This window comes from Malus domestica, chromosome 14 (assembly GCF_042453785.1).
Source record: "Malus domestica chromosome 14, GDT2T_hap1".
NCBI lineage: Eukaryota > Viridiplantae > Streptophyta > Magnoliopsida > Rosales > Rosaceae > Malus > Malus domestica.
In genome coordinates, this window is record NC_091674.1 from 5,191,741 (window position 1) to 5,295,358 (window position 103,618).

Consider the following 103,618-nt stretch of genomic DNA (forward strand, 5'->3'; position numbering starts at 1 on the left):
TGGGATGTGTGGGCACACGAGAAAGGATAAGATTGGGAATGAGGATATCCGAGGTAAAGTAGGAGTAGCCGAAATTGTAGGAAAGATGAGAGAAAATCGGCTCCGATGATTTGGACATGTGCAAAGAAGGCCGACTGACGCTCCGGTTCGAAGATGTGACTACGGGACAGAGGTTCAGGGCCAAAGGGGTAGAGGAAGACCTAGGAAAACTTTGGAAGAGACTCTAAGAAAAGACTTAGAGTACTTGGATCTAACGGAGGACATGACACAAAACCGAGCGCAATGGCGTTCTAGGATTCATATAGCCGACCCCACTTAGTGGGAAAAGGCTTTGTTGTTGTTGTTGTTGTTGTTGTTGACTCTTTTATTTAAAAGTTCTAACTCCGCACGGTAGGCTTATAAACTTAAGGTGCATTTGTTGCACCGGATTATTTCATGAATGGACTAGTTTTAATGATTAAGCTGAATTGACTTAACATGAACTAATTAGTACAAGAATAATAGAATATTTGGTGCAGTGTCAGACTAAATCGTAAATTAATTTTGAGATACAAGTATTTTTTATATTTTTAATTCACTCTCGCTCTCTTCTCTATACATTTCCTTACAATTAAATGATGTGTCACTAATAAGAAATAAGCACATTGATCAATGCTTAAATAAATTTTCATGTCTCTTTATTTACAAAATTTGATCTACAAAATTTAATCTCCTTAACGTTACCTTTCGACAATTGCTTCTCCTTTTTCTTCCATTCCCTTTTTGCTTCCTCTTCTTTTCCTTTCCAAACACTTATGGTTCTTTCTCTGCTTTGCTTTTCTTTTTCGAATTCGGCAATCGGCCACAACCATATGAACCCCAAGCAGCACTTGCCCATCGGTTCATGAAGGAAGGCGCAGAAGATTTGTGGAACGAAAAGGACATTTCCAAATCTGATTTCACAAACAAAGCAGAAGCTTTTTCGCACAAGAGGTTGAAGAGAGCGAAGAGGAAGACGAAGTCCATACGGGATTGGCAAACGACGCTCAGACGATGCATGTGCAAGCGACGTAGCTCAGACGGAATTAGCAATCCCATATCTTTCTGGAGGTCTTGCTAAGCCGACCTAACGGAGCCCTTAGGGCTAGTTTGGTATTGCTGTGTTTTGAAAAAAAAAAAATTGTTTTTGTTATGATGTGAGAATAAACTCATTTTTGTTATTTCACGTTTTCAGTTTTTTTTTTCATTCAAAACTATGAAAATAAGCTGTTTTTAAGTGTTTACCAAATATTTTTTTGAGCTCATTTTTTTTTATACCTAATTTTTATAAAAGCACTTTAGTACTAAGTCAGTACTTAATTAGAACGAGTTCAACTTAATCTCATTTAAGTTATAGTCTATGTTCGCACCACGAACTAGTCGTCTTAGCTAGGTAATTCAGTCCAATGAGACTTAACTAGGGCAAACAAATACGGTCTTCTTTGGGGTTGTAGTTTTGGCTGTTTTCTCCGGGTCTCCAAACGTTTGTGGACCATTGAATTCTCTCGATGAGACTTTTCCATTTTTTGTCCCACGCACCCTCCTAAATTCCAGACAGGGATGTGTTTGACCAAATACTTTTTCAAGAATAATCACGTTGAAAAGTAATTTGGACCCACACACCCATGTATCTGATCACAAGACAACATTCTTGGCATATACCATCATCATCATCATCATCATGTACATGAATCCGCATGGGAGTATTCTGAGTCTTCAATCATGAAGGCGTGACATGCATAACTTATTGCAATGCAACACCCACTATTCTTTAAATTGTTTTAAAGCATGCATGAATTAAAACTAGTTGGTGAGGGCAGGATGCCTACTCTCTTATTAAAGTTTGCATTTTTTTCTCGTATATTAAATTTTAATTATTGTAAAAAGGAAAATTAGGCGGAGCTATTGTCAACGATGACATTGATGTGCAACGTAAGGGAATGGAGATGACATTAATCCACTTCAGAAAATAAGACGAAAACGAGTGCTTTCGCCGTTGGTGTTCTTTCTGATATCTACGCATTTCACTACTCTACCGGATATTCAATGGATTATTTGCTACTCGTGCCCGCCAACATAAAAGACGACAATGAGGCTCCTACTTTCTCGTTTGATTCATACGGTAGCCCATCTTGTAAGGCCACATGAATTACAAGTGTGGGTTGGGCCGACCATAACTGCCCAGCAACATATGATATGGCTTTCAATTTGCGTCGTGTGTTGATTGAGCGACCTAGCTCATCTCCCCATTATTTTGAAGTCAAAAGTTTTTGGCAAAGGCATTAAAAACAGACTCGATGGAGAGTTTTGACAGTTCAAGTGAGACAACTGGAGTTAAACGGGTTTAAGGAAGACTCAAATTGAGTTTCAGGATGCGTAAGTGTAATTGAAACAATTTGTATAGAAATTTGACGGTATATTGGCATGTACGCTCATTTTCAGACGCTATATACATTGCTAAAGAGAAAAAAGAAAACGAACATATCACTAAACTAAGAACTAGCTGATACAAAACCCTCGTCTCAAGGCCTTTAATCTTCAATTGCACATAAACACGTGGTGGTGCACATATTCATAGCTCTGCCAAAACTTGCTGACACGATTACCAGAAGCACCCAAAGAGGAGTAAAAAGGAGGGGGACGGGAGTTTCCCCATTTGCACCAAACCATTAGAAACGCCATAATTGCAGATAGCCCACGATTTCGACACGTTACCTTGCAATTTCCTTGCCACCCTTGAAAGCTCCTCCTTCTCCGTACACTACATATATTTCCCCAACCAGGAGAAGTGTATTTTGGTAGAGAAAACAATGTCTCACGCGCAAAGGGCATGCAAATGTTCCTTCGTAGTTATTATGTAACATTCTGTTCATTAGGCCTCCACCAGTGTAATAATGGTTGGGGCCGAAGAAGCAATGTCACTCAATCATTATCAAATTAACCGCAATCTTATCTTGTCATTTTTAGGGTTATAGACATTTGCATATGCAGTGATGAATCTAGGTTTCAACAATTTTTTATTTTATTTTATTTTTTGAGGGTGTTCCAGTGCTAAAGTACAAGTTTTATATAGAAATAAAACGCGAAGCACGGAAAAAAAAAATTCAGTTTAATAACTGAGGCATTTCATTGAACACTTAGTATGCTTATTGTCGTCAGGCATACCATGTTGCGTACATGTCAACGTATATGACATATGCCTAAATAATCTGATGAATCATATTAAGAGAATTTGTTAAGATATGTCTAACAAGCATTACATCAACACTTAATAGGCATAAGAGTGACCCGTACTAAACATTTAAAAGATTCTCGGAAGACCTTCACATGTATGTTTCTTGGACTCCAAGTGGTTCTGAGACTCTCAATGTACATTCGCCACCTAGCATATGCGTATGCTATGTGCTTGCTCATAGGTGAACTCATGATGCATTTATACGAAAGAGAATCACGGGGTCAACCATTCCAGTTAGAAAGGTCGTATATCGTATTGTGCTATGGACTCTTAAGTTATTTGGGCTGGATTGAACTACCTTGTGGTAAAATAGTTCGGTCTTTTCCATGAGGGGTTGAAAACCTAACGCATGTATTTTATGTTGTTTTTGGATCTTATTTATTGAACTTGTTGAAATATCCTATAACGATCGTATTTTTGTGAAAAGATGAGTTTAAATATCCTAACCTCATTTTAACTAATATCGAGACATTTTGTGATAAAACTTTACACCTGACGGATTGTGCATGTAATAATAACCAAGTTAGGGACAATATTGATGTTTTTGGAAGTGAGTCTTTAGCCCGTCTATCTGACGATTATACAAAATTTACATAAACAAAATATAAATTTTGGAAAAATCGAAATGCAGTCACATGACATAATCAATACACATTATTAGTATTATTTTTTTCATTACTATTATTGCATACATATAAATCTCAATGAAAGCAGTTTATTGCATGTGAAGTGAAGTTTATAATGTCAACCAAATAATTAATTTATGTATTTGGAGAGGGTGGGCTATTGAACTAGTACTGTCAAGTGCATGTGACTAGGCCCTTCAAGCATAATTTTGCAAATGAATGCCAAAAAGCTGTTAATCTCAATAAGTTGCCAGCATCATTGAAAGTACATTTACACTAAGCTAAAAGATATGCTTTGTGAAAAGTTATTCGAGAGGGGATTAGGTCGTGGCAGGTGGCCCTCTTTATATAAAATTTACAATTACTTCCAGGCTCGTTCTTCTTAGCTTTATCCTGCAAACGCACATTTTCTTTCACTAATTTTGGATTAGAAAAATGTTTGGAGAGTAGCAAAATCTTACTTTTGTTGTAAAGTCTGACAAAACATATAGAATTATACGGTTTTTAAATTATGAGTAAACTATAGTTTTATTCCCCAGATAACACTTGTTTTGAGATAGAACCTTCAAGTTAATACCTCGTCAAATTCAGTATGACTCATTTTTTGGGACAATATCATCTTCTAATTCACCATTTGTTTTTATGCACAACGTTTGGTCGAGCTATGTTACCATGTGTGTTAGCTTCAAACTTGAGAGCAATTGCGCATCTTGGATAGATATTCTACTTGGGTCTTGGGCGTTAGAGTCTTGTGTTTGTGTTTTGGAGACAGATGTTCTGCCCTTTCATTTTCCGTGCCTTCATATTTTGTGTGATCACGGTTAAGTCAACGTCAACATTTTATATTATTTTTTATAGATATAATAAGACAAAAAGAAATAGTAATATAAAATGTTGAGTGACTTAACCGTGACCACACAAATAGAAGGGTACAGAAAATGAAAGGGCAGATAATATGCCTCCGAGCCTCCTTGTGTTTTAGTGTCATAGTCTCAAGTTTGCGTCTTGGGTTTGGTGTCTTCGTGTCTCTAGCACCCGCAACTTTTGAAGTTGAATCTCTTGCGTCAGGGTTTGGACTCTCGGTTATCAAATTTTTCACACCGAGTACAAGGCTTCGTGATAACATATTGAGTGTCAAACTCATGAGTCCTTGGGTTGAGTCTCGAGTGCTAGGCCTTTGGTCCGAGGTCACGCGGTCGAAGTCATGGCTTGGAAGTAAGAAATAATTTTATACTAAAGTTATCATTACGAGAGGAGGAATTTAAAATCTTTCATTTGCAAGCAAATAAAAATACAACTAACCAATATTCTTGTTTACTTTGCATATTTTGTATATTTTATACTAAGGGGAGGGGGAAGTTCGGCTAACTCACACAATGAGCAACCTCAATTGGTATTGAAATCGTCATCTACGAGATTTGAACATAAGACTTCTCACTTAAGTTAAAAAGAATACCGCCAGACTGCAGTACTGAGTGACCTGTTTACTTTGTATATTAAACATAAAGTCAGATCAAATTGCAAATATCCTACCCACCGTACGGGGCCTAAAACAATGCCATTACCAATAGTGTTTGAAGTAATTGAAGTGAACTGAGTAGCACGCACAAAAAATTGGAGAGATTTTTCAGTGTGATCGATATATATAATGGTATACCACGTGTTACTATACAAATGGTGAGATATGTGTGTTAAAAAGTTAATAACTTAAAAAATAAAATTTCCCACCACTTATATAAAAACAAGTGATGTACCATCCGTATTCCTGTCACAATGAAATTTTTTTCGTGGAAAGGGTAATTATAAAACTGCCCTCTCTTTTTTAAGCACTTGTTTTCTATTAACTTCTCTCCCTCATTTCATTATGCTCTGCTTCTACCAAACATAAGCTTCCTTTTGCTTCTCTCCAAAAAACAGAGGAAGCACACAGCCATTGAAGAAGCTCAGAGATTCATAATATAGAGATGAGCCGGCTCGCACCGTTGTCGGAAGAGCCGAACATCAACGGAGAAGAAGACGCCGCGAACTGGTCAAGCAAAGGCATTCTGCGGAGCACTCAGCCGTGGCGGAACTGGATCAAGACCCACCTTTCTCCCCTCGTGCTCTTCCACAAGAGGTCCGACTTCAAAGTGCTTCTCAGTGTTCTTGGTTGCCCTCTCTTCCCTGTCTCTGCCCTTCCCAAACTACCCCTCAATGAGGTACCTATTTTCTCACCACTTTCCATAACTCTTCCATCCTTATTTAGTAATGATGGTTTGATCATTGATTCATTATGTGTTTGGATACTTTGGTACCTTGATATGCAGGTCATTCCATTTATTAATTTATTACATTTTCTTATACAAACGATATTGGAGAAGGAAAATTCGAATACAGAATCTTGAATGCAGAAATAACAATTCTTAATTAACTAAGCTAAAAGTCTTGTTTATTTATTAACATAAGTTTGTATTTGGCTTAAAAGTCGAGTTTGGACGACCTTTACCGATTACATTGCTGACCACTGGTCACACATACATAGTTGTGAAAGTGGTTAGCAAGATGACTAGTAATTGAGATACGTTGATGACCGAACGATATTAGAAAGGATGAGATCAAATAAATGACCTCGGCTACGAATATAATTAACTGCTCGTAAATTCATAATTACTTAAGCAACAAACCTGTGGTTTTTTTCTTTTCGGGTAAATTTTTTTTTGGTTTAAAAGTTTTGTTGGATTTACTTTTGTTGAGGGAGAGTGAGTTCCCATGCATGTGAGAATATAATAATGACTGGCTTTAGGCTAAATTAAAATTGTTATTAAAGAAAAAGTAATTAGAATGTAATTTAGTATGAGTTAAATAGGATTTTATTTGTTTTCAGAAAAAAGGTACCAAAATATTTACTCTAATTTCATGCAGGGAAAAGTCTTATTGTCCCTCTAATTTAATTTTTTTTTTCTTATGATTTTCCTAAGAAGGTTTCCTCAACTGCACAATACATAATACAACACTTCACAGCTGCCACCGGTTGCCGCAAGCTAGAAGGCAAAGTGAAGAACATTTTCTCAACTGGGAAAGTGACAATGGCAATGGTTGATGATCCCGGCCCCGGTGGTGGCTCAGCTGCCGGAACCACCACAGTTTCGGAAAAAGGGTGCTTTGTGATGTGGCAGATGGTTCCTAACAAGTGGCTGATTGAGCTAGTTCTGGGTGGTCACAAGGTGGCAGCTGGTAGCGATGGCATAGTCGCTTGGCGTCACACGCCGTGGCTAGGTGTCCACGCTGCCAAAGGCCGCATTCGTCCTCTCCGGCGAGCTCTTCAGGCAAGTCCTACTTAACTAAATATGTTTTAAATTAGAATAATTTAACTAAATCTCAGTTTTCACTGGGAAAATGTGTCAGACGGGACCAGGGACAAATAAATGGACTTGGATTCTCTGCCCTCCCAATTCGGTGCCCTCTCAGTGCCCTTCTGTTTGTGTGGTCACGGTTAAGCTACGTTAATATTTTATATTATTATTATTTTTTGTCTTATTATTTTTATAAAAAACAATATAAAATGTTAGCATGGATTAACCGTGACCACACAAAACAGGAAGACACGGGGAGGACACTGAAATGAGAGGGCAGAGAATCCAATTCCCAAATAAATATAGGTGTTGCTTGTTAGGTAATATAGCATGTTTTTTCTCGTACTTTTCCCCAAATAACATTAAAAGTTATTTATTTTAATACATACATACATATATATATATATATATACATATATATATATATATATATATATATATATATATATTTTGTTGGGGGTGGGGGGATATGCCGGTTTTGAGTTTGTGACTGCAGAAATATTAGCTAGGGTAGAGATTTTCAGTGTGTCTGGAGTTACAAAATACGAGGTGGTACACCATATATCGTTATATAAATGGTAAAATAATTATGTTAAAAATTTAACAACTTAGAAAGTAAAACTTTCATTCACTTATATAATGATGCATGATGTGTCATCCTTGTTCTACGCACAATAAAAATTTCTTTAATTGAGAGAGGCGTCACCAAAATTTAAGAACTAATAAGTCATCCTGCACTCCAGGTGCACTCTTCCCCAGTTGAAAAAATATGTACACACGGATGAAGTGCAAAATGATTTTTTTTAGAGTGCATATAGCAGCTCCAAAAGAAATAAGCATGTAAAACCTTCTTTTGTCAAAATTGCTATCATTAAGCAAGAGTTGGCTTGTACATAATAGAATAATGTACTCTCGGAAGATTAAGAATCTAGACCATATCGACATCGACTTTCATCATAGCGTGTAGTTCAGTTTCACAATTTGACAATATAAATACTATGCGTATTTTATGTTACAATCGTACTCAAAATATATAGAAAAGCACATGAAAAGAACAACAAAACTGCACACACCAGCAAGCACTCATCTTCTACTTAGAAAATTCCTCAAACATCATGATGGGTAGCTTTGACAAGTTCCCTTTACGTTTGCATCTTCTACATATCTAACAGATTTGTAGAGAGAATTATAAGCAAAGATCTGTAATGACCCCAAAGAAAAAAAAAAGGATGTGTTAGACCCACGCTACCCATAAGCTGAAATGTGCTTTTCAGCTTGTACAATAAGCACTTTATATCTGATTAGGTATTATCTACTTATTTTTTTTAATTATTTTTTAAATGTTTTTGGTAGAGTTGCATATGCAAACTAAGACATGATCTTTACCAGCCAAATTACCGGATCTTGTTGCAAATAATTTTCTTTCATTTGTTGATTTTTTTTGTTTCTTTTGAATTTTTCTTGTTGCATGCATGTTAGGAATTTTTCTTTCCCCTGCCTTCATTCAAATTCATGACAAACACCAAAACCATTGGATGTGTTGATAGTCAACGAATCCAATGGTCGTTTTTCGTTGATATAAGTAACCGGCTATGTATATCATCTCTTCTTACAATATGTGTGCGAGCTTACCTGCATTAATTTCAATTCATGACGAACACCAATACCATTGGATGTAACCTCGGCACAAAGTTAAACATATCCAATGATCTTTATGCTCATTCGAAGATTATCATAATATATCCGGCTACATATAATCTCCTCTAAAAATAAGTACGTGAATTCTACTGTTACGCGTCGGATTTCAGATACTATGATGTTATATCAATGGTGACGTTTTTTTATTTTTGGTTAGTAGGGATTAGATCCAATGGCAATATCAGCTGTATTTTCCCTAGCGCAGTACATGGGGGAAAAGCAAATCTCCGGCGTTGATTGCTTCGTCTTGAAATTGTCAGCTGATCAAACGGATCTGGCTGAACGAAGTGATAGCACAGCAGAGATGATCAAACATGTAATATTTGGCTACTTCAGCCAAAGAAATGGGCTGCTAGTGCACCTAGAGGACTCTTACTTAACCAGGATCCAGTCACCTGGTGCCTACCCTACCTACTGGGAGACCACAATGTCGACGAAAATCGAGGACTATCGGACGGTGGAGGGTGTGATGATCGCACACTCCGGTCAGACGAATGTGATCATCACACGGTTTGGGGACAATCTAAAGACAGGGTCTGCAATCACGCGGCTGGAAGAAACATGGACGATTGATGATGTTGCATTCAACGTCCCTGGATTGTCCATGGATTGCTTCATTCCTCCTAAAGAAGTACAGAAAAATTACCCTAAGAAGAATTTTGATTGGAGATCACCATTGCATTAACGATGATGATGATGATGCTCTTGATCACGATTAGTTGATAAAGGATTTGATTATGTTTTGATCCATGACTTGTGTGAACAGTTGAATATTTTTTTACTCTTCCCGCTCTATGTGTCGAAGTGTAAATATAGTTATCTTCATCATGCTTATGTACATCTTTATATACATATTTTTTACTCTTCCCGTTTGATAACTATTTTGTTTTATTTTTTATTTTTTTTACTAGAGAAAGAAAGAAGTAGATAATTGGAAGCTTTTATGAAAATGATTTGGGCTAAGTTTATTTTAACAAAAAATTATGTTATAACTTTATTTCATGAAAAAGAATTAAATATTAATGGAAAACTCTTAAATTTTAATAAAAAAGACAAAAGAACTTAAATTTTAATGAAAATGACACAGTTTTAATATTAAAAAAAAGAAAAAGACCTGACACGCTGGACCCGTGCGTCCATCACATGCATTGTTTATGAAATTGAACACTATTTATGAAACTAAACGGTATTACACTATTTATTGGTCCAGTTTCATAAATAATGTCTAGTTCTTGGTCCACTTTCATAAATAATGCTTAGTTCTTGATCATGTTTCATAAATAGTGATTAGTTATTGGGTTTAGTTTCATGTGATTAGTTATTGGGTTTAGTTTCATAAATAGTATATAGTAATTCGTACATTTTCATATATAGTGTCTATTTCTTGGTCCAGTTTCATCAATAGTGTCTAGTTATTGGCTCACTTTCATAGTGCCTAATTCTTGGTCATGTTTCATAAATACTGTCTAATTATTGGTTTAGTTTCATAAATAGTTTCCACCTATTGATTTAGTTTTAGAAATGGTGCTTAATTCTTGGTTTCATTTGATAAATAGTATCTATTTATTAGTCCAGTTTCATAAATAATGTCTGCAAAATTGAAAAATAATGCAAATTAAATCAATAAAGTCAAATACAAAATATCCATCAAACTAAACACAGATGGTTTCAACTCCATATGTTCTTTTATTATTTATTAGAAAGTTTTAGAATAAATTCAATCATAGACAATTTTCGAAATTTGAAGATGGTAAACAATGATGTCTTCCATGGACACGTTCATGTTCTTGGGAGACTTCCAGAGTAAGATGCCAAGTTCCATGACCATGAGGATTCAAAATTGACATCGCCAACACCTTGCCCATCATCGGAATATTCTTCATCGCTTGGGGTTTCAAATACGAAACTTGAAGTCATTGGTCTATTTCAATCCCAACTCGATGTCGGCTGGAAAAAACAGGGTAGCTTTTTATTTTGCAAAAACCATTTTGAAATATCGTAATTAACGCACACATCGCTACCAATTAAACGGTTTGTGATTATAAACAAGCCATTATAAAAGCAGAAGAGATTTGGGGTCATCATATCAGTGGTTATTGTCCAGATGAGTTTTGTCATGTCTATCAGTAGTAAGCCTTCTGATAAGGGTCGTGCTCCTTGCACGCGCTTTTAATTAACTTTTTTTTTTGTGTCTTTTTCACCGCTCCGTGGGCAAATCCATCTTTTTTTCAAAAGGGAATGGTTTCATTTTATTGTTCTTATTATTAAATAAAGTTTCATGATGGTTTTTTTGTTAAAATCCAAAGTTTTGAAACTTTTTTTATTAGTTTTCCTTAGATAGTTACTACAATATTCTACTATAATCTACATTCTATGCTAAGACTAGTATAAGGGTTTGAACTTAGGACATAATGAATTAAAGAGGCCCTAACGTTAATCCACCACTTGCCAATGTATAATATTTGTTTCTCCTAAAATACGTTTGATTTAATTTTTCTCTTTTGGTTTATTTGTTTTATTTATTAATTATGGTTTCTTGCCAATTATTACTAACCGAACTCCTTCTCATTAGTGTAGATAATATTGTTTGTAAAAAAAAAAAAATTATGATTTCTTAAAATAAAATTAAAAAGATTAGGGTTTCCTTTCCCAAATAGGATTAGGTTTTCCTTGTTATTTAGGGTTTACCTTTTATTGTTTCCTAGTACAAATTGGATGTGGTAGCTATATAAACCCGATCCTGTTTTTCTATTGTGGTATTGAGATTTCAATTTAGACAAATTTGAGACCTTTATCAATCCGGTGGATTCCAGTACTCTTGTGCTGTTGATTTACGACGCTGATCTAAGACTGTATTTTCCACTGCGTATTTAATTGTCATCGCGGAGATGACCAGCGAAGAAATTGAAATTCACTCCGGAGTGGAAGCAGCAACCCCAATTAACGGAGGAGCTGAAGAAACCGTTACACCAGCAGCCTTCCGCTGCAAGAAATGCCGAAGAGTTGTTGCATCGCAGGACAATGTTCTGGATCACAAACCGGGCGAGGGAGAGCAATCGTGGCGGCGCAAACCCAAAAGTGGCGGTGGTGATGGCGGCAGCTCGAAGTCGGTGGAGGAGGGTTCAAAAATATTGTTCGTCGATTTTTGTGGACGAGCCTCCAATGTGGATGAAGACGGCGGTCGGAGAAGGTGCAGTGGAGGGGAAGTTGTACTGCGGACATTGTAAGTCTCCGTTGGGTTGCTTCAATTGGGCAGGCACCCAATGCAGTTACGGTGCGTGGATCACCCCCGCCTTCCAGCTCCATAAAAGCCGGCTCGACATATGATATCGATCAACCTCACAAGGCAAAAGCATGGCATCAAAATAAATAATTATAGCACTAAAGCAATGTTTAGGAAATTATATATATAGTGGTGAAGCCAGGAACTGTCGAGAGGAGAGACGAACTTAAGAATGTAAGGTTCCAAAAAAGGGCAACAATCAAATCCTTTTATATAGTTATGCCTTTCATGATTTATCAATACAAACAAATTACAATTGTTGCCGGCTATGTTTCATTTCATAAAAATGTGGCATAATAGGCTCATTATTAATAAAAATAAATACAGTTTTCTCAATATAAACTCAATGACCTCACTTTGTTGGGAACTACCCGAAATACTTGAAGAAAGAATATCAAGAATATTCGAAGTAGGACTACTCGGAATATTCGAAAGAGGACTAGCTGAAATATTCGAAGGAGGACTAGTCAGAATATTCAAAGGAGAACTGGCCGGAATATTTGAAGAATGATTTAATGCCTACTGTCAAAACCAATCATATGACTTTCTACGGAGAAACGGAGATGTCGGAAGGTGATAATCAAACACTAATGCATTGAGACTCATTCAAAATATGGTTGACACAAAGAATGTGTTATTAAAAATTTTAGAGTGCAATTCTCACATTTGGAGCCATGAATCAACACTTGTTTTCAACAAACTCAATGCTACAAAATAGTTTGTCCAACAACCATGTCAAAAACCAAATCGAACTAATACTAAAAGCTAATCATGATAAACGGAAAGTTAAATGAATTCAGACCATGAAAGCTACCAACATCAAATTGGGTTTATCATCTACCAGTAAACAAAAAGAGGGGTTTTTACAACCCAATGAAGCTTATTACCTGAAGAACACAACAACAACCAAATCGAAGAGATATCGTTGCCCGTGACACTTGCACGAAAAAATTAATAAATTTGTTGTAGTTTAGAGTTTCATTCCACTCTAAATCAAATCCAGAACACAAAGAAAATGAAAATAGGGTCACCTGCCTATTACCTTATCTTCTTTTTCATTTTGAATTTTCGATCCATAAAAGAAGCATAACCAAGGTGGTGAGAGTAAGAGAACGATGCAGCAGAAAAACAAAAGAGCTTGTGACCTGTGCAAAAAAAGCCTTTGCGATTTGAGAGGGAAATGATAGTAAATTGAAGTAATTTGAAAAAGAGTTTGAGCTCCAACAAACCTTACCCATCCTCACTTGGAAATCAACGGTTGCCCACTCCAGATAAAGATTTGAAATACAACGAAATCCACGGGAGACCAAGTATATCGGAATTGCTTTTTGCTTATAGAGGAAGGACACTGAGTATGGGAGCCAAAAACAAGGGGATCTCTGAAGCATTTCACGAGGGGATGCTAAGTGAAGTTTGCACCTCACGTAGGATTCTAAGTCCCACTTTAAGCCTTGGGCTAATAAAAGGAAGTATGCACCTCACGTGGGATTCTAAGTCCCACTTTAAGCCTTTGGCTAATAAAAGGAAAAGACAAATCAATGTCCTATTTCGCAAAGCCTTTAGGTGATATTATAGAAGGTCATATATGGGTTTTAAATAAATCCAATTAGCATCTTATTTTGCCAAGTCTGAATACAAGTCTACAAATTCAAATCAAATTTAATTCATAAGTCAAACTTGTGGAGCTTCAAATACACTGAAGGTTGCATCAAGGGAGGAAAATAAAAGCTCCTTTAAAAAGTGGAATTCAACTCACGTGGACCTTACAATCATGGGCACCGTTGATTGAAGATGATGCAAGTAAACATGGAGGCACATTATGTGTGAAAACGATGCCGATATCGAATCTGTGGAGGACGTAAATCACTTCAAATACCATGAACACAAACCATCTCAAAACACAAAGTTTGATGGCCTTACGCTACGTTAAATTTAATGGATCAAATTCCTAAAGTGGCCAATGACATGAAGTCGCTCCAAATATCAAAAGGCACAAAGCCATATCAAATACCAAAATGGCACAAAGTTGCTTTAAATGGCACGAAGCCATGACAAGACCCAAATGGCACAAAGCCATGTCAAATCAAATGACAAAGCCGCTACAAATGGCACGAAGCCGCTACAAATGGTACGAAACCATATCAAATCCCAAAGGGTACAAAGCTGAAGAAAAGTCTCAAATGACATGAAACCGTATCAAATATCAAATGGCACAAAGCTGTGACAAGTCTTAAATGGCACGAAGCTACGTTTTGCTCCAATGACATAAAGTCCTTGCCCGCACGAGCTGAAACTGCATAAGGCACCAACAGCTCTAATGGCTCAAAGTCCTCGCTTGCATGAGGTAAAACTGCACAAGGCATCAAATGCTCATTGCCTGCACGAGTTAAAATTGCACAAGGCATCAAACCCCAACAAATACATAAAGAACTACGAGTGATTTGATCCCTCAACGAGGGTACGTAGGTAATTTAGGGCTCGACCTAGGTGCAGTCGCAAAATCAAACACCCAAATCCCCAAGTTACGATTTATTCATATTAGAATCAAAGACTTTTTTTCCTTTTAATGAATGATTGTAATTAATAGACGCATAGTCTAGAATAGGTCGAACTCAAATTAATAAAACTCTCTTTGAAAAATGAATGAGAGTGAAATTATATCGAGTGAATTATTTGTTTACATATTGTATACAATTTTTGCTCAACACTCACAATGAGAATTCTCCTTGAAAAAACAAATGAACAAGAAAAAGTATGAAAATATGTAAATTGCGTTTGCCGGGAGTCGAACCCGGGTCTATTGCTTGGAAGGCAATTATCCTAACCGTTGGACTACAAACGCTTGACTTAACATTCTTTCAGATTGTGAGGTAATATAATAATATTTTATGTTTATATTAGATAATATAATGATCATTGCCGAAGGAAAATTTGAAAGGCAGGTTTATAGGCTTTGTTCAAATGAATGTTAACTGAGATCTATAGGCCTTGTCCACTAAAATTCAGAGATGACTAACTTAACAGAAAATTCTAAGGCTCGATCATCAAATTAAGTGGTTGTTCGACAACAAACAAACAAACTTTGTTTCTATGTTAGGTAATTATCAACTGACATACTCATAGTTAAAAAAGAACCATACACAACCGCGCCCAGCCTACATAAGAGCTTGGCCCAACTGAAGGCATCATATTTCTCAATGTTCCATCCACACCCTTTTTTACATCAGATTATTTTGGGTGGTTAAAACTTGGAAATCATATGCTCATAAAAAACCTACCACACCCAAAGAACCACTCATAAAAACACAGTGGGAGTGGGAGATGACAAGAGAGTTCCCGCCAAGTTTGCCGTTGGTAAAAAAAGTGTGAAAGGGGGTGGCATCCAAAGAGTGCTCCCTCTTGTGCCAAAATCTCCCCTATAAAAACCAACTCCATTTCCACACATTCACCTAACTCCCATCTCCCTCCTCCCTCCTCCTTCCACCCTTCCTTTCTCTCTCTAGAAAATCAAGTTTGCAGAAACCATATCCAAACTACCACTTTTTCTCATCAAAATCTTAGGTAGTTTACTTGCTTATTTTTCTCTTTTGGGATAGGAAGTGTTTAGCTAGGGTTTCAACCCAACCATGCATTTTTTACTGCAACTTTTGTTTGTTATCCTTCTTTTTTCCTCTTTCATTTGATTAATTTGTGTTTTTCTTTTACAATGTCGTTGGCAGTGATGGAAGCTGTGTTCCTCAACTCTTTCTCACCGCCGTCAGCAGTCGCACCGGATAAAATCTTGAGTGTGTGTGATCATAAGAGGAATTGGTGCTTGTTGAGGAGAAAAAAGAGTGTGGTGTTGTGCCAAGGGTCAAGTAGTGGCAATGTTGTAAAGACTGGCGGGTTTTCTTCCGCGGCAGTGATGGATGCCGGAAGCCTGGTTTTGACTCCGAATGATCAGAAGAGCCCGAAAGAGAGTAACATCGCAGTGAAGGATTTGGTGCCTTTTGGTGGCTCATCGTCCTCCTCTTTGGTGGAGATGCATGATGGCATTGGAATTGTAAAATTTCTTAGAGGAAAAGGGTTTTTCATAACTGGTGCAACCGGGTTTCTAGCAAAAGGTAAGAACTTTCTACTAAATACAGACAGAAAATGTATCTTTGATCATACTTTTGATGTTTTTTTTTTCTTTGTTTAAGTTTGATCTCTTCTGATGTGTTGTGTACATTTATGTTGTTCTTTTTTGTTAAACATCTAGTTCTTATCGAGAAGATATTAAGGACAGCGCCGGATGTGGGGAAGATATTTCTATTGATCAAGGCGAAAAACAAGGAAGCTGCAATGGAAAGATTAAAAACTGAAGTACGTTTTTCTCTAATCTATTTATTTTTCTTCTATTTCGTTGCTCTTACTTTCAACTCTGATGTGCGCGGTTGTGATTGCGTAGATCATAAATGCAGAGCTTTTCAAGTGTCTAAGACAAACTTACGGAAAATCTTATCAATCCTTCATGTTAAGCAAGCTAGTTCCTGTGGTAGGAAATGTGTGTGAATCAGATCTTGGCATAGAAGATGATGTAGCCGGTTTGATTGCGAAGGAAGTTGATGTAATTGTAAATTCTGCAGCCAACACTACATTTCATGAAAGGTTAAATGGCCTTTTACATCCTAAGATTCTCATTTCTTCGCTACATGTATACGAATTCCTCCTAACAATTGAGTTCGGATTGTGATATATTTTCGCTCCGTTCTGTTTTTTAGATATGATGTAGCTATAGATATAAACACAAAAGGACCTTGCCACCTTATGGCCTTCGCAAAGAAGTGCAAGAAACTTAAGCTCTTCCTGCAAGTTTCCACCGGTAAGTAACACAAAGCTGTGATTTCTTCTATGGAACTGCTTTTGCCAACTCGAATTTTAATTAAGGATTGATGCTTTTGTCCTCTCATTTTCAGCTTATGTTAATGGACAAAGGCAAGGGAGAATTATGGAAAAGCCATTTTATATTGGCGAAAGCATAGCGGGCGAAAGTCACATATCTGAAACCCCACCAGGATTTTTTTCCCTAGATGTCAAAAATGAAATAAAATTGGCTTTGGATTCCAAGGGAGCTTATGAAAATAATGAGGTTGCTCAAAAGATGAAAGAGTTGGGTTTAGAAAGGTAATGGCTTCAACTTTTTAACATGACAAAACTAAGACCTGAATTAGATTGATTATTGTTTTAACATTACAAAACTATCATCTAATCAGGGCACGAAAGTACGGATGGCAAGATACGTACGTGTTCACCAAGGCAATGGGTGAAATGATGATTGATAACATGCGAGGTGACATACCCGTAGTCATAATCCGGCCTAGTGTCATCGAAAGCACTTGCAAAGAGCCATTTCCTGGTTGGATGGAAGGAAATAGGTACATCTTAATTGTGTAGTTTACCCTGAAGCAAAAACGTCATCTACATTTTTCAGATTTACATCAGCTTTGAAATAAACCTCTGCTGTTCCGATTTTCGCAGGATGATGGATCCAATAGTTTTGTACTATGGAAAAGGGCAGCTCACAGGTTTTCTAGTCGATCCAAATGGAGTACTCGATGTGGTAATGACTAGTTTTCTTTTCTTAAATTTGCCCTTAGGCATGGTTGGTTGCTTTTATGACATTGACATGGTGAAATATGTGCCACCTATGCATATACACACAAACATGTATGTATATGTGTGTATCACATGTTCATTCACTGAATTTTAGTTGGAAATTGGCATGACATGCTAGCAGGTTCCAGCAGACATGGTTGCTAACGCAACGTTGGCGGCGATTGCAAATCATGGAATGGCTCAGAAACAAGACATAAACATCTACCAGATTACTTCGTCAGTTGCAAACCCTTTAGATTTCCAAGAACTGAGTGAACTACTCTATGAGCATTACAACTCCTCGCCGTGCAAGGACGCGAAAGGCAGGCCAATCCAAGTTCCATCGATGAAACTCTTCAGCTCGATGGAAGATTTCTCTGCTCACATTTGGAGAGATGCCCTCCAACGAAGCGGGTTGACAGCGTTGTCTTCCTCGAACGGGAAGCTGTCTCAGAAGCTAGAAATGATTTGCAGAAAATCAGTTGAGCAAGCAAAGTACTTGGCTGGCATTTATGAGCCATATACTTTCTATGGTGGAAGGTATGATACTGCATAATCCTTTGATATTCTAAGCTACTCTGATTAACGGGAAGGAGATCAAACTCAAGTGCAAGGGAAGCACACTCCAACCGGCCCAATCCACTCAAGTAGTGTGCTCCCCTATGCACCTACATCCGAATTCTCCGTAGTTTAAGTTGAATTAACATATCGCTCGAGTAAAAGAAAAACACATGAATTTTAATTAATAAAAATTGGTGCAGGTTTGACAACAGCAACACTCAGAGACTGATGGAGAGGATGTCAGAGGAAGAAAAGAGGAAGTTTGGATTTGATGTTGGAAGCATAGATTGGAAGGACTATATTACAAATGTCCATATCCCAGGTCTTAAGAGGCATGTCTTGAAGGGCAGAGGGGGTTTGTAGCTCAAACAAAATGCTGCCTGCCTTGTGGCCCTAATCAAAATATCTCAAGCCATGCAACTAGTTTGTAATAAGCCACATTATTTTCCATTTTTCTTTTTTCTCTTTTCTTCTTTTTAATTAGCCTATAAATCTGGTGGGAGGGAAGGTGCAAAAAAGAAGTGTTGCCTTCGCTCTCCCAGTGTACTCTATTTCATTAAACTTCTATGATGCAAGAAAGAAATACAAATGTTCAATCACAAATTCTGGAGTGACCGTCTCGCTGCTAGCAATACTATATTATTTGTGTCATTGATGCCTCGTTAAATCTTTAAGGTTTTAAATTTATACACATAGACGATCATCAATATAATTTGTAAATTGTAATACAATCATGATTCAAAGTTAAAGATGAAATTATATTTTATTTTTCTCATTTTACAACTGACGTTCATAATATTTGAAGTTTTGAACTTACAACCTCCTTGCTTCTGTTTATAATTTTTTTAATAATAAATTATTAGTTTGGCAATATTTTTTTTGTCAAATGTTATATTTATTAAGTTAGATGTTAAATTAAAGAATTAAACTCACGCTGTGATGTGAGGGTAATACCAAGGGCCACTTGTATTAGTTTGGCAAATATTTGGCAACATTTTGGAAAGTGGGACGTTCTTTCCTGCGGAAGACATTTCTCTGCCAGTCAAAATCTAACTACAATTGTCCAACGAACAAATTGTTTTGCCAAATCCAATTCCTACCGCTTGTTTTCAATTTCGGTTTCTTTGATTTGAACAGGGAAAGAAAAAGAGAAGGTTCGGTTTTCTTTGTTTTCTGCGACTCTCATAGTCTCCTTCTTGTTCTTCTTCTCTCTGAGACAGAGAACGCGGAGAGAGAGAGAGAGAGAGACCGGAGAGAAGGGAATGGAAAGCATAGCAGTGTGGCAAGGGGCAACACTGTGCGGGATTGTATCCTGGGTGATAGTAGCTTCATATCTCGATGTGACCCGAAAGCTTCGATCTTTGCTGCAACCATGGGTGGCCCACCATGTCACCGCCGGCACTCCTCTCATCCTCCAGATCCAGGTTTCCCACCTTCAAATCCAATCCGGCCCAGATGATCATTTTTCTTCTGTTCCATCAAATTTCAAATTTTATTTGACTTTTTCAATTTTTTGGATTTGGGTTTTTGTTGGGTTTTTTTTACAGAATTATCAGCATAGATTCTTGGATGCTTTCTTCTCTGCCTTGTCATGTGTTGTTTCTGTGCCATTTTACACTGCTTTTCTTCCTTTGCTTTTCTGGGTAAGCTTTTTCTTCTTACTTTAACAAAGTGAATTTTGGTTCCTTTGGTTGTTAATATGCCATTTTTGAGCTGTATGTTTGTTATGTTAATCGACATTCTGAGAATTTCTTGTCGTTGTTGCTTTTCGTTGACGGTTTTTAGAGCGGGCATGGAAAATTGGCTAGACAAATGACTCTGCTGATGGCTTTCTGTGATTATATGGGGAACTGCATAAAGGTAATCACTTTCTTTCTTACTGTTTAGTTTTTGTATTCGGTAAGTGCTTTAGTTTCTGGTATCAAGTTATATATTTTTCGGCTTTGTGTGTTTATAGGATGTGGTATCAGCTCCTAGACCTCGTTGCCCACCCGTTAGAAGAATAACCGCTACGAAAGATGAGGAAGATAATGCTTTGGAATATGGATTGCCATCTTCTCACACTCTAAACACAATTTGCTTATCCGGGTATCTACTTGTCTTCTTGCCCATGCAGCTTGTTTTTCAAGCATAAATTTTTTTGCAGAGCTAATGATAAATTGTTTCAATTTTAGTTAAAAGGTTATAAACCGTGTGTTGCTGGATCCTGATTTTGAACATATATTCTGAATGAATCGGGACGGTTGGTTCACGCTTATTTCCCCAAGCTCTCGATTTATCAATTTGAGGCAAAACTTGTGTTATTCAAGACTAACTAGCATTTTAGCCATGAATCGTCAACCCATGCATCAGAAAGTCAAGCGCATGCTGTATGAATTACTGTCATGTATGTACTAATCGTTTGCTCTTGGGTTAGGGGTTTCCAGATTCCTTTTGCATTACATCCTATCGTATTCTCAGAATGAAGATGCCCATGTTAAAATTGCTGGATTGGCTCTTGTTTGCTTGCTTGTGGGTTTCATTGGTTTAGGTGAGTTTATCTTTTTCTATGAGTTGTCTACAGCTTCTTTATATTTATTGTTTAATCCCGAAGCTAACTTGTGTTTTATTGATAGGAAGAATTTATCTCGGCATGCACAGTCCTATTGATATCATAAGTGGCCTTGCTATTGGATTGGTGATTCTTTGGTTCTGGCTCAGTGTTCACAAATATGTTGACAGTTTTGTAGTCTCGGGACAAAATGGTACGCACACTACAAGTCATTTAACTCATATATTGTGGTTGAAACAACCTATAGCACAAACCTAAGCGTTTAAAGAACTTAATAATGCAAGAAGAGACTGCAACAGTCAGGTGGTGAGCTTGAAAATACACAGATATGACCACCACATGCTCTCTTGCAAGTCAGAATTTGGAATACGGAAGCTTTCAGAAGGCGTTACCAGCCTTACAAAGCATTCTGTGAATATCCTTGTAGGACTGAAATAAGCATGGAACTCGGTCTGATACATGAGATACATGCATCCGACATGGATAAGAGGTTTCTAGAAATGCTTTCAGTATCATGTTAGAGTAGGGATGGCAACAGTTCGGTTTGGGGACGGAAATGCTATATCCATCCCCATAACCACGAAAATTAACCATGCAAGTTAACCATCGGGTATAATCCATAACCATACCCACTGGGTAACGGATTCCTCATCGGTTAACGGGTATTGCAGTTACATCCTTGTAAAGTCCGTATCCGTATGTAATCTTAATGCACACTGTTTGTATTGCAGTTACATCCTCTTGGGCTGCCCTAAGCTTGATACTGCTTTTTGCTTATCCAACTCCTGAGTTCCCAACTCCAAGTTTTGAGTACCACACAGCCTTCAACGGCGTTGCATTCGGAATTGTAAGTAATCGATGATCCCTTAACATCAGAATTGTAATTGTTGCTAAATTTGCATATTCGTTTACTATTACACAAGCATTATCTTATCAGGCCATTTTTATATTATCATGTTAAAACTTTTTTTTTTTTTTTGGAAATTCATGCAAAAGTTTCTGTCGGAGTTTATTTTCCGCCCCCGTAATGTTGATAACTAAAAACAACAATGTTATCCAGGTATCTGGGGTCCAGCAGACGTACCATCAGTTCCACCATGAAGCCGTTCCACGTGTATTTACATCACAATTAACCGCCCCTGGCTTTATGGGAAGAATGCTTGTGGGAATACCAACCATACTTATCGTGAAGTTCTGTAGCAAAGCTCTTGCTAAATGGATTCTTCCAGTGCTGGCCAACACCCTCGGTATCCCAATAAGATCAACCACTTACGTCGCATCGCTAAAGGGATCGAGTGATGGCAAAAAATCAGATGGTTTGAAGCAATCGGGTTATGTCCAAAAGCTGTTCATTTTCTCCAGCCAAGAATCGTTTGACGTTGATACAGGCATAAGATTCCTTCAATATGCCGGCCTGGCATGGTCCGTCGTCGATCTTGTTCCTTCCCTTTTCTCTCATCTAAGATTGTAGGTAATGCTTCATTATTCATATTATTAGAATATGCACTCGCAATTTTCCAAATGGAAATATGCTCTCTGTCCGGTTTTGTTAAATGCGTATATGTTGCAGTAATGAAACATATTGATTTTGCTATTCCCATGGAAACCTCTGAAGAGTTGCACGAATGATTTTGCTATTCATTCGAGAGCTGCAGACATTTGAAGTTACAGTATACCCGAAATGCGAATATCGGAGGAAATGAAAATGGTTAAGGGTGTTGCAACTGTTGTAACAACGCACTATTCCTATTAATTTGTTTGTAAAAAACGCTATATTCCTTATTAATTAGGGACACATGCTCTTAACTACTTAAGCTACAAGCTCCGGTGTTGGCTATCTTCAAACACTCAAAGCTCTTTGTTCGACACGTTTTGTATCCTTCAAAGTTCGGAGCCTTGAAGTACAAGATAAACTAAACATCTCCCAATGAAGAAACAGCTGCGGAAGAGTAGTCTACAAAACAAGCACTTGGATTTTCACAAGAAGACCATGGGCAATGGCTTCAAAAGTGCACGGGCACAGCGAGAACCCAAGGACGTTCAAGATCCTGCGGTCTTGTGCAAGTGGGTGAGCAAGTATGAGCACAAAATGCCATGATATTGCAAAAACATCGAGCAATCGAAGAAAAGAGCAAAACATCCACTAATAATAAAGTCCCATGCACCCATGGGAAGGGTGAGCAAAACGTACAAGGCGAAAAAGAACGAAAATACAAAAACGAAAAAGGATATCCACATCTTCTGCTGCTGGATATGATACAATAATTACGATGAGTCAACAGCTAGGCGAACTATTCGATGGGAAATCCAGCAACGTTCTAGTGTAAGACAAATCAGCAGGCACCTTACCTGTGTATTTTACATCGGTCTTGGAATCCTATGACCTAGATTGCAAACCCAATAGTCATCTTGTGCAAAAACAATGTGCTACCCCAATCGTGGAAGAGTGGAAGAACCACAAAATAAATGACACCAATGCAGTAGTTTCAAAGAAAGTAATCGGGTGTTCTACGGGTAACATCTGGCTCTCCTCTCCTCGGAGCTGGCTCAAACTGCAAAAACGTAAAGCATATTTTGAAGCACTCGCAAAATTTATCAAACTGTGCCTTACCACTTATTTACTTATGACCCTCTGTGTGTGTGTGAGTGAGTGAGAGAGAGGGGGAGACCGAGAGAGAATGAATACCTGAATGAAGGTATGGCCCCTGCAGTCATCGACTTCTAAAACAGAAGCCATGTTCCCGCAGCGATAGCAATAATTAGGTGCACTAAATATAGTAACCACCTTTTGTTCCTGTCCAAACAAAACAACGTTATATAAATAGACCTCATCCGCTGTGTACCAAAGTAGACGATAAAATATCCCCATTTTACAGATAAAAAATTACATGTGCCCAGTTGAATCCATCCATGACCAACTGATGAGCTCTTGCAATCAACTTTAAATTGTTTGTATGATTAAACTGTTCAGATATATCCTGCAAAAAGGAATCGAGTACTTTGACCAGTAAGAACTACATATTCCACAATGCAAACATCATATACAGTATATGTTAAGATGTCAATTAGAACTCTGGGCAGTGTAATATCTTCAAAAATAAGAGTCCAACGAAATATTTGATGTTACCTGGCCAAAAGTATATCCTGCACCGCGAGGCGAAATACCCCAACCACATCGGTCATCTGGGTCAGACCATAACAGATCACACATCGGCCCTTCATGTGGAACCTCTTGAACACGATCAAAATTCCTTATGTTATCAAGGTTTTCAATTGAAGGGGACAATCCACCATGCAGGCAAAATATTTCTGACTCGACCTAAGAAGGAGAAATAAGCACATAGGAGTATCATAATAGGAAATCCACATAAGTACTTCAGGAAGGCAAACTGAGACTTGCTCACTATCCACACTATTATTACAGTGAGCCCATCAATGGGTAAAAGTGAGTCTAAACAAGCAGCAAACAAACAGGATCAGCTCAAATTTTATAAAGAGAATCTGAAAAAGGTACATCTCTCCTAATTTTTATCTTCTATCAAGATTCAAGAATGTTAGTACTTGCAGTGTTTTGAACTACCGCTATTCTTCTCTAACACGGAAAAACATCTTGAAGAGTTGTCCACTAATTACTAAAGTGTGCTTAATAAATGAGCAAGGTGAAATTAAATTACAGAAAACCACAAAAGCAACTCAGAAATTTATTCTGTTTATGAAAATCGTCAATCCATCTGTATCCAAAGTAGTAACACATCATTTAATAGCAACCAAGTGGAAAACAAATACTCACCAATGCTGTCAGTGGAAAGTAGTCAAAAAGGTCAGTGAAGATCTTCCAAACATTGGCATTGCCATACCTGTAAGTGAATAATCAGACAATGCACTGTCATTGATTTGCCAGAGGAGCTAGAAGCAGATTGTTCTACATGCATAAATTGTTGGAAACCGCCACATAAACTACAATTTAATCTAAAACGCTAAAATACGACAAACTAAAACAATCTTTACATCACAATAGTAGATAGAAATGCCAAACCAGTACCCAAATGACGAACAAACAAGAGGCCTTAAGAGAATGATACAGAAGTGAAAGTCCATCAAGAGTGATAACCTCATGCTCTATTGCATCAGGTGTTGAACCATGCCACAAACACAAACAGACTACAGTAGGAAGGATTCAGCATAATCTAATAGAGGCTTCAAAAACTGCAGTGTCCTGTAATTATAAGAACTCAAGACTTCACATCTTGTTGAGACGATGATAAGAAACAAACCGAATGTTTTAAAGAGAAGCAGTTCCTGACAGATTGTTTCAAGCAATATTATGGCTAAATAGCATCTCGATAACATATATATGCAATAAATTAATATTAATATCTTCAATAAGGTCTTGCATAATTTGTGAGCTAGCACACCAGTTGGTTTGTTTATCATACATAAAGCTTATGCTAACCAGAAGAATAAAAACTTCATAAACCTTGATTGGAGTAGTACTAATATGCCTTCTATTGTAAACATGAAATGGTACTAATATTCCCTCAATTGATGAAATGGTACTAATATTCCTTCAATTGACCTCAGTCCAAGGCAGAAGAAGTATTCAGACTCACATGGAGTTTACATCCAGATCTGGGGTAGTAACTCCAAGGGACTTTAGCAAGTATTCATACTTGCTTGTTTGAGTCTTACTGTCCAATAATGAGTCCAATAGTCCCTAAGTTTCAATCCTCTTATTATTTGGTTTAACTAATGTAATTCCCCTTCTTCAATACCAATCATTTGTGGTTATGGATGTTTTCCTGCTTCCAACATGAAACTAATACAGTCATAAGTTACAAACCCATATCCATTGACATAGGCGTTCAAGGTAAGTAGTATTTTCAAAACATGGTTATTTAGCGTGCAGAATACTCACTTTCGGAGACACTCATCATAAAACCCATAAACCTGAGTAATCTGTGAAAAAAAAGAAATGAGTATGAAGTTATAATCCACCATAATGATTCCAGATCAATGTTCCAGCACAATTTAAACTTCACAAATGCAGGGTAAATTACAATGTTGTAAAAAACCAGCATTCAAAAAAAAAAAAAATGAAAAGAAATTTGAAGTTTGAACAGAATATACTTTTGTTTTCTACAGGCTCAATATTAGTTGTAACAAAATAAACAAAATATTAGCACATTTGCTGAAAGCAAAATGAAACCAGACAACATAAAATGGCGAAAGATAAAATACCTGGCGACTTTCATGGTTTCCTCTGAGAATAGTGATTCGCTGAGGATAACGCACTTTCAGGGCCACTAAGAGCTGGATGAATAAAATAGCCATTATCAGCAATAAATTTTGAAAGTGTAAAACAATAAAAAATTGCTAAACAAATTTCAGATGCCATGCATATTAAAGGAGGAATAATCCAGTTTCATCCTAAGCCGGTCAAAGTTGCCATTTGAAACAATTTGGTTTTGGCCCCTAAGGTATCGTTTGGTATGCAGACGGGATGGGACGGGACGGGACGGGACGGGACGGGACGGGACAAGACAGGACAGAACGGAGAGGGAGCAAAGATGCCCTCGGATGGAAACAAGGAGGAAGAAGAAGGAGACGGAGAAGTTATAATTTTGTGTTCCACGGATGTGGAACGAGTCGTTCCAGGGGGTGAGGTGGAATGAAAATTCACCCAAAACTTGTCCCATGGAACAGCACGTTCCACCCTTTTTAGGTGCACCAAACGTGGGACAGAACGCTCCGTCCCACTCCGTTCCGTCCCGTCCCACGTACCAAACGGTTCCTAAAAGAACTGTCTAGCCAAATTGTGACCGGCACCCTTATATGATGATCAACAAAGCACTCACCCCATATGCGAGCTGAATTTCATAGATTGTCACCCAGTTTCAAGAAAAATGGATTGACTGACAAAATAAGAGATAGTGACTTTTATTCAAATGTAAAGCATTCACATGAAAGTATACACACAGACATATGGTAGTATGGGAACAACTCTACAGCAGTACTTTTCATAATCGTAAGAAAATCCAAAAGATTGAGGGTTGCATACCGTCACAGTTTCAACAGAATAATAGCCGCGGTCCACATAATCTCCCATAAACAAGTAATTGGTATCAGGACACTGTCAAAGAAAATGATAAAATTAGAGCAAACCCTCAACAAGAATATTGGCAATAAAATCAACAACATGGCAGATACCAATGGGAGGAAAAAGAACAAGGTAAGCAGAACAAGTAAGGGAACAAATTTGAACACCACAAAATGATACAGATTAGGTCTAAGGGAAAGAGTTATAATTAATATAACAAGCAGCACTCGACAAAGTCAGTATCCATCATCTGAAATAGAAGAGTTGAATACAAAAAGGTCATAGTCAGAGCTGATACCTTCCCTCCAATTCGGAAAAGCTCTGCAAGGTCGTGAAACTGCCCATGAATATCTCCACAAATTGTCACTGGGCTTTTCACAGGCTGTAAGTACATGTAAATAAAAAATAATTAGTGTCTACCCATATAATTTGAAATGAAGAACAAAAATAACGCTTTTTACCATACAAAATGCAATAAACAGTGAAATATGTAATGTAAGACAAATATAACAAGAGACACTAAAGCCCAAAATCTTCACCTGAACATTGCTTTCTCCCATTAGAATTTCCTTTGCTTTTTCGCATAACATTCTCACCTACAATGAAGCAACGAAGAAGAGATCATGTACAGGTACTTTGATTAACTTTTTTACCAAGAGAAAATGGAGAAGATAGAAAATTGAGAACTTTTTTTGCACTCATTACAAAACTTCAAAAGGAAAAGAGTAGGAAGTAGATGTTGACGAGGAACGGTTCTGATACTGGTAAATCTTAAGATGCAAGTGCACCAATTGTGCAATCGTGACAATTTCAGAGTTTCCCATGTACAAAATCATCAAATTTCATTGCCTAACAATATTTACCCTATTTCCATTAAAAACTCTAAATACCGGGCATCTCCCTCCAAATCATGAGAAAATGATTCATACTAAAACTGCTTATGGCAAAACAAAAATTCCATATCAAAGAAACTTTTGTATCACTACTAATAGAGCTCATGAGTTGTCCCAAAAATTGGTAAACAAATCAAATGCACAAAAAATTTGAGACCAAGAAAGGCTTTTGATAATAATCACAATAAACAGAACCTGAATTACATCACTACAAACATTCAACTAGAAATCCCCCATTTGATCTCTAAGGAAACCAAGAAAAGTAAAGAACTTTTTCCCTCAAGAAAATACACACACAAAAATTCAACTAGAAATTCCAATCCCCACGGATCCAACAGCAAATCAAGAAACCCCATGATCCCATTTTCCCTCCCAAATTTTCCAGGCAACCAAACAGACACCAACCCAACCCTAATCCCCAAATTCCTCAATAAAACACCGCTCAATCACCAAAAGAAAGAAAACGAAGAATGTGTAACAGAACCTGTTGCTCCGAGAGTGGCTTGCACTGCATGAGTTGCTCGATCTGCTCGTTGAGATCGCTGTTCGTGTCCGACGATACCGAATTCACGCCCATCTTGCTTCTCTCAACTTCGAATTGGAAAATCGAATTGGGGATTTTATTGGTATCCGGATTAGGGAGGATTAGGGATAACCCTAACCCCAGATTAGGATATTGGTGCCAGTCCTCACACTCTGATCCTGCTTAAACCAGAGGTGGAGAGGACGGAGACAAATCTAAGGAGAGAGCGCGTGGAGGAGGGAAGTGAATTTGTAGGCTCTTCCGCTGCCACGCATTTATTGAATTACGTAATTGTCCCTCTGCGGTTTCAATTTTTAAACTGCATGCCCTTCGTTTTGTTCGTGTGGGCTTTCTCTTGCAATTGTGAGAGGCCCGGCCCAAACCCATGCTATCGGCACAACCCATGTTTAAAATATAGGGTCTCACACCGCTTGATCGTCAAATCGGATAAATTAAAGAAGATCAAATAACAAAAATTAACAAGGAATGTGTAAGAAGTAAAAATGGGTGTGTAGATATCACACTCCAAAATAAATTGGGAGCTACTAGACCCACCCACATTTCTTGTTTCCCCACCCTCCTTATTTTCCGCTATGAAACTGTATTAGGGTTAATTTTTAAGGAAAACTAATCAAAAGGACTTCAAAACTTTGAGTTTTAATAAAAATAAAAAAACCATGTTGTAAGTTTATTTAATGGTTAGTATAAAACCCACTTTTAAATGAGCTCAACTTAAATGGCCCAACCTAAATAACAAGTTGATTTGTCAATTTTGCCCCTAACGGTTTTAGGTTAACTTACATTAATTAATCTGTTAGTTTAGTTACTTTGAAATTAGCACAACCGACTCGAATGGCTCGTTTTTTTGCTAAAATGTTGCAGAGTTCTTCACTTTGTAGATTTTATTTTTTTTCGTGAATTGGGCGAAGGTTTTGAGATTCTATTTTTTTTTTGAAATCTTGATTTTTGTGTTGTTCGTTTAGGTCTTTCAAAGTAAGAATTATTCTTCAATTGAAGGTTCGTTAAAGGTTCTTAGATTTTTTTTTCTTCCAAAACTGAAGGTTCTGAGATTTTTTTTTGGATTCGTGATCTTTGTTGTTGTTCATTGTTTCACTAGAGTTATGTAATTGATTGCCGTTCTTCATAGTTTCGTTGTTTGGAGGTAATTGGCACTGCATTACAGGTTTTGAGATTCTAGTTTCATAGTTTTTTGAGTTTTTGCATTGATTGATATATTTTGTCTTAATTTGTGTTTAAATTACAATATATCAGGCAATTGATTCCTTTTTTTTTTTTTTTTTTTTTTTTGAAATTTTCAGTTTTGATCTTACTGTTTTGAAGACTTTGCAAGTAGTCTTGATTTGTTCATCACGCTGTATGTGTTTAATTTTTCATAAATAGTGGATGTAGTTTTATAATAGTTTCTGAAACAGTTATTATTATAGTACTTTTTAGCTTTTTAATTTTGTTTTAGAAATATTGTTAGTTTTTTTGTTCATTTTATGTGAATATGATTTATGAAATAGTTATTGTTTTGTTTTACAAATATTAGGTTTTGTTTTGCAACAGATTACTAAGCAGTTTTGGTTGTGTGTTACATTTTGTCTTTGTGTGTTTAATTTTCATAAATAGTGGATGTAGGTATTATACTAGTTTCTAAAACAGTTATTATTATAGTACTTTTTATCTTTTTTGTGAAATCTCGTCCCCGAAATTTCACTATTCATTACGTATCTCGTTATTACAAACGACTGAATACATGCGTAATAAAAATTGGAACTTGGAACCAAAAAATTTTTACAAAACAAGTATCGATCATTTTATTCAAAGTAGAGGGAAAAGATAATATCACTATATATAAAATATTAATGATAGAATAAAATAATAATAAAATAAGAAAGTGAGGAAGGGTGGAGAACCATCGAGAAAAAAAAAAGAAAAAAAAAGGAAAACGGGAGTAGGGGGAAATTGGGCGTGGGAAAAATGAGGGGTAGAAGCCATTTTCCTCTTCCTCCTTTACTCGCTTCACCCCTTGCAAACTATTTTCAACATAACTTCCTCATATGATAATGAAATCACACGAGGCTGGAAGCTATACTTGCGTAGCAAAGCCGTCTTCAATCTGATACCATACCCACTCTTTGAAAACCAGTGCACAAAGAAAAAAGGGTCCAAACATATCGACGTTTTCCGGCGACTTTTTCCTGATTCGACCAACCCTGCTGAAACCTAGCCTCGACCCAAGTGAAAATAATTGTTCTTTCACAGTGGGCTCTCCTCTAGCGTAAGTTTTATTTTTCCAAGGTGTTAACTTTCAGTTTTGGGATCAGTCCTTGATTTCAAATTTTAATTTGGTATTCTGCATGAATATTTAAGATGATACTTGTTGTATTGTTAAGGAGTTGAATCGGAACTAGGCAAGAAGGATTGGTTGCATATTTAGGGAAGAACCTTGAAATCCTAACCTCAATTTGGTTCTCTTTAGAAATGTAAGAGTTGGGTTTGTTTTATAAGTATCAATGTTATTCCCTAGTCGAGGCCATATACATTTGAATATTTTGTATGCCATATTTGTCCTGCACTTGAAGAACATTGTTGAATTTGAATGTGTTGTAGCCTAAGTTTGTGTAGATAATTAGAGTTCTAAAACTACTGAGTGGTTCTATATTTTTCCATGGCATTGTCAGATGCTGATGCTAAATACTTGATTGGACAATGCTATTACTAGAGTAGAATATGACTCTTGGTTTTGGTCATTGATTTATTGGTGGTTCTTTATTTCATTCTTTCAGCGGATGAAGAGCTTAAGACTGCTAGGAATTTATATTTTATTTTGAGGCACTTGGATAAACAGTTTGGTTTTCTATGTTAATCATTAAGAATCATTGATACGGTTTGGCTGGTGTACTAGTTACGAATAATTATTCGAATGTTATAGTTTAGGGATTTCATATTATTCTATGGCCAGAGAACTAGTTTCTTGATATCAAACATTATACCTATTCTCTAGTTGAATATAACTATGTTCTGAATTCAAGATCAATTTAATATGGTAGATCAGGTTCTTGTGGTTCGTTTGGCATGCTTATTTGATTAACTAGTGCAAATAAATGTTATCAAATTTAGTGAAGTTATAAATATATTGGATTCTATGTGAGGTGGTTGTTTTCAAACTATATGCTAAATACATAACTACTTATACAGAGAAAACCTAGGCAGCTAGTTTTATTTGCCTATATATCAAATTATACGTATCTTCCTCACTCAATTTCATTATATACTCCAATTGGATTAGTTCTAACGAACCATTTAATTTGCTATAACTAGTCCAGCTAGTTATTATTAGATTATAGTTATATTGTTGCTTTTTTATGTACTATTGACTTTGTATTGTGGTATACAATTTGAAAGGGGTATGCTTATAGTAGTTGATTACAATTATATCTAAAGTATATTGGTAGTAATGTCATGGCTGGTATAGATATCAATAGTTGATAGATCCAATTTGGTGTAATTACTATTCGATTGAGTACTTCACCTTTACACGTATCATGTTGTTTGTTTAAATGGTAGAATGATGTTCCATTAAACATATATATCTATACGCATGCCTATACTGAAACCAAAATCAAGTTGATGATTCACGTTCTGAAGCTATATGTATATATGTCTCATATGCCTAGACAAGCGATACAAAGAAAGCATATAGTTTGTAATAGTCATTATGATTATATGTTTATAATGTCTTGTGGTAGTCATAGGAGGTAGTCATAGGAGTTTAGTGAAGTGGTGAACTATGAATGACTTGATTCCTTTTTAGGGTACGTAGGCAGTCTAACGAGGAGGTTAGATGCAGCCATAAAATAAAAGAAAATGACTATGTGGTTAAATAATTGATTGTGTTGTGGTCTTGTCTCGGAGGCGGGACGTGATAGATAAACAGGAATATGGTGATGTCACGTGTCGATCTTAGACGTATGTTGGGATCGGGGCATGACATTTTTAATTTGGCTTGTGTTGCTTTTTTTTATAGAAATATTGTTAGTTGTTGGTTCACTTTATATGTATATGATTTTTTAAACAATTATTGTGTTGTTTTACAAATACTGTGTTACATTTTGTCGTTGTGTGTTTAATTTTCATAAATAGTGGATGTAGTATTATAATAGTTTGTGAAACAGTTGTTATTATAATACTTTCTAGCCTTTTTAATTTTGTTTGTGATGTTTTGTCTTAGAAATATTGCTAGTTTTTGGTTCATTTTATATGAATGTGATTTTCTGAAACAGTTGTTGTTTTGTTTTACAAATATGAGGTTTAGTTTTGCAACAGATTATTAAATAGTTTTTGTTGTGTTTTATATTTTGTCTTTTTTTGTTATATGTATATAATGACACACCTCGACCGAGATCGAGGCATGCTGGCCGTCACATGAGGGTGACGTAGCCATGTGCACTGTGCGGAAGCACTAACAATAATGGAGAGTACAAATAAATAAGAACAAACTTAAAAGAGTACTAGCTAAGATAAGTGCTAGGGTATGAGTGAAAATACAATCAGAGCGTAAGTAGCCTAAGTTCAGTCCATAAAACAAGTATTAAACAAACGACACCCAAATATGTCATACATTGTGATAGTATATTAGAACCTCCGTTCAATCCTCGTGAACCACCAACGAACAAGCTTACCTAAAACTTGGAGGGGCGCAAAACAGAAAGTGTGAGTGGGCAAAAACAAAACTTTTCAAAACCATTTCATTTATCAAATGCTTTAACCCCTAGCCGTAAAACATGTATAATTTTCCCAGAAATAGAATAAAATATATATATTTTAAATCATGCTTCACATATCTATATTCATAAGAATGCCATGCCAAATATATAACAAAATGAGTAACTCAGGTGAAAATAAGTTCATGGAAAAACATCATATTAGTACGGTTTAATTCATAGCTCATTGAATAAATCTAGCCGGAGTCACCAAAGGTGACCTATACGGCACTACATCTGCACATGAGTCGGAACCACCTGTAGTAGTCTGTATGACAGGACTGGGTGTAATATAGTTATGCTTAATGCTACACTCTCATGATAGCTGTGTAATAAATCGCTAGTCGTCTACGAGTCGGAACCACCTATAGTAGTCTGTACGACAAGATTGTACACCTAAATTAGATCCAATGTGAGCATATGGTGCAAGATGTGACATTATATACAGGCATGTGCCATATCTCTGACTAAATCACTAACACCAGGGTACAGGTGTATGAGCTCAATGTTTCTCAATTAATCACAACCGTTATTCACATTCACAATTCATAAACTCATATGGAACTTACCTGAGCGTCCACAGCACCACAATTATATATATATATATATATATATATATATATATATATATATATGCAAACATCATATGCATATTCTAAATGTAAAACATTTGGCATGGCAATTTAAATCATAACTCATTTTACTGCATTTTCTGTGAAAGATACCAAGCATATACATATATACTGAAAACCAAAAGCCCACTCACTGGTATGTCGAAGGGTCAAAGCCCCTGAGCCACCCTTGACTGCGCTCGTCCTCGGGGTAGGTCTCCCCTATATGCGAAACAACTATAAATACGTTAATTTAAAGCACATAAACAAAACTAACTAATAACTTCTCAAACATTGCTCAAATGAGATGTTTAAATATACTAAAGTGATCTGCTCAACCTCACAAACATCCCCATATTTTTAGAAGAATTTTCCGACCACCCACGCGCCATCACGCGCCGCCCAAGCGCAAGCCCGTGTCAGGCACACTGATGGAACAGTTAACGCCGTTAGAGAATATTCCGTCAAAAGTAGCATATTCCGTTAAAACTAACTTGATGCTGTTAGAATATTCCGTCAAACTTGACAGAATATTTTTTGTCTTCTTCCTTCGAACTCCAGTGACTGTCGCCGTTGTAAAAAAATTGGGAAATTGTCAAACCTTAATATCTCAGTCCATACCAAGGTTCTAAAAAACGCCAGACGCTAGTCAGGGGGCGGGCTAGCGCCTAGCGCCTAGGCTGCTAGGCGGAATCTAGGCAGGCGCCTAGATGGATTTAGGTAAATTTCTTGTATATCTTGTAAATAAGTGCATATTAACACTTACCAAAAATTATACTTGTATGAAATCCATGGATAAGATAATACAAAAAATGATAAAATGCAAAAATAGTATTCAACAAGTCCAAAATTTAAAAACACATTAAGCATATATGTCATATAACCATAGTGAGGAGTATTGTAGGATGATAAATGTACAACAAGTTCACAATTTTAAACCACTTAGACTTAGATAGGATTTTTTATTTTATTTTTAATTTCATAAAAAAAAACCGCCTAGCCCCGCCTAGCCCACCTAGCCTGCCTAGAGCTGATCCGATTTTTCCAACCGATTTGCAAGAAAACGCCTCAGATCACCACCGCCTAGGCCGTTTTTTAGAACAGTGGTCCATACACAACCAAAATCCATGAAATTTGTACCAAAATGAAGCTTACAATGAGTAGAACAAAACCTTACCTTTCAAAAGTCCTAAAACTGACGGAAACTCGTTGGAAAATCCCTCGATAATCTGGCTAAACCTGCAACTCGTCAAAACTCAAATTCCCGACGTCTAAATCACTTCATTTTTCTTCTTCGAGCTTCATGAAGACGATCTAAAGCTTCCTATAACCTTAGAATCTTCCAAAAACTCCACATTTACGTGTGCATGAACAATACCTCGAATCTGGGTTTTTGGTTTTCGTGTTTTCCGACGGCTTTGCGTCCTAAAAATGGTACCACTCGACTCCTAAGCTTGTAAGGAGTCCAAAGACACCAACCAAAACCTCGATCCGCGACTGGTTGAAGGGTTTTGAGGTTGACCATACGGTTTATATAGAAATGGAAGGAAATCTGAGAGGAAGAGAGAGAAAGGGTCAACGGGTATGTTTGTGTGGGTGTGTGTGTGTGGTCTAGTTTGGGTCACAACTAAAAACAAAAGAAAACTTAGTCTTAATTGGGTCCAAACAATTAGGACTTCAGATAATTGGCCCATTTTACACACTCACAATCCAACGCTCAAGGGCAAAACCGACATTTTACACCATCGATAAAAATAATTCGGGACAGGTTGTCACATATAATATTTGTGTACTAATGTTTTTTTATTCATTAGTTATGGAGAATTGTAAACTAGCTCAGTTTACATATGATGGTTTATCCGTTGTTAGTTCTATTTCATCAACTTCTACAATCAATCAGATTTGTATTGGTATTTGTTATAGGTTTAAGGGTTTGAGACTTGGTTGGTTTGAGTTGTGATATGCTTTGAATGAAGATCCTACTTGTCTTCTAGATTGTGAAGTTGATGTTATGAATATGTTGAAGGTTCTTGATGTTGTTGGAAAATCCATCATAGAAATATTGGTTATTGATAAATGTGATGGTTCTACATTTCAGTTACCTACGGAAAATATATCTTCATTTTGCCATATATCAAACTCTATGATTGTTGTTAGTGAAAATGATCAATTAGGGAAGTATAGTTCTCATGGTCATGTGAATGAAATGATTATATATAATATGAGAGGCAAGTTTTTAGGGGACGTTGTGTTGATTTCTGAGATAGGTTGAAGTTTTCTGTTGAATGTGGTTTTGATTTGAAATATTTGAAGAATGATAAAAATCGCCTGATGGTTGTCTTTGACATGTGTATGCATCCAAGTGTGATATTAATGACTTTTTCGTTATTCAGAAGTTGCATAATGTGCATACATGCAAGAGTATGATTCGAAAGAAGGAAAACAAAATTATTGGACGACAGTTTGTTGCTTCTCTCATCAAGGACAAAGTTCAATCAAATCTTCTTATTAAACCAAAGAAGATTATTTCACACTTAAAACAATTTTTTGGATTAGATATTGATTATGCTACTACATACTTTGGCAAAGAGAGTAGTTTTTGAACTAAATGGTGATGATGTTGATGCTTATAAGTTCTTGCCTTTGTTGAATGTGTCGGTTCAAGCAATCCCGGTTCTGTGTTTGAGTTTGAAGTTGTACCCAAGACCAATAGATTTCTTCGTTTGTTTATTGCTTATAATGCATGGATAAAAGGTTTCATGGTTTGTCGCCTGATGTTATTCATTGATGGTACTTTTATCAAGAGCAAATACAAGGGCACACTTCTATCTTGCTATGCAAAAAATGGGAACAACAGTGCGTTAATACTTTCTGACTTTACATTCAATATTATTTGTTTTTTTGTATTTTTTTTTGTGCAAAAACTTTTCATAAATAGTTAAAGCACAGTTTTACGAAATAGTGCCATGACTTTTATACTAGTAGTTCTATCACAGTTTGATAAGTAGTTGACAATTGACTTTATTTATTTCTTTTTGTTGTGCATAGATATGTGATTTTATTATTAAATAAAGGAAAAAAGTTGCAAATATACTTCAAACACAGTTTAAGAAATAATTTAATTGGAGTTTCAGAAGTAGTTTATATTTTGACAGTACATTTTCCTTTTTGTTGTGCAGAGATTTTTGAGGTTGCTTATGCTATTGTTGATTCAGAAAATAGCAAATTGGAGATGGTTCTTGTCAATATTATCTGGTTTATTGAGGCCTCAGGATAGGGTGATCACGTTTATGTCAGATAGACATGATGATATTTTGAAAAGCGTTGCAGAATTCTTTCCTGAGTCTCCACATTCATTTTGTATTGTTCATTTGAAACAAAATGTCAGTACTTTATTTTCAAAGGCGGCTGGTGAATGACTAAAGACGAAAATGATGAATCATTTAGCAAATTGTGCATAGGGGTGGGCACGGTGCTGTTCAATGCGGTTCCACCCCTAAATCGAAACCGAAACCGACAAATATTAATGGTTCAGTTCGGTGTGGTTCCGCTTAAATTTATTACTAGAACCGTACGGTTAGGTCTACACTGGTTCCAAATCGATTCTTGCCGATTTACAGTTCCGAATACTAAATTATTTGATTCAATGGCAAAGGCATCTTATTTCCCACCAAATGGACCTTGATTGAAATGAACTAGGCAATATAGAAGAAACTAATTTATAATTTAGGTTGATAGTATATTGTTGAATATTATTCAACATTGCATTAGCCAAGACAACTGTTGCCCAAATTTATCCAATCTAAGCATACTGCATTGATAAATCATGTTGGGCAGTTCAACATAATTTCCTTTCAACTAATTAGTGACCAAGGATCTAAAAAAGACCAACAACATTCTTCATTCACTTTTCAACATCAAATAGTGAGAGACAATATTGAAATTATTTATGTTTCCATATGTTTGACTGCTAAGATTTGAGCTTATTGATAAAAGTGATTGCATATGATAAAAGCACAATAATTAAGATTTGAATGGTTTCATTGTTGATAAGTCCAAATCGAAAGTTATAATCAAGTAATGCAGTTAACTCTGCTATAGCTATGAAAGCTTACGAGACGATCAACAAGCAAATGATGCCAAGCAATTGAAATCTGTTCCTCTTAATGTAATTGTGACAGAGAAACCAATCGATGAGATAAACTGGGACCAACTTATATTCCTATGACACCTGAAAGAATCATCATTTTGTCAAGCTACCTCTATTAGTTTTCACACACTTTATATAAAGCATATTAGACCATTTCATCATTGAGAGAAATATAAGACACGTTAATGTGTGCAGTTGCTATCTTCTGCAATAGAATAGAAGTTTGCTTCATATAAGACTTATTGTAAATGCAACTAAACAAGTCATGAGTAACCAGAGATTGCTTTAAAATTACAAAGACACAACAATCTTAGAATCAGGATGGCAATATCAGGTAAATGTCAAACACATGCCATCTTTTGTTTATCTTTAACCCCATCATCCCTTTCACGATCTCTATCCTTATCCATATCTTCTACCTTCATTGATCTGGGTAAATGTCCTTCATTCCACAAGGATTTTGTGATAAATTAAGAATTAAGAGTTGGTTTGCAAGTCTATAGACAAAGTACAAAATATTTATTAAAAAACTACAAATTAACCCTCAAATCAAATTAAAAACAGAAAAGGAAAAAGAAAATGGTTCTGTTGAAGACCGTGTCAGTGCTCGAACTCTTATGATAAGCTAAGAGGATGATCTAACTTATATGGAATAAAAAAAGGGAACAAATCATGTTATGTACTTTTACTCATGATGCTAGCAAGGAACCCATCTGCAGGACATGACTCAATTAGATAGTGTTAATCACCAGGGCTGGTCCTGAGTATTTTGGTGCCCGGGGCGAACGCTCAAAATATGCCTTTTTTTTTAAATACAAGAACATATATTAAAATAAATATCTAAAGAGGGTTGGAATTTAATCGAAGTTGGGAGACTAGACCCTCATGCTTATATTATATTACCTTGAAGAAAAAAACATACAAGGGGACATAATACCTAAACGCCGACCATCAAAAGCAAAATCATATTCAACCACTCCAAGCAAAACTCTCTTGAAATTTCAACCTATAAAAAATCATCTTCTTCATTTATTGAAGTAAAATCATCAATTATATTATCATAATTCAAGTCTCCAAATGCATAAAATTGCTAATTTATTTAGACTACCTTGAGTCATAATAGTCACAAGTAAGATTTTAATAATTTTAATTTTGAAAAATTTATCAAATTATAATTCCAATATATATATTATAAAAAATACTAACCTATCATTCCAATATATATTAAAAAAAATCATTAACATATCAATTATCATTGCACATATCATTCCAACTATATAATAGAAAATTATTAATATATATTATGAAAAATACCTAATATTATCAACCTAAGCTAGCAAACCATGCCAATCTGAAATTCGTAGAAGAGGAGTTTTGCAATTTGTAGTCACCAATCGGGTTTTGCAGACGACTCAAAATACAGTCTCACATTTGGCTGCAAAATGGAGCCATAAATACATTATCAAACTGCAATAAAAAATAAATCCATTAAAAAGAAAGAGGCCAAATCGGAGGAGAGGTCAAACCGCAATCATTCCAACAAACATATATTGTAAAAATTAGTAAATTACTAAGAAAAGAGTCGGAAAACCCAATATATAAAATAGAATAATGCCTCTCGTCCAAAAAAATATATAGAATAATACCTAATAATGACTCTATGATCTGTGAGGTGTCACGATTCGACTTCCAAGTTGTGAAGAGAAGAGTCAGACTCAGAAGACGCGACTTCTGGGTTTGCAAATTTTTATTTTTTTTTATTTTTTTCTTATATATCCCCATACTTGTTAGTATAGCAAATTTGGGTGCCCCATAAAATTCTGGGCCCTGGACAGTTGCATTGTCTGCACTGGGCCAGGGCCGGGCCTGTTAATCACACATATATAGTGCAGGTAAAAGAGAATGGAAAACCAGTGAAACTTAACCATATTCCTAATCTCAAATATGAGAAAAGATAGAGAAAATACCAAGGAGGAAGGACGAAGGACGAAGAGTCGTGAACTGTCGCAAAGGATGGATGATGAAGGCCATCACATAGAGCTGAGGTTGTGGGCTACCTAAGGAATCAATGATATTTTTGGATGAGAGGCCATGAGTGAGGGTTAGCTATGTGAAATCGGGGAATATGGATGTGAGGTTGTGTGAGTGAGGTGAGGGTGAGGTGAGTGAGCCCTAATTGAGATGGGATCCACTGCTTTGCAACTTGGTGAAACTAATTTTTCAACCTATTATACCATGACATGTGTGTATATAATTTATTTATTATTAATACAACGGTTCGGTTCGATTACGGTCGGTTCTTGTTCATTCAAAACCGGAATCGAAATCGGTTTGAACCGGTCTAGTTCGATTTTTGACTCAAAGTTGACTTTTCGGTCAACACAGTTTTTTTCGATTTTTTTTCATACAGTTTGATGTGGTTTTGCGGTTTGGTGGTTTTTATGCCCACCAGGTATGCATGTACTTCATCTGATTTTGATGATCGCATGACGGAATTCAAGGATAACTAATAATAGCATATGAAGATTTTTTTGTCTGATTTACCGAAAGAGAACTATGCTATTGCCCATTTTCCTGATAAAAGATGGGGATCGATGAGCAATGCACTTTCAGAATCTTTTAATACCATAGCGTCGAATAGTCATTGTATGCATTTATGGATCTTCTTGAAGATATTAGAGTTCAGCTGATGATTAGTATGGTTGAGAAGAGGATATTTGTCAGACTATTCATACAATTTTGTGGCCAAAGAAAGAAAATGAGATGAAGTTGTTGTTGAAGGACGACATGCATTAGAAGATTAATCATTCAGATGTAGATGTTTTTGAAGTTAGGACGGAATGAAATCGGTTTGTTATTTGTTTGGACGATAGGACTTGCTCTTATGTGCAATGGCAACATAATGGTTTTCCATGTTCTCATGCATTGCAACTGTTGCAACATAATAGTCGTGATGTATTTGAGTATGTTAATGATTACTGGAAAGCAGCTTTAATCGGGAAGACCAAAGAAAAGGTGTGAGGCCTCCAATTACGAAGATTCTGTCTGGAAGACCAAAGAAAATTAGGATTAAATATGCTTGTGAAATCAGTGGGACTAAGAAGACCATCATTTGTAGCAGGTGTGGATGTTCTGAACATAACAAGGTTTATGTAAAGTTGTTATACAAGATGATTGATATTTTGAGAGATGAGAGTTTATGGGTGATATGTAATAGATTTTCATTTTGGAGACTGATTATTTTTGTTTTGAATTGATGTTTTGGAGGATGTAACTCTAGTTTTAGAACTTTGTTTGATTATTTCCAGTTTGTACGAAACAATGTATTAAGTTTGATAAACAGTTAATACATAGCCAAGTTTATGGCTTGTGGTTTCAATATCTGTTTACTATTTTGTTTAGTTTTGAAATTAGTTGATAGTTATTTGCAATGGCTTTATCATAAACTCATAGTATGTAATATGAGGTTTATTTGATTTTGATGAAACAAATTTTTCAGTTTAATAGACAATTGTTTTTTGTTATGAAATAATGTTGCCAGTTTCATCAATAGTTGTTATTTTTTCGCCATTTTTGTTGTCCAACATACATTTTTACAAAGAAAATTAAATGAAACCTTAGATTATTATATATATGTGAACCCACATTAACACTAAACTTGAACAATAACATCAAGACTTAGTCACAACCCTCTCCGTTTTTCAAAAGTCCACCTTAACTTGATATTATTAAATTAATTACTAGATGATGATCCAAGCATGATGCTAACTAATAATTATGACTCATTTATTTTCAAAATGGTACATCTATAAAGTATACTTTTGTATTTCATCAAATCGTTGAGATGCAATTTTAAGAATTAATCATGGAATGTTTTAGTTGGCATGTCATTTTTTTGAATGGGACACGTCGAGATACCTTACTAAAAACCTAATCACTGATAAAATGAATACCTTACTAAAAAAAAAGAGATCAATACGCATATTGGCATCTTATCGAACTATCAATAATTATTTTCCATATTGATCTATTGATACTTCTTAAGATGAACTATCAATAATTATTTTCCATATTGATCTATTGATACTTCTTATCATCATGTTAATTTGTAAGTTATGTGACATGTTATGGCTTTTGGATGACAAACTTAATCACTGATATACAGTTGTTCTTTTTTTACGAAATAATGTCGATAATTTTAGAAATAGTTGCCTATGTAGAAATAGTAATACTTATTTTTAGAAAAAAAAAAGGCCAATGTTTATGGTTTTAACATCTTATTAATGTTATTTTGCTATATAATTTTAGCCATGTTGTTGTTCAACATACATTTATATAAACCAAACTGCATGAAATTTTAGATTATGAAATGTATATGAAACCAAATTAACTCTAAACTTGAACAGTATGTATTACATGTGAAACCACATTAAAACTAAGTTGTACTTTTAAGAAGTAAATGCACATCAAAATTACATATAATCTATATTATGAACTTTAATTCTAATGTCCAATGCTTGTGAGTGTCTGTGAGATTTTGATAAATGCTTCTTGTTCCTTGGTCCAGCTAAATTTATGGTTCATCAAATTGGTGACGATATATTTGCATGCCTTTTTAACTTGGTAATCTTTGATACTTCCTTGAACTTTCTGGTTGTTTGAGAGTTGACCAATGAAGCTTATCATGTATAACTCGCAATGTGACCTGAATTTATAAATATATTCAAGTTGTGAATGAATATGAGGATTGAAGAAAAATGAAGCTTGTTATAGATATGCTAGAAAAACAAAAATAAAAACAAATCAAAACATACTTTTTCTAGAACTATATGAAAATTTTACATTGTTTCTTAAATTGCAGAAAACACAAGTGTATGTAGAAGTAGAATTGTTGTAATTTTTTTATTTATTTATGAAGTTGATTTTTGTTGTGCACATGTTCTGTCTTCATTGACTTGGAATTCAAATTCACTTTTGATGGAATTGATTTTCTTCATTATGTTTTGAGTTGAATCCATAAGATTTGTATCACTGCTTATTGATTCTCTTGCCTTGTCAAGCCAATACTAGACGAAGTTTCCTTGCATAAAATTGTAGAGATCAATAATATACTTATTTTTTAAGTAAATATGATAGAGTTTTTTTAGGGATTGTTCGTTGTTTTACTTACCATTATTGTTACATTTTCCCAGTAATAATCAAATTCTAGATCTTCATCTTTTGAACTTTGTCAAATAGAATTGTAATGTGTTATTTTGTAGTGTTGGTGTCCAAAACTACTAAGGATAAGTGGTTGTAATGAAACAATGGGGAAACAAATCTTTGATACTTGTCTATATTGGTCCATCAATTGTCTATATAGCTTGTAACATCCCATATCACCCAAGAGAGTGATCTTTAAATGTATATTCTCATCCCTACCTAGCACGAGGCCTTTTGGGAGCTCACTGGCTTCAGGTTCTGTAGGAACTCCGAAGTTAAGCGAGAAAGAGGCCAGAACACTCCCAAGATGGGTGACCCACTGGGAAGTTGTTCGTGAGTTCCCAAAAATAAAACCGTGAGGGAATGATAAGCCCAAAGCAGACAATATCGTGCTACGGTGGTGGAACGGGCCCAGGATGTGGTGGACCCGGGTCGGGATGTGACAATTGGTATCAGAGCCAATCCCTGGCCGGAAGTGTGCCGATGAGGACGTCGGGCCCCTAAGGGGGGTGGATTGTAACATCCCACATCGCCTAGGGGAGTGATCCTTAAATGTATATTCCCATCTCTACCTAGCACGAGGCCTTTTGGGAGCTCACTGGCTTCGGGTTTTGTAGGAACTCCGAAGTTAAGTGAGAAGAAGGTCAGAGCACTCCCAGGATGGGTGACCCACTGAGAAGTTGCTCGTGAGTTCCTATAAACAAAACCGTGAGGGAATGGTAAGCCCAAAGCGAACAATATCGTGCTACGATGGTGTAACGAGCCCGGGATGTGGTGGACCCGGGCCGAGATGTGAAATAGCTTATCCTTATTTTGCATAGTTGCTTCAATGCTTTGTTCATTGATGTTGTGCTGGTTTAATGAGAATCAATTTTAGTTAAAAATGATTCATGAAACTAATGTCTAGGGTGGTATGCCTAACACATCATAATTACATATTTTATATGTTCATATAACTATATACAGAAAATTTTAGTTGTATAAATTTTCAACTTTATAATGTATATAGTTGATTAAAAAGTTATATAATGGATTTCTATACTTACAAATATTGTTGTGGAGACATAGAAGTTCATTTGTTACTTTGTGTTATCTTTTTCTCTTTTCATGTAGCAAAAAGAATCAATTATTTGAGTTGATATAGGTCCGTTTACCATCAAACTATGTAGGTCTTCTTTCAACATCATTATTCAGTAATAGTTGAAATTTGTACTTTCTGTTGTCTAGTATTCATCGCTTGTCTTAGAAATTATAATAATTTGGTATTGTTGTACAAGGAAAGCTTTTTTGTGTACTAAACGTTGATTTAAGAGTGTTCCTAGTACTTACGTGTTCTCTGTTAAGCACAACTGAATTAATCTCTTTATGTCATCTGGTTTAAGTATATTGTACACTTGCAATTGGGTCCATTGCATGCTTTTGTCTCTGTGATTTGTTGGTAAAAAGTCATCCGACTGTGATGAAGGCTCGTCTTTTAAATTCAAACTGAATGCGGGAGTGCCTCCTATGACTCTTTTTTTTCTTTTTGTCTCCCAATTGTTTACATTTTGCCTTGCATGTCATTCTTCTAGATATCATCATCGTTTTTTATAGATTCAGTGTCTATTTCTTGATATGTTACTTTTGTCAATAATGTAACACTTTTCTCCCGGAATATTTGTTGTCCATCATCACATTCAGTTGTTTGTTGAATTCCCTTTTCATGGATTGTGCCTTTCATTTTGTTCCTTCTTTGATTCGGAAATAGCATTCGCTTTCCCTTTTTCCTTGTTCTTAGTCACTGTTTGCTGTTGTAGCGTTTGGAAGTTTCTTTTCTGCCTCTTTGATCTATTTTCATTCTTTTCGTTAACTTTCTTCTTTTTTTTTTTTTTGCCTTTGCTGTGGTTGTTTATTGTGCCTTTTTTCTATGTTCTTTGCGTTGGTTTTGCAACATTGTCTTCTTTGGTAATGGTTTCAATCTGTAGATGAATAGTTTCCTTCTTTGTATGTGATACCTTTTATGTTTTCCCAATCATTTTCCTTTGTTGTGTCATTTTGGTGGTGGTTGATATAATTTGAACACTGGTGTTGGTTGAGCTTGACATTTGAAGTTTTATGTTAACTAAGACCATCTGCAAAAACAATGATTTATATAAATAGCAATTACTTTTATAGCTATGGTGCAAATAGAATAGTACAATAGTATAAATGTTAAACTATTTCTTAAATTGAAGCTAAATTGCAAACTATTTATGAATTTAAGCTGGAATATCAAACTATTTATGAAACTAAAAATATTTTGGAAACTATTTATGAAACTGAAAATATTTTGTAGAGACTATTTATGAAAGTGAATCAAACTATTTTTGAAAATGAAGATATTTTGCACATTATTTATGAACCTAAAGATATTTTTGTAAACTATTTATGAAAATGTACCAACATAAGAAACTTTTATATAAGTGAAAACAACGCAATTTTTTTTTTTTGTAGATCTGCATAAATCTTTTTATTTTTGTTGAAGCAAGTAAAGTATGAAGATGAAATCACAGTAGTGAGTGAAATTTAGGATGATATAAGTTTATACCAATGTTCTAAAAAATGTTAGGCACTAGACAGGCGGTGGGTTGGCACTTAGCACCTAGACGACTATGTGGGGTCTAAGCGGCCTAGGCTGATTTAGGTAAATTTCTTGTATATCTTGTAAATAAGTGCATATTGACACTTACAAAAAATTATACTTGTATGAAATCTATGGATAAGATAATAAAAGAATGATAAAATGCAAAAAAAATATCCAACAAGTCCAAAATTTAAAAACACATTAAACATATATGCCATATAACCATAGTGAGGAGTATTGTAGGATGACACATGCACAACAAGTTCACAATTTAAAATCACATAAAATGCAAAATAGTAGGAAAATAAGGAAATATAGTAATGTAAGATACTTATCTTTACCATTACGGAATTTAAGTTGATACACACCTATTATATAAAATTAACAAAATTTCAAGGTATAAACATAAGCGCATGTAGTACCAACTGTGAATGAAAATGTCTGGACCTGAGGGTGATAGAGTGGTAAGAGCTGTCAAAACCTCATTCCTTATGTTGTCATCTTTAGCGGCCCCCAACATATTCATGAGCTCTAAAGCATCACACATCTCCACAATTTTCATTCTCCTATCATCTGTAAATCAAGAGAAGACATAAAAATTTACAACCTGATTTCACAGCTGGAGATCAAAGAGATGAAACAAGCACTTCTATGTTACACAGCTCAAACACAAGAAAGTTTCTGAAAACGATTCCAGCACAAACTGTAAATGGTAATTCATTACCCAGGTGTGCTTTACAATATCAAAAGTGAATTGCTTTACCAACAAGGCAACCATCACCTATACCCGTATGTAAAACAGGTAGAAAATGTACAAAAGAAATATTTCTTTCAACAAATGAAGTAATTCATAATCTTATAGTATACTTGAGAACAAGGCAGTTCTTGCAACAACTAAAATGTGATTTCTAATCTTATTTGGGTATCCCGTATACTTTGTAAATGTTTTTTAAGTTAAATAATATTTAAGTGCAAGAAAGAAAATGGCAAAGCTTATGTATGCACGTCAACAAATATACAAATTAATATATAGCATCGTTTCCATTTAGGTTTTTCTAGCATTTACCTAACGCTTGTGAAAGTGGCAGAAATTAGCCACATTTGACATTAGTTCCACTGTTGGTGTCTTCGTCTGAACTTGTATTTCAACGGCCTGTGGTACTAGTGACGGTTCGTTCTTATCCTTCAAGGTGTCTAAAAGTCTTTGTGGAGAAGCACTCAAATATGGAATTTGTGAGGGTTCCAACTCAACCGCCTTTAATTGAGCTTCTTTTAACTTATTTGTCAAGCTCTCAATCTGTTTCAGATAGTTATTGATTATTAGAATATTTGCAGTGGTCTTTGTTTGCATCTTTAACATTTCGGCGTTATGTGCATTGCTATTCTTCTAATTAATCTCTACTTTTCAGAAAATCTTTTCAACTTCATTGTTCAGCATTTTGATCGTTTGGCTGAGTATCAAGCATTCTTTATTTGATGCATCCATTACATGTGCCATTATTTCCCTGAAGGTTATATACCTTTTCTCATCAATGCTTCTAGCTTTCTTGAACTCATCGAATAACTATTCACTTATAACTTCATCAGTTTGCTCCGTGTTCTTGTTCACATTATGATCATTTCCTTCGTCGTTGTTGATGACATTCTAATCAAGCCAGTTATGTTTTCCATGTTTTGTCCTTCTTCATTTTCAGAATGAACCTCATCAATTTCGACATTAGTTGTCTTGCATTACTTTGCCATCTTTTTATGCCTTTTTGCCTTTTAAGATTGTTCTTCTGGTTGAGCAGAAGGAATATCAAAACCAAACTACACATAATAACATTACATATTTTGTTAATTTTCACAAAATGTCCAACATTTTTTTTGGAAATTGAGCACATTGTTTATGAAATACACACTATTTATGAAATTAACCAACAATGTTTATGAAATATACACACTATTATGAAATTAACCAACATCGTTTATGAAATATACACACTATTTATGAAATTAACTAACACTGTTTATGAAATAGACACTCTATTTATAGTACTACAACATAATTGCTCAAACTATTTATGAACAAATAAGTCACAGTTATTATGGAAGAGTACAAAAGACACATTGAATGAACCATTTCTTTTGTAGAATCAGTTAATTGTTTATAGATGTTATTTGGTCATATATGCTAGTTTTTTGTTTGGAGATTGTTTTGTACCTGTTGTGGTATGTCCTCTCTGTTTGATTCATCTTTGTTGTTTGATTCATCCTCTTGAGTATTAGGTTGCTTTCTTTTATTCGCCTTTTCATTTTTGTCGTTGTTTCTTTGTAGGTTCTTCATGTGGCTGTTCAGAAGGAATGACATCCTTAATCTGCAAACAGTCACATTAGATAAGTGTCATTTTATATGATAAATCATTATTTTTGTGTTGGAAAACACTATTTTTCAAAGTGAAATATATTGATTATTGGTGATTACCTTGATTTTTCCACTGGGATATCCTTGATTGCTTTATGGATCATGCTTGTGTCCCATCTTGTGATTGTCGGAATCATGTTTTCTCGTCCTTCTATTGTCTCCACTAGATTTGTGTGAGCACGTATCCAGTACTAAATGAATTAAGTAAGTGATGTTAGTTTGTGCAAAACTTTGTAAGAAACAATTCATGTTATTTTTATTAACTATGTTGGTTACTTACCAAAACAAGGACGGTACATCCTCTAGTGGTCGATTCTTCTCCTTCCTCCCTTTTTTTCTTTCTTTTCCGAGCATCTTGAACAGATAGTCCCTTACTCATTTGGCCCAATTGTACTTGTTTATCTACTGCAAGTTTGTACATATTTTCAGGAAACTCCAGGTGATGGAGGTTCTAGAGTTTGTAAATAGCAGTGATTGAACAAGGTGTGCGCATATGAGTGAAGCAATATCTTGTGCGTCCTCAGGTGTTTCGTCTTTAAGTGCTTTCTCATATGCCTTTGCAAGATGCTTCTTCTTGACTACCTTGACATCTATGAAGTACTTTTTGATGAGGCGGTCATCATCATCAAATTTGGTTGATTTGTTTGTATTCGGCATATTGATTCCTTTGTTGTTCAATCCGAAGTTTTAGGCAAAATCATCGTTGGTAATCCCATGTGATTCATGATGCCCAGATTTAAACTTTTGGTTTGTTTGGTTGTAGCAGTTAATGATTTTGATCAAGTCCATATCGGACTTCCTCTTCCTTTATGACGTAATCAAAGTCCCATCCATGTACGTCTTCAGTAGACTCCAAAATCGCATCTTTGCTAGTTCATCATAGACGTCTTGACGTCGTTGTAACATAGGGTTGTAAACTTTCATTGTTTCTGCAAACCTGGTCATGTTGCATCTGTATTGGAGGTATTCCTTCTTCTGTTTAGCTTCTTTTTTCTTAGTTTTACCCCTTCTTTGCTGGGTTTTTCATTGTTTTCATCTTCAACAATGAAAATTGTTAGGATACTATTTATTGAACTATAACAAAAAAATGCATGTTATTTATGAAACTACACTAAATAAACTCACTCTATTTTATGTAATGTACCAAAATAAACCCCATTGAAAAAAAAAACTACACACAAATGGCATAAACTAACCAAGAAATGATAGAACTCACAATATTTATGAAATATGTCAAACTTTTCATGAAATATCCCACACTATTTATGGATATAGAACAATATAACCCACACTGTTTATGAATTATTCCACACTATTTATAAGGAAAGGGAGCAAAACAAAACAAACCAACCTACATTGTTTATGAATGGGATAAAACAAAACCAAAACAATCCTCAATATTTATGATATATAACTATTAAGAATTGTTTATGGATCTAGAACAATATAACTACACTGTTTATGAAATATACCACATTATTTATATGGAAATGGATCAAAACCAAATCAAACCAACACACATTTTTTATGAAAGGGATAAAAAAAAAAATCAAATCAAACCAACCCACATTGTTTATGAAAGGGATCAAAACAAAACCAAATCAATCCACATTATTTATGAAATGGAGCAAATTGAATATTAGTCCAAAATAGCAGCCAATATTTATGAGATATAACAATTAAGAACTGTTTATGGACATAAAACAATATAACCACACTGTTTATATGAAAAGGGATAAAACCGAAAATTATTTCTGGAATTTAAGCATAATAACCTAACTATTTTGTGAAATTGATGAAAAATAACCCCCAATCTTTATGAGATGTGTTTGTACCATACTTGACCAATCCCGAAACTACCGAGCACCGGCCAACGCTATACTGTCAAGGACCCAGAAGAGTTCCCCTCCGACCAGGAGGCCAATCACTACTCGACACGTGTCAAGATTAGAAGCCAATCAGAGCGCAGCACGTGTCGACATCAAGAACCAATCATAACATGACACATGTCAATGTGACAAAGCTACAAGTTTTTCTATAAATAGGGGTCATTCCCCCACAATATTGCCTAATGCCATTTGTGTTAAATCATTCACAAGAACTCACTAAATTGAGAGCTTGATCCTTTGTACTTGTGTAAGCCCTTCACTACTAATAAGAACTCCTCTACTCCGTGGACGTAGCCAATCTGGGTGAACCACGTACATCCTGTGTTTGCTTCTCTGTCTCTATTTATTTACGTACTTATCCTCACTAGTGACCGAAGCAACCAAGCGAAGGTCACAAAACCTGACACTTTCTGTTGTACCAAAGTCTTCCCTGATTTTGTGCATCAACATTTGGCGCCGTCTGTGGGAAACGACACTTATTCCTACTCTCTTCAGCTGTGTCAAGCTGGTTTCTATCATTCGTACACTTTCTTTTGACCAGGCATCCCTCTCCAACATGGGAAGCGAAGGAAGCCACAGCACACAGAATGACACCCCCCTTGCACATAGTGCGAAACAACGAAAGAAGGAAGGAAAACGAGTTATTCTTCAAGCTAAAGTCGATGAGTTGGAAGCTCAGAACAACAAGATAGCAATGAGGAATGAGGTCCTCCAGGAGCAATATGAGAAGCTCTTCGAGACACTCCACGAAGCTAGGCAAGCTCAGACACGCGAGCTTGTTGCCCCCGTGGAAGTCAACCATCAACTGGGTGCCCTCCAACATGGAGGGTCACATGCATTCGACATAGATATCCCTGATAGGGAACAGATTACCCCTCGACTTGATAATCAACATGAGGCTTCTCTTAACCCAGTTGCTTCGACCCGAACCATGAGAAGTGGAGGGAGACACCTCTTTGCTGAAGGGGCAGAAGGATCGAAAGCCGTCTTTCGTGATTGTCGGGATTTCCTGAAGCAACGTCGAGAGAATTCCATCCATATAAGCTCAAAGATTAATGACCCAAGGATTTCTGAGAGACTCGGTCCCCTGCCACGGCCCAAGCCGACCACCAATTTGGGGAAGGGGCAACAAGTCCTAGAGAGACATGAGGGTACAGGGGACTCAGAGGTGTTCCGACAGACATACCCTGGAAGCCAGTACAGCGAGTCCAGGGAAAAATCACATGCCCTTGATCAAACCTTCCTAATTCCAATAGGAGATGGAGATTTACGAAAGAAAGCTCCAGTGACACATAACTCCGCTCAGGACCCCCTTGTCCTACAACTTCTTGAGGAAGTAAACAAGTTGAAGGTTGAACGTCAGGCTGAAATACCTGACTGGAACCAACCCAGGCCTGGCCCTCTTACAAGGAGGATCCTCAACACCCCCCTTCAAGCAAAGACAAAGCAAAAGCTTGGCTTGCAACTTTATACTGGAAAAGAGGACCCGATTGAGCACCTTAACCTCTTTGAGTCCACCATGGCATACCGGATGCACACCGACGAAGAGCGATGTCTTCTCTTCCCCTCCACCCTCTCTGGTGGAGCTCTAAATTGGTATTGTCGTCTTACACCTGAGACGGTAGACTCATTTGAAGAATTGAGGAAACTATTTGTTTCCCAACACATTTTCCAAACCGATCGCTTGCACTCTGCAGATGACTTGTACACTATCCGCCAGAAGCCAGACGAGTCATTACGTATGTATGCTGGCCGCTTCAGCCATGAATACTCCCGGTGTGCCGAGGCAGATGACAAGACTGCCCTCAAAGCCTTCACGGCAGGCCTACGTGATTGTTTATTTAAATACATGATCAATGCCAATACTTGGAAGACTTACTCTGAGGTGATGGCGCAGGCTTATAACCATGCCTCCGCCGAGGCAAAGACATATCAGGAGAAACCCCCTACAACCATCCTTTATCAACAAGTGGGAGGTGGAAGCCAGACTCACCTAAATGAGAAGACCTCGACTTTCCAAACAGCAGTGGCACCTCCCCATGCCTTGCATAATGCTTCGCCGAATCAACAGACATATCAATTTCAAGGCAAGAGGAAGGATTTCCATCCTCACCACTCTCCTTTCAGTAAAAAGAGTAAGGGACACTATCCCGATAACCAAGGGTATCGCCACAATAGCGCTCGCCCCCAGGCAGTCAATGCAGTGGGTCAAACCCGCGTCAAGGGTATCGCCACAATAGCGAGGTTTTAGCCTGCCATACTTAAGGTGTCTTACGCCTGCCGAGGCGGAAATCGTCCTTCGGGAAATACATGAGGGAGTCTGTGGAGATCATGCTGGATCTCGGTCCCTAGCACACAAGACTTTTCGCCAAGGATATTACTGGCCAACACTCCACCAGGATGCCATCAAAGTATCCCGCTCATGTGACAAATGTCAACGATATGCAACTATTCCTCATTCCCCTCCAGAGCCTCTTACTCCTATGATCAGCCCTTGGCCCTTCGCCCAGTGGGGACTTGATTTGATCGGCCCAATGCCGGCAGAGAAGGGCAAAGTCTGTTACGCAGTCGTTGCAGTGGACTACTTCACAAAGTGGGCCGAAGTAGAACCCTTGGCAACCATTACTGAGGCAAAGATAGAAGACTTCGTGTGGAAGAACATCCTTTGTAGATTCGGCATTCCCAATGCGATAGTCACTGACAATGGGCGACAGTTTGACAACAAGAAGTTCAGGTTGTTCTGCTCTAAGTTCAACATCAACTTATGCTTTGCCTCTCCAGCTCATCCCCAGTCTAATGGACAAGTTGAGGCCATCAACAAAATAATCAAGCGCACTTTGAAAACCAGCTTGGACAAAGCTAAAGGCTGTTGGCCAGAATTTGTACCCCAAGTTCTTTGGTCATATCGCACTTCATATCGGACTTCAACAGGAGAAACTCCATTCTCACTTGCCTTTGGCACAGAGGCGGTTGTCCCTGTTGAGCTCGAGCAAGCAACATTCCGAGTCCAGAACTACATTCAAAGTGAAAATGATAAACAACTCACCCTCAACTTGGATTTAGTCGAGGAACACAGAAACCAAGCTCACTTGAGGAATGTCGCATACAAGCAGCGCATCTCCAACTATTATGACTCTAGGGTCAAGCCTCGTTCTTTCAAAATAGGAGACTGGGTCTTAAAGAAAAGATTACTCTGCGACAGAGTCCCGAGTGAAGGCACACTTAGTCCAAACTGGGATGGACCGTATGAAGTCATTGGCATCAGTCGCCCTGGCTCTTACACACTTAGAAGCTCCGATGGCAAGACCCTTGGCCATCCATGGAACGCTGATCACTTGAAGTACTACTACAAATAGACTCACGATGTACAAGTGTTGAGCTATAGCCGTTCGGCATCCTATGTAATGAAGGCCATTTGGCAATGAATTCAATAAAGAGGTAATTTAGCCAACTCAGCCCTCACTCTTTTACATTCATAGCAAGCGATGCCAGAACCCTTCTCAATCAGAAAGCAATCCGTCTTCCACAGTCACTACAAAACAAGCAAATGAAGACCGTGTCAAGCGCCCAAAAAAAAAAAAAAAAAAAAAAAAAAAAAAAAAAAAAACAGCTTCATCCAAAAAGCTTCACCCGAAAAGCTTCACCTCTAAAGCTTCACCCACAAAGCTTCACCTAAAAAGCTTCACCCAAAAAGCTTCACCCGAAAAGCTTCACCTCCAAAGCTTCACCCACAAAGCTTCACCTAAAAAGCTTCACCCACAAAGCTTCACCTAAAAAGCTTCACCCAACAAGCTTCACCCAAAAAAAAAAACTTCACCCGAAAAGCTTCACTTAAAAAAGCTTCACCTACAAAGCTTCACCTAAAAAATCTTCACCTAGAAAGCTCCCTCTACATACTTTCACCATCAACGCTTCACCATCAAAGCTTCACCTAGAAAGCTTCATCTACAAAGCTTCACCATCAAAGCTTCACCTAGAAAGCTTCATCTACAAAGCTTCATCTACAAAGCTTCACCATCAAAGCTTCACCTAGAAAGGTTCAACACCAAAGCTTCACCTACAAAGCTTCAACACAAAACCTTGCTCCAAATAAACAAATTTTGTTCACAAAACCCAAGATGCCCTTGAACTTGTACAAAAACACTTGGGTAAACATAAACATTTTTTGTTTTACACCCACAAGGGCCCAAAATTTTCCTTCTTATTTATTCACTTATATATGTTCCCAAACATATTATAATAGATCCAACAACAAGCCAAAGTCCCAAGTTTCATAATGGACAAAAGTACAAGCAATTCATCAATAATGAAGGTGCTACAAAAATTGGAATCTGCCCCAAAATAGAAATCCAACCCAAGAGACTTTTTCTCTCTCTCCCTCTTCCGCCTCCTTTCATCTATCAAATTTCTGCAACCTCTTCTCTTCTCCAATGGAGCTGAATTTTGGACACCCTATAGTTCTTGAGCATATGAACAACTTTCAAGAAGGAACCATTTCTGTTTGAGCGACGGAAATTAAAGTGTTGAAGCTCCAAACATGACAGTCGGATTCTTGCAGATTTCGAAGCTGCTGTGATGTTTCGAAGATCTGGAAATATTTAACCATTAGTTCATTCTGAATTTTTGATATGTTATGAAAGAGACGATGAGGAACAACTTCAATGAAGAAAGCATGCCGATCTGAACAATAGAAAATGGAGTTTCGAAGCTCACAACAAATCTGACGGGTTGACAGAAAAATAATAACCAGTCATTCATCATACCTGGATTTCTGGAGTTATACTGCTCCGAGGGATCTCAAATTTGGATATGTTGTAGTTCACGAGCTGAGGAACAACTTCAATGAAGAAAGCATACCGATCTGAACAAGAGAAAATGAAGTTTCGAAGCTCACAACAAATCTGACGGGTTGACAGAAAAATAATAACCAGTCATTCATCATACCTGGATTTCTGGAGTTATACTGCTCCGAGGGATCTCAAATTTGGATATGTTGTAGTTCACAAGCGGAGGAACAACTTCGATGAAGAAAGTATGTTGATCTGAACAAGAGAAAATGGAGTTTCGAAGCTCACAACAAGTCTGACGGATTAACAGAACATTGATGAACAGTTACTCATCATACTTGAATTTCTGAAGTTGTACTACTCCGATGGATCTCAAATTTGGATATGTTGTAGTTCACAAGATAAGGAACAACTTTCATGAAGACGACTTTGCAATCTGAGCTATAGAGAAAGGTGTTATCTTGCATCCACTCAGGCTGATTAGTGGAAACGAAAAGCAATTCCACCAAAGAAAAGATGAAAAAGAGAGAAAAGCTACTAATTGCACTTGATCTTGTCTAGTCAATAGCATGCAGCATCAAACACACAAAAGTTGGAAATATTTTTAGATAAAGCATATACGAATGTGTGACATCGAACCAAGAATTCGTTACTTTGACAAATTAGTAACACGCGAGACACCTCATTCGGCAACTCTCTTCGCCTGAAGACTTGGGGGACTCCCACCATATGCTACTGCACCTTGATACTCGGCAGTCTCACAACCACTCAGTGACTTGGATTTTTCAAGTCTCCAACCGAGAAGTTTTCCTCACTCGGGAAATTAAGGGAACACTACCTCAAACTACATGCTTCACTCACAAAGCTTCAACAATACAGGTTTCAACAAAAGCAAAAATTCAAAGAACTTTATGAAGAAGGCTTTGGTGTATTTAACACAATATGTTGAAATGAAGCAAAGCTTATTTATTAATATTTTCGATAAGCCACAAATATGTACATATACATGAGTCAAAATAAACAAACAAAAGGGAGCCTTCACAAAGGTTGCTTAGGGGAAGTCTCAGCAGTCGGTAGAGCCCCAGAAAGAGAAAGCACCGGAGGGTGGTTATCCGGAGCCTCAGTACTTGACAAAACCCCAGAAGGAGGAGGCATTGGAGGTTCATCATTTGAAGCTTCATTACCAGGTACAGCCCCAGAGGACGAAGGCAATAAATGCCTTTGGAACAAACCCACAAACCGCTGATGATCAAGTAAAACCTTACCATCAGATTCCTTCATCTGGTCAAGCTTCCTCTTCATGTTTGTAGCATAGTCATGGGCGAGCCGGTGTAACTGCTTATTCTCATGCTTGAGCCCTCTAATCTCCTGTTTGAGACTCATCACTTCAGCAGCCAATGATTCAACTTGGCGGGTTCTAGCAAATAGGCGTTGGGCCATATTAGACACAGAACCTGCACACTGAACACTAAGAGCCAGAGAGTCCTTAACAGCCAACTCATCAGACCGTTTGGAAAGTAGTCTGTTATCTTTGGGAGTGAGAAGGTTCCTGGCCACCACTGCAGCGGTCATATCATTCTTCATCACAGAATCCCCAACGGTAAGAGGACCAGTAGGGGATATGAAGGATGGGCGCCATATGTTGTCTGGAGAAGGCGCGGCTGTCTCTTCTCCAAGGTTCAAGTCAAAACGACGGTCGGAGGGTCCAGACATTTTCAAATGTGTTGAAGAGGGAAGAGGTCAGACAAATCAAGATCTTAGAAGTGCAAGAAATGAGCTTCTACTGGTAGAGATTCAAGTGTGCTGTGGAACTTAATGCCAGCCTCTATAAAAATCTGCACTCGACGGAGCTTCAGAAATCGAAGAGGCGTTTGCTTTCTCAAAAGCTGGGCTGCTCAGAGACCACGAGGGCCGATCTCAGAAATCGAAGAAGCACCTGCTTTTTCAGCCTCGTCAGCACCTGTCACATGCACACTCAGCTTTGCGGAAATTACGGGCAATCTGTCGAAGATTTCTGGTGAAGTAGAAAGCACGTGAATCTCACTGTTCAATCACCGCTCTCCATATGCACCATCAACTCCTCGGGTACCACATATAACTTTGTCAAAGATCTCTGACAAAGTTTAGGTACGAGAATTTCGAAGTTCCAGCTACACTACTATTACCCATAAGGGTAAAGGAACAGCACCACTGCTTGACAACTGGAAAGTCCCTATGTGTGTCGACCTCCGTGTTTTGCGACAAGACAGGTTGGCAAGAACGTCCAACCTTTACTCACATTCGAGAAAAGACTCCCAACATAATTACTTTCTCAAAAATCGGAGTAGCACCGCTTTCCGAATCTCGAGAGTCAGATCCTCGACGGGATTGCTTGTTCGAAAACCGAAGAGGCACAACTCTCAGAACTTCGAGAGCCAGATTTCCTTAGATAAAGCTTGTCTGTAATCTTCACACGTAACATCAGCTTTCCAGATACCACATACCACTTTTTCAAAGTGCTCTGACAAAATTAAAACACGTGAAGCTGGCAGCTCCCACTACATTGCTGTGACCAAGAAGGGTAAAGGAATAGCATTACTACTTGTTATTGGGAAATCCCTATATACATTGACCTCCCTCCTCAACGGACAGGCAAACCTGCAAAAATGCTCAACCCTTTCTCGCATTCGAAAAGGCACCCTCAACATAACCTCTCAAAATACTCAGCTTTATTTCCCCCCGATAATACCTCAGCAAATAAGCCACACCAAGAACAAGAGTATCTCATATCATCAGGATCGAAAGCAAGAGTATCCCATATCATGCTTTCTCCCTGTCTTTGTCTTTGTCCTTGTCCACACCTGCAGGACAAGGAGAAAGAGAGCAGTCAGTCGGAACCTGAAATCAAACCTCCAATTTGGAACTGACTGCCTGGAGCCTTTGCCTGGTTGCTTACTTAGCATTGCTCTCGAGTACTCATCCTCAACTGCTGTCAAGGTCACGAATTCCACCGGCAAATACCTCATGACAGTTGATCAGATATTGGCTCTTTACACTGAAGCTGCCAAGCGTGGATGAGTCACTATGAAGGAATGTTCTGAAGGACCATTTAAATGCAAAGGTTGCACACCACTTCTGCCATGCAAAAGATTGAAGCAGAAGGTTCAACGGTGAGCTGAAACAGATCACTACAGCACGACACCTTTCCATACCACATTCATTATTCCGTCAACAGCAAAAGTATCCCATATCATCAAGGTCGAACGTACTCTAGATTTGATGGACTTGTTTTGACCCTCAAATTTTTGAATCGGCCTTATACTCTGAAGGGCACCAGAAAACCCTCCAGCACAGTTCAAGAATAAGCCTGTGGAAAGTTACTTCTTCAAAAGCAAAAGTATCTCATATCATCTCTTATCCATTTGCTTCTCCTTATCCTGGCAGTTGAATGAGAGACAAGGAGAAGGAGAACAATCCACCGGAAGCCGAAGTCAAACCTCTGATACTGGGTTGCTTACTTGGAAGTTTGACTGCTTACCTTGTCTGTCACCTCTTTCGGCAGATCTCCTAGCTCGGCGACTTGGGGGACTCCTACTATAGGCTAAATACACCATTCCCGGATGGAGGAAAGGTACTTCCAGAGAAGGGCAGATGAAGATCAGACCACACTTCGGTACTTAGAAGTTTCGTGATTACTCAAGGGATTGGATCTTGCAAGTCCCCAACCGAGGAGTTTCCCTCACTCGGGAACTTAGGGGAGCACTGTTTGTACCATACTTGACCAATCCCGAAACTACCGAGCACCGGCCAACGCTATACTGTCAAGGACCCAGAAGAGTTCCCCTCCGACCAGGAGGCCAATCACTACTCGACACGTGTCAAGATTAGAAGCCAATCAGAGCGCAGCACGTGTCGACATCAAGAACCAATCATAACATGACACATGTCAATGTGACAAAGCTACAAGTTTTTCTATAAATAGGGGTCATTCCCCCACAATATTGCCTAATGCCATTTGTGTTAAATCATTCACAAGAACTCACTAAATTGAGAGCTTGATCCTTTGTACTTGTGTAAGCCCTTCACTACTAATAAGAACTCCTCTACTCCGTGGACGTAGCCAATCTGGGTGAACCACGTACATCCTGTGTTTGCTTCTCTGTCTCTATTTATTTACGTACTTATCCTCACTAGTGACCGAAGCAACCAAGCGAAGGTCACAAAACCTGACACTTTCTGTTGTACCAAAGTCTTCGCTGATTTTGTGCATCAACAAGATGTAACAAAATATACACTGTTTATTGATCTAAAACAATATAACCCAAACTAACTATGGATTTGAGGCAAAAATAACACACAATATTGCTTGAACTATCCTAAAGTTAAACATGAAATTGAAGAATAGTAGTAAACACAGTCGGAAATAATTGATTAGTTATCAAAATGCAGTTTCTAATTTAAAATATAAAATTGATAGATTATATGAAATCAAGAACATGCAAACAAGGATTTCAGTTTAGTACCTTTTGTTTGGAGGCAACTTGTTGCTCATCAGGAATGACAAGCCCGACCCTGATATTCTCCAAACACCAGGGTACCAGGGTAGGCACATGTTGGCCAACACCCGAAGTTAACGAAGCCATATTAGGATGCATGAGAACTAAAAACAATTAACCGACATACATAAAACTTGTAAATTTAATTATAATGAATATGCAATTGTGGAATGTGTTCAAAGTATACAACTAATCCGAGACACTACAAAGAAATAATATAAAATTAAATGAACAAAGAGATGGGTCCTACACCGAGAAGACTTGAAGATACTGATGTGAAAGTGCCTTGACACCAAAATTGTACCCCTCGATTCCCTTGACACCAAAATTGTACCCCTCGATTCTAACTCTTGAGGGGGCGTAAAACAAAACATGAGTGGACCAAGTTGATATATAAGTAATACTAATATAGTTGTTCAACAATGTACTAACCCCCAAAATTTATGAAAACTCATATAGCATAATAAGTAATAACTAGCATGCCATAAAACTTCTTAAAACATATATTATATTTAGTGTGCTAAGTAGTAGTAGCATAAAGGCATACACACACACACACACACACACACACACACACACACACACACACACACATATCTTCATTTGCCCGAAAGCACTACATCTCTCGCCCGAAACCAATATAAATATATTCTGACCAAAGCCACCAACCTACGCCCAGCTGAAGCCATTATAAATATATTCCGCCCATAGGCACTATATCTCCTAACCGAAGCCAATATAAGTATCTTCCGCTCGTAAGCACTACATCTCTCGGCCGAAGCCAATATATAAGTATCATTCGCCCGTAGGCTCCTAAATCACCCGACCGAAGCCAATATATAAGTATTATTCACCTGTAGGCAGTATCATTCCCCCGTAGGTAATATCATTCGCCCGTAGGCAGAACATTTGAGTAACCACTAAATAAGCACATAAAAACATAACATAATATTTCTAATACATATATACATATATATATATATATATCTCTCAAAACGAAGCTCAGTAGCTAAAATGTCATATAGTAAAACCATGTTCATAAGTAGGTATATAGTCATCAATCATATATACCACAAAGAACATAAAGTCGATAAAGCATAATATATCATAAAGTGTAAATCCAATTTACTCATAAACATTTCATAAAATGTAACCAACAAATCATGCTTTTCATGTATGCATTTCTAATAGTAAAATATGCATTTTGGAAGGGGTCCACTCACAGATACTTTGCCGTCGAAGAGCTATGCAAACAAGAGAGGACGGAAACGTCATACACAATTGCACCTAAGCACATAAAGGTACCAATTAATAAAACTATACTAGAACGGTTGAATTTTAGGAAATAAACGTCATAAATGGATTCAGGACGTCGAAAAACATAAGAGGGACCTTGGGTACCCCCACACGTCGCCACTGGACAGCGGCCTGGACGGCTACGAGCCAATTTGGGTCGCTAAAAAATTGGTCGAAAAAGTCACCGGCGGCCCTACCGTGGACGACAACGAAGCACAATACCTCCGATAGAAGCGCTTGTGCTCCACGTGCCGGCTAAGATAGGTGCCTACGCGCAGGCCCATACGCCACCCACGTGCTGGCCAGGGTTCTGGGTTAAGACAACTAGGTTGGGCAGGAGGTTTTGGACCAATATTGACTTAGGCTTGGGTTAGGTTTAGGTGGGTTGGGCTTGGGTTAAGTGAATTGGGCTTGGTTACATAGGCCCAAGGTTTGGGCTGGGTTCTGGCCAATTGGGTTTGGGCTTTGGGTTACTGGGTCGACCGAATTAGGGGGTTGGGCTAGGTTATAGGCAATTGGGTTTGGGCTTTGGGTTATCGAGTCGGGTCGACCCGATTCCAGGCTGGTTTCGACGAAAAAGAAAGCCAGAGATTCCTAAGCTCTAGTCAACCTCAAACCTCAACCACAACCTACGATTTACCCATCAAATTGAAAACAAACAAAAGTAGATTATGATTATACCTTTAGTTTCCTAAGTAGTGGCCGAAGTTGGCCGGAAAACAGTCTGAAACGCACGGTGCTCACCGGAAAAACTAAGGATCGAAAAACAAGGTTAAGTATGTCTATTTTTGGTTTGAAAACAACCCGATTTTTTGTTCGAAAACAACCCCATAAGGCTAGGGAAGATAACGAGAGATTGGAATAGGTCCGAATCAAATAAAGTTTACCTCGAATCGCCGATCTCGAAACCGAACTCGCCGGAAGGGATTTTCAGGTCGTCTCTGTGCTTCACAGAGAATGAGGGAGAGAGGAAGCCCATCCCTGGTGGTGGGTTAAGGGGTTCATTGTTGTTGATGTGTAGGTGGGTGTGAGTAGCTCGGGGAGAAGGAGAGAAGGTTAGAGAGGGTGAGCTGAGAGAGTTTTGAGAGAAAGAGAGTTATAAGTCATGGTGAAGGGAGGGAAGAGAGAATGAGAGTTGGGCCGGGGGACACAAACAAAGGGTGGGCCACTCTTGGGCATACCAAACAAGACCCAAAAGCAATCCCATTTCAAAATATTTGGCCCAATAAGGAGAAATTACCAAAATGCCCTTTCTTTCCATAAATTATGGGACGGGTCGTTACAAGGAACTTGTTGTCCGGCCAGAATTTGTTGTTCTTCTACCATTGTTGATTAGATTTTGGTTTGAAATTTGGAGTTTGAAGTTGTAATTGGGTTTTGCGGAAAGGAATCCGAATTGGTTTCTTTTTACTGGTTTGTAGGGGTGGTTGGTGCAATTAATGGTGGTGAAGTGGTAGATTGAATGTGGTAACCGTTATGTTTGTAATGGGCTTGAGTTAAAGTTTCGTCAGGGTTATTTTTGGAATAGTAATTGTTATGCGGGTTGGCCTTTTATTTGAGCCCGCGTTTTTTGTTTTTTTTAAGGGCTTGAGTTATGTCATTATGATTAAAATTTAAGCCATTTTTATTAAATAATAGTTTATGGTGATTTTTGGTTAAATTAAAGTTAGTCTAAGCCCTTTTCGTTAAAGCTCCCTAATTTTTATTAGCTTTAGAAGTCATTACACAATAGGTCGAATGTGTCACTAAATATGTCAATTAAAAGTGGGTGGGGAAATAGGATTAAGGGGTGTGATAATAGCTCTTAATAAATTGTGAGAATGATTATCCCTTGCGCAAACAAAACAAACTTCTTAGAAGTAAAGATTCTTCAACCTCGGGAGTCATGCACCTAGCGAACATCAAATATAAGCTCACAAAGGTTAAACCTTAGAAGTCATAAGGTAAACACCGTACTATCACCTAGAAGACAATACAAAGACAACTGATAAAAAAGGGGTATGAATCCCCTCAAACCCTTGCAATGACACCGCAAAGAGAGGGAAACACCACCCTTTGATGATTTTCAAATCAACAACAAAACTCTACTACAAGCAAGGTTCTAAAAATTAAGAGCTAGGCGATAATTAGGCGGCAGGCAGAGACCTAGGTAGATTTTTTTTAATTTTAATTAAATTTATTGTCTCATAATAAAAAACATGTAAATAAGTGACCAAGATTGGTTGAATACATAAAATGTAATATGTATTCAAAGTTATTTTGTAAGAAAAAAAGCTTAGAGTTATTTTACAAGAAAATTATCTCCAAACCTTTAACCTAAACAAACAAACAAAAATTGAACCGCCTAGGACCGCCTAGAATTGTCTAGATGCTTCATCAATTTTCTAGGCCGCTTTTTAGAACATTGACTGTAAAATGCTATTCTCATTAAAAGGAGAAAGCGACCACAACCATAAAGGCTCATGTGGTAGAGTAAGAGATCTACCACTACCAAAATAGAAATAGAAAGAAAAGAGATCAAGAAGAATGCAAACTCTAAAACCAAAGATTGAGGTTAGGTAGAGACTAGAGTAGGACTTTCTTTGTTTCTCTCTTTACCAGCTGTGGTTTTTATGCTAATTATCTTTCTTTTACCATGAGCGTCTTTTTTATAAACTAATAATGATTGATTTGCTTAATAAAGGTATATGAAGAGGCGACGTAATTTCAACTTAACTGTCGTGTCTGGATATGTTGAAATATGTATATCAGATATAAATACAAATGCAACCTTACATACAAACAATTTCTTAATTACATGGAACTGAGTTCCCTATATTGTAGAAAGATTAGAGACCTCAGAAATCAAGCATGCAGATTTTTAACCCTCACAATTTCACGCTTCACCGTCCGGTTATTTTTATGACGGCAGCCACCTTTCGCCCTCCAAATTGTACGGACGCCAATGCATTTAAAGATATTTTTTAATTTAATTTAAAATAATAATAATAATAATTTCCTCGCAATACGTCTTGGCAGCGTAGAAAAAGGAAAAAGGAAAAAGGAGAAGAAAGAGTTTTGGTCCCATTTGAAAAGGAGAAGAAAATCTCAGAAAAAAAAAGAAGAGAAAATCTTATCGACGAAGAAAACGAAAAGCCGGAGCTATATCTTCGCCTGCGGTTCGATCCTGCCATTCCTGCGCTCAGAAAAGCTAGGGTTTCTCAAAAATTTTATCTGGTTCCCGATCCGATTCCGCTGCTTTCACTGCTTATCGAGGTTCGAAGTTCTCTCAGTCTCTATAATTTTTGAGCTTTTTTGCATGTGTTAATCTGCTCTTCGAATGCCTGCTGTAGTTTTCGTTTTGAATTTTGATCTGTTTTTTTTTTCTCTCTGATTTTCGTGTATCGACATTGTTTAGTTTTTTTTATTTTTGATTTCATTTTGCCTGATTTTAGTTTTATTTTTTGCTCTTTTTGTGTTTTAAGTTTTCTGCGTGATGTTTATTGCGCTAAATCCAATTTTTTTAATTCTTTTATGTGTTAAATTAATCATGTTATTTTAAAAAAAATTAATCGAGTTTACTGTTAGCTTTATGTAAATTGTAACTGAAATTTTCATGTTAACCAGTTTCTAATGATAATTTTCGTAGACGAATCCCCTTTCGAATGGTATAGTGGTAAGATTGATCAGGGTTTTGATCTGCAAGATATATAGAGTAGAGATAAATCAAGAGACCAATTTTTTATGGACTCTGATTTTTTTGTTCGTTTGTGTGTTTGGTGCATTAGGTTACGAATTAAATTTATTGAAAAGGGAGGGGTCGCGTTTTTCCAATCATGAGAACTTCATGGGCGGATTCTGTAGCAAATTCTCAAGGAGAGAATTCGACTGCTGGTTCATCTGACAATAACAGCTCATCTCGCCCTGCACGATCAACTTATGTCCCACCACATCTTCGTAATAGGCCGCCGTCTTCTGATGCCCCGGCTCCTTCACAGCCTGCCCCATTACCAGCCAATGACCGCGTAGGTTACAATGGGCCTGCGCCTGGCCCTGCCTGGGGTGCTGGCAGTTCTAGGCGTGATGTTGGGCGCCCGGGATATGGTTCTAGTGGTGGTCGAGGTGGTGGTGGTTGGAACAATAGAAGTGGGGGATGGGACCGTGGGAGGGAGCGGGAAGTAAACCCTTTTGCTGATGAAGACATCTCAGAACCGACGTTTAGTGATCAAGAAAACACAGGCATTAACTTTGATGCTTATGAGGATATCCCAGTGGAAACTAGTGGGGATAATGTGCCACCACCTGTGAATACTTTTGCAGAGATAGACTTAGGGGAGGCATTGAATTTAAATATTCGGAGGTGCAGGTATGTGAAGCCAACTCCTGTTCAGCGTCATGCAATACCTATTTCTCTTGGAGGTAGGGATTTGATGGCTTGTGCTCAGACGGGTTCAGGGAAGACAGCTGCTTTCTGCTTTCCAATTATTAGTGGAATCATGCTGGGGCAGTTTGCTCAGAGACCTCGTGGAGCACGTACTGTGTACCCTCTTGCTCTTATTCTCTCACCTACCAGAGAACTCTCTTGCCAGGTTAGATTGTGCTTATGCCAGTAACATAACATGTATTCTAGTGGTTTATAGGCAAAAGCTTATTGTTTCTGTTTTGGCTGGTTTGCAGATCCATGAAGAAACTAGAAAATTTGCTTATCAAACTGGTGTCAAGGTGGTAGTTGCTTATGGAGGAGCACCAATAAACCAACAGGTTTGTATAACTTGACTTTGACTGTGGCTTACTGATACTTTGGATCCTTGTCTACTTGCATGTGTGTATGTATATATATATAATTAGTTGTGGGACCCACTCTACCTCGAACTTCAACAATCCAAACCGTCTATTTTGTAAATCTCAATTCAAAGATAATCCTTGCAAAAACTCAATTCAATCCAAAACCATTTACCTATTTAATTGTCACGATGAAATTTCAATGTTTCTTTAAACATAGTGTTTGTCAATTTCTATAAACTCAATTAGATGCCTCAAATATTTCCAATTTGGCTAATATTTTGCAAGTATGATCTATTAATAGACGGTTCGGATTGTAAAAGTTCGATGTGGTGTGGGCCCCACAACTAATCCCCATTTTTCTTATTTGTTTCTTCATTTTCAAAGTTCTTTATTATAGAATGAAGAGTGAGTCTGCGAACAAATCATTGAACATAATTTTGAGGTTGTGGTTATGGTTTTTTTTTTTTTTTTTTTTTTTGTGTGGGAGATGTTTTTGGATGACTTGTATTCGGTTTGGTCCCTAGCCCATTCAAAGTATTAAACTTGTAGGAAATTTGGTTTAGGTCAATAAATAATTTCATATTTCGGTATAGATCAATGATCATTTCATTTTCTATCATAGGTCAGTTAAAACAGTTCCCCTTTTCAACTAAAGTCAATACAGCAATTTTCCTCTCCAACTAAGGTCAACACCACTTGCTTAACTTTCTCTTCATTGATATCTCTCCTAAAAGCACAAAATGTTGATCGACTCAATCCTGTTGTGGAAAATTTTGTGACCTCAAATAAATTATTATTATTGATGCCACCTTCACTTTGTTTTTTGTTTTTGTTTTGATGATTCACTCTTGTTTTCCAATATTGTGTCAGTTGAGAGAACTTGAGAGGGGAGTTGATATTCTTGTGGCAACACCGGGACGATTGGTAGATCTGCTTGAGAGGGCAAGAGTGTCATTGCAGATGATCAGATATTTGGCTCTTGATGAGGCAGATAGGATGCTGGACATGGGTTTTGAGCCTCAAATTAGGAAGATAGTGGAGCAGATGGACATGCCTCCCCCAGGTTTGAGACAGACCATGCTGTTTAGTGCTACGTTTCCAAAGGAGATACAGGTGTGTTTTAATCGTTAGCTGGGTTCCCTGTTGGATTTTTCTTTACTTATTGACTTGTATATAGTCATATTAATGCAATATGAACATTCTATATAGTCATATTGAATGCTGGTTAAAGTTGTTCCAAACAGTGGAATTCCAAACTGAAAGTATCTGATAGCTTTTACAAATTTTTGTTGGAATGCAGCGACTGGCATCGGATTTTCTTTCAAAATATATATTTTTGGCTGTTGGAAGGGTTGGTTCAAGTACTGATTTAATTGTTCAAAGAGTTGAATTTGTTCATGAGTCTGATAAACGAAGTCATCTCATGGACCTCCTTCATGCACAGAGGGAAAATGGAGCTCATGGCAAGGTAACATGGAAGGAAGACTCTATGTTAAAGTTCTGTTGATTCTTTTGAAGAATTGGTATATCAGTATCCTGCATTCTATTAATAGTCGTTTGTCATTGAATTTGCAGCAATCTCTGACATTAGTTTTTGTGGAGACAAAGAAGGGAGCTGATGCATTAGAACACTGGTTGTGCATGAATGGGTTTCCGGCAACTACTATTCATGGTGACAGAACACAACAGGTAAATTGTTCGGAAAATTGATCTTTTAGTCTATCAGAAGTGATATTTGTTTCCTAATGTTTTGTGTCTGATGTTATTCATCGTGAAAAAAGAAGTTGATCTCTCTCTCTCTCTCTCTCTCTCTCTCTCTCTCTCTCTCTCTTTAAAAAGAACTTTGTTGAGCTATTTTGCTGCTCTAGCTGAGCGAATTATTCTTCTAGTTTTCCTGCAGCAAGTTTTAGTAATTCTGAACCATCAATTTTTCTTTCTAGTCATGTTCTAAACCATCTTTGAACCTGTGAGACTTCTCCTGTCTGGTTAATACGTAAAATTTCCAGTTTGCTAAACTGGAAGAAATTTATTTGGTTACATTGGAGGGAACAGAACACTAGACATATCCTAATCCTAACTCATTACCCCACCCTCCACCACTTAAGCTAACCCCAAGGGCAAACTGGAAGTAATTTCATCACTATGAAATAGCGATTCTTAGTAGAAAACTTCACTTGGTTGTAATTGTCATCCTTTTTTTCCCGTAGTATTTTATGATGACCATGCAAGTTTAGCATTAACCCGGATCCTCATATTGTTACGATGCGATGTACTTATATGCAGGAAAGAGAACATGCATTGAGATCATTCAAGAGTGGAAATACACCAATTTTAGTGGCAACAGATGTGGCTGCACGTGGTCTAGATATCCCCCATGTAGCTCATGTGGTAAATTTTGATCTTCCAAATGACGTTGATGATTATGTTCACCGGATAGGTCGGACAGGGCGAGCCGGCAAGTCAGGATTGGCAACTGCCTTCTTTAATGAGAACAATCTCTCATTGGCAAAACCACTCGCTGATCTAATGCAAGAAGCAAATCAGGAAGTACCTGCTTGGCTTACTCGTTATGCATCAAGGGCTTCTTATGGCGGTGGAGGCAGAAGGCGATCTGGGGGAGGTCGGTTTGGTGGCCGTGATTTCAGAAGGGACGGCTCTTCCAGTAGGGGTTCAGATTTTTACAGTGGAGGAAGCGGTGGTGGTGGATATGGCAACTCTGGTGGCTATGGTGGCGGCTCTGGGGGTTATGGTGCTGGCAACGGTGGTATGACCAGTGCCTGGGATTAGTGCTTCCATTAAATACTGGATGTTGTTCGTCGACTTTTTCTTTTTTATCCGAGTATATAATATTATCCTCATAAAAATTAATGGACTATGCATTTTGTTTCCTTTTCCTTTGTTGATTTTCTAGTTCTAAATTTTCTTACGTGGTAACTTGAATGTTGATATTTGAGGAGACAGGAGAGGATTGTTAGCTAACCTAGTTTTGTGGAAGCACCTCAGAGACTTGGGATGTTTAGCCGTCCGTCATGGCTTCCCACATTCCGGGCTATTTTCCGCTAACGTGACATCATTTTACCATAAAAACATCAACATTGGAGCTGTTTATTCTCTATATCATCATTTACAGACTATATTTACAAAAATTCAATAGATTTGGTTAGTCATCTATGTGAACAAAGAAATTAACAGCTCACCATGAGAACCGTACTTGTTACCTTAACTGTCAAGTTGTTCGACAATATGTATGGCTAAGTAGTATTGAAACCGAATGAATTTTTCTACAGATGACCCGATGGTAAAGGAAAAGAATAGTTTCGATTATACTTATTCTTCGATATAATACTTAGTGGGAAAAAGCTTTGTTGTTGTTGTTGTTCGATATAATGATGTCACATTTAGTGGGAATGAGGAAAATTCTTGACGCAAGTATTGTCGAAACATAAGTGGAGAAAGAAGATAGCACAAAATACACATATATCTCTCACTATGCAACGGCATAAGAACATTGCAAAGAGGCTGATGCAAGGAATCAAAATAATAACTGCAACTTCGTATCATTAGTTCATGGTGTGGCATAAAAGTTCAATTGCGTGCCATGTAGCTTCACACTCAATTTCAAATCCACTGTTGGGAAGAGTTTGATGATTTCACCTCGAAGGTTCTTCCTGCATCCTCGAAACATCGCCTTCGTATTACACTTGAAATGCTGCACCACTTGAAGAAAGGCTGAAACATAATATCATTCAGATGAGCCGTCAAGATTACAGACACGTTACGATACTTCTCATGTTAAAAAAGAGATGCAACTGTACCATGTTACGCTATTCCTAGTGTTATCGGAACTGTTCATGTTACTGTGTCTCTCTAAGAAATAACATGATCTGATAATATCTTTCGCGAGAACAAAATATACGAGCACCTAATAGCTATCGAACCAAATGACAACACAATCAACAAAATTAGAACCAAATAATTCCTTCGGCTTTATCTCAAATAACAACCAACCAATCTACAACATTTTGGGAATCAACCCAACACATGGATACCACAGAACATAGCACGTTGTAGATTTTGTTTCCACAATTCAGTTTGAACAAGGATGTTTAAAACAGATTTCAAATGCTGCTATCTAGACGCTAGAGTACTCAAACTTCATCCTAAACTTTATCCAGTAATAGTTTTATATGCCATGTTGTGGTTTCCACAATATTTCCCAAATCGAAAACTGAGAGACCGAAAGTATGTACAACGGTTTGAAGTTGATATTATAACATTGTATTGAAGGTCACGTTACAAAACGTATGGGAAAGTGAAATATGAATTTGGGAAAAATGTATACAAAACAGAAAGCATTCTGAACGGAACTTGGATTCTTTGACGATTCCATTTTACTTAAAAGTAAAAAAACCAACAAAAAGCAAGCTTGCAATGTTTCAAAGATTATTTTTGCAATTAGGTCAGAAGGTTAAACCTAAACTTCATAATCAATACCATATTGTGCAGAAAAATTTAAACATCTCAAGCAGCAATCCCGAAAACAAGCTTTTTAGTACAGAGATGAGAGGACAAAAATCCGTTAACTAAGAAAAATCTATGAAATCAATCTTTCTGGTGAAGTTTCTTACTTTAAGGTGAGTGCAATTCACATGGAATGTAAGCACAATGTCTAACTTCCGATACAAACATCAATCTTCATCAGACGCTTCTGAATCTGAATTCGATACTTCATCTTCATGGCATTCATCACCTGTTCCAGTCTCTTCCTCTTCGGATTCTTCCTGCCCACTTTCACTCTCCATACTGTTAAGCAAAATCTCTTCCGGGGATAGCATGTTCACACCTTTACCCCGATAAAGAAGCCCAGTTCTCATGACGTAATAGAACTTCTCTCTCAAACTTGTGAGGGGATGTGGGTTCACTAACTTCCCTCTATGGTACCCTTCCCTGAGTGAAACAGTGGTTGTTTTACACTTCAATGAGAGGTAGAAAATACCCGGATACCTTGTGAAGATTCTCGTAAACTTATGTGGAAGATTCAATTCCTCCCTCAAGCTTCTCAAGTAGTTCCTCTTAGTCTTCTTATGAAGAGTCAAGCTCAAGAACTCATGCAAAACTCCAACTACCCTTTTCTCCATAAGATCACTCTTAGGATCAATATGCCTAGAATCCTCATATGGTGAAATATACGGTAACTTCTGGAACTCCTCCATCCATGCCCTAACCTTCTTCTGCCCACCATAACCCCTTGGAAAATTCATCGGAAATGCCAACAGCGTCTGCCCCCTTTTGAACTGCCTATACTCATCCCCTAAATCACCAACCTCTCTACTCCTCTGCAATTCCGAAACCGCATACTCTTTAGGCCATTGTATGGCCTTCAAGCATCCGACCCCATTCGAGGCCTTAACAATCCGAAAACAATCAGGGTATTTCGGAACCAACACTTTTTCGAAACCATCAGGCAAACCCAGATCCCATTTCAAAGGATACAACGATTGGAGAGGTAAAGTCTTAGACTTTGTCATCATAAGCACTCTACAGAGCCTCTCCACAGTGTCACTCTCATGGGTTTTGTGTATACTTTGTTCTTGTGAATCCAACAACAATGCTGTGTCTGTTAATTTGAAACATGGCAAATTGGCGTAACGGGCATGTGGGAATTCTTGGAAAAGAGTTGGATACCTGCGGAGGAAGCGGAGGACGGGGACGGTGAGGCCGAGGAGCTTCTGCCAGTCGGCGAAGGACTTGGCGGTGAGGAAGCCGGTGGGGGAGCGCTTGATTGCGTCCTTGAGGAGGCAGGCGGCTTTGAGGTCAGTCTCGGTTTCGATGACGTGGTCGATGCTTCGGTTTTTGACCCATTTGAGGCGGACTTTGGTTATGCCCCGCCGTTGGTGGTGGCGGTGGAGGAGGAGGAGTAGGTTGGTGGGTGAGGAGGAGGGGGTTTGGGGTTTTAGGAGAGAGAAGATGAAAGCCTTCATTTTGCTCTGGGTTTTATTTTGGGGCTGAAGTATTGGAATGCCGAGTACAACATGAAATCCAATGTAGACCAATATTTTTTATTTTTTATTTTTTTTGGATTTAGAAGGAGGATTTTCATAACAAAAGATAACGCAGTTACCAGAGTTGTATGAGGGCATTTTTAAGTGACAAATACATTGATTTACAGATAATTCTCACAAAAAAAGTATAAAAGTAAACTCCTAACAGCTATCACAAGCAAGCATAAACACCCCTTACAAATCCACCACAAAGACGACAGATGCAGCATACCTATATCGAGGTACACACAATGTCATCGCGGGCAAGCGAGGCCACATCATTCGCTAGGCGAGACATCATTCGCTAGATGCAATATATACAACATACACTAATTTAAAAACAGAGTCCACCATTAGCTCATCTCCATTGATTGGATCCTCTCTTATGTAGACAAATTGTTGGTTTTTAGGAAGGAAATTGTTATTAGCACTCCAAAAATCTTATTCTACACTCCAAACTTTCTATATTAGAAAAGAAAAATACATTTGTGAGAGTGTAGAATAAGAATTTTGAAGTGCCAATAACATTTCCGAAAACTTTCCTTGTTTATTTGGATTTTACATCCTTTAGACAATAAATATATTAAGTAAATACATACACCGTAATCAAGTCTTTATATTTTGTTAATATTGTTAGTCCAATCTGATATGTAAGGAATCACTTCCAATTTTTTGCCCAGGGGTCACTTCCAAGTTCCAATTAATTTTTCGTCCAATATTTTCATCTGTCAAATTTTATGTCAATTTGCTAATGTGTCATATGGAATGGCGTCAAAAGTTTCTTTTAGCTTAGCTATGAAATATATTACAAAAAGGGTTTGATTTGTGGTATTTTTCTCACTTGGAAGTTGAAAAATTCGTAGTCAACTCACATAAATGATGAGTTTGATACCTAATCATTTTAATTGACTTATTGTGTGACTTAGCCGAAATCTTCTTTAGAGTATTGTCATATAAAACATCTACTCATCTATGGTTTTCTTCTAAAAAAATCATCCAAATCGGATCATATGACCATGATGATTATTTTTAAATAATTACATGCCTCAATGATTTATAATTTATCTAATTTATTGTTAACATTAAATTAAAATATAGACAATTTAACCTTATTTGTCAAGTTATTTTTCTCAAATGATCTGAACTATCTATTCTTGAACTACTTGGGCTAGGCCTAAAAATCGGGTGTGCCCTGCATAACAACACATTTTTGGCCCCAAAAAATACAAAAAAAAAAACAACGCAAAACCAGAGTCGCACTCTCTCTCGCTCTCTCTGTGATAAAAATGGAGGAGAAACAAGTAGAAGTAGGTGAGGAGGAAGTAGCTTGGAGCAGAGAAATCATTCCCAAAGTTCTGAGAATAGTGAGCACAAGACTGCCGCAGAGAGACCTCATCTTTCTCTTGCTAGTTAGCCCATGGCTCAACGCAACTCTCGTCTCCTGCCCTTCCATTTGGCTGGTACTTTTTTTTTCCCTTCTTTTTTCTCGACTTGATCCTTTGTTTTTGCTTAAAAATTGAAAATTTGAGATGGGATTTTTGACTGGTGTATTTTTTTATGTGGTTATGTGTGGGTTTTGATTCTTGTTTCAGCATCTGGATTTTCGAGAGATGAATAATGCTGGGAATCGCCTTGTGGATGCTCTTTCATTGGTTAGAAGTTAGATGTAGCAAATTTGATTGAAATTGTACTTGTTTGATACCAGCATTCGATGATGTAGGGGTAAATGTTAGCAAAAAAACATTGAAATGACGATGTTTTGGCGATCTTAGCGCAAAATAGTGGCTTTTTTGTGCCAAGGTCATGTTTTAAGAAAGAAGAAAGGATGGTTGGTTTGTCCATTGTATATAGAAGTTCAATAAAAAATCGATCTTGAATGATGCAATAATGGTATTTTTGAAATGATTGGGATGTAGTGTTTGCTTCTTGTAGTATTACAAAATGCTTCAAGTGAATGATTGTATTGATAAGGATTCCTGATGCAATATTTCCAGGCAAGATATCGGCATGTGAAGCATATAAACCTTGAATTTGCACAAGACATTGAAGACAAGCATCTTGAACTTGTAAAGAGCAAGGTAACATTCATTCTGGTATGAGCTTGCGGCCAATTTTATATTTCAAAGAACTAAGAAGTTATTGATTTTCTGGTGTGCAAGGAAAGGACGTTGTAATGATAATAACAATAGTAATGCTTGTGAATATTAGAATGTTTATAATTGTAATAATTTTTTTTACTCCATTTTTGCACTAAATTTTAACTAATACAAACACCAGAGAAGGTGCAGTTGGAAGATTGTTGATTTGCCAGCGTCAAGGCATTATAATGGGTTTTAACGAGTCTGTATTGTAGGGCACTGACACTCATATGAGCATTTCTTGCCACACATAAAGCATACCATAAAACAGTTTACCTATGTCCTGTCAGTATTTGTAAGGTATGAGAAGCATGACAGGGTTAGGACTAATCAAGCTTGTGATTAAGTCTAAATTTTGGGTTAAGCTTCAAGACTTTATATTTTCGACTTGTAGAATCAACTAAGCTTCTGTTCTTATCTTCTAAGTTATTTGTGGTTTCTTGAGTTGGGGGATCTTACAGCACAAGACATGTTTTTGTAGCATGATATTGCAATGGAAAGGAAACCAGTTACTCTACTAGACCTAGCTTTTCATAACTTCTATCCCTTGCACAGCAGATCACCTGTTATTATAATTCTCATGTTCCCCTCAAAACTTGGAATCTGGATGAGCTGGCTAAATGTAGTCTTTATAATACTTGTGTCGAAGAACAATGAGTACTTGATGAAGTATACAATATTGTTCATAGACAAATGCTTTTTGATACCTCTGATTGTGTAAAAGAAAATTACGCATTTTTACAGTGTCAAGATTCTCTTCAAGATCTGGAGGTTATGAATCTTAATGGCTGCCAGAAGATATCTGATAAGGGAATTGAAGCTATAACCAGTGCTTGCCCCAGTTTGAAGGAATTTTTGAGCTATTGGAATGTGAGGTATTAAAGTTTGATTTGTCTTTCAAATCTTATTTCTAGTTGAAACTTTGTTTGCTTTCATTGAATTTGGGAACATGCATTGAAATTCAGGGTAACAGATATAGGTTTAGCGCACCTGGTGAAGAACTGCAAACATATAGTTGATCTGAACGTAAGTGGCTGTAAGGTACTTGTCACTTGGTCCCATCCTATTTCAGTGCCTTATGAGTTGCAAAAGTATACACTTTGAAACATATATGCATAATCTGTATGGTTTCTATTCAACCTTATCTTTGCAAAAGATTGGTTTTATTGTCCTGAAGTAGGTTATGGTATGCTTCAGATGTATCCCTTATTTAAGTCGGTACCGTAGGTGACTGTTATACGTTATATTGGCTAGTCAACCTTTAAGTTTTAATATTTATTTGTGAAGAATTTATTTCAATTGTTTATTTTGATGTGGAAATCACAGAACCTTTCAGACAAAAGCTTGCAATTAATTGCTCAGAATTATCCAGAATTACAGTTGTTGAACCTGACAAGGTAGGAAACACTGATCTTAATCACATCATCTGGCGAAAAGTTAATTTTGTAAGATTAATTTTTTTTATCTGCTTATGTGTCACACCGACCACACTTAGTGGGATAAGGCTTTGTTGTTGTTGTTGTATGTGTCACAACAGGAAATCACACCAATGATTTTTCGATTGTGTGGTTTCCAGTTTATGACCTAGCTGAAAATGGAATTGCTTAGCTATGACCTGACATTCTAAATTCTTCCTCTAAATACACTTTACCTTCTACACAAACCAGTGGTGAAACTGATTATCCTATGAAAAAACCGCAACCTCCCTTCCATGCTTACATATTATAACTTTTTATTCACAGGTGTGTCAAGTTAACAGATTCTGGCCTGCAGCAGATATTGCACGGTTGTCCTAGTCTCCATAGTCTAAATTTGTACGCCCTGTCAAGGTATTTGATAGTCTCTGTTTGTAAATTTGAGCTAGTTCTTCTTCTTGTATTTTGATTGGCTGTATTCTGTTTGCTTAGCTTCACTGATGAAGCTTACAAGAAAATATCACTTCTTTCCCATCTTAAATTCTTGGATTTATGTGGCGCCCAGGTAAGATTAACTAGATTTAGTTTTGCTGACATAATTCTTTTGGAACACTTTACCAAAATGATGGTAAATAATCATGGAGTCACATTTCAGAATCTGTCAGATGAAGGGGTGGGTTGTATAGCTAGATGCAAGGGCCTTCTTTCTCTCAATTTGACATGGTAAGTTGGTAACTGAAGCACTCAAATAAACATGTATATGAAACAAAGGAGATGCATTTCAGTTTCAAAACCAATCTCCGCTTTCTAATAGGTGTGTACGGGTCACTGACGTGGGGGTCATAGCCGTTGCGCAGGCTTGCACATTTCTTGAATTTCTCAGGTAATCCGTAATCTTGATAAGAATTTTTAAAGAATGTAAGGCTCAACTCTGGTCTCTGCATTCTTGACTTGAGAAATTTCAAACTCTGGTCACTTATTCAGTTACAGTATATTTGAATGTCTTTGACAGCTGGGATGGAATCACAAGGTTGAAAATCCTTTGACCGGTCTGCAAAAGCAGTCACTAATGTTGCTTATCTTCTTTATTTCTTTATTTAAAACCCATTTAGAGACCTAGAAGACATTAGATTGAGCTACAAAATTGCTTTGTGTAACTGATTAAATCTAATTTTAGGGTTTCCCGTGCAGTAAGCCGTATAATTCAATTAAAAAAAATTAAATAAAGTGAAGTTAGGAAATTTCACAGTTATTTTGAAAACCAGAGTAAAATCATAAATGCAGCAGAAACAGAAAAATTGACATTGTTGGATACTTTTATTTTTAAGTAAACCTACACGGTTCCCATGCTGTTGAATGAAACCTGCAGACATTTCAGTGATCTTACTGACTTATGAATGAAACAATGCAGCTTGTTTGGGATAGTTGGGGTGACCGATAAATGCTTGGAGGCCCTTTCACTGACCTGCTCAAACACACTCACAACTCTTGATGTTAATGGATGTATTGGAATTAAGGTTAGTTTGTATTTGGTAGAACTTTTAGTTACTAAAACTTTGACCAATTTTTTTAATTGTAATAATATTCTTGTAGAAACGGAGCCGTGATGAATTGCTTCAGATGTTTCCAAAGTTACGATGCTTCAAAGTGCACAGCTAATGCTCTGAAAACTTGCAGATGAACAGGTTCGGTTTTCTTCCATTAAGTGGCTTTAGTAGATAAGAAATGGCAATCTGTCCATTAAAGAAAGGAATTTTGGTTCTTGAAGCTCCGTTACTTCATACAAACTTTAAAAAGACAGGAATGATAATCGGGTTTCCGATAGCTGTTATCTTTCTTTCATATTCCAATCTTTATATGCTAGTGACTCTTCCTAGATTGTGAGTTTGAGGTTAAGGATTGGCAAATAAGGAAGTCCGTTCACCAATGTTTCGGGGCAGTCCTCATCAGTACAAGTTTTAGTGAAATGCTTATGTGCACTGACTTGTATTACATTAGTCGTGTTGGTTTGAACGAATATGTTGGCATTTGTCTTTATGATTAAGTTATAACCATTTAAACATCTTTATCCATTGCCTTTTGTATGTTTTTCAGGATTAGTCTCCGGGCTCATTGATAATAAATCGAAGGAGATGCGAGGGTGGGTGCAGTGCAGACTTGCGGTATTTCATGCAGCTCGACTACTGTCATCTTCAGTGTATCTTAACTTAGGAATGTTACGGGTCTGCGTCACACTAATTGAGCTGTGGTTGGAATGGTGCAATGTGTATCACATTATAATTCATGTTAAGATTGTTTATCTGGGTGACAGAAACCAAATGAAGTTTGATTGCGGCGTTATGTTTGTAGTTAACGAGTTTCCGAGCAGCATCTTTTTTTTCATTAAAGTCCCCCCAGATATTTTGTTAGGTTCGTAGCCAAGGCAAGGCAGTCACTTTACACAGATAAAAGTACATTTTTTAGCTGAGACATGGTCATTGTTTCTCTCATCTTTTCATGTCTTTCCATCCCCCGTCTTTTTTTTATTTATTCTCCCTTAGACGAATACAATTTTAAATTTTCACGGTGTTTTAAAATATTCAAACTTATATGCAAGAGAGTTGTAACAGAGTTTGATCGTGGCCGGCCTGCATCGTTGTCGGCCGGAGGTTTCGCTTATTGCAGGCACGGCATTGATTTCAATTCTAGGGTTGTGCCGGCATCATATACTCTTAATCTCGTCTCGAGTTGTGCCTTTCCTCAATCGTGAGAAACAATTTGGAGTAGGAGACCATTACAACGGTACGTCGGTGGCCAGAAAGTCTATCCTTAGAAAGATTCTTTAGGCCCGTGGGACATTCCATGTACTCGAGAAAGTGTCAATTTTACGTGTTTAAATATCATCACTCTCAACTTCATGTTGCTTTATCTATCAATTTTTGGAGAAATTTTTATATGCTCGAAAAACAAAATGATACACCATGTCATAAAAATAAATGGAGGAAAGTTATTTTTCAAGTGTCCCCGAGTCCCTCCAGTTGTCTAATATAAGAGTAAATTGTAGCAATAGTCTCTTAACTCAATTGGAGCAATAGTCCATCAACTAAAAATCCATTACCATTGGTCTCTCAATGCATAAAAACGTGCAACTATGATCCATCAACTAAAAATCAAAAACCATTGGTCCTTCAATTTTAATTCAATCGGTGAAATGATCCCTCAACTTTAACCCAATTGGAGCAATGATCTCTCAATTTTAACCCAATAGTAGCAATGTTCATTCCAACATAACTCATTTTGACAAAATTTTAACGAAGTTGACGAGAATGACCATAGCTACATGTTTTGATGAATTGAGGAACCCCAATTGTAGGAATGATTTTTTCAACATAACTTATTTTGACAAAATTTTAACAAAGTTGATGAAAAGAACCGTAACTACACATTTTCACGAGTTGAGGCACCAATAGTAATGGATTTTTAGTTAAGGACCATTGCTCCAATTTGATTAAAATTGAAAGACCATTGCTACAATTCACTCATAATATAATAACTTGATGTACCACCTCGTGTTCCAAACACATCGAAAGATCTCTCTAACTTTTGAGCCCATATCCGAGCCAGCAGTCACGCCCATTCTTTTAGAACAAAATTCAAGTCCGGATGAACATTCATATTCCCTCCGAGGATGCCAGAAGTGATAAAACAAAATTGAAAAACCAATCAACAACGCGGGCATTTCGATTGATCGATTGATCGATTGATCGATTTGTCGAAAGAATGGCACAAATTCTAAGCCAGCATTAAGGTCGATTAACGATTAGTTTGTATTTTTCTTCCTCATTTCGGACTGCAACTGTCACTGTTTTGCAGAACTCCTTTTATCTCAAAGTAGTACCGAGAAGAAACGAAAAAAGAACGAGTAACCCTCACACATGTATAAAACCATTTATGCTGAAATGGAAAACCAAATGCACTTAAGTTGCAAACAAGATGAGCTACTTCAATAGAAAGACGGAACCCGAAACGGAAAAAAACATCAAAATCTTATTCCTCATCCTGTGTTTCCTTACCAAAAATTAAAATGGAAGAAAAAGGGGGAAGGGCGATGCGAACAGATCGACAGGAGCACGGGAGAACCCAAGGTATAAAAGAGAAAAGAAGCAAGCAACTGCAGGCCTACTAACCACAAGCCTATCTGAGACTAGAGACAGGACTAAGACCAGATATAATGAAGAGGTGAGCATGTACGAAACTATAGGCAAAAACAAGATCAGCAATTGAGCAGGGATCATAATAGCTTTTCTATAAAGACAAAGGTGGCATAATACAAAGCAGATCATAGCAAGGATCCCGCAAGGAGATACCTGGAAAGAACTGTGGGGCATGATCTAGCATTCTTACAATAACTAAACTCAATCCAACAGCTTCTTTCAGCCTTTTTCATGGATGTCTCCGGAGCTCTCTCCTACAAGCATCGAGGTTGCAATCAACACAAAAACCACATATGTTGAGACATACAACACACACACACACGCAACAAAGGCATTTTATGCATTCATTATTTATAAGAACACAAGAAACGACAATGTTTGATATTTCAAATTGAGAGGTTTTCTTGAAGTAGAAAGCGTTACTCTTAGCCCTGAACCAACTAAGCGGATGTCACACCATCAACCTTAGTGATACAATCATATTTAATCACACTGGATGTACTTCATGAGTGTACCTGACCTTCCTCCCCCTAATGCCAAAATCTTCCTAAATTGATCTCTGAGAAAATGACTAGAAAATGAAAACAAAAAAGAAAGAAACAAAAACAAATGAAGCCCAACAAATAAGAATATAAAACAACAAAGATTTGAAAAACTACCTGAATGTGTCAACGTCTAACTCTAGGCTTGCAGCGAAACTCGGCTAAAAGTGCAATATGATCTGATGACCACTCTGGAGAAGGAAGGGCTGTGTCTTTCCTTAAGCTTTCCTCATCCAAGAGTTCCAACAAGGACTCCACCGTTAAGGAGTCAGCTGCAACCACATGTTAACTTTATGAATAATGGTCTATCACAGTGAGGCATCAAAATGAACAGATCAAACAAATTTGTAATCCATAAACTTACCGGTGTAGAATATGTAATCTAGGGTACCAATGAAATCTCTAGTACAATTTGTAAATAACGGCTCATTTGTGGTGGGATCCATTCTCCTTCTCAGCTGCTCCATCCCAAGACCAACTCCCAATCTTGCAAATGATGAATATGCACTAACCTGAGAGTTGCAATAGTAATTCAGATCAACACAAGCCCTATAACCCAAAAACATGCACATTCCACATTCCCAACAATAACAACAAAAAGATGATCAAGAAGGGAGTACAATAGAAAGCATGTATTACCAGTGGTAGCTGATGTATCAGCTTACTGAGAGGGCGCAGTATATTAAGAGGATCCACTTGTAAATCTGTATGCAATGGATCTACCTTTCCCATAGCCAGAAGTGTATGAGGAGCGCTGTAACAAAGTTCAGCAGTACCTTAAGCAAGCAACATACCAGTAATAAATTCTCGAATGCAATTAAAAATCATCAGTAACAATCAACAGACCTTCCAGGAACTGAATTAAAATCCCCACACACCAGCATCGGGATATCTGCACTGGCAGCTATTTTCTCTAGTCCTTTTAAAAGAGTATGAACCTGATAAGAAACACAAGAAAACACAATATTAGGAACAGCTTCTATGCCGGTAGGCATAAGGGCATGATTAGTTTAACAAATCTCACTGCACACTTTCGGAATGCCATTTTATAAATGATCAAAACCATACACTACTGTATATGGAAGAACCAAAAATACAAGATACCTGCCAGAGTTTGACATCCTTCAGATCTTGGTGGACATTTACATGCGTATTTGCCTGTATTCCATACCATCAGAAAAACGTGTTACAAGATGCCTTGAAAGATGCCCGTGCATTGAAATTGGGGCAGTTGAAAAGATTACAAATCCCAAAGAGTACAACAAATTCAACTTACAAGACCATTCAAATATTACAAGTACAAAAACACAACATGCATGTCCTACCACACAAAGAAGTTGCCGTTTCCCAGGATTATCAGCTCCCTGATTGCTGAATTTTGCTTCCAGAACCACAATGAGCGCAACATTATCCTACACACACATTGAGATCCAGGCATGAGCTTCCTAGATCAAGATCAATTTAAAAAGATCAGGTTCAGCAAAAAAATCCATAAATATCAAGCCCACCTTAACTAATCGATTTAAAGCACTTTTCTTCTGATTACTTGGAATCATTGCATCAGTCAAAGACTGAGCAGCCTTATTAAATTCAACCTGCATAAACACAAATTGCTTCATACTAAGAACGAAATAAAACATATATATATGAACTGTTATATCTCGCACTCCCAACCTCATATTTTTTGACATGGGAAAATCTATCTCTACGGAAAAATGTTGCACAACCATCAATTGTTTGTGTGTTTCCATTGTAAACCTGAAGCCAAAGAATGCAAATTAAAGGCCAAAAGAATTTCAAAAGCCATGCACATAAGTCAGATGAAGTTTATTCAAGCTATAATATGTATAAAGGATGAGCTAAGAGACCTCATTTGTTTTTCTCTTGTATAGTGCTTGATAACCATGTTTGTCCAGCTCGGGGGCAAAAAATTCCTCGAAATGATCACTTTGAACCTGAGAGGGACAATGATCAGTTCGAACATCACAAAATGCATAGTTCTTTCATAACTTACACTGAAATGGATGAGCTCTTTATGACATGTAGCATTCACTAATTCCACATATCTAGTTGAATAATACCCTAATCTTCATGAATCCAAGAAAATTGGCTTGAAGATATCAAGACATTTGAGTAATGCTCTAATTATCAATATCAAAATTATTAAAAAGGAAGTTAATGAAATGAACTGATCAAGCATGAATGTGTACCTCCTGAAGACAAACAATATCTGCGCGATAGCCAACAATTTCCCGCAGCAAATTTTGCCTGCGGTAGGGCCACGAAAGTGCCCATGAAGGGCAGTAACTGTATGATTCACTGGTGGCATACACATCAGACAAAATGTTGTATGAAAGCACAGTAAAAGTTCCAGAAGATGAAATACGGCCATCTGAATCTAAATGCCCCATGACGTCAACTCCATTGACAGGAACTAGACGCCGTGGACTGGGAGAGGGTGCTGGAATGACACGGGAAGTTAATATGGTATTGACATGTCCCACAGGTACTTTTGATTCAGCATCAACTACAACGCATTCAAACTTAAGAACATGCCCAATATCATCAGCCGTTGGTGTATACGTTTTAGAGCGGCCCACTTCAAACCATGTTTCACCACCACTCCTTTGTGTAACAGCTGCAGGATATAAAGGTGCTGAACCATTCGTCAAACTCATGCTTGACACGGAACCAGATAAGCTAGTGTTAAGGACTCCAGATCCAGAGCTATTGAAGCGTCCAAACACCTCTTCTTCCTCATTTCCATTTTCATTTACAGCAGTAGCAGCACGGTCATGCAAAACACGGTGATGCTGCCATGCATCTGAGAAGCACTTAGGTGAACAATGGTAACTTTTGGCAACAGGTATTTTGGCCTTAACGCAACCTAGACACTGCAATGTGGCTTGCTCAGATGGATGTACACTACAGATAGCAACTTTTTTATCACTTTGTACACGATACCTGCAACCAAGATCAAGAATGGGGCAACATAAATCACTGAAACCGTCATTAAACCAAAAAATAAAAGATTTAATCCATATTAAAGATGTTTATTTTAAAGAAAGATTTATCAATATTTAATCAATCTGAAGCCTCAACATCAATCAGCTTGCTCAATTTACTAGTTCCCTAGCTTACCTCACTCTACATATGGAAACAATGTTGAAGATCAATTATGTATTTAAGAAGGATAAAAATTTGTCAACTGATTCATGTTGGAACCTAAGCATCCTCTAACCAAATTCGATGCGCTAAAGTGACATAGACATGTAAAATCCAACAGTAAATACTAATTCTCATCAATTTTTGTATAAGAAAGAACGGACGTCATGCCAAGATCTTGTCAATATGTGCAATATCAGGTGCCTGGTAAACAGGTAAATATGCTGACCCAAATCAACTATCATCATCATATGTGCTATCAGGTGCAAAGTAAGCACCCAATATTTTGTCATTGAATGATCAACTATCATCATCATATGTGCTATCAGGTGCAAAGTAAGCACCCAATATTTTGTCATTGAATGATAGAATCTCATCACGTTAATTGCATAACACAAAGCTTAAAGGAGTACGTGACATTATTTCACCCCACATGACCGGAAAAATAAAATTTAGTGCGTCCTCTGACACGACTAACTGCCGACACTAAAATATAAGCTTTGAAAATATCCTCTAGTTGGTTTATAACACAACAGCCCAACTGATGAATAAGAATTTAGGTCAACTGCACATCAAACGGAGAGCGAAACAAGGGTTCCTTCGTAAAATAATCTATCGTATTGGCCCACTGGAAAATATCCCCTTTTTATAACAAACTTAGAAGATTAACCTGCTTTGGACTTGAAAGGACAAAAATGCGGTCAATATATGAATCAAGATGTGGATTGAGATCTCGAATATCTAAACCGCAATCTCAGCCGACATCTTAACTTGATCTTGATTGTGAATTGGCCCTAACGTCACCTAAAACAGGTTAGTTTTAAATTTTATTTTTTAAAAGGTTAGTTCTCTAATGGGACCAATGCAAACTGGCTATCATTGAAAAAACCCAAAAATAAATATGGAAAGATAATTAAAAGTTAGTCAAAATTCAGTCAGGTTTTCTCTCTTTCTTTTTATTTTTTAATTTTTTTTTATAGAATAAAAGAATGGGAAAAAGAAATTGCAAATTCTGGACGTAGGTGCAAACGTAAGCGTTATACCGGTGGAGGATAGTATCTATAAGTGGAGTTATAAGCCGCAGCCTGCCTACTAGTTTTCACCACAAGCTCAGAAGCAGAATAAATGCTTTAATATATTTTTAATACATACAATTGGGCACTCCGAACACACATGTATTAACACACAAAAAGAGTAGTAATGCAAACTGGATTTCCAAACCAGTATCAACAATTTGACGTTTATCAGTGCTACAGTTGTTGCAGCATTCATAACTCTCCTAATAATTCTTACTATAACAAACTATTCTAGACTTGTAAACTCTAACTCGTAACCCAATTTGGCCCGGTTGTAATTTACCAAATGAGCTTTGAGTCAGGGACAAATCATTTACCTTTTATTTAAAGTAAATAATGCTATTGAGATCATCAAATTTTTCCAATTCAATTACACAATTGAAGGCAATTAGTACGGTAAAGCATCATCAGAGAAAAATCTACACAGAATTCAAATCCAAGAACAGAATTAAACAGTGATGAATGTAGAACTACAAATATACAAACTTACCAAATGATGTTATGGAAAAAAAAAAACACACCAAAAGATACAATACATGAACAAATTACACTAAGATTCTACACACCTAGAACCTTTTCCCTATAGACTATAATAAAGCTACAACCTTTGCCAAAACCCGCGTAACAACACTACCAAACAAACCAACCCAGAAGCCCCAAATAAGCTCAAAGCCCCCAAAAAACCCGAAAACCAAATGAAGCATATAAAAAATGATAAACAACAACTGAAATTGATCGGGGAAATTGTCACTTACCACTTGTACCTCAAGAAGTGGCCATCAAGAGGGGCTGACTCCGGCACATCGTCTGTCGTGACATTCTTGTCAGGCCGGCGCAGGAGCACGTATGGCGTGAGCTCGCAGCCTACAATGGGAATATCCGAAGGGAGGTGCACGCGTAGCACGCTCAGCATGCTTTGTTTTCGCTTCTCACTCTAGGCAGCAGCAAAAATCTTGACAGCAACGTAACCCTATCCTACCCAATCGAGAGAAAACACACGAGCGATGGAGGCGGATACCAGGCGGATCCGCCATTTACTTGACCTGAATCCCCGCCAGCCTTGACGGAGCCGAGAACCCCAAAACCCTAAAAGAAAAAAATCAGTCCCTGAAATCGAACGCCACAGATCGAGAGCTTTGGCTTGGGAAATTGTGGGGTTTCGGAGAGGGCGGAGAGGGAAAGAAAGGGTCTTCTTTTTCCTCAAGAAGTGATTTAAGTGGATCGATTGGCGGAGAGGGATCGAAGATTGTAGAGAGATACAGAGGGATAGAGAGAGAAAGTTGGGTTTCTTGAGAGAGAAAGAGGGAGAAGGGAGGAAGGGGATCGATAATTAGGGTTTTACAGAGGAAGTGAAAGTAATCTTGTTTGCCTCCAAGTCCATTTCCTGAATTGAGAGAGACACAGCGAAGAGAGAGAGAGAGAGAGAGAGAGAGAGACGAGGGAGGTGGCTCTGGCTCTCTTCTTTTATACCGTACGAGTCTCTATACGACTTTAGCATTGGTGTTGGTTTCTCTCCCATTTTTGTTTTTGTTTTTGTTTTTTTATTTATTTTTGAGCGTGTGATTGTTTTCGTGGTGTTTTTTGCCCCTTTGCCCTTTTTGGGTTTTGGATTTGGTTTCAAGAAGTTTCCAACTTTTATCTGGCTATAATACTTGGTAGGTTATATGATGAGACCATTAATAGTTAGATATATTAGTTTAATGGTTTAAATAAAGAATATAAGTATCAACTGTTGTGTTTTGTGGTTTACAAAATATAATTTAATTAGATGGTATCTCTATTATTGAAATAAGAATTTGTGTTTTATTCATTGTTCTAAAAATTTCCGCTTAGCGCCGTCTAGGCCCCACTTAGGCTTTAGGTAGCTGGTCACCACCCCAATTAATGTTTAAGCGTTTGAAAATTAAAAAAGAGCGCCTAGACTAGCTAAGGCACTTGCCTAGACCGCTTAGGCCTCCCATACCCTCCTAGGCACCTGCCTAGGCTGCAACTCACTTAGATAGAAAATAAATAACTTTCAATTTGCATTTAATTTTTTTCAATAAATTGTAAGAGATTTGTTGAATACTTAAATGAGCACACACTATATGCTTGTTCCCCATGTTTTCATTATGTTCCAATACTTCATAATACATATGTCATTCTATTTTGTAGTTTATGATAAAATTATATATATTTTAGGTATAAACATACACTTATTTACACGAAATATAATGGATTTACTTAAATCCGCCTAGTTCACCTAGATCCCGCCTATCCGCCTAGGCGCTAAACCGCAGTCCGCCGCCCGACTAGCTCCTAACATATTTTAGAATCTCTATTTATAAATGGATTTATTAGATTAATTTTTAAAGTTGGGAGCAAAATAATTGGAAATTCGGAGAGAGCAATTAGAATTCCTATTCATGATGATTTTAGCATATTTTATATTTGTTTATCTAATTTTGTTCGAATTTTCAACAATTGGCATATTCTTAGGGTAAATTATATTTTAACACTTAATTTTGGGTCACATAACAAACACATACCTTATTTTTTAATTATTGCAAATGTTATACATCAACTTATGAATTCGTTGTAATGTCAGACATCTGTTAATCTATACATTAATTTACCGCTAAATAATGTGTCAATTGTGATCCCACATTTTACTGATGTGATGTCAAATTTAGATCACGTGCACAAATAACCAATTAAAATTATATGAAATTATGAAATGGTATGGCAGGGTAGCAATGGGTTTTGTGATCCAGTGCAGCGGTGCAACGGGTTGGGGAAGCTAACGTTAGGTCTTTTGAATTTAATATAAAGATTGTATTATATTTTCATAATTTTAATTTGTTGTTTGTTCACGTGACATAATCTTGACATAACATCAAAAAAAATATGAGACTCACAGTTGACACATCATCATTTTACGATTAAATTAATGAATTGACTAACGAAGGTTTGACATTATAATAAATTTGTAAGTTAATGTATAACATTGCAATTGCAATGTTCAAAAAATAAGATATAAGTTTGTTACCCAAAATTGAGGATGCAAAACATAATTTACCCTTCTTGATGCCATCTCATTGGTAGTGAATATTTTGCATGGAAGGGTTTGTTCAGTTTACAAAGGTATTAAGCATGAGCACAAACAAGCATATTTTTCTGTCAAAGTTTCTTAGAATATGTGTTATTTTCTTAAAATATTCATCACAACCAACCTTGTTTTGCTCTTGGACTAGCGAGGCATAAGTGAAGGTGTTTTATGTACATGTGCATGCATGAAGACATAAGTGAAAGTGTTTTCCCCATGTATTTTGTTTGAATTTCTGATGTGATTGGCAAGGGAATACATCAATTGCTCGTTTCTTGGCAAGAAACTCTAGTTTTCCTTCATGGATTTTGGAATGAAGGATTTTTCGCAAAGTCTGGCAAGCAGTGGAAAGATGTCTCACGAATTGATAATATATCTCGGATCCTTCTTGTCTTCTCCAGAGATAGGCTTGTAAAGTCTTGGTGGTTTAATGGCTCCGGTGGCAAATATGGTGTCTAAAAGAGCATGGAAATCTTCATCATTTCACAACAACGGTAGGCAAGCTTATCTGCCTTTATCTCTATCTCCCCACTTACTTTCGTGGGTTGAAGTGGCTTGTGACTTATTATCAAGGGCCAAGGTTTTGTGTGCTTCCCTCTTTTCATTCTTCCCAGACCATATTGTGGTTGCTTAACAGATATGTTAGTCTTTCTTATTACTGCAAAAAGCCTCAAGAATTGGTCAAACCAATATTCTTAAGATACATTATGTACTTCGGAGCAATATTTGTTCATGCAAACTTTCACAAGGGCATCTTCATCTTTTTTATCGTAACAATTGAGAGTTAGGTCTAGGAAACAACGTAGCTAACTAATAAGCTAAGCTCTTCTCATGCTTTTGGCAAGTATTGTTGAGTTGGGTTGTGGCAACCTCTCTTCATTCTACAAGACTACAAATACTTACAAAATTTGTTCGCCAGATCTTTCCAAGTTTGGATAGAACTTGGTATTAGTGTAGTATATCATGTATAAACACGATCAGTGAGACTCTTTGACAATTTTCGAATCAGGATATTATGATCGTCGTCTTGAGGTTGTAATGAAGAATCTTATATGCTTCTTTGGGCTATCATTTCGTTTTCGATTGTTCCAGCTACGTCATTACTTTTTGGTGTAATACTTTAGAGAAGCAGTAGCTCAATGGGCTACCTTAACGGTCAGGGACAGTCTAGAGATTTTTGAGTCCCGGGCCGACGCCAAAAAATATGTCATCGCTTTATATAAAAAAATTATTTGTTTTTACACGTAAGACATTGATAAAATTATATTTAGAAAAACACTTCAAACTCAGTAATTTAGAAACATGGAAAAACTAATTTATTTTGTATTGAGAGAAGGAAACCAAAAAATTTCAAGCTTACAAGTAGATAGATTATGAGTTTTGTCTTCCATCTTATTTACTAACCTCGTCAATATAAGACTAAAAAAATAATGATATTTTCAAGTCTTTAAGGATATGTAAAAGTAATGCATGGGCACCAAATTAAACATTTCGATGACACGTCATATGATTTGCAAATTTGGTCTAAAATTTTAGTCTACGCATTACCCGTTGTTGAAGATTAGACATGAATTGGAATGCATGTTTAAAAATAGCAACCCACATAGTTATTAGCTAGTAATTAAAAATAAATTAACAACCAAATAAAAATTCGTAAAAATTGAAAACAATAAACATGCACATAGCATTTCGAACTTAGGACCTCTTGTCCTAATTTTAAATACAAAAATCATTGCTTCTAATCAAACTTCTGATCATTTAACCAAATTTAATAATTTATACTATTATGAAAGGAACTTTGTAAAAATTGGAATTTAAATAAGCACACACGGTGTTTTGACCCAAGACCTCCTCATTAATTTCAAACAACAAAATCACTGGTTCTAATTAAATTTCTTTGTCATTAAACCAAAATTTTTATAAATTTATACTCTTATGAAAATGTATATAAATATGTCACACTAATAATTTTGGTGCCACTAATTTTTTTAGGCTTCGGACAGTTGTCAAGCCCTCATTGGGCCTGGGTCGACCATGGTAACGGTCCACATCGCAACTTAAACACCTTTATTTGGCTTGGCCCATTTAAGTATGTGAACTGATTTGACATGGTAAAAATGGTTTGGCGTGACTTGAATTTAGATGGTAGGTATCAATGAATTAATATGTTAATGTACTATAATGTTATTTTATAGAGTCACAGTTATTTGGTGTTGATTTGAATGATGTGCCAGCTGGTAGTGAGGACGTTTCCCCTAATCATGCGTCTCAGTTAAGCTCTGGGTCTCTCGGTGGTATGGCAGACAGTGGGTTGGAACTATGTGGGCCTCAACTCCCAATTAGGTCTGAGTCAGCATTTTGCCCTTGTGGACCACAATGTGAATCGTAACCAGATGGCAAATGTTTTGGGTTTTCCTGGGGCTGGGAATTTTGAACTGGCTTAGATCATTTCAATCTTATGCCAATTATTGAGCAGCTCCAGCAGAAGCGAAGGAAGAAATCGCGTAGACATCACATAAATGGTGGTTTTCTAATAGGTAGCTCGTTATCCATTCCCAGGATAATCTCGGGTCCCCATTACTGGAGCTTGGAAAACGTCTTCTAAGGGAAGGTCAGGAGTTAGAGGCCCCTCCTAGAGGACGTAGGAAACTCATGGATAAGGTGTAGACGCTTAGTTTATCGGCGGAGGTCGACGAAGTTCAACCCCGCCGGGCACAATGAGTTGCTTGAGTTGGAACTGCCGAGGGCTTGGGAACCTTTGTGTAGTTCACGCGCTTCAACGCCTAATTCATAGTAAAGATCCCATGGTAGTGTTCCTATGCAAGACTAAAAGCAATGCTCGTTAGATGGAACGTTTATGCTTGAAATTGAACTTTGATCAAAGTTTTACAGTAGATAGTAGAGATAACTCGGGTGGGTTTTATGTGTTATGGAAGGAAGAACTCAACTTGAACTTGCGGTCTTACTTGCAGAATCATGTAGATTTTGATGTTGGGATGCCAGGGGATTTGAAGTATTAAAGGTTCGTTGGATTTTATGGTTTTCCGGTAGGGAGTGATCGGGCTAAGTCTTGGCAGCTACTTGGCACCTTATGTGGGACTGCGACTCATCCTTAGCTTTGTATTGGTGAGTTTATTGAGATTCTCCAAGCTAATGAATAGGAAGGGGGTAATCTTCGGAGCAATGGACAAATAGAGGGCTTTTAGGAAATAATGGAGACGTGTAGGTTCATTGATTTGAGATATTCTGGGAATAAGTACACTTGGTTCACTACAAGAGGCGGTGGTATTAAGGTGCGGCTAGACTGTCCATTGGGCTCTTAGGAGTGGATTGATCTATTCCCATAATTTAGAATGCAGCTTTTGAATAAGACATCTTCTGATCATGTTCCAATTTTATTAACTTGGGAGGGAAGTAATATTAACCGAGGGAAGAGGCTTTTCCGTTACGAGGAGGCTTGGAACATGTATAAGGTATGTGCTAAGGGGTCCAGAATTGGTGGGAATTAAATGTGGAAGGCTTGCCAATATATCAGGTTACGGAGAAAATCAAAGCAACAAGGATGATGTTGACAAATTGGGCTCGTAGTAATGCCAAGATGGGGCTGCAAGAGATTAGGGAAGTTGAAGACAAGCTTACCAGTATATTGGGTTACCTTTTCATGGAAGAGTTGATTGAACAGAAGAAGTCCCTTATTGGAAGGTTGAATTTTCTGCTAGAGCAAATTGAATTATTTTGGTGCCAAAGGGCAAAGGAGAATTAGGTCAGGCTCAGTGATCGCAACACTAAGTACTTCCACCAGAAAGCTAATAGAAGACAAAAACAAAACTAGTAACATGGGCTGATGGATGACGATGGTTTGTAGCATGAGGACCAAGGGGGTATGGAACGTGTGGTGGTTAATTATTTCACCACGTTATTCAGGTCTAATGACGTTGTTGATTTTGAAGATATTTTATGTAATGTTGCACCGTCAGTTATGGAAAAGATGAACTCTGAACTTGGGAGGCCTATCTCGGATGAGGAGGTGAAGTGTGCCGTCTTTCAAATGCATCCCACTAAGGCTCCTGTACCCGATGGTATGTCACCTGGTTTCTATAAAAAACATTGGGTGACTGTAAGGGCTGATGTTTGTAATGGCATTCGGTAAATGGTATCATCGGGGCATATCCTTCGCAAAATTAACTATACACACGTTACCTTGATTCCCAAAGTCAAGGAGGCGACTAAGATGTCTCAGTTGCGTTTTATCAGCCTATGTAATGTGTTGTATAAAATTTTGGCGAAAGTTTTAACCAATAGATTGAAGACCATTCTCTTTCATATCATTTGACCTACTCAAAGTGCTTTCATTCCAGGAAGGTTGATTTCAGATAATTACTTAGTAGCATCGGAGGTTGCTCATTACATGCATAAAAGGGTTTCGAGGTTGAATGGGCATATGGCTTTGAAGTTGGATATTAGCAAGGCGTATGATAGACTGGAGTGGAAGTTCTTGGAGGTTATAATGAGGAGCATGGGTTTCTCTCCGAGATGGATCCATATGATAATGATGTGTGTGTCTACCGTGACTTATTCTTTCAAGCTAAATGGCGATCCAGTTGGGTATGTGCAACCTGGTACGGGAGTTTGACAAGGGGATCCATTTTCCCTCTATTTATTTGTTATGTGTGCCAAAGGATTATCGGCTCTCCTCACAAAAGCGGAAGCTGAAGGCGTTTTGAAGGGTATCAAAGTATGTCGCCAAGCCCCAAGCATCCATCATCTTTTTTTTGTAAATGATAGTTTTTTTGTTTACTAGGGCTACATTACAGGAATGTCAGAGTATCAAGCATGTTCTGCGAGTGTATGAGTTGGCATTAGGATAGGCCGTGAATTTTGAGAAAAATTGTGTGTCATTTAGTAACAATCTCCATAATGTTGACAAACAACTTCTTGCTCATTAATTGGGAGTGAAGAAAGTGGAGTTTCACGATAGGTACTTGGGCTTATCGGTGCTTATTAGAAAGTCGAAAAATGAAGCTTTTCCACATGTCAAGGATCGACTTTGGAAGAAACTTCAAGGCGTGGGGCTTGTTGAGTTGCCCGAGTCAGGAGATGCTTATAAAGATAATGGCTCAAGCGTTCCCTATGTATTCTATACAATACTTTCTTCTTCCTAAATCGTTCTGTGAAGAACTGAATGTGATGATTGCACGGTTTTGGTGAAGTGGTGATCCGGGCTAGAGGAAAATCCATTGGTTCAATTGGAGACAATTGTGTAAGCCTAAATTCGAAGAGAGGCTGGGATTTAGGGATTTTTATGCTTGCACCATAGCACTGTTGGCGAAACAAGCTTAGAGGTTTACCCACCAACCTGATTCCCTGGCATATCGTGTTTTTAAGGCACGATACTTCCCAAATACTGAGTTTCTTAATGCTCTGATTAATGCCAATGGGTCATATGTATGGAGGAGTATTGCGAATGCAAGGCAGGTGATAGTTAAAGGGCATCGATGGCAAGTGGGAGATGGGGAAAATATCAACATTTGGCATGACAATTGGCTACCGAGAGATTCCTATTTTAAAGTGTTAAGTCATTTGCCGGTGAACTGGGATAACGAGGCTACGGTGGACAAGCTCATAGTTTCACACTCGTGGCAATGGAATGTTAAGCTACTTCAAAAGTTATTCTTTTAGGAGGAAGTGGAGTGAATCTTAAATATTCCGTTAAGCTTTCGGACAATTGGAGATATACGAGTTTGGCATTACGAGCGTCATGGGAAGTTCTTGGTGCGGAGTGCTTATCATATTGCTAGGGAGATTGTCTCTGCGGATAGGGATAGTGTGAGCATCTCTGCTTCTTTGCCAAATGATGGTCGCGACCAGTTGTAGAGGAAGCTGTGAAATGCTTATGTACCAGGGAAAGTTAAGATTTGTGCCTGGAGGGCAAGCTTGGATGCCCTACCTACAAAGTTAAATCTCATTAAATGGAAAGTGAAAGTGGATAATCTCTGTGTGCTTTGTGGGTCATCTAATGAGTCGACAAAACATGTGTTGAAGGATTGTAGTTTGGCAAAGGCTACGTGGTTTGGCAGACAGGGTCATAGATCTGTCGATGGATATGGTCAACAGTAACCACTGCTATTCAATCTTCCTCATCGGGCTCTGAGCTATGTTTGATGGTCTTTTCGATGCTGTGGAAGAATATGAATTATGTGGTATGGAATCGAGCAGGGTTGTTGCCGTAGGAATTGGTGGTCCAATCGGAAAGTTGGTTGCATGAGTATCAAAAATGGCATAAGTTGGCTTCAAAGAAATCCAATTATCCTGTCCAACGGTAGAGTAAGCTCGGTGTTGGTTGGGTCAAATGCAATTTTGATGATGCCTGGGTTCAACATGAGATGAGAGGTGGCTATGGTGTTGTTCTGCAAAATCATGAAGGAGATCTCATAGTAGTAGCAACTGGCTTCAGTGGAAGTGGAATGACAAGTTCTACTTTCGAGGCTGAGTTGTTTACTGCACGTTAAGCGGTGTTATTAGTCCAAGAATGTTGTCTAAGTGATTCCAGTATCATCTTCGATGGTGACTCTAGCTTGGTATTGGCTACCTTGAAAGGGCAGGATGACGATTGCTCGTTGATGGGGCCTATAATTAACGATCTTCATTATCTACTTTAGTCTTTTCCTCAGTAGATGGTCACCCATGTGCTGAGGGAAGGCAACTCTGCTGCACACCGTCTTGCTCGTATGCGTGTGGGTAGTAACCAATCATTTTTATGGTTTGAAAACCCTCTTGATTTGATTAGGGATATTTTGTTTGAAGAAAGTTTATAATTTTGATGCATTGTCTTTTGAGGATAGGTTATTTCCATCGTGCGGGACACTTTTTTCCCTTCGACCGGGTTGAAAGCCCCGACAAGGTTTTATCGAGGCCCATTATGCACATTATCCTCAGATTGTACATGTTCAATTTGATTTGCAATAAATATGGTACTTCTTTCAAAAAAAAAAAAAAGTACTCACTATTACAGCACCCGACTTCAAAGAAATTTCGTAAATATTTCAGCTTAAAATTTCATTAAAAAGAGAGTTGAAACTGTAAGTTTCAATCATGTAGCAAATTTGATAGACTTTTTGCTTGCATACAATCAATTCAATAACAAAGAGTTATTGAAGTCTAATTTTTAGATAGATATATTCCAAAACTTATGGAGATAATTGTTAACAAACTTTCTCAGCTCAATAATCACTTTAGAATTTTTTATTGCAAAAATTGCTAATTAACTTAACATTTGCTTTAAACTACATCGTTAAACACCTTATAAATTCACTAACTTGGTCCCCTCACCCCATATCTCTTTTCAGTTTCTCACCGATCTTTCTCAAGAAAAAGAAATATAGGACGAAAAGAGAAGATGAGTTTCCATGCAGCTCAAGCTATAATGCTCGTGCAACTGTCTATGCTTTTATTTAGCAACTTCATCGTGTTAGGTCAAAACCTTCACCCGATAGCTTCCCCGACTCATATCCTCCTAGTCACCAACATAGCCACTACCACTACCATCACACACCGAGCCACTCATTGGTCCACCCTCCAACCTACTCTCATGTTCATCCTTCAAGCCATGCTTCGGTTCACCCACCACCAGTTCACTCACCTAGCCATTCATCGATTCACCTGCCAAGCCAAACACCAATTCACTCACCTAATTGTTCCCCTATTCACCCACCAAACCAAGCACTGGCTCATTCACCAAGCCATGCACCGACTCAACCACTAAGTAACCACGCTCCCAATAGTGCACCAGTTCCCTCACCTGCTTGCACCCCGATTCAACCCCTTAGTCATTCTTCATCTCCCCAGGCACCACTAAAGAGATTCATAGCGGTTGGAGGAGTTGTGTTATTGCAAGTCCCGCAAGTACTCTAGGTTTGACACCCTTGTGGGTGCCTCGCCACTTCAAGGTTAGTCCAAGTTAGCTTTTGTTATATATTTTTATACCTTTAATCACATATGACATTTCTATTTCACAAAATTGATTTCATTGTTGAATGTTGACACACTGTCTAACACATTGAACAATTGATCATGATTAATTCCATTACTCTTCCAAGAAAATATGCCTATTGATCCACATGTTACTACCATAAATACCAATTTTTAGGGTTTAGATCTTTTATGACTTGTTTTTGGTTTTTTAGATTTCATCTTTCATTTTTTGTTTCTGTGGCAGGTGCTACTATAAAGCTGTTGTGTAGTAATTCTAAGAACTCAATGGTAGTTAAAGCCAAGACAGACAAGAGAGGCTATTTCCTCATAGCAACCCCTAAGAATATCATCACCTCTTTGTCGCATAAAGTGCAGGGTTTCACTTTTTACATCACCGTTGACCTTTTGCTCGAAGCCAACTAAGGAGTGGTTTGGAAGTGAGGTGCTTAAAAAAAGCATCCATGAAAAAAAGCTGTGAAGGTTTTAGGTGATTGGTAAACTAAAAAAAAAAAGCTTATTTTGGAAGCTGCTGTGAGAATAAGCTGAAATCAAAGGAAAAAGCTGAAGCTGCTATTTACGGCTTTGGAAAACTGGTTTTTTTTCAAAGCACACGGAGCTACAGTGCTCCTTTAATGAAAAGACCCACTATCAGATTGCTTTTTTTTTTTCCAAAAGCACTTTTACAAAAAAAAGTTTACCAAACACTCTGCTGATTTATTTTACAGCCGCTTATTCTCACATCAGCTTTTTTTCAAAACATAGCAATACCAAACCAACCATAATTTCCACACTGGACAGAAATGTGCAATCTTGAGGCCAGTGAAGACATTTGTCACCAAAAAACTCTCATTCAGTCCCTACTCAGTTGGTCCATTTGCCATTGAGCCTAAATATGGCTCCCATTAATTTTACAGATCCCGTTGTCTTTTATTTTGTTACCACTTCGTAATAATGTGCGGTTGTTAGGGGTTTCCCAAACATGGTTGATTGAAATTAGTACTTTTTTATTTGTGTTTCAATAATATGAATGTGGTAAATGTTGTAGGCATAATTTACTGAACAATTATGGAGGCCATAGAGAGAGAGAGAGAGCGACATAGAGAGAGAAGAGAGAGATGTGTAATTGTGGGTGTGTGCTATTCCACCTCATTATGCCTTTATTTATAGTAGTAGGGAAGGTTAATTCCTTACCATTTTAGAATTACAACTCTAATAGGATATTAACTACTAATGGGAATATAAAAGATATCCTTAGTTATGTTAGGATTTACACAATCAAATTCCTATTCTAATAGGACTGCAACACTCCTCCTTGAGTGTGTAAATACTCAAGTAAATGGCGCATCAGGTCTTCAACGATGAAGTAAGTAAAGTTGATGAAGTAGTTGGCACAATGAGCGAATACGAGTCTTAAATCAACGGAAGAATGTATAAAAAGGTAAAACTCACAAAACCTCGCTATGGTAAAACCCAAGGTGGGAGAAAACCCATAGGCTAAGGAGAAAAGTGAGAAGTTGCATTAAGTCAAAATTGTATGTCTTCTAGATGCAAGTAGAAGAGCTCACAAATGTATGATCAACCTAAGATGGGTGCCTCGTTAAAACCTATTTAGGTAGCAAAAACTCAGTGGGAAAAATGCTCATAATCATAGGGAAAAAAAGTATATTAAGATCAAGTGAGTATACTTCTAGATACTCCCCCTGAGTTTGACATAACTTCCAAATGAGAACTACAAGCATTGCATATGAATAGTTAGGCATACCGATTCCTGGGATAAGCTTCTGGAAGGTTGACTTCTGCAGTGACGTTGTGTAGAGGTCGGCAATGACTTCAATCTCCTGATGCTTTGCTGATGTAGATGTAGATGCAATATGTTTTGGCGTTGACTTTGTTGATGTATCATGGCTTGGTTGGGTGGATACATGCTGCATAGTCTTCACGGATTGTCGTCTGGACTCAATGATGCATGAAGACATAGCAAGTACTTCAAATATGCTCAACAAGAACTCCTAACCATATCTCACATGTGGGGTAGTGAAATAAGGTGAGTCTTGGAACGATTCGAAGATTTCGCAACTAAGGTCATATCGTGGACCTTCAAGATATTGTGATATCCTTAACGGTAAAGACATAATCATTTGGGGATTTTACCTTGTGTGGGTTTGATAAGTAACCTGGGTCAACATAACAATAAGGCAAGCATAATTTCAAGGATTAGGGGGTTGGATTCGCTCGAGATAGGTTGGGATTTGCCCTCATAGTACCTTTAGGGTACATCTTTAATATCAATTCAGTGATTGCGTGTAGGCGCGGTGCTGTATCTTAACAGTGAATGAGATGTCCTATTTAATACAATGACCTAAGTACAATGAAGCGCAAAGTTGAACTTAGATATGGAATTTCAGATTCCATAACCTTTTCAAGGGTCTCATTTGCATATAACGTATGACGATCATAGGTATACTCAAACGTAACACATTTGGGGTGTAGTTCGACTAGTAAACCAAAATACCGTCAGGACAGCGCTTGAACTTCAAGTCAAAGCATAAAAGAGTTTTCCCAATATCCTTCATAGTTTAACACGTAAGGGCATAATTCATCCCTAACTGATCAAATAATCACGTAGATAGGTATACCACATCAGGTTTTTCAATCCGTAAGTGAACGCCTCAAACAAGTTTAAAGAGTGTTCCGTGGTTTGGAACTATTTGAGTCAGTCAATGTAATTCTTCGGGAATTTACATGTAAATCTCCGTATTTATATCCCCATGGAGAAAACACTAACCACATTTCATAATGTTGTTATCAATCACAGGACGTTTGATTGCATCGTAAGGTGTGCATCATATCACACTATTTCATTACACTTCTTTTCCCACTTGTAACACAACAGGGTTACCTAGGGCAGTGTAGGAATGATAAGTCCAAAACATACTGTGGTAAGGAATTTGACCTGGATTGTAATTTCGGTTGTCCAATCAGTTCTACGTTGTCACTTAATCAACGGAACACGGTTCGATATCGTCGCTTTTTATTTATGTCGGTAGCTACCATATAAGTGAAAACATCATCGATGATAATCTCATTTCAATTCCATTTAGCTCATCTAAACTAGTATATTGGACCAAGAACTTCAAGTCTCGGGAGTAATCAGGATTAATCTCATGAGATGGAAATGATTTGAGACAGCAATCAAGTATAGATTCATTGTTGTGCCATGTCTTCCTTTTCTAGGGAAGTGAATCCTACGAACCGAGTGATATGTCGTGCTTCAGGCTAAGACAGATTGATTGACTATCCGCCAATGTACTGGACTGTTCAATAGAAGCGTCCAAACCATCCAACAGGGACGGCACATCCTCCATGGATGTTGACTAGAGGTCCATTAAGTACATATATCCTTGCAGGTACGTTTGCAGCTGGTATATGATCTCGTCACTTTAGCTAAATCAGATGAATGAATTTGGGGCAACATTCTAAAAGCTAGAATTCATTACACTTGCTTATCATACTTGTGCGGTAAAAGGATCGAGATGAGACATAGTAGGTAATGTCTATGCAATTTCGCACCGTTCTCCAGGAATGTTGACGTTCTTATCTCCCCCTAACGGTAGGAAGACTGTCTCATTGAAGTGACAACCCGCAAATTAGAGGTAAAGAGATCGTATTCAAAGGCTCTAAGAGAGCTAGTGTGAAGGACATAATCGATAAAGATTCACATCCTTCGTTGAGGACCTATATTGGTATGTTGCGGCGGCACAACTTGGCACATGGAATGCACACCCAAATGCGTAAATACAAAAAATCTTCAGGTTCGTACCCAGTAACCAACTGTAACGTCAAATAGGTTGGGTGGCAATGGGCCTTAAAGCAAACCAACATAGCTGCGTACATGATTACATAGCTCTAGGCAAAAAATCGAAAACTTGGTACGTTTCACCAAAATTCAGGCGATCATTTAAATTGCGCTTTATGATCACTAGGCGAGACTATTTGAGGTGAACATGGGAACTCGATGTTTAATTATAAACCTAAAATACATGCAATACTTTATCGAAAACCATCGATATAAACTCTCTGACATTATCCAGTCTCCCGGACTTTAAGGAATAAGTAGGGTGGTGAGCCTTTAATCGACCAGGAGGTTTAGCATCAATGTGTGTGGACAAACGTGTGACCAGTTTGTCAATTCATCAACCAAAACCATAGGTATTTATATGGTCCACATTTTGGTTGGATTAGTCCATATACATTCTATTGAATCCACTATGAAAAGATAGTCATTTCGTATCTTTGCTAGGGATGATTTAGAAATCAAATTTCCCAAAACGAGCGAGTTTTGGCAAAGTGTGTTTGTAGTCACAAGATCCTTACTTCGGGTAAGGAGATTCATCGAAGCATCATTGTTCAACCTAAGTGTCCCAAAATGTCGTGCCAAAACAAGTAAACTGCTCGAATCACCCGGCTCCAGGACGGCCACATTTGGTGTGTTTCCAATTGGGAGACAACTCATTGGCCACAAATCAAAGCTTCATGCTCATTTTTGGAGGTGGTGCAAAGATATTTCACTATATTTTCTTTAGTGGTTTCATTGATGATCATTGTTCTCTTGAATATCCTTAAAAACTAAACCAAACGGAGAATTTAAGGACCCTTAAATGGTAATTCAATACCATTTATACAACGAGGAGCATGCCAATGTTGTTAATTAGGTTGGATAGACCTGAAGTCGTTGTTAAAGATGTGATTTAGGTATAAAGTTAGTGTGCGTAGTATCGCATTCATCTAGACAACTAACTTCCCCACATTCCTACCTAATCATGTGTTTAATTGAATTTGGTCACATGTATACAAGAAACATGATTCAATTAACTCGTATTCGAGGACAATATCAATAAGATTATCCATAAGTAAAACAAACACCAAACATGAATCCAAGAACATGGAAGAATGTTCACTAAGTAAATGGTTTACTAAAGGGATTCGACCAACAAGGTCATCCATGTCAAAATTTTGCTCTTCCAACGATGTTAGGTGGAGCAAAATCAATCTCGCATATTGACTACGAGAATGGTACTTCTCAACAACATTGGTAAGAGCACGAACAGGTGCATAACCAATGATTTATTCCATTAAGACAAAAGTAGATTCTGCAGTGTTGAGGTTCGGGAACAATATCCTTTATTCTTGAAGTTTTAGGTCTTAGGTGCCAATGATCATGCTTCGGGCATGATGCCACACCCTGGCAGGCCCTGATTTTACCATATGTTGTAAAAACAAACTTGAAATTGGATTGTGAAAGAGACATACCCGAAATGGGTTTGGTAGGCTTTAGCCAAAGCCTCTGCCAAAGCAGAGCATGCCCTTCGGTGCATCCCTGCCGAAGCAGGGCATCACCATTTGGTAGGTTTTGACCGAATTGGGTTTGAGCCATTCGGTAGACTCCAGCCGAAATGGGTCTATACCTTTCTTTCACGTTTGTGGTAGTAATCAGATTCGATAATTTGGTAAACTTCCACTTTCTACACTGCTGCTTCAGGGGTGAGTTAGAAACATGGAAGGACGAGAAAAATATTCTCCAGTCAAAATTCAATCAGATTTATAAGCTTCATAATTGTACTCATTCATGGATGTAATCATGATGTGCTTTGGGCAATATCTTTCATGATTAGACGGTCCATAGGAGAGAGCCAAAGAGCCATGGAATCCTCGTTTAGGAGGTACTTCTGTTGGCAATGCTTCGTGCATATGTCTTCAAATGAAGATCATGGTGGAGGCTTATTTAGCTCTTCCATGTCATTGTTGGCTTCAATGGTTTATCAGCTTCTTGATAGTCAAGTGGAGATTCATGCCTTGTACCCCACATAAAGTGGTTTCTATTAGAAACTTCCAAATAAGGGAAATCGTAACTCAAATAAAAACCTTAAATTCCAACAACATTGTGATAACATGTCTGCAATATCACTAAGTGCCAATCCTTTGTTTCATTCAAGAATGTTTGGACATCGATTATCATTTTGTCTGAGAGAAAGTACAAGAAGGTGATTTGGATGTAGTGTATATTCCCACGGATGATCAAGCAACTGACATTTTGACAAAGGGTATGGTCCAACCTTTACCAAGCATTGCTACAATCTGCAACTAGGAAATCCTAGTTGAGATTGAGGGGGAATATTGACTGTACTAATGGCTTGGCAATCAACTAATGACATGGAAAAATTACAATTGAGGATTGATGACTTGGCTGATGACTTGGCATTTAGTTTGTTGGTATTGTCGTAACTAATTCAAGTTGTTAGGATTGGTTGTTGGAGTTAGTTAGCACAAATAGGCTATATAAGCTCATATGCTAGTGTAAGATTCAATTCATTCAGTGTATATTTTACTCAGAAATATGAAGTCTCTCTCTCAATTCATTGCTTCCTTTCTTCTTCAATTCTCTAGTTGTTCTTCATTTCTTGTTTTCCTAGTTCTGTTATGACTAATGACATCCATTTTCCAGCTTGCAGTATCGCTATCAATCGGAGAGGAGACAAACGATAATATAACTTAAGGGAAGGATGTAGAGTTTAAACTAAAAACACAAGGAGTTGAACAAAATATGTATTTATCAGGCAATTCATCACTTTATAAACTTGAGTCATGTAATTATTAAGGGTCATTACATTTTCTGCTTCCGAGCCCTTTGTTTCGTTGCTTCTCAATACTAGTCAAATTTTCTCGTTTAAATATTTTTTTGGCCACTAGAGGAGGGAGTAGGATTTGAATCCGAAACGCAATAAATTAAAAAAACAAACTTTGTATATCCGAACCCTATCTACTACTTGTACTTCACATGTATACTCGAGTCATGCAACAGTTAAGTGCCGTTACATCATCTGCTTCCCAGCCCTTCAGTCACAAAGACAAAGTCAGCCAACCATCCACATGAATGCATAACTAAATTTTTTTTTTATTATTTTTATATCAAACGATTGATTTATTAGCTTAGATGTTAGATTAGGAAGCCGACGACATTCAAACACATAGTGATAGAGGACCACAGTGGTAGAGGCCATTTGTTGAATGCATAACTAAATTTACTACGTAGTTTTTGTCCTCTAAAATACCAAAATAAGATAGCTTCAATTCTCAATCAATATGAAACCAAGAAATATTTAGAATTTGCAAAGTAAGCTTTTTTGGTCAAAATAGCCTTTTATATTCATGAAGGGCAGAAACCTGAATCAAATACAAAGGGGAAGTTTATCACTGATAGTTTTACAAATTTGGATCACATGCATGTACGCCAGTAATTTTATGAATTAAATCAATAAGATCTTGTAACAAATTAAATAGATTATTTGAATCAAGCTAGGATTTTAGTATAAGGAAATAGTATAATCTCAAAATACTCGTTGAATAATAATCTCCACCCTCCCTATATATTGTCCATAGACACTTGTAATTTACCATCCCACAGAGTGAAATACAAATACTTTTTTAGCTAATAAACACAAGTGCTAGAGATGTCTAAATTTTCATTCGTCCATTTCATTCTCCTTCTTGTTATTTTCTCAGGTATGTTTGGCTTATCCTTTGTAGTTGTTTTGGCGTTTTGTTTGTTTTTCTTTTGGGCTTATGATAATTTCAAAATCATTATTTTCTTGCATATCTCAAGTATTTACATTAACATGTTAAAGGCTGGCTATAGTGATTTGTCGATACAACCAATATTAAATCCCAAAATTATTTTGGCAAGTCAGTTTAATATGACGCTTTCAACAATACTAGCTAGTTTAACCAGTGTGTTTGAGATGCATGACTGCAAATAGTTAAAGAAACATGAATGTAATATTCGTCCTCTATAGCCCATCTCTTACCCCCTTCTCCTTTTTCTTCAATTAAGTTAGGAGCTAGAGCTAAATAACACACACACAAACCATTTTATATTTTATCACGCTCTATAAATTAAATTAAAATTTGGTTTATATTTGTGAAAAACAAAACTTATTTGCGCTTATTCAACTGTCTTATAATTTTGCAGTTGCTTTTAAGCATGGAAACCTGCGACAAGCTTACGCACAAAAGAGATGCCAAGAGCAACTGTATCCAAGCAAGTGCACGTTATTGGACTGCGGGGAGAAGTGCTTTAACAAACACCATGACCAAGGACATACATGCATTGCGAACCGTGCAGGCACTGACTACGCTTGTTACTGCATCTATAATTGTTAATGTCTCTGCTGCTGCGGTACTTCTTTAGGTCCTGATGTACTCTCTTATGGTATATTCAGGCTATAATATAAAATAAAAGTCCAGCTTCTTTTAACGATGGAATAATCTACATATTGTAAAAGAGAGGCAATCGGCCAAAATTACAATAAGATTTTCTTTTTATCATAGTCTTTCTTCAAAGATTGGTGGTCAACACACAGTTGTATGATTTCAATTTACCTTTTACACTCTATTCTCTATCATTGACATGGCAGGATCTCCTACGGGCTGAAACATCTAAAACCATAAATGGAAACCTGCACAAAAGCAAAGAAATCAAAATCTCTGCCTAAA

General features: G+C 37.3%; 8 protein-coding genes, 1 long non-coding RNA gene and 1 other non-coding gene across 18 annotated transcripts; 5 read left to right on the forward strand and 5 right to left on the reverse strand.

The window, feature by feature from the left end:
- Positions 1–5,711: 5,711 nt before the first annotated feature.
- LOC103434559 (uncharacterized) lies at positions 5,712–9,775 on the forward strand. Of its 2 annotated transcripts, none has more exons than XM_017332165.3 (3): positions 5,712–6,077; positions 6,837–7,184; positions 9,070–9,775. In XM_017332165.3, the coding sequence occupies exons 1-3, from the start codon at positions 5,844–5,846 to the stop codon at positions 9,592–9,594; spliced, it is 1,107 nt and encodes a 368-aa protein (XP_017187654.2). In that variant the 5' UTR covers positions 5,712–5,843; the 3' UTR covers positions 9,595–9,775. The 2 variants fall into 2 exon arrangements, with proteins under 2 accessions (XP_017187654.2, XP_028949036.1); XM_029093203.2 differs by having other exon boundaries at positions 5,731–6,077; positions 6,840–7,184.
- A 5,187-nt stretch (positions 9,776–14,962) lies between these two features.
- On the reverse strand, positions 14,963–15,034 carry TRNAG-UCC (transfer RNA glycine (anticodon UCC)). The gene has a single exon. It is a non-coding gene; the product is annotated as a tRNA-Gly (tRNA).
- A 598-nt stretch (positions 15,035–15,632) lies between these two features.
- On the forward strand, positions 15,633–18,972 carry LOC103434560 (fatty acyl-CoA reductase 2, chloroplastic). The gene is made up of 10 exons (XM_008372920.4): positions 15,633–15,753; positions 15,912–16,295; positions 16,433–16,536; positions 16,622–16,821; positions 16,935–17,035; positions 17,130–17,337; positions 17,427–17,588; positions 17,692–17,773; positions 17,951–18,348; positions 18,570–18,972. The coding sequence occupies exons 2-10, from the start codon at positions 15,914–15,916 to the stop codon at positions 18,730–18,732; spliced, it is 1,800 nt and encodes a 599-aa protein (XP_008371142.1). The 5' UTR covers positions 15,633–15,753; positions 15,912–15,913; the 3' UTR covers positions 18,733–18,972.
- Positions 18,973–19,324: 352 nt separating this feature from the next.
- On the forward strand, positions 19,325–22,514 carry LOC103434389 (lipid phosphate phosphatase delta-like). The gene is made up of 8 exons (XM_008372722.4): positions 19,325–19,793; positions 19,917–20,012; positions 20,155–20,229; positions 20,327–20,457; positions 20,796–20,899; positions 20,985–21,113; positions 21,652–21,767; positions 21,981–22,514. Exons 1-8 carry the CDS (start codon positions 19,632–19,634, stop codon positions 22,389–22,391), a joined length of 1,224 nt encoding a protein of 407 aa, XP_008370944.1. The 5' UTR covers positions 19,325–19,631; the 3' UTR covers positions 22,392–22,514.
- A 525-nt stretch (positions 22,515–23,039) lies between these two features.
- LOC103434391 (serine/threonine-protein phosphatase PP2A-4 catalytic subunit) lies at positions 23,040–28,722 on the reverse strand. The gene is made up of 11 exons (XM_008372723.4): positions 28,395–28,722; positions 27,557–27,613; positions 27,316–27,399; positions 26,979–27,050; positions 26,159–26,230; positions 25,836–25,876; positions 24,711–24,777; positions 24,048–24,239; positions 23,809–23,898; positions 23,607–23,714; positions 23,040–23,472 (listed from the first exon to the last, which is right to left on the reverse strand). Exons 1-11 carry the CDS (start codon positions 28,485–28,487, stop codon positions 23,407–23,409), a joined length of 942 nt encoding a protein of 313 aa, XP_008370945.1. The 5' UTR covers positions 28,488–28,722; the 3' UTR covers positions 23,040–23,406.
- Positions 28,723–54,243: 25,521 nt separating this feature from the next.
- LOC139191619 (uncharacterized) lies at positions 54,244–55,341 on the reverse strand. Its single transcript, XR_011575727.1, has 3 exons — positions 55,005–55,341; positions 54,824–54,921; positions 54,244–54,648 (listed from the first exon to the last, which is right to left on the reverse strand). It is a non-coding gene; the product is annotated as an uncharacterized lncRNA (long non-coding RNA).
- An 8,349-nt stretch (positions 55,342–63,690) lies between these two features.
- Positions 63,691–68,330, forward strand: LOC103434392 (DEAD-box ATP-dependent RNA helicase 37-like). Its single transcript, XM_008372724.4, has 7 exons — positions 63,691–63,933; positions 64,446–65,246; positions 65,335–65,418; positions 66,313–66,555; positions 66,743–66,910; positions 67,018–67,131; positions 67,726–68,330. Exons 2-7 carry the CDS (start codon positions 64,494–64,496, stop codon positions 68,227–68,229), a joined length of 1,866 nt encoding a protein of 621 aa, XP_008370946.3. The 5' UTR covers positions 63,691–63,933; positions 64,446–64,493; the 3' UTR covers positions 68,230–68,330.
- Positions 68,331–68,839: 509 nt separating this feature from the next.
- On the reverse strand, positions 68,840–71,470 carry LOC103434393 (protein WHAT'S THIS FACTOR 9, mitochondrial-like). Its single transcript, XM_008372725.4, has 2 exons — positions 70,071–71,470; positions 68,840–69,171 (listed from the first exon to the last, which is right to left on the reverse strand). The coding sequence occupies exon 1, from the start codon at positions 71,421–71,423 to the stop codon at positions 70,131–70,133; it is 1,293 nt and encodes a 430-aa protein (XP_008370947.2). The 5' UTR covers positions 71,424–71,470; the 3' UTR covers positions 68,840–69,171; positions 70,071–70,130.
- A 1,137-nt stretch (positions 71,471–72,607) lies between these two features.
- On the forward strand, positions 72,608–77,525 carry LOC103434394 (F-box protein At3g58530-like). 6 transcript variants are annotated; one of them, XM_008372727.4, is made up of 13 exons: positions 72,608–72,943; positions 73,076–73,135; positions 73,478–73,561; positions 74,366–74,496; positions 74,587–74,662; positions 74,948–75,018; positions 75,364–75,450; positions 75,529–75,601; positions 75,692–75,759; positions 75,851–75,919; positions 76,448–76,553; positions 76,630–76,721; positions 77,131–77,525. In XM_008372727.4, exons 1-12 carry the CDS (start codon positions 72,770–72,772, stop codon positions 76,693–76,695), a joined length of 1,065 nt encoding a protein of 354 aa, XP_008370949.1. In that variant the 5' UTR covers positions 72,608–72,769; the 3' UTR covers positions 76,696–76,721; positions 77,131–77,525. The 6 variants fall into 6 exon arrangements, with proteins under 6 accessions (XP_008370949.1, XP_017187541.1, XP_017187540.1 ...); XM_017332051.3 differs by having other exon boundaries at positions 72,696–72,943; positions 73,478–73,576; positions 74,587–74,647; XM_017332050.3 differs by having other exon boundaries at positions 72,697–72,943; positions 73,478–73,576.
- Positions 77,526–79,295: 1,770 nt separating this feature from the next.
- On the reverse strand, positions 79,296–85,530 carry LOC103434395 (carbon catabolite repressor protein 4 homolog 1-like). 3 transcript variants are annotated; one of them, XM_008372730.4, is made up of 12 exons: positions 84,768–85,530; positions 81,982–82,735; positions 81,640–81,726; positions 81,446–81,529; positions 81,280–81,366; positions 81,097–81,183; positions 80,876–80,929; positions 80,618–80,709; positions 80,411–80,525; positions 80,136–80,283; positions 79,889–80,043; positions 79,296–79,483 (listed from the first exon to the last, which is right to left on the reverse strand). In XM_008372730.4, exons 1-11 carry the CDS (start codon positions 84,923–84,925, stop codon positions 79,898–79,900), a joined length of 1,812 nt encoding a protein of 603 aa, XP_008370952.1. In that variant the 5' UTR covers positions 84,926–85,530; the 3' UTR covers positions 79,296–79,483; positions 79,889–79,897. The 3 variants fall into 3 exon arrangements, with proteins under 3 accessions (XP_008370952.1, XP_008370953.1, XP_008370954.1); XM_008372731.4 differs by having other exon boundaries at positions 79,296–79,788; positions 84,768–85,529; XM_008372732.4 differs by having other exon boundaries at positions 79,296–79,800; positions 84,768–85,529.
- Positions 85,531–103,618: the final 18,088 nt, after the last annotated feature.

What these genes read in the sequence shown, in the direction of transcription:
- LOC103434559 (XM_017332165.3), top strand. Translation starts at nt 5,844, where the DNA reads ATGAGCCGGCTCGCACCGTTGTCGGAAGAGCCGAACATCAACGGAGAA. An exon ending in CCAAACTACCCCTCAATGAG is followed by an intron (nt 6,078 to 6,836) that starts GTACCTATTTTC and finishes GATTTTCCTAAG; the next exon opens with AAGGTTTCCTCAACTGCACA. An exon ending in CTCTCCGGCGAGCTCTTCAG is followed by an intron (nt 7,185 to 9,069) that starts GCAAGTCCTACT and finishes TTTGGTTAGTAG; the next exon opens with GGATTAGATCCAATGGCAAT.
- LOC103434560 (XM_008372920.4), top strand. Translation starts at nt 15,914, where the DNA reads ATGGAAGCTGTGTTCCTCAACTCTTTCTCACCGCCGTCAGCAGTCGCA. An exon ending in TGGAAAGATTAAAAACTGAA is followed by an intron (nt 16,537 to 16,621) that starts GTACGTTTTTCT and finishes GTGATTGCGTAG; the next exon opens with ATCATAAATGCAGAGCTTTT. An exon ending in CAAATGGAGTACTCGATGTG is followed by an intron (nt 17,774 to 17,950) that starts GTAATGACTAGT and finishes ACATGCTAGCAG; the next exon opens with GTTCCAGCAGACATGGTTGC.
- LOC103434389 (XM_008372722.4), top strand. Translation starts at nt 19,632, where the DNA reads ATGGAAAGCATAGCAGTGTGGCAAGGGGCAACACTGTGCGGGATTGTA. An exon ending in CTCTCATCCTCCAGATCCAG is followed by an intron (nt 19,794 to 19,916) that starts GTTTCCCACCTT and finishes TTTTTTTTACAG; the next exon opens with AATTATCAGCATAGATTCTT. An exon ending in ATATGGGGAACTGCATAAAG is followed by an intron (nt 20,230 to 20,326) that starts GTAATCACTTTC and finishes GTGTGTTTATAG; the next exon opens with GATGTGGTATCAGCTCCTAG.
- LOC103434391 (XM_008372723.4), bottom strand. Translation starts at nt 28,487, where the DNA reads ATGGGCGTGAATTCGGTATCGTCGGACACGAACAGCGATCTCAACGAG. An exon ending in AGCCACTCTCGGAGCAACAG is followed by an intron (nt 27,614 to 28,394) that starts GTTCTGTTACAC and finishes GCTTCATTGTAG; the next exon opens with GTGAGAATGTTATGCGAAAA. An exon ending in TATGATGAGTGTCTCCGAAA is followed by an intron (nt 24,778 to 25,835) that starts GTGAGTATTCTG and finishes ATTCACTTACAG; the next exon opens with GTATGGCAATGCCAATGTTT.
- LOC103434392 (XM_008372724.4), top strand. Translation starts at nt 64,494, where the DNA reads ATGAGAACTTCATGGGCGGATTCTGTAGCAAATTCTCAAGGAGAGAAT. An exon ending in CGTTTCCAAAGGAGATACAG is followed by an intron (nt 66,556 to 66,742) that starts GTGTGTTTTAAT and finishes GTTGGAATGCAG; the next exon opens with CGACTGGCATCGGATTTTCT. An exon ending in AAAATGGAGCTCATGGCAAG is followed by an intron (nt 66,911 to 67,017) that starts GTAACATGGAAG and finishes TTGAATTTGCAG; the next exon opens with CAATCTCTGACATTAGTTTT.
- LOC103434393 (XM_008372725.4), bottom strand. Translation starts at nt 71,423, where the DNA reads ATGAAGGCTTTCATCTTCTCTCTCCTAAAACCCCAAACCCCCTCCTCC.
- LOC103434394 (XM_017332050.3), top strand. Translation starts at nt 72,770, where the DNA reads ATGGAGGAGAAACAAGTAGAAGTAGGTGAGGAGGAAGTAGCTTGGAGC. An exon ending in TTGAGCTATTGGAATGTGAG is followed by an intron (nt 74,497 to 74,586) that starts GTATTAAAGTTT and finishes ATTGAAATTCAG; the next exon opens with GGTAACAGATATAGGTTTAG. An exon ending in ACATTTCTTGAATTTCTCAG is followed by an intron (nt 75,920 to 76,447) that starts GTAATCCGTAAT and finishes GAAACAATGCAG; the next exon opens with CTTGTTTGGGATAGTTGGGG.
- LOC103434395 (XM_008372730.4), bottom strand. Translation starts at nt 84,925, where the DNA reads ATGCTGAGCGTGCTACGCGTGCACCTCCCTTCGGATATTCCCATTGTA. An exon ending in CTTTAAATCGATTAGTTAAG is followed by an intron (nt 81,184 to 81,279) that starts GTGGGCTTGATA and finishes ATGTGTGTGTAG; the next exon opens with GATAATGTTGCGCTCATTGT. An exon ending in AGGATGTCAAACTCTGGCAG is followed by an intron (nt 80,710 to 80,875) that starts GTATCTTGTATT and finishes GTTTCTTATCAG; the next exon opens with GTTCATACTCTTTTAAAAGG.